The following is a 137,982-nucleotide window of genomic DNA, read 5'->3' on the forward strand; positions in this document are numbered from 1 at the left end:
TAGAAGTGGTGATGTATGCTCACTGAAGACACACTGGGAGGGGCCATGAGTTGGGAGGGGCCATGCCTTGGTGAGCTGGAACAACATTGGGGTAACCTGCCTGCTCCAACTCTTGCCCACTACATGTGTGCTGTGCATTTCAGGATGTGGCCGGTGCCTGGACTTGTGTGTGCTTTCCGGGTTGAGCTCTATGTGTAGGTCAGCTGCTTGACTGAGCATCCTGTGTGCTCGGCCGATTGTGTACACCCGGTCTGCCTGCGTGCGCCCGTTCCGGACAGCCTGTTGCCAGGAGCGGTGCGGAGTGGCGCGTGCTTACCCTGTGCAGGGTGAACCCAGCGCCCCGCGTGTGAGTCTCCGCGCCTGAATCTCCGCGCGGCAGGTGGGTGCCAGGTCCTCCGCCTTCGGCTCCCAGGACAGCCTCCTCGCTGGCGAAAGGCTGGGGGTGGGGGCCCCCTGCCGGCTGCCGCGCGCGCGCGCACGCCGGGCTGGTACGCGCCGTGTACGCGCCCGTGCGCGCCCCGAGGCTCGAGCCCAGCGCTCGCAGCCGCCTTCGCTGCCACAGTCAGCTACCCGGGGCCGCCGTCGCCGCCTCCCCCAGGCCGGGGGCTCTGTCCGCGGGGCCGGCACCACTCGCCCCGAGCCAGGAGGACGAGCTCGAGGAGGATGTCTGGGCCCGTGAGTACCGCGGCGGCGGCGGCGGGCCGGGCGGGCCCGGAGCGCGGGCAGAAGATGGTCCCGGGCTGAGCCCCTCCCCGCGGGCAGCTCCGAGCTTTGGCCCCGGGTCGCGGCCTCGGACCCCCGCCCCGGCCAGCCCCTCCCCCAGCCTACTCCGGAGGGAGGAAGGGAGGGAGGGAGAGGGAGGGCGCCAGTGAGCGAGGGAGCCAAAGCCGGGCGCGAGCCGCCACCGGTTCGCTTGGAAACGGTTGCCACAGCAACGGGGTTGCGCTCCCAGGCAACGCGGCTGCGGGGCGGCGACGCCCCCTCCCGCCCCTCCCCCACCCCACGCGGGGCCGCAGCCCAGGGGCGCAGGGGGAGTGGGGGTGCAGGGACTCGCCCTCGAGCGGTGGGGGTAATAACTTCACCCGTCTGGGTGTGCCTGCCTCCACAGCTCCTCGAAGATGGGGGGGGGGGGTGAGCGGCCCCGTGGGCACGAGCTAGCTCCCACGTGGCTGCAGTCGTCGCAGCAGGGCTCTTGGGGTGGCTGCAAATGTGGGGGCGGCCCAGCCCCTGGGCCTGCTGCGGGAGGAGGAGGCTTGATGGCTGCGTCCGTCCGGCGTCTGTGTTCCGACACCCCCACCACCACTACCACCACTCGCCAGCAAAATGGTCTGACCCGAGTTGGGTGCCACAGAGGCGATGTTCCTTACCAGGGGAGAAGAAAGAAGCTTACGTCCCTCCTCCTCATGGCCAGGGCATATGCCAAACCGCGGCTAGGGCCGGTGATGGGTTTCTGCTCCACGTTCCAAGCCACCATTCTCCAGGGAGTGGTGGGAGCAGAGTGGGTAGAAGCAGAGGAAAAGGACATTGCTGACCCAGGGAAGCTGAAGCTCAGGCCAAATGGGAGCGCCCCAGCCCATTGTCTGGATCACAAGTGTCCCTTTCTTGTCTGAGCACAAAGCCCAGACTGTGCTGGGTGGCATGCAGGTTGGCCAGCAGGCAGGCCAGCGCCACATGGAGATGCGCTGTCCTCCAGGGGAGCTCCTCTGGGAGGAGAATGGCCTCTGAGTCAGAGGAAATGACCTCTGGCTCCTCTCCCAACCTCCCCCAGCCGACAGCGGCAGGGTGCTGGGGAGAGAAATGGTCCTCCTGCCAGCTCTCCCAGACCTGACTCAGCAGATGCCAGCCTCCAATCACAGACCTTGGACTCAACAGCCCAGTGACCACAACCACCATTGGGTTTCCTTTCCCATCCAGGGAAGTGTCCTGGGGCACCAGAGGTGACCGTTACCCCAGGCATTTGAGGCCTTGGCATAAGATGTCCTTAGACGGGTGGTGCCCGAACTCAGTCCTGAGTCTTGATGCTGCAGGCAAGAGTGCCCTTGGAATTATTCACAGGCTCCTTTCATTCTGTTCCTGCTGTGTGTTGAGTGTTCTGCATTCATTATCTCCTAATCTTTACAATTGTGCAGGTAAGTTTATGATCCCCATTTTAAAGATGAAGACTCCAAGGTTCAGGGAGGTAATGTGATCTCCCCAAGGTCACACAACCAGTAAGTGGTGGAACTCAGTCTTCAGTGAAGGTTTCTCTCCTGGCACAGCAGCTCTCTGCCTGCCACACACCATCTATTGCGGAAAAGAACTGTAGGGCCTTCTAGAGGAGCATTCTTAACTTCCTTTCATATTCTTCCAGTGAGGAAATTCCCTACGTCTTTCAAGCCTTAGTACACTTTTCCTTCTTCCACCAAAATCAGCCAGATTCTTGCTCACCCAGATGTTCTATAGGACTGTGCTGCTGCTGGGCTGGCTCCCTTCCTCCATTTTCTCTCTCTGGGCGAAACTAAGGAGTGAGGGCTACCTCAGTTACCTGAGAACCCCCCAATGCCCAAATTCTTGGTTTTTGGGCTCTGTGGCCTGATCAGCTTGCAGCCCTAGCTGTGGTAGAATTCAGCAGAGATGGGCCCATCCATGTACTGCTGGCTACTGTGGGTGCTCATTTATAGTTCAGCTGGTGGAAACCCTTGGGCCTCTAGGGCCCAAGGAGCAATGGAATGAGTGAGTGAGGTGGGCCAGGGAGCTGCCCAGCTACAGTTTATGTCACCATGTGAGAATGTGGACTTGGAATGACCAGATAATTTTCAAGATGAACCAAGAATCCAGACTTTTATGTAAAATCTCCTGGGTTTTAAATTTGGCAACTAATCAGGATATTTTTAAGAATTGATTGTGGGCCAACAAAACATGCCCATGAACTGTGTCCAGCCTGAGAGTCACGAGGCCATGACTTCTGGTCCATGGTAAAGCGATGGTAGTTTCTGCTGGACCACTTCCAGGTTTGTGTAGATATAGTGCCATGGGCTGGTTTCCATATTTGAGCCTCTTGAAGCTGCGAAGTATTGGCTTTTGGTTTGTCACATGCAGCTGTGTACACCAGTCTTGAAGTGTTTTCACTTCCCTCATCAGTTTTGCTCCACCGTTGGCAATCCTAGGCAGGTCTCATCATCCCTGTCTTACAGGCAAAGAAACTCCAGCTCAGACATGAGAATAGCTGGGATGGAGCCACACAGCCTAATTTGAACCCTAGCTCTCTCTTTAGTGCTCTGTGTGTTATGCCAGGCTGACTCTCTGAAGAGGGCATCTTCGTCTCCCCCCTCCCCCCCACCCCAGCCCCTGAGGTGTGGCCAACTCCCTTGGAGGGAGAAATGGGAGTACAGTAGACACTGAGCCACGCAGGGCCCCTCTGCCCACAGCTCTCTGTGACCCCGGTCTGTTGTCTTGTTCACAGTTTCCAAGCCCTGGGTTCCTGGCCCAGTGCCAGGGTTGGGTCACAGAGGTGCTACCTGTAGCACCTCTAGTACCTGTAGTACCTTGGCTTAACTGGAAATGAGGCTCGGGTAAGCTCTACGCCTGGCTGACTATGGCGGCAATCCTCTCTCTGGCCTCAGTTCGTCTGTCTTGGTGTGGGAGGAGTGTAAAATTGTTACCAGTGCCTGCCTTCCTGCCAGGACAGTGGGCCTTGCAGTCACTTGGACTTCACAACCCCCTGGCTATGTGGGCCTGAGCTGGCCCAACTCCTTGTCTGTAGAATGGGGATGGCAGCAGCCACCTCCTGGGTGTGAGATAATGAATGTGAAGAGGCCAGCAATGGGACTGGCATGTGCTGGATATGCAGGACAGGTTAGCCATCCTCACTCTACACACCACATTCTCCCACTGCTGTCCTCTGGTCTGAGTCTTTGTCCCTTCGCTTGACTGGTGGCTCTGAGTACCTTATGACCCAAAAACCCTGCCATCTGGGATTCCCTCTGTCCATTCCAGAGCCCCTCGCATATGCCTCCATTTTCTTTTATTCACATGGATGATGGGTCCTCATCTCACTTGTAAACCACCCTGCGAAGGTCGAGAGCTGGGTGATGGCTTCTCTCTCACTGACTTTTTGGTGAATGGCTGACATTTCCCAGGAGTGAATTGGATGCAGACCCAGCTCTTTTTTTTTTTTAAGATTTTATTTATTTATTTATTTGGTGGGGGGTGGGAACAGAGGGAAAGGGAGAGGGAGGAGCTGGAGCAGGCTCCATGCCCAGTGTAGAGCCTGACATGGGGCTTGATCTCATGATGGTGAGGTCATGACCTCAACCAAAATCGGGGGTCAGACACTCAACCGACTGAGTCATCCAGGTGCCCCCAGATCCATTCTTGAAGTGTTTCCTGTCCTGTGGCTATAAGACCAAACAGGGAACTAGGCATCTCCAGTCACTCCTACCAAGTGGTTTTGGAGCTGCCATCTGTGTGCCAGATGACAAGACAGATGCAACCTCTGGAGTCGCACACAGGCAACCGCAGCACACTTTGACATCCCTGGATTTCTCCAACCCTGGGGAGTAAGGCCACCTGGAGCTGACTTGTCCAGCAAAGTGACAGTGAGGCCATGAAGCTGAGTAGTAAGTGTGGGGGCAAGAACTTCAGGGAAAGAAAGCACAACTTAGCAGTGCAGGATGGAAACACAGGCTGGTTGCAGAGGGAAGGGCACTGAGAGGTGAGGCTGAAGATGCCTTGGCAGGAGTTCATCCCAGAGGCCATGATCTAGGTCAGTTCTCCAAGTGTGCTCTCTGGACCACATCATCAGCATCTGCTGGGAATTTGTTAGAAATGCAAACTCTCGGGTCCAACCCCAGACCTACTGAAGCAAACACTGGGAGCAGAGCCCAGCACTCTGTTTTAACAAGCCCTCCCCATAGCTCTGACGCTGATTCAAGTTTAAGAGGCACGCATCTACACTGTCTTAAAGAGCTAGGCTGCTTCCTGAAGGGGTGGGAGTTGCCAGAGGATTCAGGCAGGAAAGGGCCTGGGGGAAACGACAATGTGGCAAGTGGGTAGGCTGAACAGGAGCATAGCATGGAAGTACAGAGGGCGGTGGCAAGCATGGTGACAGGGGCCCAGGTGAGAGATGATGGGGGCCTGGCGAAGTAGTGGCAGGGGGACCAAAGGAAGTAGACAGATGAAGGCACAGTGCACTGAGGGTAAAAACAGAATTTAGTGGCTGGAGCAAATGGTGGGCCCTTTACTGAGATAAAAGATCTAGTAGATTTTAAGGGTCTAAGATTACTGGGGTTCTTCATGCAGAGGAGCAATGTGGTAGATGCCCACAGCAGTGCACCAGGCACCAGAATAAGAAATCTGTGTGACCTTGGGTATCATTTGATTTCTTTGAGCCAAGTGCTCTCATCTGTCAAATGGGAGGAATGCTAACCTAGTTTGTAGGATGACTGAGAATGATTTGTGACATCCAGTCCTCAGGCAGGGAGCACCTAAAGGACATGCACATCTCTGCATCCCCAGCTCCGAAGCTGCCATCATCAGCACTAATGTGTGTTGGGCATCTCCAAACCCTTTGCATGGACTAGCTCAGTTTTCACCATGGTCACTGATGGGGAAACTGGCATTACAGAGGTTAAGAAATTCACCCCCTGGGGTCTTGTTTGTGTCCCCCTGCTGTACCCCAGTGAGTGTGTGGCCTAAGAAAACATACAAAACAATACACTCACAAACACTGTAAATAAATCAAGATGGAATCCTAAAAAAAAAGTTCAAATAACCTGCAAGAAGGTAAGAAAGGAGAAAGAAGAAACAAATCATAAAATGGCAGACTTAAGGGGGTAGGCACAACCCCTAGCACACAGCTGGAGTTGGACAAATGCGGTATTTGCTCTGGAGAGTCTGGAGGGGATGGAGAGGGTGCGTGACTGTGAGTAAGAGGTGGCAGGCAGGATCTGCACTGAAGGGCTCCCCAGACACAGACAGGAGCCTGCACAGAAGTACGAAGGGGTAAAGGGACAGCTCTTTGAGGAAGATTGGAGAAACCTGGTCTGTCAGGAAGAGCATCTGGAAAGGTCTCTTGACATTTATGTGTTGAGCACCTACTGTGGATTAGATGAAATGTACTAAGCAACTCCCTGTGGGCCAGACACAGGCCGGAGGGAGGCCTCTGGCAGGACCCATGCCCTCTGGGCCTGCCAGAGTACCACTGAGTGAAGTAGTAGCCTAAGAGGGAGTGTTTAGCATCAAACCCATGCCCACTCAAACTGGGCACTGGCGCCAGCATGACAGAGAGCGGCCTAATCCATAAAATATGGCAGTGATTCCTGCCTCCTTGCTGAGGGGCCACATTGGCACCCAGAGAGTCTTGGTTGTGGCCTGCCTCTGTCCACCTTAATGCCCAGTCAGCTGAGCTGGGCCCCTCAGGGCAGAGTCTCTGTTATTTGTTCCTTGTTAACCTTGGAGCTGCCATCCCATTTCTCCACTCTATAGCGTTTTCCTACTCTTGAGCTGAGGCATGGTGGCCAGAAGCCCCAGGGCTTTGGTGCGAAGGAACAGAAAGGTATGTTTTGGCTACAAGCTGGCCAGTCAGCTCAGTATCCCCATGGCTGCCAAGTCTTCATGTGCCAAGTGCTCACATGCACTGGGCTCTTCATTTATGTCTCAGTGGTCTTGTAATGGAAAGTATTTTGACTGACTCTCGATTCAGACTCAGCTAAATCCTTACTCCTCCCCTTATCAGCTGTGTGACCTGGGGCAAATCATTTCTCTGGCCCTGTTTCCTCATCTATCAAATGGGCCCCCACTGAGAAGGAGGTATTACATATCATGTGAGGTTCCAAATGGAAAGGGCCTAGAACAAGGCTTGACATGCAGTAGACAGTCCTTGGCAGATATTTCTATTTCTAATTCAGCTAAACTCCTTCACCTCCAGTCCCAGAAGTACCTTTTCTGATCTGGAGCTATTCCTGCTCTGCAGGCCAAGGGGCCCCCTAGTTAGTGCCAGCTTCCTCAGAGCATTCCTGAAAATTCCTGTGGGCTCAGGAAAAGGAGAACAACAGATTTAATTAACTCCCAGTGACTGGCAGCATCGTGTTTTTATCTGGGCTGCGTCGCCATGGCAGCCTCATGGCAGGGTTGTGGAGGGGGCGGGTGGAGCTATTGTTCTTGCCATTGTCTGTTCTGGAACACAGGCCCAGGAGAAAGGGACTGGCACGGGGACCAAGTGGCACATGGCATAAGGCAGCCAGAGAATCAGACAGGATCCATCTGGGAGAAGTGTGGGGTGGCCCGTGGCCTGGCTTCCCCCCAGCGTGCTGCCAGAACAGTCTGAGACAGCTTGATGTGGACCTCCTGCTTGGAGCTCAGGCCCACCACGGCCCCCAGAGCTAAATGTGTGTGTGTGCCTTGGATATGTTGAGGATGGGGGGCTGTCCATGGGGCTCCTGGAAGAGGGGCCCACAAAGTAGCTCAAGCAGCAGCACTCTCCCACCCCTGGCTAGGGTTTTGTGGCCAGGCTTGGGTTCAAATTAAGGCACTGCCATCTGCCCTCTACACAGCTAATTGCCACCTCCCCATCCCCTCCGTCTGCAAAATAGGAATAACTGCAGTTACCCTAAAGGGTTATATGTGAAAACCCTGGGTATAAGGCATTCAAGAAGGGCACCCTTCTGTTCTGCGGGGGTGGTGAACAATCGCCTGCTACCCGTCACTCCACAGTCAGGGTTTCATCCTACATACCTCAAGATGCAAGGTTCCTCTCTAAACCCTGGCTGTAGAGAGGAAGAAGGAGGCAGAACTAGAGGTGCCCATGGGCCAGGTGATACACGTGCAAACGAGCTACTTTTCCTACCCTCTGCAGAAACGTAAAGGAATTGATAAGGCCTACTGGTGCTAGGAGGGTAGGGCCAATGAGGCTGCGAATTGGTAGGAGGCTGGGGAAACAGAGCTGGGATCTGACAGGCGGAGGCGCCTAGAGGAAAGGAAAAAAGGGAACAGCCCACGCCCGGACGTGCAGACAAAAGCAGGCCAGTGGCACGCAGTAACAGCCGGAACGACCCCTCCTGAGCCTCTTCTACAAGAGCGGCGACGACCAGGAGGCCCGCAGTGCGGACCTAGATGTTCCATGCTTTGCGCGGCCATGGGTAGGAGCGGGTACAAGGCCTAGAGCGGCGGATGCCTAGGGCTAAAGCTGGGCGTCGGTGGGCTGCTTGTGGGGCTATAGGAGGTGGGCCACCCTTTTCCCGCCGCAAAGCAACCGCGCAGAAACTCCTCTTCAGCGCCCTGAGGGTCTGTCCACGGGCCTCTGAAACCCTTTCCGAGCTGGGGTACCCCGTGGGGTAGCGAACCTCCCTTGAGTACAGAGGCCGAGACTGGCCTTCGCGCGCCCTCTGCTGGCCTGCCTGGAGTCCCCTCGGCTCAGCTGCGGCGGCGGCCGGGTCTCAGATCCGGGAAAGCCCTACCGGGGAAACCTCGAGGTATGACGTCATCCCCATGGTGACGTCACCGCCCCGGGGGGAGTGCGGGGGTTCCCGCAGAGGAGGCTTCCCCAGAACTGCGCAGGGCACGGGCGCAGGCAGGGAAGTCGTCGGGGCTGCAACGCGCCTTCACCGCGCCCTGTGTCTGTTCTACAGGTCCCGCGCGGCCCCGGGTGAGGCCCACCCGCGCTCCCACCGGCGCCATGGGAAGGAGCGGGCGCCGCTGCTCTTGCCCCCCGCCGGCGCGCGCACGACTTGAGCCCCGCCGCGAGCAGCCCCCGGCCGCAGGTCCCCGAGTGACGCTGGCGGCGCCTGGGAGCGTGGCGCGGGCCCGGGGCCACGTAGAGGAACCCAGTGTCCAGTGAAGCAGCCGAGGACCCGCCGCCCCGCCGCCGCCATGGTTATGTCCCAGGGCACCTACACGTTCCTCACGTGCTTCGCCGGTTTCTGGCTCATCTGGGGTCTCATCGTCCTACTCTGCTGCTTCTGCAGCTTCCTGCGCCGCCGCCTCAAACGGCGCCAGGAGGAACGACTACGTGAGCAGAACCTCCGCGCCCTCGAGCTGGAGCCCCTCGAGCTCGAGGGCAGCCTGGCCGGAAGCCCCCCAGGCCTAGCGCCGCCACCACCACCGCAGCGCGGCCGCCTCGAGGCGCCGGCGCACGCGCATCAGCACGTGCACGTCCACCCGCTGCTGCACCACGGGCCGGCGCAGCCACACGCACACGCGCACACACACCACCACGCGCTTCCTCATCCGCCGCCCCCGCACCTCTCAGTGCCGCCGCGGCCTTGGAGTTATCCGCGTCAAGGTAAGCCCAGACCTCTGCCGTGGGCAACGAGGGCCACTGAGAGGTGGGCGGGATCACTACTAACAGGCGAGCCTTCCATGGGACAGCCTCCCAGAGAACCTAGGAGGTAGCGGGCTGGGCTTGGGGTTGGCAGCTGGCCGGAGGCCAGGGACGGGTGGCCTCACCCTCGGAACATTTCCCACTCCGCAGCGGAATCGGACATGTCCAAGCCACCGTGCTATGAAGAGGCGGTGCTGATGGCCGAGCCGCCGCCGCCCTACAGTGAGGTGCTCACGGACACGCGCGGCCTCTACCGCAAGATCGTCACACCCTTTCTGAGCCGCCGCGACAGCTCGGAGAAACAGGAGCAGCCGCCGCCCAGCTACAAGCCGCTCTTCCTGGACCGGGGCTACACGTCAGCGCTGCACCTGCCCAGCGCTCCGCGGCCAGCGGCCCCCTGCCCTGCGCTCTGTCTGCAGGCGGACCGTGGCCGCCGGGTCTTCCCCAGCTGGACCGACTCGGAACTCAGCAGCCGCGAGCCGCTGGAGCACGGAGCTTGGCGCCTGCCGGTCTCCATCCCCTTGTTCGGGAGGACTACAGCCGTATAGAGGGGCGTCCGGCGTTCCGGGCCTCACCCGCGAACTCGTGGCCTGACTGCGGGGCTTTTTAAACGCTTCCCTTGGACTGCGGGGAGGGGTGGGGAGGGAGGGATTTCTTACCCCGTTTGTTACATTTTGAGGATAATAAAGGTGTGTGATCTGGTTTGGTACAAGCGGAGGGGGCACCCACTGCTTGCGCCCAAGGTTTTGGTAGCCAGGCGTGCCTGGGCCTTGGCGACCCAGAACCTGAACGCGTCTTCTGGCTAAAAACTGACCTGAGGTTGAGGAACTAAACTTCACAGGCTGATTCCCCTGGGAGCTCCAGACCCTACCTTCCCTGCCCGTGAGATCACGGTGAGGGTGCTCCCTGTGGCCTTGGAGGTGGGAAGAGTTGGGAATGGGGGTCAGGGGAGGCGGCACACCACAGATCCGCCCCTGGAGGCCCGGAGCAGCAGGCCTGAAGGGATCTGGATTTCTTTATTAACAGACATGAGCACGACCCGTTACAGAAGTTTGTGCTTTCCAAAAACAGTTACTGAACGTGAAAAAGGAACCCAAGCAAAGAGGGAGGAGTTAGGGAGGGGCCATTTAAGCCCCGGGCCCCACCGATAGCCCTAACCTGATCCGCGCCTAGGGCCTCCAGCTTGGGACCTGCCCAGCAGGAGGGGGGCAGGAAAGGGCCTGGAAGCCGAGGGGCCCCAGCTGGGCCTACTTCCTTTGGGCCAGGCGGGGAGGGGTCAAGAGAAGGGCGGGGAGGGGGTCCCAGGGAGCCAGAGCCCACGAGCCATTTATTGCCATGTTTTAAAATTCGTGCAAAATATCTGAAGCCCTGGACAGAGAATACAAAGTGATATTTTTCCAAGAAACATAAAACTAGGAAAAGAGGTGGGGCATTTTCCCACCAGAGCTCCCCCGACGCCAGGCTCCCACGAAGGGCGAGGCCTCCACCCCGTCCAGCTGAGTGAGCAGGGAGGACTAAGAGCTACAATCTGGTCCGGGCGGGGAGGGGGTAGAATTTGCAACAGCGTCTCAACTACCAACGGGAGGAAAACCAGTCAACTGTACAAGTCTCCTATCAACTTTAAAAAAAAGAGAAAAGCTGTAAAAGTCAGGCCCTGTGGGTGGGGAAGCGGCCAAGTCCCGGGCCAGGGCCGGAATCCGGAGTGGGTGCCAGGCGGAGCTGCTGCGAGTGCAGGCACGGCGGGCCGTCTGGCCAGAGGCCGGCACAGGTGGGCGGCCTTGGCGAGGGCAGCCTGAGGGCGGGCGCCACCGCTAATCACCGCCCTCGAAGCCCTCCTCCTCTTCTGGTACTGGGTCTGCATCCCAGCAGGTGATGTCGATTTCTATGGTGTTGGGAAAGGAGGGAAGATGAGATGGCTCAGCACATCCATGGCTGTTTCCCCAAACCCCTGGGAGCTGTGGCTGTATCCACACTTGAACGCAACACCCCCAAGTGATCGTGTGTGTGCATGTGTGTGCGCGCGCATCTTCACACTTGAACCCAGCACCCCTACCGGAACTCCTCCCTATCACCCACCCCAGCACTACCTGGAGGTTTGTTGTAGAACACAGGAGGCGGGGCCTTTGCGCACAGCTCTTCGGATTGGGCGAACTCCTCCTCCTGTGATTGGCTGAAGTACCCCTCACTGGCCTGCAGGAGGAAAGCTCCAGGTCACTGGGCCCCACCCAGGAGGGCTAGGGCTGACCTACCAGGCCTGAGCGTTTCCCCAGCAACCAGTGATTCTATCAGTGGTTTCCAGGGAAACATATGCCTGCCTTGGGCACAAAAGCAGAGATGGCCCAAGGAGGGAGAATGAAATGGAGCCTCCCTCCAATAATATGGGTCTCAGAGAATAGAGGTACTGCCTGCTAGAACCCTGACCACCACCCCTACCACCAGGCTGTCCCTGCCCCACCTGGGTCCCCTCCTTCTGGGTGGTCTCGCCATTGGTCAGCAGGTGGGGCTCTGGCTCTGGCTCCAGCTCTGGCTCCTGATCCAGCTCCTCTAGAGCAGAGGGCAGAGTTGGGACCTGGGAGGTGGCCAGAGGCTCCCCTTCTATTTCCTCTTCTGGGTCACAGAAGGTAGCTGGCGGCTCAGGCAGCTCATCAAAATTGAGAAGGTTGGCACAGCCTTTGCCTGCCAGTGGCAGTGGTTCCTCAACCACCTCATCTAGCAGGGGTACCTCTGCCAGAGTGACCTCGGCACCTGAAGGTGGTGTAGGGACCCTAGGCTCAGCCTGGGATATGGAGGCCTCTTCCCCGTTGCCAGGCCATAGGTCAATGAGGCTGGCAGCGGCAGGGGAAATGGTGTTGGCAACAGCGGTATCGGCAGTGGCAGTGTCGGTTTCAATGGCATCAGCTACCGGGATGTCAGCTATGGTGGTGTTGGCCATGGCAGGCTCCAGAGGGGCAGCCAGGACAGCCTGCTCTGGAGATGCCATGAACATCAAGTCCTCCGTGGGGCTGCCTTGCCCCTGGGGAGGCTCTGGTGCCTGTGGGGGCTCCTCCATGGGGCCTGCCCAGGCCTGAGGGGCTGTTGCTCTGGCCTCTTTGCTGGTCTCTTCACTATCCAGGCCAGGCTCGGGCTCCTGGGTCTCTGCAATAGCACAAATGCAGGAGAGAGATGTGGTCAGCTCCCTCAGGGAAAGAAGCAGGCCTGGGACAGCCACCCTACTGTACTCTGCCTACCCCCTGACTTCCAGGACAGAAGGCTTCCACTAAGAGCTCCATACAGAGCACCTTCCAGAACACCCACTGGGCCCTGCTGCCCCTTTATCTCCTAGTGTCTTTAAACTGCTCGGCAGCCCTGGGAGGAAGGCCCCATCCGCATTCCAGTGAGAGATACTGAGATTCAGAGATAGCAGGTCTGACTGCAACACCAAGCTTCCTCCCTGCCATAGCTACTGGGAGGCCCAGTGATGGGTGGCCCAGATCCCTAAGGAGTTGTTACTATGGCCACGTGGGGTTCCCAGCCTGGGGACTGGGGAGAGGCCTGGTGCAGCTAGGGTGCAGCCCCTCATTCACCTTGAGGGGGTGGCGGAGGCAGTGGTGGAGGCTGCGAGGACGTGACCTCATCCAGAGCCCGCTCAATCTGTTCAGCGACAGGGGTAGAAGCCGTGCTGGAATCAGATGGGCTCCGGGTGGGGATGGGGGTGGGTGCCATCCTCCGGTGGCTGTCCAGGTGGCTGCCTATGGAACAAACCCCCAGGCTGGTCAGTAAGGGCCAAGGGAGCCAGGTGGGACCAGGATTGTCCACCTTGGGGGCCTGGCCATCACCTCCTGTCTGGAGTCTGGGTAGGGGCTAGGAGCCCCCCAGCCCTTCAGGGGCCAGACCACAGCTCCAGACCCTAGAAGCCAGGTCCCTTGGGACAAGAGCCCCTTCAGGGCCAGGGGAAAGAGGCAGGTAATACCTGCTCTGGGGACAAACACCAGAGATCAGCGGTCAGGATGGGGGAGGGCAGGGGCACTGCTGGGAAGCGGGGCCCTCCTTACCCCACCCCACTGAGGCCTGGGGCTGCTACCTACATGGGAGGGAGGAAGAGAGGTTTGGGGTGCGGTGACAGGTGATATAGGGAAAGGGAGTCCGTGGAGGGGAGGAGGAGGAAGAGGAGGAGGAGGAAGGCCCACTGTCCGATGCCTTTATGAAAGGGCAGTACGGACGACCTGCCGAGAGAGACAGACAGAGAGAGACAGAGGACAAGAGAGGGTCAGTCTCCCCCCCACCCCCATGAGGCCTCACCCGCCCCCAGGGCTGGCCCTAGAAGTCCAAACTGCCTTCCGCTAGGGCACACAATCAGCCATACTAGGCCACAGCCTCAAACCATCAGATGATTCCCACCAGCACCAGACAAGCAGAGCAATGAGCTTGCCACACAAAGCCAGACTCAAAGCAGTACAGGGACAGCCTGCCCCACCCCTGGAACCCCAGCACAAGGCCAAGCACACAGCAGGGGCAAACACTCAGATCAGCAGACAGAGCAGGAGGGTGCTTTGTGGAGGGAGGTGGAAGTTGCACAGGGAGAATCCCAACGGTGAGCACTGGGTACAGGCTCCAGGCTGCTCAAACTCAGGGCCAGAGTAAGAGTCCACTGCACATGCACCCACAGCCCTTCAGGCAAGACCTAGTTCAACCCCAGGAGGGCCACTCCCCACACTCAAGGGCGGGGGGGAGGGGGCGGGAGGGGTGGTTTCAGCCCATGCCAGAGCTGCCCAGATGACCTCTAGCACTACCTGTTGCTCAGCCAAGGCCAACACCAACCCCCCCCCCCACCTGAGCCCCTCTCAGTCCTGCCACCTGGGAGCCAGTGGGTGAAAGCACACTTGATGAATGGATGGCCTTGCCTTCTCCAAAGGGGTCCTTGGGCAAGGAAGGCTTCCCTTCCAAGAAAGAGTCGCAGAGAGGCTCAGGCCCAAAACCTGAGGAGAGGGGGTCAGGTGGGGGGCGGGGTTAGACCTGGGACTACCTGGTCGGTGGTTGAAGGGTGAGGGTGCATCGCAGCTGCCCGCAGAGGCCGATGCAACTCGTTCCTGCTGCTTGAAGAACTCCCGTGGGTTGTCAGGCCGCTGGGCAATAATGGCTGCTGCCTCCTAGGGGCACAAAGAAAGGGTGAGAGCCAGGCCCAGCTAAGGCAAGCCCTGCCCACCTCACTTTGTCCTGCTCCCCGAACTCTCACCTCTACCTCCGATTCTGACTTCTTCATCTGGGTCTCTTCTTCTTCATCCCGCTGGTCACCCTGAAACCAAAAAGACAGTGTCCTGGTCATCCCACTCTCCCAGGAGCTCTTGGCCTTCTTACAGGCCTCATGTTTTCTCCACAACCTGGCAGGAAGCAGCTTGGGGGCGGCACCCCTGCTCCCTTCACTACCCAGTCACATAGTCCCTTTATCTACAAGGCCCTCAGCCACCTCATCTCCAGCTCAGACAGGCCCTGGGTACCCAGCTCAGGGACTCCTGCACCATCACCCCGAGATCCAACAGGCATCCAGGGTCATTCAGGAGTGCTCCCTGCTTTGTAGCTAACTTTTCCTGGACCTCCTACCTCAGTACCTAGCCAACCACACCCCCATCACTGATGCCTGGATCTTGGCATTATGACAGGAGGCTTCTCATTAGTCCCATATCCTTGCTCTCTTCCCATAAAAAGACTTTTTCCAAAATCCAAATCAGACCATGATTTCTCCTAGCTTAACATCCCTTGGGGAGCTTCTCATGAGCCGGAGTGAGTACTAGCTGAGTATGGCCCACAGACGGCTTTTGTTTTGCCAGTATGATGTTTTTATTATTTTTTTTTAATGTTTATTCATTTATTTTGAGAGAGAGAAAGTGCATGTATACACACGGGGTAGAGGCAGAGAGGGAGGGAGAGAGAGAATCCCAAGGAGGCTCCACTCTCGGTGTAGAGCCCAATATGGGGCTCCATCCACGACCTGAGCTAAAGTTAGAGGAGTCGGACACTTAACCGAGTCACCCAGGCACCCCCAGTATGATGTTTTTAAAACATTAGTTGCTACCACTTAAAAATCAGGAGTATCAGACCGAAATCAGGATCTCTAGTTTCTCCTGAAATGCCAGAAGCCCTGGCAACAATGGCCCGTGTGCTCTTGGCCAGAGCTGTACTGCTGGAACCCTCACCCCAGCTTGCTGCAGACCATCCCCTACTGCACTTCACTAGCTACCTGCACTGGACAGTTTTGAGGCCGCAACCCCAGGAGTAAAGGCAGATGGGGCTCCTTGTTTATCCTACATTCCCTTTCGCTTGCCTGATCTAGTCCGTCACCTCTCTCACACCCTCCTCCCGCCGTGACTCACCCACACTACCTGTAAGATGAAACACAAAGTCCTCAGCACAATGTAGTCACAGTTCCTGGAACACACACACCATTTCCCACCTCCATGCCTTCACACGGGAGATCAATCCCTCTTGCCCCAAATGCCCAACTCCCACCCCAGGTTCAACTCTTCCTGCTTTCAGCCTCAGCTTGGCACTGCCTCCTGAACAAAAGGACCCTCGCCCATTCAGGTCATTTTTGGGTCTCCATGAGGTGTTCCAGGCATACACCACAGATGACACTATATCATAATTTCCTTTTTCTGGGATCATCACCCCTGCCCCCTGTGGGTGACACAGGCTGAGAAGTCAGATCTGTGTGTGAGCGGCCAGCACATGGTTCAGTTGGCACACATTTGCACAACTGAACTCACTACATCAAAGATTTTTAATCAATGCTGCTCCTGCTACTATTGTGGCAAATGGGGTAGGTTGGGGGAGGGGACTGATGCAGAGAGAATAAGCTGCAGGTAAGGTGGTGAAGTTACAGAGCTTCTTTGTTTTGAGCACATAATCTAAAACTTAAATTTTCCCCTCAGGATACATTAAGAAAATGGCCCTCCAAAGTACCCCTCAAGATGGATGTCACTCCAACCACAGCTTTGTGTCTTCCAGAATGAAATCTAAAGTCCTCCTCTGACCTACCTCTCTCTATTTCCATTCATATTTCCCTTGCTCCTCAGCTCACTCGGCTCCAGGCAGGGTCCTTGCCTTCCTATAAATTACATGCCACCAGCCTTTGATGATGTTCCAGCACTGGCTAGTGTAACCTCACTAGAGTCCTTTGCCAGATTCAAAAAAAGGACTAGAGGCAAGCTCATCACAAAAGCCTTAACTACCAACAACGTGCAAAACACTGAAACAAATTAGGGCTCTGGGTAGGAAAGTGAGACCAATACACTAATCATAGGGTCAAAAGCACTGCTGTGGCTGAGCAGCTTCAGATACATGGGGAGCTCCCTGGCAGCCCAGGCAAAAACGGAACTCAGTATAAGGAATGCAATTCTTAACAGAGGACAGAAAGCAGAACAGCTTAAGCAAGGAGAAAGCATTTTATGGTCCTAAATTCCAAAATTCACACACGGGACTGTCTTTAAAGTCCTGCAGTTGTAGGGTCACCACACTGACCTGCTAGAGCATCCACTGTCACTGTCACATGAGCCACATTTGAAGGGCCAGACGAGACTCTAATGTAATGGTAATGGTAATGGTGTTAAGACTTCTAAGACTTTGACTAAAATGCTGACAACTGGTGAAGATGAGTGATCAGGGGATTCACTCTACTACTGTTTCTACTTCTGAGTGCGTGTGTGTGAAATTTTCTGTCAAAATCAACTTTTTCAAAATGACCTTGCTCTGAATGGGTAAACAAAATGTGGTGTATACATACAATGGAGTATTATCAGCCTTAAAGAGGAAGACATTCTGACACATGGATGAACCTTGAAAACACTGCGAAGTGAAATAACCTAGTCACAAAAGGAAAAAATATTACATGATTCCATTCAAATGAGGTACTTCAGAGGCGTCAAATTCATACAAAGTAGAAAGGCAGTTGCCTGAGGTCTGGGGAAACAGAGAATGGGGAGTTTAATGTTTAATGCAGACAGAGTTTCAGTACGGGAAGATGAAATTTTTGAGGATAAATAGTGATGACAGTTGTACAATACGAACATACTGGCAATCTTAATACCACTAAGCTGTACGCTTAAAAAATGGTTAAGGTGGCACATTTTATGTTACATACGTTTCGGCACAATTCAAAATAAGCGGATTCACTGATTAATTTTGAAAAAAATCTTGCCCACCTTGTTCTCCACTGTTTCGAACACCTGGCACATGGCAGGTGACAAATGTTTGCTGAATGAACGATTGCAGGTGGAGCTTACTAACCACACATCATCTCCGCCCCGAGGGGCTACTGTGATTAGAGTGAACTATGACAGCCACTTCATGCCAGGGCCTCTGCAGGGCTGACCGGTCTCCTCCTTCCCAGCCTCCTGTGAGTATGACCCTGTGTCCCCGCAGCACAAATGGCCATCATAGTCCCAATCCAGATGAGTAGTACCCACCTCCCATCCTGAACTATACCATGTTCAGCCCTGAACGACTTTAGCTATTGCTGAAATACAAAATTCAATTCAAAGCATGAAGACTCAACTCCACTATGATTTTCAAAGGGTCAGGTCCCACAGCCCATCCCAATGTTTGGATGTCAGACGGCACCCTCGGAACAGGGGCTACTCTAAAGGAGATACTACAGATGCTCAGAGCACTGGCCCGGGCTCATTCATGTGGCTCTGCAGCACAACTGTGGTGGGGACCATGCCGCCAGACCCCAAAGTGCAGGAAGTGTGCCCAATCCACCCCAAGCCTTTTAGGCTCCACTGGGAGGGGTAGAGGGAGGCTGGTCAGTGAAGGTCATGGTAGATTTTCTCTTCTATTCTATAAAAGAAGCTTCTTCCAAGGAGGTTTCTTTCCACAGCCAAGGAACAGAGGCCCACATGATCAGGTGGCAGGCCTGACACACTGTGATACTCCATGTCCATGCAAAGGTACCCTGAACACCTGGAACTGTCCCCAAGCCACGGATATCCCCCCACCCCTCCCGCGAAGCCCAGGAACACAAGGATCATTCTCACTTCCCCTCACTAGGAGACTGGGAGCCCTGGCTAAAAACTTACAAAGATAGACTGCTCTTTCAACCGCCGCTTGGCCTCCTCAGCTTCTAACGTCTGCTGTTTCCTCCTGGAACGATAAGCCAGCATGCACACCTGAGGGTGGGTCCACCGAAGGCCTGGAGCATGTGGCCTGGGGTGGGGCAGGGCCGACCTGTGCTCCTCTATCTGCTGTTCCCGCTCTCGGTAGCGCCGTTCCCGCTCCTCCTGCTCCTGCCGCTCCTGCTCCATCCGCTCTTGCTCAAACCGGAGTCTCTCATCCAGAGCTTTCTTCCGCTCTTCCTCCTTCCTCAGCTCTTCCTCCTTCTGCAACCCCCCACGCCAAGGCAGTGCAGGCCCTGAGCTGGGGCCCGCCTCTGCCCCTCCAACCCATCCCCAACCCAGGATTGGGGAGGTACCAGTTCTGGGATTTATGCCCTATAGGCATAAAGCCAAAAGGGCTCCCTCTTTCAGCTGGGGTAGCAAACAAGATGGAACACATTGTTTAAGGGAGGGACCTGGGGATAGAAGCCAGAGCTATGCCTTGGGGTAGGGTCAGGGAGGGGCAGCTCAGCCTGAAAGCTGGCGCCAAGGTCCACACCTTGGCTTGCTCCCAGAACTGCTCGCGGTTAATCCGCTTCATTTCCACAGCTGCATCAGTTTTCTGATAGGTGGTGCCCTGCAAAGTCAAATGGCTTGGCATGAGTGGGGAGAATGGGCTGAGTGCTCCGGGAGCTGCCATACACAAAGGGTGAGGACCGAGAGAGGTGGGGCAGGTGCAGCCCTGGCAGGGCCAGCCTGCCCCAGGCACACTGACCACCGGCTCGGCGTTCTCATCCTCACGTAGCCGCAGTCGGTGCAGCACGGGGCTGGAGAGCCGTGCTAGCCCATTGGAGAGTCGCTGCCCGATGGCACCCGCATCTATGTCTTCCACGCTGCTGGCGTTCACAATCACGTCGACACCCTGCAGCAAGAAGTCGTGTTCAGGCAGCATGGCTCTGTCCCATCACTACCACCAGCCAGTGCAGAGACCCTGCTCCCACAAGCCCCAACCCCACTCGCACCTGGAAGAATTCAGCCACCTTAGCCACGTGGCTGGCACAAGCGCATTTGCGGGCATCAGGCACATCTTCACCAACCTGCAAAGTACCCAGGGAAGAGGAGGTCGGGAAAGGACAAGAGGGGTCAGCAGCCTGAGGCCCCGGGCTCTCTTTCCAGGGGGCTAGTGGGGCGCTCTCTGGTGGTGTCAGTGGGTGAAGTGGGGACTTTACTCCCTTCCCAGCCCATAGCTGCATACCCAGTTGATGAGCACATATTTTGGCAGAGCAGCCTGGGAGTCCTTGACGCTGCAGAAGCCGTACATCACCTTCTGGTTCTCAAAGTGGCCGGAGAGCTCCTGCAAACCCCCATCTGGGGGAATCAGGAGGGTATCAGGACTCTCCATCTCCTGAACCCTTACCCTGCAAAGGGCCTGGAGCCCGAAGGAAAGACTCCTCTCGTGGGCTCTGCAGGCACACCCAGAGATCTGGAGGCCCCGCAGTTCTGTGCTGGTGTGAGACAGGGCCAGCAGGCAGGAGCGAGTTTTGTCTCTGAAACCCCTGGGGCCTGACTTAGGGTAGGACTGAGGAAGTGTTTGTTCTTCACACATCCCTTGTCTCACTGTTCGCACACCATCTCTTACACCGTGCTAGTGCCCGCTGAGGTAAAATTTAAAACCCCTGGGTTCCCAAGAAAGTGGAAGTGATCCGGGCCATACCTGCCAGGCCCCTTCTCTCCTAGCTGAGTGACTTTGGGCAGTCACTCTCCCTTTCTGAGGCTCACTCTTCTTATAATCAAATAGCAAGCAAGGCTCCCTCCCTCCCCACCCTGGGGATCTTAGGGATGGCTGGAGGAAGGACACAGGCAGACAAGTGTGGGTCGACTGGCTGCAAGCAAGGAGATGGCATGCAGCCAGGCGGGTGGGGAAGAAAACAACCAGAGGAGGGGGCGGAGAGGAAGGCAAAGGAATGGATGGAATTCTTACCTCCTGATGCTGCAAGCTTGAGGTCATCTGAGCCATCCTCATATGTGTACAGAGCCCTGGGGAAAGGGAGGGGTGGCTCAGAGTACTGTCAGGGCCCAGGCTGCCAATTTTGGGTGGGGATGGCTCTGGGGAGGAGGAGGAACACAGAGGGGGCAGGCCAAGAGTAGGGATTCTGGCCCAGCACTGCCATGTCATCACGACAGCAGGGCTAGGCACCAATTCTGGCTGAAGCCCAGTGGGAGGCAGCCTGGGACCTGGGACAGGGAGGCCTGGGTCAGCCGGGGAGTAGGCAATGGGGCAGAAATCGCTGCCTAGTCGCTGGCTTTGAGGGAGCCTATGTGTCCCATGCTCAGAGCCTGGGCCCTGGCAGCCTACAACCCAGTGAGCGGGTGTGAGATGGGAGATTCCAAGGCGACGGTTCCTTGGTTACCGTTCCCTGGCTACCATGATCCTCATCCTCCATTGGCTGTCGCCAGGAACCTACCTGGCGTGTTCTTCAGTACCCACGGCCCCTCCTCCCATGGCAAGGGAGGGGGAGGAGAGAGAACCTGGTGCTCTCTTCGATGGGCATCCCTGGGTAACCATGGCAACCTGGCAATTGGCACATGACTGGCCCACCCTACCCACATTCTCCTGAACACAAAGGACCCTGGGGACATGGCTTTGGCCTCAATCTTGGCCTCTCAGAAATGGGGATGAGGTCAACGTGGCCACTCTTGTCACTCTTGCCCAGACTCAGACCCCTGGCATGTTCTCCTGGCCTTCCAGGCCCTAGGCCTCTACCAGAGCTGAGGCCCTGGCCTCCCGGGAATGCTGGCCTTTCCTTCTGCCTTAGCTTCACCAGAAAGCTGACTGTAGCAGCCTTCTTCCTTCCCCCTCCTTAGCTTTTTCTGCCCTGGCTTTTTCTCCCCATGCAGCAGTGGCACAGCATCCATTTCGCGCAAGGGAAGGCAGAGACGTTTCCTGAGAACCCACTGGAGCGAGGAAGAAGAGCCTTGTCCCGGAGGCTCAAGAGGTCTCAAGCTCCTTCTCCACGCTTTCCTTTCTCTACTCCCAGAACAAGTGGAGGAGGCTAGGAGCTAGAAGAAGGGGAGGCAAGGTGATGGAGAAGAGAAAGGGAGGGGGAAACAGAAAGAAAGGAGGAAGAAAGAGAAAAGAAAGGAAGTGAAGGGATGAAGAGAAAACGAAAGACAGAGGGAGCGAGGGAAGAAAGGGGGAGGGAGAGCGGGAAGAGGAAGGAGGGGGAGAGAAGGAGGGGGAGAGAAGAAGGGGGAGGGAGGGAGGAAGGAAGCAGGAGGGCCCAGGGAAGGAAGGAGGGCCTGGCCCAGTCTCAAGGGGTCAGCACAAGTCAGGATCCCTAGCCCCCTGCTTCTTGGGATTCCCCCCCTCCAGAAAGGGACACAGGTGGGCTGTGGAGCTGGGAGCTCCTGGTCCAACTGTTGCCTGGGCCCCAACCCTGGCAGCTGCTTCCCAGCACAGCTGTCCCACCACCTGTCTGGCTACCCTAACCCACCACTGGGAACAAAGGGCCCTCAGAGAAGCAGGGAGAGTCTGTCTGTCTCCATTCTGCAGACCAGAAATGGAGGCAGAACTCAAAGACCCTGGCTGCCAGACACTGCTCTAGATATCACATCTCGCTGGAACAACTTGTCAGCCTCTCTGGGGGCCCTTGCTCCCCACAAGAACACCTGCCTGCCAAGGACCCCTTCTGCCCCAACCCTTGCCTACCCACCTCTGGCCATCTTTTCCTGCTATGGCCACAGCCCTTGCCTGGCAGAAACCATGCCTAAGTTTCAGGCCTTCAACCCTGAGCTCCGCCCCACCTGTCTTTCCAGCCAGACATCCATATCCACACCAAACACTTGGGGTGTGCTGGATGGCTCCCTTATCCCAAACACAATTCTGGATATTTCCCACCCTGGAGCCTCTGCATATGTGGTTCCCTCCACAGGAAGGCCAGACTTAGTTCTCTACCCCACTGCCCACCCTTGGCTGAAATCCTTCAGGGCCCCCAGTGCCAGCTCCCAAGAAAGCCCTGCCCTAAGCTGCACCTTCCCAGAGCACTTACCACACCCCAGCAGGCACAGCAAGAGGCATCTGAACCCATCCTAGCTTTCACTAGACCTGAGCTCCTCCAACACATCAGAGGCAGCCTGGGCCTGCATGGGTGGGAGCTGGTGACACCACAAGGTATCAGGAAGGGAGGCCCAGGAATCTACCTGTCTTACCAGCTCCAACCCCTGAAGACAGACAATACCCTAGCTGTAAGCTTTGTGAAGCTGAGCATTTGATTTGGTCAATCCACACTTATCACTCCCTGGGTTCCAAGACCAGCATAGGGCAGTAACAGTAGGTACCTGTGATACTGACACAAACTCTGAGAAACCACCTAGGCCAGAGACACTGGACTAGGGTGGGGTGGGGACTGGAGTGTAGCCACTCCAGGGAGATCCTGAGTTCAGCTGAGGTGGGGGACCAAAGGCAGGTGGACTCTTCAGGACAATCCCACTCTCAGGATGTTGCAGCTGGAAGGGCCTTGGGGGTCCCAGATATGGTGGAGTCCTGTCGCCTCTTCATCTTTTCAAAAAGACCAGAGGGCAGCAGACACTTTGTGTGTGGTCACACAGTGAGTAGTGTCACACCCAGGACAACACTTGCTCTTCCCACTACATAACCTGACTTCCTGGGCCCAGTGCCAGGGCAGTGGTCCATTTCAGAGGCTCTGCCACCTAGGAGTGAGCTCCCCCATCCCCTTCCCTCCCACTCAGAGGCAAGGTAAGTGAAGGCAGTGCCAAGCCCCTTGACCAAGACAGCAACTGTACCCAAGATGCCCTCCTCTGGCCTCCTAGTGCAGGGTCTGCCCATGAGTCTTGAGACCCCACTGTACCCCTGGCTCAGTACTGGGCTTTGGGGGAATTCATGGCCCACTCTGTAGGATATGATTCTCACACTCTTTTTACAAAATGCTATCTGGGCCCTTGGGAATGAGCAAATGTGTGCATGTGCGAGGGTGCGTGTCTGTGTGTGTGTGTGTGTGTGTGTGTGTGTGTGTGTGTGTCCCACACACAACCCAGATGGGGGGGGTGACGCATGCCAGTGATGAATAACTTGCTTTGGCCACATGGATGCTGCTGGGCTTTGGGAGCCCAGGCCTCGGCTAAGCAGGATGTGAGCCAGCAGTGATTGTGTGGCCCTGTACTAGGCCGCCAGAGCCCAATTTCTGGGAGGTTAGGGGGGAAATGGGGTGATGGCAGACACTAACCACCAGACCGGAGGGTGAGGGGGACGTCTTAGGGTGGGCTGTGCCTCTCTGCAGACAGGGCCCATATCCCAAGGCTAACTCCTCCACCAGGCCAAGCCGGCCACTTGCCCTGAACTCCTCCCATGATCTCAGCCCCCTTGGGGCAGGGCTGGGACAATAGGTGGGCCGCCTGCCCACTTAGCCTGTGCTGGCCTCTCCTGTGACTGACCTGCAGGACATGAGAGCTTGTCTCCCGCGTCCATCCCTCCAGGCCTGGCTGCCAGCCAGTGCTGCAGTACCATGGCATGGGCGCCTGGCCATCTTGCCCCTCCTCCAGCCCCCAGGTCAGTGTCCCTACCCAACTGCCCTCCTAAGGTGAGGGTGAAGCCAGCCCAGGTGAGGTCCCTCACGCCTATCCTCTCTCTGTGCCTCAGTTTCCTGCCTGTCAGGAGAAGAACAGGCCTAGAGAACAGAATGGGTACCTGTCCCAGGAGAGAGTATTTTGGGGCAAGATGATTCCTGAATGGGGCAGTTTGCTTTCCTGCCACCCAAGGGACTCCAGAGGGAGAGCAGGTGGCCCATCCCCTCATACAGCTCAGGGGAAGACAACAGCTGGGGAAGCAGGAGAGGGTAGTTCAGCTTTCCCCCACCAGGGAGCTGAGAGTCCCTGGCCACTGGGCCATGAGGCTTAGGGGCTCAGTGGATCTACTCACCCTCTCATCCCTCTTTGGGGGTTCCCTCCACACTTGTGCGCCTGAGGGCTTCCTCCCAGGAACCCCAGATGGCCACCTAGCCAGGCAGTTCAGTCCCCGTTGCATCTCCCAGCCCTGATGCCTAGTCCCCACAATCCCCTCCGAGTCGGGTCGGAGAGAAGAGGACTCATCTCTGCCTCCTCCACGACCCCTGAGGGGAACAGGAGTCACTGGGTGATTGCTATGTGGCAAAGAACGTCTTTCCATCATACCCCAACTCCGAGAGGCCCCCCGGTGGGCGGGGCGCTCCGGCCCCCAGCCCGCCCTGCTCCTCCCCCGCCCTAGCTTTCCTTTGTGCTGTGGCCGGGCCGGGCTGGGCAAGGCAGGCTGCGCTGGCTCCGCTAGCTCGGTCCCCGCCTCGTCCCCGCCCGGTCTTCGCCCGCTCGAAGGTGGCGAAGGTGCCCTTGGCCGCCCCGTGCACACCTGTCCCCCGGGCCCGGGGCGGAAGGGCAGAGGGCGGGGGATGGGCTACCGCAGGGCCATGCGGCCCCGGACCACACATCTGGGACCCTGCCTCTCCCTGACCTGCGTCGGGCCACCGCTCCCACCGCGAGACTGGGGCCGCCTGTGGGAGCTCGGGCCCGGCAGTGCCCCGCCTGGCCCGGCCCGGCCCCTCCCCCGGCACGCACAAAGGCAGCCCCTCCCTGGCCCTCCCGGGCCGCTGCACCATTTCGGGGTCTCCCCCTCCCTTCCCGGCTGCAGGGCGGCGGAGCCGGGTGGAAACAAAGGCGCGGCGGCGGCGGCGCGGGGACAAAGGGGCCGGGGGGGCGGGGGCGGGGGGCTCACCAGTCGGCCGCGCTCTCCTCCCGAATCACCTCCTCGTACGCCGCCAGCAGCTCCAGGCGGTGGCCGCTGAAGCTGACGCCAGCCATGCTGCTGGCCGGACCGAGACCGAACGGACAGACGCACAGACGGACGGACGGCCAGAGGAGCAGGGAAGGAAAGAAGGAGTCGCCGCCGCTGCCGCCTCGGAGCCTCTGCAGCGTTGCGAGCCGAGCGAGCCAGCGGCCGGGGGGAGGGGAGCCGGCCGGCGGGGGGCGGGGGGCGCAGGCTCCGCCCGGCTCGCTCCCTCCGCGCGCTCGGTCCTAGTGCCGCCCTGGCCCGGCGCAGGGGGAGGCCCGCCCCCCCTTCCCGGCCTGCCCCGGGGCGCCCCCACGCCCCTCACCCACAGCCCCTGCACTCTTCGCCCGGGAGCGGGTCTGCCCTTCAGCTCTCAAGGCGCGTCCCACCCACGTCCTAAAACCTCGCCTACAGTGTTCCCAACGTAGGCGCTCACCCACTTCTCCAGCCCTTTACCCAGCCGAGACCCTACCTCACCACACTTACCGTATGCAACCACTACCCAGGCCCAGCTTCACCCCTCTTCTTTCCAGCTCCTTGTCCCAGTTCCAAACCCACTTCATTCCATTCGGGCCCAGCCCCACTCAGCCCCACTCCGTGCTTCATTTCTCTTCGTCCCAGCCTCACCGTCATCCCAAACCAGTTTAAACCCATTTCTGTCCCAACCCCCTAACCCAACCCAATTGGACCAGCCACCCTGGCCCATCTGCAGCTCATCCCCACCTCCGAAGGGCCCATTCCTAGTCCATCCCCATCACTATCCACTGTCACTTGTGTCTCCACCCCAAATCCAATTTCTTTCCCTGCCTACTCCCACCCCATACTCAGTCCACACCTCCAAACATTCACAGTCAGCCATCGCTAGCAGCACCTTACTCAGTCCAGCCTACCCTATTCCCATTGGGATCTCAGTTCCTAACCACACCCCTCCATCCCTGCTTCCTTGACCATGCCCAGCCCCAACCCAGCTCATTACCCCAGCATTCTGATCTTCTTCCCAATCCCTGCTCCACCTCTATTCTGAGCACCCCTCCCTTACTTGCTGCCTCCAAATAGGGCCAGCCTAGGAATTCCTTTGCCTTCTCTCCCAAGCCTCAGGCCTCTCAGAGGAATCCCAAATAGAGTTCCGGAAGCAGGGAGGCAGCGTCTAACCCCAGACTCCCAGGGCAGGGCTCCTCCAAGGACACTCCAGGGCCAGTCCCCCTGGCACCTTTGTTTCCCAGAGCTCTGAGCACAGAAGTCCCCTGTGTGGGGGTGAGCACCATTGCCAGGGCCTCCTGGAACATCTCCACTCCTTGCTGAGGTGAGACCCTGAAACCCTCCTCGGCTCTAAGAAGCCTTTTCCATCTCCTACAAAGCCTCCCACCCCCATCTTCTGTGGGAAGGTGACAGAAACAAGCCAACTTTACTTGGTCCAGTCCAGGAAGTAGAGAGGTGGTCCCCAGCTGGGCCTCTGAGTTCTGAGTTGGGCAATCAATTATTCTGAGGAGAACAGTTTGAGTGGATCAGCAGTGAATCCTGGTACTTTGGAGTAGGAATAAAACCCCAAACATTTCACAGACACCTGCCTGGGGAACTCTGCACCTACTATGCCCATGGACCCCTGGTCCCGGCAGTTTCTCCATAGCCCCCACTTGGAACAAGGCCCAGGCAGGGTCCCTGGGATTCCTCTAGGGAGGAGACCACAGCAGGGCTGAAGGATGCCTGGGAAGGGTAGGTAGAGGGATCTCAGGCCTCATGCCCCTCCTGCTTCCTTTGACATGTCCTAGCCCAGGACTCCCCACCACTTCCTCATCACCAGCCTCCTGCTCAGTCAGTTTCACATGCAAAAAACAGAAGTCCAATGAGCATGCTCTCCCTTCCTCAAATTCCTGCCTCCCCCCAGCCACCTACAACTCTCTCCAGCCACCCCATTCTCACCTCTTTGCCATCCTTATTTTTAAATAAACTTTTAATTTTAGAACAGTTTTAAATTTACAGAGAAATTACAAAGATAGTACAGAGTCCTCACATGTCCCATGCCCCGTTTTCTCTATTTTCAGGAGAGAAAGAGGGTTCCCGGCTTACATGCCCTGGAGCCCACTCTTTCTGATCTTCTCACCCTTCATCCCTCTGCATCATCATCATCATCATCATATAATTTGTATATCAGCAATCTGTCTCCTCCTGCTCCTGTTGTCCCTGGTATCATTCCAGCCAAGGTCACTAGTGACCCTTAAGTTGCCCAAATTCAGTGGCACCATTGTCATCTTCAGTTTTCTTGACCAGTGAGAGGAAGGTCACACTGATCACTCTCTCCTCTGTGCATCCGCCTTCCTTCAGCCACCTGCTGTCCCTGAAATGAACCCAGAAGCCCACCTGGTGGCTGGGTGGGTGCTGAGTGCCTCCTTGGAGGTCCTGCCACCAGGCTTTCCTGTCTACCACTCCCAGCACTGATCACCCTTCAGGTCACTAACATATCAGGTCTCTCCCATCCTCAAAGCACAAGCTCCCCTCCACACTGGTAGGCTGGTCCAGTGGCTTCTGGGTCCCCAGAGTAGAAAAAACAAAAAAGAGGGAGGATTCAGATCCAGAAGCTGGCCGCTTGCTGTGTGACCTTGGCTAAAAGGCTTTCCCTCTCTGAGTTTCCTCTTTGATGAGGTGTAAGGATAAAATATGACTAGATGGAGACTTGAAGGTGAGAAACCCCTTCCTTTCTCCTTGAAGCTTGGCTGTTCCCCATGCCCATCTTTCTGTTCTGTGCTTCTTTCTCTCTCTCTCTCCCTCTCTTTTTTTTTTTTTTTTAATTTTTTGCATGTTTATTTATTATTGAGAGACAGAGACAGAGCATGAGTGGGGGAGGGGCAGAGAGAGATGGAGACAATCTGGAGCAGGCTCCAGGCTGTCAGCACGGAGCCAGATGCGGGGCTTGAACCCACAAACTGTGAGATCATGACCTGAGCCAAAGTCGGACACTTAACTGCCTGAGCCACCCAGGCGCCCCAGGGTTCTGTGCTTCTCAGCATCTCTTAGGGAAGGTTTTAAGGCTGATATGTTGGCCTCAGGACTTTTTCAGCATCAGCTGGTAGAGCCTTCTCTGTCCTTATCCTGCCTCTGCCAGGTTCCAACCAAGCAAAACTTCAAGAGTGCCTGTCATCGTTACAGTGCTTACAGCATTTCCCAGGCATCTGCCCCTAGGGGGTGGGAGTGCTCAGCCACTTCACCACATTAGCTCTGCTCCTGATAAGTCCATTGCTGTCACCGCACAGACTTTGCTAACCATGTGTCCTTAGACTCATTGCCGGACATTTCTTGTCTCATTCATCTTCACCTATAAAATGGGGATGATCATGATGGTACCTACTCACAGGGTCTGTTTGAAGATTTTTAAAACATTTCTAGAGGGTTGCCTGGGTGGCTCAGTTGATTGAGCATCCAACTCTTGATTTCAGCTCAGGTCATGATCCCAGGATCATGGGATTGAGCCCTGCATCAGACTCCAAGTTGAGTGCTGAGCGTGGAGCCTGCTCAAGATTCTCTCTCTCTCCCTCTCTCTCTGCCCCTCCCCCCTGCTTGTGTGCACTCTGTCTCTCAAATAAAAAAAGTAATAAAGTTCTTTAAAAAAAATAAAGAGGGGCGCCTGGGTGGCGCAGTCGGTTAAGCGTCCGACTTCAGCCAGGTCACGATCTCGCGGTCCGTGAGTTCGAGCCCCGCGTCGGGCTCTGGGCTGATGGCTCAGAGCCTGGAGCCTGTTTCCGATTCTGTGTCTCCCTCTCTCTCTGCCCCTCCCCCATTCATGCTCTGTCTCTCTCTGTCCCAAAAATAAATAAACGTTGAAAAAAAAATTAAAAAAAAATAAAGATAAAAAAGTATCTAGAAAGTGCTTAAAATGACAACTGCATACAGTAGGTGCTATTGATGTGTCAGCTGTTATTACTGTTTTACAGATGGGAAAACTGAGGCTCAGTGAGGGGCAGTGACTTGCCCAGAGGCATGCAGCTAGTGAGGAACAAAGCCTGGATGGGAACCCAGGTCTATCCCATGTCACTTCACAACCATATGCTCTCCCTGCTTCCCCTCCTGTCACCCCCATTTCCAGGGGTGTGGCCTGGCTAGAATTCGGTCAGAAGTAGTTCTTGAGGCTATAGCTGTGGAGACTAGGGTGAGAGTCAGGGGGCCGGGGTCCTGGGTGTGGAGGGGAGGAAGTGTGCCCAGTGCCATCCCTATCCCTGTTTTCTGGCTGCTTTTCCACTACAGGCTCCAGAGGGGAGCATGGAGTCCACGCTGGTGGTCAGCTGCAGGGACTGCTTCAGGGATGGACATGTTTCCCAAGTCAGTCCAATGGGTGTTAGCTCTGAGCCTATTGCTGGAACCGTTAAGAAAGCTTCCACCTGGGCTACTGAGCTGGCAGGATGTGGGCCTGGGGCTGGTTGAGGGGCATCTTTGCCAATAATGGGGAGAGCCACCTGACAATACAGCCAGCATGAGGAAAACAGAGCTGAGACATGGAGAGTAAGCAAGAAAGCAAGCTCAGAGAGACTCCCACTGCCATTAACTTTTCTAGTTAAATGAGCCAAATTATTCCTGTTTTAGCTTAAACTCGTTTGAATGGCAGGAGTCCCTCCTAATCTACCCAAGTAGTAGTCACTTTTGTCAGTGACAGGGAAATGGGTGAAAGCTGAGTTGGCCTTTTAGTGCCCCACCCCGCCCCAGCCCTGAGTGGAAGGACCCAGTCCTGTCCTGGGGCCTTCCCTGGCCATTCGCAGTGACCTCACCACACAATCTCCCAGGGCTGGCCTGGCCCCGTGAGTTCTTCCCAGACTCCCAGCAAGCTTCTTGCTCCACTACGGCCCCTGGAGCCCTAGTCCTCCTCCCCCCTTTAGGCTCCATTGAGGAGGGGCCCTTCCTCCACTCACAGGGTTGTTGGAATCCGTGCACCGAGGGGCCCTGCCCTTTCCCCCATGGTCTCAGCTGCCTTCCCCTAGTAGGACTGCTTGGAGGGGTCCACGGGACTGTGCATGTTCCAAGACTACATCGGAGCCGGCACTGAGGAGGCAGGACCAGAATCATCAGTTCTCTGTCCTCTGTACTCCAGTCCCTCACCCTGCACTGCCTCTCTTCCTGCTGACTTCAAATGAGCTCAAACTGCTCAGAGCAGACAAAAGCCCCTCCTCTGCCTGTTGCCTCTCTGGTTGCCCACTCATGCCCCCGCTGTGGGCTCTGCCCCCTCGGTTGGAGATTGCACTCTCCAAGGGCGCTAATGGCCTCCCCTGCCTGGCACAAGGACATTTCCCAGTTCCCATGGCCTCCACCCGCACAGCCTCACACCCCAGCTTTGGAACACTGTGATCCTTGCAGCTCTAAGGTTTGGAGGGGACAGTTGGGAGGTGCAGTGGGGAGCACCTCAGCTTTTGATCTTTGGAGGAACATACCCAGGATGTTCTGGCTGAGTGGCTTTGGACAGGTCATTTTCACTCTCTGAGCCTCAGTTCCCTCATATGAAACATGCCTTTAGTGACATCTCTCTTAAGTGATTTTCTAGGATTAAATTATATATAAGCTATTGCCCTGTGGTTCCAGGTAGAGAGAGGCAATGTTCAGAGCAGGTGCTCCATGCTTGTGTTTATTTCCATCTAGGCTAGCTCCTCTTTCCTGAGATTCAGTCTCCAACTCTCTGTTCTTCACCCTTCTGTCCCCACTGTTCCCCCCCCCCACTCCCCCCCCCACAACCCTTTCTTCTACCACCTTCCCTGGGCAGATACTGCCGATATTCCTCCCTCCACCCATCTTGGCTGCCCAGCTGACTGTAGCTGCTAGTGGTCAGACTTCCTCCTGGCCCACCACAGCCAAGCCTCTTAAGAGAGTTGTCTACACTCTCTCATCTACTCTCGTTCTACATCTCACCGGCCCTCCCCCGCCTAGTTCCTCTAACCCTGGCTGCTGCCCCAGCTCTCTGCTAAACTGATCTGGCAAACATCGTCACTTTGTTGCGAAATGCGATGGGGACTCCTTGGCCTTATCTGCCTGGATGACACTGTTGGCAACTTCTGGAAACACTCCTGCCCCGCCCTCGCCTCCCTGCCCTTAGCTCTCCAGAGGCTGTCATCTGTCCTCTGCCCCTGGAGGCTCCTTCTGCTTTCTCTGCCCAGTGCTGTGATGTTGCCGCTTCCTGCCCTCTCATTTCTTCCGTGGCTGTCCTCATGCTGGATTTGTTCCATGTTTATTATTTTTTTAAACAGGTTAAAAAAGAATCTAACTTAGTTGCCAACATCCAAAAACCAGATTTCATATTAAAGTCTGAATCTCTGGGTGCCCTTGGTAAACTGTCAGATGTGGCCACAGCTCAGCGTTCACACATGGCGGCCCTTGCTTCAGGTCGAGAGTGGCTGCCCCCAGAAGCTCCCCCCAGACTGCTCCCAGCAGCACTCAGCATCCTTCCCTGTGTTCTTGCTCGCTTGTATCCATGGAAACCAAGGATGGACTGAGAGGGCTTCATGGTTCAAGAGAAGTGGGAGAGAGTGCATTTCTTTGTGGAAGTGAAAGATACTGTGTTTAATATGCTAGGGATGTCTTAGTTCCAAAGGAAACCGCATCTCACCTGCTCTACTCCTGCTGTGGCCTACCTGGGTCCTGCTCCTCAGCCCTCTCTCCGGCCATCAATTACAAGCATCTGTGACCTCCCCATCCCTGTCCCAAACTCATTCCTGAATTGAATCTGAGGTGAATACGGACTTGACTCTTCATCCGCTTTCTGAATTTGTCACCTAAATGTCCCACAGGCATGTCATCCAGTCATTTAACATTCATTGGCCATCCACTATGTGCCAGGCACTGTTCTAGGCTCTGAAAATAACACAGGAAGCGCTGCACTTATGCTCCAGGGGTCCTCAAGAGAACACAACAGAGTGGCCGTTTCTTCTCTTAAAAAGGATGGGCCCAAGGACCTGTTGAGAATGTCAGCAACTTCAGATGTGCTAAGGGTCCTCATGCCAGGGAGCCCTGAAGGACAGGTGGCCATGGGCAGGCTGAGTTATCCTAGCCCTAGTTTGGGCTCCTCTCCTCGGTCCCTCTCTAGTGCAGGTGAGATGGGAGAGAGGACAGTCCTCCCAGGGCGGTGGAGGGTATCAGTGGTAAGCAAGGGGCCGCAGAGAAACATGGGGCCACCATCAGAGCCTCCAGGTTTTGAAATAGCAGGCAGAAGGGAGCTTTTAAGGGACACTCGCTGGTGAAGGTGCTTAGTGCCAGCCCATCCCGGGACTGTGTGCCCAGCTTCAGGCCTGGTGTCTAGTGTGGCTCAGGGCTCAGGACCTATGAAACCTTGGTCAGGTCTCCTAACCTCTCATGTCTACAATGAGAGTAAATACCTCACAGGGTGGCTGGGAGGATGGCACGGGACAGCGTAAGCAGTGGCTGGTATATTCCAGATGCGTATCAGAATTGCCTTCTTGCCTCTCCTGACTTCTCATCCTTCAGGCCCCCACTCTAGGCTCCATGGGATCTGTCATCGGGTCCCATCTCTGCCAAATCACTCTCTGCTCCTCCCTTCCTGTGGCTCCTGCCCCTCCTCCTCGTCCCTCTCCTTCTGTCCACCTTGCTCACAGTTCTCGGAGCTCTTTTACAATACAAATCTGAACTGGTTGCTTCCTATTTCACACTCTTCTGTGCCCTGACACCCCTACCCCACCCTCAAGATGAAGTCCCAGCTCCTTGGCCTGGCACTTGTGGCTTCCCAGGACCTGAGGGCTGCACTCTCCAGCCTTACCCTCTGTTGCAGCACAGGGCTGACACCTCTGGGCCTTCACTCTGGCTGTCACTGTTTTCCATACCCCATCTCTGCAGATGTACCTCCAACTCCTCCTTTCTGACCTCCAAGCCAGTCCAGATTAGGCACCCCCCACTTCTGTAGGTGCCCACACATGCGATCCCCATTTACCTCCTCCTGCAGACCATGAGCTGTCCAAGTCCCCATCACAAGGATAACCAGGATGGCTAGCCCTGGGAAAACCATCTTAATCTCCACCCTGCTGTGCCTCAAACCACACCTTTCCTAATGCATAGGCAGTACACATGGGGCATAGCTGGATATAGGTTTATTGTGGCACTGAATGTGAACAGGGACTGGTGTGGCCAGCACCGATGTGTGGTGGTGGTGGAGGGAGTGGGGGGAAATGGAGGGGGTAGGGCAGGGCCCAGGGAACCCCAGGCTCAGGCCAGGAATTGGGGTTGGGGTGACCTTTGCCAACTCTATCCAGAAATCTGGGGTGATGACTCAAGAACTGGCAATCCCTCTGGCTGGGCTGGATGAGGCAGCAGTGGATGGAAGGGGCTCACACATGGGAAAAGGCGTGGCTCTTGCAGAGGGGCTTGTCCTTCTTGGAGTAGAAAGTCTTTCCTTCCAGGTTGATCTGGCATATCTGAGGACAGCCAAGGTCAAGTCACATGCGGTTGGGGGTGGCAGGAGAGTCCCCGTCCCAACCTCTCAGGAATTCCAGAGGCAGGGGGTGGGAGGGAGGCTGGTAAAGAACATGGCACAGGGGTGAGACCCAAGTCCAGGGAGGGGGCACTCACTGCACACACGAAGCAAGTGTCATGCCAGCTGAAGCCCAGTGCCTCCAGGAAGCGGTCCCCTGCATCGATCTTGAAGTCACAGCCCCGGCATTTCGTGCCAAACATCTTCTCATAGTCTGAGGATGGAGGCAGAGAGGAAGGGGGCACTGGGTTCTGGCCTGACCCACCCCCATCCCTTACCCGTGCCCCCCCTTCGCCACCCCCCTACCTCGCTCGCAGTAGGGTGCACCTTCCTCCATGTAAAAGGCCCTGTTCCGAATGGGCGTCTTGCAGGCCGCGCAGGTAAAGCAGTGCACATGCCAGGTCATCTTTAGGGCATGCATGATCTCCTAGGAGGATGCTACAGTCACCAGGCAGCTCGGCCCCTCCTCTCCAGAGCTGGGGACACAGGAAGGCTGGCCTTGGGCCCTCTTCCTTCCTGTGGTAAATGTTACATCTGCACATACACCATTCTCACTCTGCCTCCGGCCCTGAGGTCTCCCCGCGGATGTCCACTATGTTTCTGAGATTTGCCGTGTCCAAATCTCAGCTCCTAACCTCTGTACCCCAAACCTGCCTCCCCGACAGCTGTCCCTATCTCAGTTGACAGCAACTCCATCCTTCCATCTGCTCAGGCCATATGCCCTGCTTTCTCTCATGCACCACATCGGATCTTCCAGGAACTCCTGCTGGGTCCGCCTTCAAGGTGAATCCAGATCTTGCCCACTTCTTACTTCCTATCTGACGTGGGATGTGAACCTCAGGCACCCCTGGCCTTGGTGATGCACAGTCACACTGACTTCTGAGCTCCTCCTTTTGCCCCTACAGACTGATACCAACCTGAGTGAGACCACATTCCCCTCTGCTCGAATGCCTCCCTGCCTTTCCCTCTGGCCTCTGTATCCTCTGAGCTCCCCACATGGCCTCTTGCCTATGGTTGATGCACCGGGCCCGCCAGTCTTGGGGCTTCACGCTGGCTGTCCCCTCTGCCTGGACTGCTCTACCCCAGGTATCTCCACGTCTCACCCCTCACTGCCTTCAAGTTTCTGCTTCAATATCCCTTTCTCCATGAGGCCCGTTCTGACAACACCAGTTAATACTTCCTAATCTGCCTTTCCTTTTTTTTTTTAATTAAAAAAATTTTTTTAAATGTTTATTTACTTTTGAAAAAGAGAGAGACCGAGCACAAGCAAGAGAGGGGCAGAGAGAGAGGGGGACACAGAATCCGAAGCAGACTCCAGGCTTCAAGCTGTCAGCACAGAGCCTGATGCTGGGCTTGAACTCACGAACTATGAAATCATGACCTGAGCTGAAGTTGGATGCTTAACCGACTTAAGCCACCCATGTGCCCCCAATCTGCCTTTCCAATGCCATGTTCCCAATACTTTTAACTCTGTTCTCTTTATCCCTGAACACTTTTACTAACACACCACCAAGTAATTTACTTATTGTGTCTACGGCTTATCATCTGCCTTTCCTCCCTTCTTCCTGCTCAGATGTAAAGTCCAGGAGGGAGGGAGTTGTGACTGTTCTATTAGTGGATATACTGTAACAGTGCCTGTCTCTGTGGGTGCTCATCAGCAAATATTTGTGAGTTAACCTGCACTACTGGAGTGGGAGGAAGCAGAGGCTCAGGGAGAGTCTGTGCTCTCACTGGCCTCGGCTGTCAATCCTGAGGACCCTTGGGCCAACCAGGGTCAGCAGTATTCAGATCTAGAGCAGGCAGAGGGCAGTGTGGGGCTTTGAGGGGGTCGGATCTGTGGCTCCAACCAGACCTTGCTTCTTAGCTGGGTAACTTGGCCAAGTTACCTCCTCTTGACAGTTGGTTCCTTCCCTTGTGATCTGGGAACCTAATCCCAGCCTTGCAGGTTGTTTTAAGAATGCTCCTACAGGGGCGCCTGGGTGGCTCAGTCAGTTAAGTGTCTGACTTCGGCTCAGGTCGTGATCTCACGGTTCGTGAGTTCAAGCCCCGCGTCGGGCTCTGTGCTGACAGCTCAGAACCTGGAGCCTGTTTCCGATTCTGTGTCTCCCTCTCTCTCTCTGACCCTCCCCCGTTCGTGCTCTGTCTATGTCTCAAAAACAAATAAACGTTAAAAAAAAAAAAAAAGAAGAATGCTCCTACATTTATGTTGGGGGTCCCAGACCCTGTGCCTGCCAAGGTGTCATTGGGGGAGCACCTATTTCTGCCTGTAGGGATGGTGAAGACCAGTTTGTGCAGAAATGCCTGGAAGGGTCAGGTTGAAATCTAGGTGTTAAAGTGAAATCTGATTTTCAAATGGTGCCCACTAATTTATTATTATTTTTGTTGTTGTTTATTTATTTTTGAGAGAGTGTGTGTGAGAGTGTGAGCAGGGGAGGAGCAGGGGGAGGGGGTGGACAGAGGATTCGAAACAGGCTCTGTGCTGACAGCAGCGAGCCCAATGGAGGGCTTGAACTCACAAACTGCAAGATCATGACCTGAGCCAAAATTGGACACTCAACCAATTAAGCTACCCAGGAGCCCCTATTGCCCATTAATTTAAAAGGACAATGTAGACCAAGCAAGACATGTGGGCGGCACCTAGCTCTCAGACGGCCTATCTGTGCCCTCTGCATCTATGTCACATTTCACATATACCTCACAACCATCCTGGCCAGGAAGTTACTGCCACCATTTTAGTGAGGCCCAGAGACAGTGACTTGCACCAGGTCACATAGTCAAGAGAAGGTAGAAATGGGTTTTGTGCCCAAGTCTGGCTAGCTTCAAAGCTGGCTCTTCCCACTGTCTGGTGTTGCCTCTTTTCAAGGAGCGGACCAAGGGTCCACGGGAAGGAACTTGGCTGCAAGCTGGCAGGACAGGGGGCTCGGGCAAGAGCATGGGCAGCCCAGAGCTGGGTCCAGTGGATGTGTGAGCAGGGAGGCAGATTTCTGCTGGTATTCAGAAGAACCTGTAAGTCAGTTACCAGTGTTTATTTTACGCCCTAGTTCCTAAATCTGTCTGCCTCTCCCATCCCCACTGCCCTGACCCAGGCCCCAGCAGCCTGTTCCCTTCCCTAGCTCTGTTTCCCCCTTCCCAGAGGAAGCTTGCTGCAGCACAGCTGACCTCATCAGCCCCAGCTCCAATCTCCTAACACAGCCCCCGCTCACCTCTTCTGCCTCATCTCACACCCTTCCCAGGTGTTACCTTGTGATACAAGCTATTCCTTCTGCTTGGAGTGCTCTTTCCTGACCCTTCTTCAAGCTAATTCCTACTCATTTTTAAAGTTCAGCTTCGAGGCCACTTCCATCCATTCCTTCAACCATTTACTGACCACCTCCTGTACACAGAGCCCAATCTAAAGCAAGAGCAAAACAGCCCTGGTCCCAGCCCATGGAGTTCACACCTGGGGAAAAGATGGGGCAAAAGGACTGGGAAGTAATGAGCAAACTGTGGGAGCCCTAGCCTGGTAGAAGGATTATGTCTCACGGGAGGTGTTCCTAAGGAAATGATATGAGTCCAAGATGAGAAGGAACAAGATAAAAAGGGTGCTAAACTAGTATTCCTGGTGGAGAGGACAGAATGTGCAAAGGCCCTGTGGTAAGGGAAACAGCATACTGGCAAAATGAAAGGGCCCACATGACTGGAGCACTGGAGAGGGGCTAGTGATGAGAGGTGAGCCTAAAGAGTATAGGTTTCCAAGGGCACCTATGTGACTCAGTTGGTTGAGCGTCTGACTCCTGGTTTTGGCTCAGGTCATGATCCCAGGGTCATGGGATCAAGCCCTGCATCAGGCTCCGTGCTGAGTGTGGAGTCTGTTTAAGATTCTCTCTCTCCTTCTCTCTGCCTTTTCTCTGGTTCGTGCTCTTTCTCTCTCAAGAAAGAAAGAGAAAGAACGAAAGAACGAAAGAAAAGAGTATAGGATTCCAGATGCGGTCCCCAAACCAGGGTAGGCCCCATCTAATGTGTCACTCATGCTGTGCTGCTTCCCTCCACCTCCACTGAGACAATTTGTCCTGTATTTCTCTCCTTGTGCTCCACGCTGATCTCCCAGGGCAGGCACAGTTCTGAGCTCTGGGTGCAGACAGGGCATGGAGCACCCAGCAGGTTGTGGAGGTAAGCTTCCTTCACCTTCCCCCCAGGGTGAGGTGGGGGCTTCCTAGAGTTTGTCAGGCCCTGAGTCCTTGTAAGAGGGGAAGCTAAGGGCCCCTGAGTTTCTGTGGAACATTAGCCTGAGTTGGGGCACGAGAGGGTTTGCCACCCAAGGCTTACTCCAGAACCTGGGAGCCAGCCAGGCCCTATTAGCCTTGGCTTCCCATCTGTGGCCTGGGTGATAACCCTGCCCACCCGGGAAGGGGGAGTGAGGTAGGACAAGAGTGCAGTGTAACACAGACAGAGCAGTCATTGAACAGGAGGGCCTTGATTTGTAGATGCCCAGCTCAGGAAATGTTCTGGGATCCAGCCCATTCTGTTAAAACAGTCTAATGGGGTGTGGCCTAGGCTGGCTGGGAAATGACTATGATCTTGGGCAAAATTCCCTCATCTAAAAGACGGGAATACCAAACTGACTTCCTATAGTACAATTGTGTAGCCGGATGCCTACACACTTTAAGTGTACCACAACACAAATTGGCATTACAGTGACAAAGACTGTGATCATATCCAATTCCCCCTTCCTGTCTACTGATGGACCCTCCATTTTTTGCTGGGCACATGACTGCCCCAAAGATACTATATTTCCCAGCCTCTCTTACAGCTCAGCAGGGTCAAGTGACTGGGATTTGGCCAATGGGATGGAAGCACAAGGGTTGGGTGGCAGCATCTTCTAAAGATGGCTGCCACAAGACTTCAATTCCTACTTCCCTTCCCAGCTTCCTGCTGGCTGAAACGTGGAGATTTTAGCTGAGGCTCAAGGGTCTTCTTGGACTGTTTAGTAAGCCTGTGCTGAGAATGGCCAAGGATCAAGATACAGAAGCCTAGATCTGTCTACTAGTCATGGACTGCCCACCTCTGGACTTTCTTAAGTGGGAAATAAGCTGCCACTATTTTGAGTTTTCTACTGCTTATGCTCAAAGTAATCTTTACTAATATGAACATCACCACAGAGCTCTCTGGCCACATCTGGTACCTCCGCCTCTGTATCCAGAAATAAGGAGAGGCATGAATGTCAGGAAGAGCCCAAGCGGGGAGTCAACAGTGTCTGGGGCCACTCCAGCATAGCTCTCATGCTCTGTAACCTTGGGCAGTTTCTCCTCCTCTCTGGGTGTCAATTTCCATACATATGCAACAGGAACCCCTTTAGCTTTCACCCTGCCTGTTCTGCCCCCTTTGCCTCTGACTGTACCCTTGGCTCCTGACATCCTCTGAGTCTTCCCATCCTAGTGTGAGCTCCTGCATGCAGGACCTGTTACTTCACAACGTGTCCTCAAGCATGGGTCACACTATCTGGCACACTGCCCACACTTAAGAGAATGAATGGGGGAAGGCAGATGGCCCATCACTCTTTGCTCATGACACACACTGACCAAAGTCCCAAGCCTGGCTCCTGTTGGCAGCTAGGTTGCCCTGCAGAAAATATGGCCAGGCTCTACTGTGTGCTTAGTTTCAGTGGGAAGAACAGGATTTTTTTAGTGTTTATTAACTTTGAAAGAGAGAGAGACAGAGAGAATCCCAAGCAGTCCCTACACTGTCAGTGCAGAGCCCGACGCAGGGCTCAAACCCATGAATCGTGAGATCATGCCTGAGCCAAAACCAAGAGTTGGACACTTAACTCACTGAGCCACCCAGGCACCCCAGGATTTTTTAAATCAAGATTATTATTATTTTTTAAAATGTTTTTATTTATTCTTGAGAGAGAGACAGCATGAGCAAGGGAAGGGCAGAGAGAGAGGGAGACAGAGGATCTGAGGCGGGGCTCTGTGCTGACAGCAGTGAGTCCAATGTGGGGCTGGAACTCACGAACTGTAATATCACGACCTGAGCTGAAGTTGGATGCTCAACCGATTGAGCCACCCCAGAGCCCTGGAAAGAACAGGATTTTGAATCACAAATTTGTGTGTCTGCATTTCTGGCTTTGTCACTCCATAGTTCTATGCCCTTCAGACACATTGAGTTACCTGTCAGTTTCTGTCCTCTCATGCACTGACATGGCAGACACTATGGATTGGCCTCCCCAAAGCCTGTCATGACCCTCTTCCTTTTCCCCTTCCTTTCTTATGGGAGACAAAGGCTAAAATACTGAGTTTGCCAAAATCCCCCACAGCCCAGGTGCTCATAGGATAACAATTCCAAATACAGAGATGAAGATGCAAGTTTCTGGTTTTTCTTCCAGAGTCAAAAAGCAAAACCTTGTTAAAATAATGCCATTTGGCCCTTCCCTCTCCTTCCTGCCTGAATATACAAGAATATCAGGCCTGGGGCTTGAGTAGTCATCTGGTAACCATGATATGATAGGCTTGGGGACAAGGGTCCACATGCTAAGGATTTCCGAGCCAAAGGCAGGAAAAGACTAATAGGCATCCTTAAGCTGCTGTTTCAGCTCTGGAATTCTTTTTATTTATTTTTATTTTTTTACTTTTAAAATTCTTTCATCTTTATTCACTTTTGAGAGACAGAGCATGAGTGGGGGAGGGGCAGAGAGAGAGGGGGGACACAGAATCCAAAGCAGGCTCCAGGCTCTGAGCTGTCAGCATGGAGCCTGATACAGGGCTCTAACCCACGACCCATAAGATCATGACCTGAGCCAGAGTCAGATGCTCAACTGACCGAGCTACCCAGGTGCCCCTCTGGAATTCTTTTTAAATGTTTATTTTTTTTATTTTTGAGAGACAGACTGAAAGCAGAGGAGAGACAGAGAGAGGGAAAGAGCGAGAATCCCAAGCAGGCTCCACGCTGATGGCAGAGTCTGATATGGGGCTTGAACTCACGAACCGTGAGATCATGACCTGAGACGAAGTCGGACGCTTAACCAACTGAGCCACTGAGCCACCCAGCCGCCCCAACTCTGGAATTCTCATGGCTGAAGTAAATAACCGCTTCTGTTTAAATCTCTGCAGTAGGGTTTAGTTATTGCAGCTGAATGCAATCCCACGGACACAGCCAGCATCTCTTATTTTGGCCTCATCAGCACCTACCTTCTTTCTTTGGGTAATGTCATCTTGTTTTATTTCAGGGAACCAATCCTCCCTCACTCAGTCTATGGTTCAGGTAGGGCTGCCTGACCCCTGCTTCAGTGGGTGTCACCTGGGCTTGGCTAATCCGAGTCCTAGGGATTGGTCGAGAGATGGGCATGTGACACAAGCTATTCCAGTGAGCATCAGCACCAGGCCCCTTGACGCATCAGCTTGCACGGAGGTGCAAGCTTCTCTTTGCAGTGCTAAGTTGGGGAGATGTAACCCTGGCACCACTGTGGCACCATCTTTGCCACCTTCTTGGGAAAAGTATGCGGGCAGCAAGGCCAACGCAGACAAAAACAGACGCAAGTAGTGGAAAAAGTCCTGATGACCCCAAGACCTGCAGTCAGCAGGGCCTGAAGTTGGTGCCCCTTGGGCGTTCTGATTATTTGAGCTGATACACATATCCCTCGCTTTTCGAATGTCAATGTTACACCACCTCACTTTTATGAGAGACCTGCCAACTGAAAGGAATCCGATAAGGAATTTTGCTTTTAGGAAGAAAGGCGAAAAGTGAAAATAGCGTTCAGCGTTTTGTTTTGTAGTGAGCCATTACTGAGGCAGCACACACCCTGTACCCTGAGCAGCAAGCGGCCCCACCCAGCTCCTTCCCTGGAAACCACACTCAGCATCTCAGCATCAAGCAGCCACAGTTCTGAACTGTGTCTATGAGCATCTGTGCTTTATCTCAATTTACTTCGTGCATCTGTTAGCAAGATGTGTCCTAAGGTACCAGAAAAGCCTACAAGAGGTTATTTTCTGGGTCTGGGAATGCTCAAGTTTTTTTTCCATATAAATGAACAGTACTTGCTTCTTCACTTTATGCCATTTTGGCTTGGGAAAGTTTTCATAGGAACACTCTACTTTCAGAGAACCGGGGAAACCTGTACACTCTTTCTTGCTTGAGCCCCTCTGAGCAGGATTTTGGTCATTTGTTAAGAGGATCCTGGTTAACACAAAATGAGGCCAATGTAGCAGCCTATTTATGAAGCTGCTAAGGATCCAAAGGGCTCATGACAGGAGAGCCTCTAGGCCTAAGAGTTGCTCAATAGTATTCCTCAATGCTGACAGGGTCAGATTCACCCTCCCACCCACCTGCCAGCCCTACTCACGCCTGTGATCTTCTTCTTGCACTTGGCACAGCTGGGTGCATAGCGCACATCATAGCAGGGGGGGCAGAAGATGGCACCCTTCTCCTCAAAGAAGCCGCCCTCTTCCAGGACCTTCCCACACTGGCTGCACACAAATTCCTCAGGGTGGTATGCATGGCCCAGTGCCACCAGGTAGCGGCCCCTAAGAGGGAGGCGAGGGCAGTAAGTGGGAGTGTATGCAGAAGAGGTGGGAGGTCCTGGCCAGAGCCCAAGTGGGTTTAGTGAACACCTGTTCTGAAGCCTGGAAGGGAAACCCTTTCTCCCAATTTTCCAAATAAAGGAGAAACAGGCTTGGGTGGTGACCCAAGTGATGACACAGTGATGAAACTGTGCTGCTTTGATGACAAGAGATGGGGACAGAGGCAGCATTGGAATAAGGAGGATTACGTTGGGTGGGGGCAGCTGACTTGGGCCTAGTGAGACAAACCAGAGGAGTTGGTGCCCTGGGGACGGGAGGCCCAGAGTGCCCATCAGCTCCGAAAACCAGTAGGTACCTGAGCCGACCCTGGTGCCCACCCTGTCCCACTTGCCTAGTCCATCTGGCCTGGAGAAGGGCCTGCAGGTCCCAAATAAATGAGGGTGTCTGAAGAAGGGGATTCTCTGCAGAGCCTGAGAGCTGACAGGAGTCGAGAGCAGTGCAAGACCAGGGCTGAGAACTACCAAGATTCTAGAAGCCAGCATACTGACTCTGGGGGGCTGTGTGACCTTGCTGGGCCCCAGAGAACAGTGCAAGGAGAGAGAGGCCTCAGGCCTGTCTACTCTGAGAGCAGAGATTTGGCAGAGACCAAGTGAGCAGGAAGGAGAAGCAGAGGAGCTGGGAGGGGCAGGCCCTTCCCTGCCCAGACAGCAGCCTTTCTAGGGGTGCTGCTTGAATGTATTGTTGGTACTTCCTTCATTTCAGCAGGGCAAACACTGATAGAGGCTGATGCAGGGTGGGGTGGGGGAAGTAATGCAGGATGCAGAATCTGAGGACCTAGGCCAGGTCCCTGCCCCCACTGCAACGGGGAACTGAATCCTTATCCTCCCACAGTGACAGCTGAGATGAGTGGGGAGGCAGACGGGGGAGCAGAGGTCGGAAAGATGCCAGGGCCAGGCTTTAGGACAGGAAAGGCCAGGATAGGAAAGGAACCGGGCCACCCACCGGATGACCTTGTGGCACTGGTGGCACACGGGAGTCTTGCCATTGCTGCCACCACCTGCTCCTGTGCCTCCTCCAGTGGCTGCCTGCACGATGGAGGTGCGGTTCTGCAGAGGTGTGGGTGTGGCTGGCTGGCTGTGCCGGGTCAACACCGTGCTGGTCTTGTCCGGGGCGTAGCGCTCAGCAAATGCAGGGTCCACAGCCCAGGGTGGGCGGCTAGTGGGGCTGGGGGTGGTAGGGCCTGCCAGGGCCAAGGAAAGTGGCTCCAGGGGGTTGCCCAGGGACCCCAAGTGTCAGAGGGTCGAGCCAGGGGCAACTTGGAGCCCCCCCCCCCCCTCACCCTGCATGCCCCTGGAGGCTACCCACCCTTCCCAAGGCCCAAGCCCACTCTCTCTCACCAGGCCAGGGTTCCTGGGGTGTAGCTGAGGCTGGGGCTGGGGCTTCTGTCCTGGGCACCTGGCTGCAAGATCTGCCATTCAAGGCCCTGTATGGCTGGAGCTCCTGGCATGGCCCCACCCCCCAACCTTGGTCTTCCTGGCCCCATGGGAGATGACTGGGTACATGAGAGTTGCTGGGCTGGACTCCAGGTCCCACTGGGAGAGGTATGTGTAGGGCAGCTTCTCCTAGTCAGGTTCTAGCCATCAGGTCTGTTGTGTGGGACTGGGAGGTGGAGAAGGGCTCTCCCTTCTGAGGCAGCTCTTGGGGCTTCCTCATTCCAGAGATCTAGCTCTGATGGCAGGTACTACCCCTCACTGAGACCCAGACTGGCATGGCCCACACTGGATTTGAACACCTAACACCCCCACACCCAAAACAAGCCCACAAAGATAGAAGACAAAGGCGGAGAAAGCAGGGCTGAGAATGTTTATTTCCATGCCTAAGCCAGCACAGACCTGGCAGATAGCAGTACCATAGGGCAAAGAGGGAAGGCAGTGTCAGACAGAGCCAGGCTCTCTGCCAGGCCAGCAGGAGGCTCAGTCCAGGGGCAGGAAAGGAGTGGGTAGGCAGAAGCTGCAGCAACCAAGGGGGGTGCCCTCGGTGGGAGGAACAGAAGAGAGAGGCAGAGAGGGCAGCCGGCCGGTGAGGGCCAAGCTACGACTGCACGTTGAGCACGTGGGCAGAGCGCTGGTGGTGCCAGTCCCGGAGGCGGGTGTAGCGTGGGCTCTGCAGCTCCAGGACATACTTTTCCCTGGGGGGGGGGCAGAGAGAGAAGAAGGAGGAAGTAGAAGGAAGGAGGTGAAAGGGAGGAAGGGAGGGAGGATGGAAAGGAGGAAGGAAGGAGGGAGGGAGGGAGGCAGGGAGGCAGGAAGGCAGGAAGGCAGGAAGGCAGGAAGGAAGGAAGGAAGGAAAGAAGGAAGGAAAATGGAGAGCCGTGGTTGTGGACCCTCAGAAGCAGACATAGGGCAGTGGCTGGAATGGAAGAGACAAGAGGTAAGAAAGAGGGGCTACTGCCCATCCTTTTACCTTGATTTCTTCAGGTGTTCCTCATCCGGGTCTTGCACTGAGAGGGCAGAGGCAGGCATTGACCAAGGGAAGACAGAAGGCCACCCCAGCCCTGAGCCCTGGCAGAAGGTCACAGGGCGCCGGAGCAGGCTCCATTTGAGCCCAGGCCCAGGCCCAGGCTAGGGGCCAGCAGGAGAGTCCGCCCTGCCCTGGGCTGGCACTTACTGAACTCGGTGCCCGTGAGGTGGGCAAGGATGCGGAAGGAACGGGACTGGCCTGTCCCGGGCCGAGGCCGCCAGTCCTCTGTGTCCTCCATCAGCCGCTGCTTGCTGGCATCTGGAACCAGCGGCCGGAGCGGCTGTCTGTGGGGAGGGCGTGGCTCAGAACTTCATGCTGGGGGTGGGTAGTGGGGGCAGCCCCTCCCAGCATTGGTGCATGTGGGCTATGGTGCTTAGGAGAGTGGAGGAGGGCAAGGCCAGGGCCCTGCTAGGTGAGGGGTGGGGAGGGTAGCTATGTGAGAGGGAAGGAGGGCAGCTAGGGTAGGGAGGGGCCACCGCCCAGAATGCCAAAAGGAAGGAAGAAAGGAACAGGCAGAGGGGGCTCACTGACTTGTCAGGGGTCTGCACCTGTGAAGGAAATAGACAGATGGACAGATAAAGGGACAAAGGGACAGACACAAGGAAGAAGAAAAATGGCAAGGGGTCAGAGTAGCCAGGGGCAAGGCTGTACTTAGTGTCTGGGGCTCAGTTGGCCCGACACGACACCCCAATCCCAGGCCACCAGTGGGGGGGGGGGCCCTGCTTAGTTCAGAGCCTCCAGGAGGGCAGACCCTGGGCAGGAGCCACACCCTCAGAGGGGCCCTGTATCTACAGCCCCCGCCCCGGCCGCCAGGGGTCACTGCCGCACGGATCTGCCTCATGGTTCCAGCCGGGCTGAGGCGCAACGCAGACTGAGCAGCAGCGCGGGCAGCGGGCTTGGGGCCTTGGACAGATGGCGTGGGCGTGAGAGGTTGGTGGGCAGGACCGACGTACCCATTCTGCTGCAGGGCGCTGTCAGCGGGCGGGGGCGCCCCAAAGGGCCGGGCCGTCTTGTTGAGGGAGGCGCTGGGTGCAAAGGTGTACCGCGGGGGTTCCGCGGCAGGGGCCAGGGCCTGGGCGGAGACAGAGCCGGGCAGGGCGGGCAGGGAGGGCGCTGGGCAGGGGGAACGCTCAGCCAGAGGTGAATGCCCCCCTGGCGTGTCGTGGAGAGGACAGCGGTGCTCCAGCCCCACCCCCACACATCTGGACAGAGGCCTAGGGGAGGTGGGGGGGGGTGCTCAGGTTTCAAGGGGCCCATTTGGGAGGAATGATCTCAGCCCACGCGGGCCAAAGGGCAGACGAGTACGGCTTGTAGCACAGGCCAGCGGAAGGCAGCGGACAGATAGGCAGTCATGCATGGTGCCCAGACCGTGCGGCAGCCCCCGGACCAACTCCCAGTCTCCCAGAGTCTCCCAGCTCTGGCCCCATCCTCTACTCCAGGCCAGGGATGGAAGTATCAAGGCTCCTAGTTGCCGGGGAGGGCAGGTCAGCCCAATAGTCCAATCCTACCCCTCCAACCACCCAGATGTCTCGCTCACATGTCCCACGTCCGTTGCCTACCTTCTGCGGTTTGCTCTGAGCCGGCTGGGCCCTGGAGGAGAAGGGGAAGGGGTGATAGGAGGCCAGGCCTGAGGGTGCCCCCATCCACCAGACAGGCCAGGGCCCTTGTACCTGCTGAGACCCAGGCTGAGGCGCTCCCCACAGGCACGAATCTTGTTCTGGGCTTCAATGTGTGTGAGGCCCCCCGCATTCTCACCATCAATGCTCAGCACCCAGTCACCCACAGCCACGCCTGCCTGTGAAGCTTTGCCTCCAGGAGTCAGCTGCAGACAGATGGAAGGTCATGGAGGCCCAAGCCTCTGCAGACCAAACTGAAGCCAACATTAGTCAACTCTGCTTAAGCTGCCCCACTTCTAGAACCTGGAGGCCTTTTCATTCAACATATTTCTGGGCAGCTGCTGAATACTAAAACAATCTGGGAGGGGTGGAGTTCACCTGAACCTCACAATCACCCCAATCACTATTTAGTTGTTTGTTCACCTCCATGACCCTCCTCCCCGCAGCCCAGAAACTGCTATGATGTCAACAAGCAGCCACCTTCAGGTTAAACCCCAAGCTTCTCAACTTCAACCACAGCCCTTGAACCCCCTGCTGGCCTCCTGCCTGGGCTATTTCGCCCACCCTCTGGCTTGTGCATATGGTGAGCTCCTCTGTGACACTGAGAGGTGCTCTCACTGACCTCTTACAATCCCAGCACCCTGTCCTGCAGCCTTCTGCAGGGATCTGCCAGGACCCTTTGAGAGCCAGGAACAGGCCCCCATCATCTCCAGGTACCCCGTGAAGTGCTTGAAAGGGGCCCAAGGTGTCAGCTAGGGCTGTAAAAGAGTGTCACCCCCAAGCCTTCAATTGCCACATCACCCTCTTCCCTAATCCTTTGGGCTCTGCCTTGGGAATCTCTGGTTTCTGTGGCAAATAAGGTAATAGTGGCTGGCAGTAATGGTCACCACTAGCATGAACTGAGCCTGCCAGGAAGGACTTCTGGGAAGTGGTGGGCCTTGATGAAAGGACAACGGGATGTGTTGCCCAGGGGGTGAGAGAGTCTACTTAATGATGGCCTTGAGTGCTGGGGCGGGGAAGGAACCAGAATTTGGCCTTGAGGTTAGGAGGGGCCATCAGCAGTTTGAAAGCTCCAGTGGGGTATTTCCCAGACCCCTGATAGAGGTAACCCTGACAAATCCCACTGGACCCTACTGGCCCTCTAGCCCGGAGGCAGCAACCCAGAAAGGGGTGGGACAGCTGTTCATGGGTTTAAGCCCACAGGGCTGCCCAGGTTTCTGGCAAGAAGCCTGGCATTAAGTAGACTTTTATGGGGGAAGTGCTGGAAGGCAAATTCACACTTCATAGGTCGGGGCAGGGGGTGGGGTGGGGGTGGGGTGGGGTGGGGTAGAACTGCGAGGTACTGGCCCCAGGAGGCTCCCTAGTGGGCTGAAGCACAGACTGAGTTGAGGCAGGGAGAGGGGAGGTAGGAGGTTCCAGAGAGATCTCCAGAAGGCAGAGAGACCAGATGCAGAGACTGACAGCAAGACTGACTAGGGCAAGAAGAGAGAGCTGGCTCTATTGCATGCTTGGGAGGTTACAAGGGTGCCTCCTTCTTCATCTGCTACATGGTAACAAAAGCAGCTTACATTTATTGAGCACCTAGTACTGTCACATACTAACAGTGAATCTTCCAACAACCTGTGGAGTGGAGTCTCAGATTATATGCATTTTACACATGAGAAAAAAGACAGGTTATGTAACTTGCCTCAAGCTGCTCAGTTAGTCAAGAGGCAGGGCCAGGTCTGACGCTGACCTTAAGGCTCCACTAGTAGGCTACCTCTGCTGGGTGTTGGGACCCAACTCAGAGGTCAGCCCACCTAGAACAACTTGCTACTCTCTGGCTGGGTCTGGGGCCTAGATCTCTCTTGCTTTCAGTTCAATCCAACAACCCCTTATAATGAGCATAGAAAAGGGACACCCTTGAAAGGAAGTGACTTACTCAAGGTCATGGTGAGTCAATAGAAGGGAAACCTGGTCCAGCCACTCCCTACCCACACATGCTGACTCCTGGGAGGTGTGGGCTGAGCCTGAGGTAGATAGAGGTCTTGGGGGTGGGCAGGAGCAGCTGGCGCTCAGGGAGGGGTGGGGAATTGAGGGGTGGGAATTTCCTTTCCTGATTGAGGAGGATAGGAAGCACAAGAGGGATAGAGCAGTGATCAGAGAGGTGGAGAGAGAAGCAGGAGAAAACCCTGGGAGTGGGGTGGGGTGGGGTGGCTAGAGAAGCAGGGAGGCCAGAGGATTCAAGGAGGGGAAAAGCCAGAGGGCTGGACACTGCAAGGGGTGGGGGTGAGTCAGCCTGAGGGCTCCAATGAGCGGCCCAACCCCCAAGTCTCAGACATTACCTCATCTCCCAGGCCTGGGCCCACAGCCAGCCCTAGCCCCTCCCTCCTCCCTGGGGTCAGGGGGGAGGGAGGGGCTGGCCTACCTCAGAAAAGACCACCCTACCCCACCACCCATCAGGGCCCAGGTCCAACTCCAGGGCTGGGCTCAGCTTGTGGCCCCACCCACAGCTGGGGCTGGTGACAAGGAACCTCAGGCCCAGAGTGCCCCCAACAGGCCACATCTTAAAGTCCATCCCTCAGGCTACTATGTTTCCCATCTCCACCAATGAAGAAACTGAGTCTCAGAATCCAGCCTATGGCTCCCCAGCCACAGTGGTCAGCACTTTCCCGGAAAGGGAGATGTCGAATACGTTCTCAGGGCTGGCAAGAGTTGAAGATTGCATAGAGGTGGGTTTGTGTAGTTGGGGGGACCACTGCCGTAAGCTACCCAGGGGCAGGGCAGTTTCCAGGGGAACCCCATGGAAAGGTCCCTGGAAAGAACAGTGACCGCCTGCCTGCCCTGGCCACCAAGCCAACTCCCATAGACAAACTTGATCTTGGGGCCCTTCTCAGGCTGTGCAGTGCCTAGACAACCTTCTGGCCCCCACCAGGCTATGCTTGCCTTGGGCTTCCTGCCAACAGTTGCCTGCCCACTGGGCTCATGGGTGGGCCTCTCTGGACAGGCGATGTGGGGGCAGGAAGTCCCTACCCCCTCCTGACCCTCAGGCCACAGACACCAGCCCAAAGGCTGGCCTCATTCTCTCTGGGCACCCTCTTTGTGTCCCACAACTGACCCTACAGTTGGAGCCATGGCCTCATGGTCACCCACTGAGGGGTCCACCGATGGCATTTAGGGGTTCAGGCCTCAGCCAGCCTTTTTCACCTCTGCAGACTCCAGCCACCGGCTGGCCATCCCAGCGTGGGGCTGCATTCTTGGGCTTATAAGGCAATACCCCTGCCACAGGGAGGAGTCAGCCCCTCAGCTCCGCCCCTCACAGGGAAGGCCCTCAGGAGCTGAAGTTAGAACCCTAGAGCCCCATTCCACACCCTTGCTTCGGGTCAGAGGCCACTGCATCCTAAATAGCACCAGGGGATGAAGATAGAGAACCTCACAGAGGCTGGAGAGTGTCCTCCTCCCCACCAAACTGCAGACCATCCCAGTGCCTGAATTCAAATCCTTGCTTGCCAAGGAATCACTGAAAGGGCCCCTCCACCTCTCTGAGCCCTGAGTTCCATCATTTGGAAAAACAGGGTGACAATTGCTATTTCCCAGGTGGCAATGAGGTTGAAGTGAGATCCTGCAGTCAAGAGTGCTCTTCCTGAAGCCTGGCTCCAAGCACTGCTCCCTCAAGCAGGTTAGATACTTCCTGGAGACCTCAGGCTCCCCTGCTGCAGAATGGGCATCCCCCAGGGGCCTCAGATTTGGCCCCAGTAGCTTTGTGGAATGGCATCAAGTACAAGACAGTGCTGGGGAACTGTGGGTGCTCCTCTCCCAGTACCCACCTGGTTGAGAGCCTTTGTGGTGGGTGCCCACCACATCTCTGAACCTAGATACCTCCTGCCCTACTGGACCTGGCTCACTCCTGCTCAGATTCTTCCCATCACCCACCACAGACTTGACACCCAAAGACCCCTGGGAATAGCACCTCCCACAACCTTGGCTCACCCGGGAGATGGAGAGGGGCACATTGAAGTCCTTGCCCCCCTGCAGCCGAAAGCCCCAAGGTGCAGGCCCCTCCAGCACCACCTTGAAGGAATCCATGGTGCCTGCTCCTGGGAGGAAAGAAAAGGTGAGTGGACAGCATGGTGGGTGTACAGGCAGGCCCAGCTCTGGATACCAACCTTGGACTGGTGCCAGGAAGGCACGAGCAGCCTCTGAACACACCCAGGGCACCAGCAGGCATACATCTTGTCAGGTGTGGCTGGCAGACCTCACTTTGCAGAGGCAGGGGCAATCCCCGGCCCCCCCCCCCCCAGGGACTGGATGATGAGGGGGTCCCTTCACTCAGTCTTGAGGTTCTTTTCATTCAGGAGTGGGCCGCAGAGCTAATTTGACATGGACTTCCCCCCAAGCCAGCCTTAACCCTCGGACCGACGGGTGAGTCAGGGGCCGGCGCTCCTCTCCCCCGCCCCCAGGTCCCGACAGGCAGGCCTCGCAGAAGCCTGCTCGGACTATATAAGGCGTGTAAGCTGACACTGTGCGGAGCCAGCGGAGGGAGCACACGGGGGCTCGGGACGCGAGGGGGAGGGGTGGGGAAGGAGGCTGCTGGAGCGGGTCCTGGCCATTCCCAGACGGGTCGAGGCTGATGAGGACTCCCAGGCGCTGGGGGCGGCACAGAGGGGCCGTGGCCCCTATGGAAATCAGAGAAGGCTAGGACCCCAAAGCGTGGCCAGGTAGGGGGCTCATCCTGGAGTCCAATGGGCGTGGTGCCTCCCGCACAGGCCTACTACCATCCCGACATGACTCAGTTTCCCCTGTCCCCCACCCGGGCCCAAAGCATTGGCAGAGTCTCGGGCGCAGGAAGCAGCGCAGGCGCCAATCCGCCCTGCCGCAGCCGGCTTCGCCGCAGGAAGGCGGGGGCGGGGGCGGAGGCAGGGGCTCAGGCCCGCAAGAGGAAGCGCAACACTGGCCCCGACCCCAGCGCCCTCCGTGGTCCCCAGCAGGCTCCTGCCCTCAGCTTGGCCCAGCCCGAGACGCCCGCGCGGTCGCCAGTACCTGCTCGGCCCCGCCGAGGCGCTGCTCGGTGGCTGGCCCCACAGAACCGCGTTGGGATCGGCCACCCGTGTTCTGACCCCGCCCCCACGGCCGCAGTCCGCTTTGAGCTCGCGGAAGGGGGCGGAGCCACAGGTCACGCCCCGTCAAAGCCACGCCTGCGAGCGGCCTCTCTACAACTGGGAAGCCCCACCCAATCCTTCCGCCCCGCCCAATCGCGAAGTCCCGTTTTACTTTGAGCTGGAAGGCCTGTGGCTGCCCGCGATCCCTTGATGGGGCGGAGTCTGGGCAGAGCCTGGGCGGGGCCTGGGCGGGGTCTGGTCTGCAGGTCGCCTAGTCCAGGGACCAGCTGGCAGCTCGAGCAGCCCCATGCGCCTCCCTCTGGCCGAGCCGAAAGAAAGCGGCCTTCGGTACCAAACAGACCTAGACATCCTGAATCTCAGTTTCCTACTCGGAAAAATGGGACAATAATACTCGCCTTGCAGGCCCATCGTGAGGATAGGCGTTGTTCCGCGGAAGGTGCAAGCCATCAGCGGCTCCAGAATTTCTAAAACGGAAGGACTTGCGGGTGTGGAGCACATGGAGGTGGGTTCAGATGATATGGGGACAGGGGATCTTGAAGCTAGGTTTGTAGAACCCTCTACAGAAGGCTGAAGATAATGGCAGGAGCGGACAGAGTTGAAGGGAACCCCTGGCTTGGCTCTCAGCCTGACCTGTGGGCCTTTCCATTCCCTGACCCCAGGCAGTCAACAGCCCTCTGCCCTGGGACAACCCCACACTGATGAAATGGGCTGTTGCCTGGTACCCCACTCCAGAGCGGTCAGAGCCTGTGGTGGGGGTGTAACAGGGTGACTCTAGCGGGGGTGGCAGAGTCCCCACTTTGTCCCCATGGGTCATCCCAGGCAGCCAGCGCAGGTGGCAGGGGAAATTGAGAGCCAGAGTGTGTGGGTAAGTGAATAGGTGTCCACCCCTTAGCTCATTCTAGGGCATGGCTGCTGCTGTTCTCCCCCTCTGCCATCATCACATTTCCCTCTTCTGCATCATTCCCGTCACTGAACAAACTACTGTAAGAGTTATCTTTAAAGAAATCCTCTTTTGACCCCATCTCCCCTCCAACTATTGCTCTTTTGTTCTATTCCCCTTGGGAATAGAATTTCTCACAGGAGTTATCTATAGCCTTGTCTGTACTTGCTTTCCTCCTGTTCTTGCTTTCCTTCTGCTCTTTTTTAAATGTTTATTTATTTACTTTGAGAAAGAGAGAGATAGAGAGCAAGTGGGGGAGGGGCAGATAGAGGGAAACAGAGAATCCTAAGCTGACTCCAATCTGTCAGCGCAGAACCTGATGTGGGGCTCAAACTTACAAATTGCAAGACCGTGACCTGAGCTGAAGCCAAGAGTCAGACGCTTAACTGGCTGAGCCACCTCCTGCTCTTTCTTGAACTCACTTCAGTCAGGCCATTGTTTCCGCCAGTCCTCTAAACTGATTCCTCTTCTCAGGGTCTCCAGTGACCTCCACGTCATCATGTCAATGGTGATTTCTCAGCCTTCCTCTTATCCTGCCAGGGAGCAGCACTGGTCCAGGTGCCTTCCCTCTTTCCCCTGGCTTTGTGCCTCCTCCTGCCCCACTGGCTGTTCCTTCTCCACTTCCTTTGGTGGCTTCTTATCTGCCTCCCAACATGGCCATAATATGTTTTCTGGCTACATTCATTCTCTGGGACCCCATCTTGTCCTGTGACTATCAATAACACCTATATGCCAAGGACTCCCAAGTTATATGTCCAGCCCTGACATCACCCCAAGAACTCCAGGCTCTAATATCCAACATCATGCTCAATCTCTGTTTGGAGGTTTACTAGATATCTCAACTCATCATATCCCAATTTGAACTTGTGATTTTCTGCCTTTTTCCTCACCTTAGTAAATGGCATCACAGTTCATCCACCTGATCCAGTAAAAATATGGCATTATCCTTCCTTTCTGTTATACCACAGACTCTGCAAATTCCACCTTCAGAATATGTTCCATATCTGGTCACTGCTGCTAGTGTTGTCCTAGCCACTCATCTTGTGCCTGGACATCTTAACAGTCTAACAGATCTTCCCGCTTCCATCCTTACCTACTCCAGAGTCTCCGTGCAGCAGCCAAGGTGATATTTTAAGCAGAAATCACATCACATCATCCTCAGCTTTTAGCATTCCATTAGGTTCTTGTTGCACTTGAAATAACACTAAGGCCCTTAATATGTACATCGCATTAATAAGCTCAATCTACCTCTCACCACTCTCCTCCTTGCTCACTCTGCTCCAAGCATGCTGGCCTCCTTACTGTTCCTCCAACACATCAAGCATATTCCTGCCTCAGGGATTTTGCACTTGTAGCTCCTTCTGCTTGGAACAGTTTCCCCTGATATCTAAACGACCAGCTCTCTCACTTTGTTCAGGTCTCTGCTCAGCTGCTGCCACCTCCAAAGGGCCTTCCCTGATCACCCTATCTAAAACAATAGCCTCCTAATGCCTCACTCGCATCAGGCACTTAGTCCCTTACCCTGCTTTATTTTTCCCCATAGTACTTACCACCATCTCACATTATATTAGGTGCTTGTTTCTTCATTGCCCTTTGTCCCCATTAGAATGTCAGTCCCATTAGAGCAGGGACTTGTCTATCCTGTCCACCATTGCCCCAGTGTCTGTACACAGTAGATGTGAATGAACAGATGAAAGAAGGATTGAGAAAGTGAAACAGCAAATGAGTAAAGGAACAAGTGGCAGCCTGGGGGTCCTGGCAGCCCTCTAGCAGAGGACTCCAGGGTCCTATTCCTTAGATTGTGCAAGGCTCAGACCTGGATGATGCCACCAGTGTTCCCTGCATAGGCAGCCCAAGGGAAGGAACAGGCCTCAGGCTAGGACACAGTGCCCCCTAGTGTCTGGGACACCTGCAGTTCCGGGGTGAGGCCCTAGAATCCTGGAGATCTGCAAAGACATTCTCTTTCATAGACCATTTGGGACCTCACAAAAACTTTTTTGCCATAAAGCAAAGAGGCTTGGATTTGTAATGAAAAGCATGCCAGAACAGAGATCCAGAGTTCTGGGTTCCAGTTCTGGCCATCACCCTAATACTTTGAGTAACCTCCAGTGTGTCCTGGGATTTGCTGAGCTGCCAAGGGCTGGCTTGTCACCATGGGGTGAAGGGGTCTCTGCTGTAGCCAGAGTGACTGGGGATCCCCCTGGCCTTAGCTTGCCCTATGGCCGGCAACCTGAGCGATCATGGGAAGACTTTCCCTGTCAAGGGTAAAGTCTTAGGAGGAGCTTCCATAAGTGGGAAGGAAATCTATCTCCCCATGATTTCAACATCCTTCCAGACTTTTCTGTCTGTGGCCAGCACTGCAAACAACCCCTCCTGCCCACAACCTCTTTTCACACATTGCGTTTGGAGATACTTTTCAGACATCCAGAAGTCTAGCGTGCAATTGGATTCTTAAATCTGTTGCTCAGGGGGACTGGTCTGTGCTGAAGATATATCTTTTGGAGTCATGAGCATTTAGATGGTCTTTGAAACTGGGAGACGGGTTTGGCTCACTTAGGGCAGTGGTTTTCCACCTTGGACTCACACTGAAATCACGCGGGAAATTGAAAAAGCACACTGGTGCCCAGGCCCCACCCAGACTGATGGAATCTCAGGCCCTGGGTGCAGACCCAGGCATGGGCACTTTTAAAAAGGCTCCAGGTGGGCGCTTGTGTGGCTCAGTCGGTTAAGCATCTGACCCTTGATTTCAGCTCAGGTCATGATCTCATGGTTCATGATTTCATGAGCCCTGCATCAGGCTCTGTGCTGACAATGTGGAGCCTACTTGGGATTCTCTCTTTCCCTCTCACTCTGACCCTCCTCTGCTCATGCACGCTCGCTCCTACCACTCTTTCTCAAAAATAAGTAATTAAATATTTAAAAAAATAAAAAATAAAAAGGCTCCAGGTTATTCTGTGTGCAGCCAGAGTTGAGCTACACCATGTCTGAGGCCAGAGCCCCAGGCAGAAGTCTGGCAGAGGAGGAGCCAGAAGAGGCTGGGAAGGAGAGATTTGTGAGGATGGAAGAAAACCAAGTGGAGTGTCAAATGCTGCTGAGGAGCCAGGGAGGCCAGGTTGCTTTTGTTTTGGGGAGCAAGGAAGTTGGTGACCCTGATAAGAGCGATGTAATGGAGCAGGGGGGACCACGGGGAGACTTGAATTGGCAAAAGGGAGAATCGGAGAAAGTGGAAATGAAAGTAATCAACAACTCTTTTGAGGAGTTTCGCTGTGAAGAGGAAAAGGGAATGGGGAAGGGTCTGAAGCAGAATGCAAGGTCAAGGGGTGCCTGGCTGGCTCAGTCTGTTGAGCACATGATTTTGGCTGAAGTCATAATCTCACAGTTTTTGGGTTCGCGCCTGTGTCAGGCTCTGTGCTGACAGCTCAGAGCCTGGAGCCTACTTCAGATTCTGTCTCCCTCTGTCTCTGCCCCTCCCCTGCTTGTGCATGCGCTCTCTCAAAGATAAGTAAATGCAAACATTAAAAAAAAAAAAAGAATGTGAGGTCAAAGGTTTTCTTTATTTTTATTTATTTTTTAAAGTTTATTTATTTTGAGAGAGAAAGAGAGAGAGCAAGCGTGCACAAGCAGGGGAGGAACACACACACACACAGAGAGAGAGAGAGAGAGAGAGAGAGAGAGAGAATCCCAAGCAGGCTCTGTCAGCACAGACCCTCACGAACCGTGAGATCATGACCTGAGCTGAAATCAAGAATCAATTGCTCAAACGCCTGAGCCCCCTAGGTGCCCCCAAGGGTTTCCTTCAAAGATGTTAAATTATGGAGCATGTTTACATGGTAGAATGGTAGAATTCTACATGAATGGTAGAATTCATTGGGCTGAGGAGAGGGGACAGCTCAGTGTGCTGAGCTGTGCAGTAAGGAGCTGGGGTTGGAGTGCGGGCTGGGGAACAGACATTTCTTCCATTGCAGGGGTGGAGGGACATGGTGCAGCTGCTGGGACCCTTGTTGATGAAGCGGTGGAAGGACAATGGCGTTCACTTCTGTCAGCTGCTATTTCTCCAGGGTATCTTTGAGATGAGAATGGGTAGGGATGGAGAGGAGAAGGTAGGAAGGTCTTGGGAGGAGGAAAGCATCTCTCCTGAGAGTCTGTTTATCTGAGCTTCGAGATCACAACATGAGAGAATGTGGTCAGCCTGGTTATGTAATTTCCGTGGCCATGGGCAGCTGCCAGGGTGCAGGCACAGAGGGGAATTGGGTTCATCTGAAGCTGGGTGCTTTGCCAGACAAATAAGATGGAAGGAGAGAGGAGCACAAGGGGGTCACTCCACTGGTGGAGCACAGAATCTAAGTTGGACAAGGATGCGGACAGTGACTGCACAGATGGTGAGGAAAGGGTCATGTGAGTCAATGAGGCTGAAGAGGAGCTTTATGGGCCATGCTTGAGGAAGAGGGCTGGAAGGAGAAAAGGATGTGGCCAGAGGTGGATGCTTGGAAACAAGACTGTGCCGAGGGAGCATCAATGTCATGAAGAAGAGGTTCAGGATGTGCCAAGGGCATGGGCAGTTGAGGCGCAGTTGAGGTCAAGGGGCTGGGGGGGGCCGGTTCCTGGGGGGCCTGATGCTTTTGGACATGGAAGCCCCAGGGTTAGAGACCAGAGTAGCATGAGGGCACTACAGTCTTCAAGAGGTTTGCTTATCTCCTTCTGGAATGTGGGCTTCTTGAGAACAGGACCTCACTGTCTTGAACATGGCTGTGTCCCCAGTGCCTGGCATAGAACAGGCACGTAAGTAAAACTCTAAGGAATGAATGCATGCCCTGTAGGTAATTTGAATTTTGTCCTTGATAGTTGAGGAGACTGGGGCCCAAGTTTCCCTAGAAGTGTCTGCACATTTTTAAGTCTCAGTGGAGCAGGCATTTTGGTTGTGCAGATCTTTGAAGTCCCTTTGACCCCCCCCGGGCGCCCGGGCGGCGGGGGGGCGCGCATTATTTCCTCCCCAGCTCAGGCTTCCTGGCCTCCAGTTGGACTCCCTCAAATTTGTTTTCCATGCTGCTCCTTTCTTTATCTGGCTGTGTCTCTCTGCTGAAGATGAGACCAAGCTCATTGCAGGATGGTCAGGCCTCTCATGCTCGGCCACCAACTCCCTATCAGCCTCTTGGAGCCCTCTGTGACCATGCTTTTCCCTTCATCTCAGGGCCAGTGCATACCTACACTCAGCCTGGAAAGCCCTGGGGCTAGCTGCCCATCTGGTAATGCCCTGCCTACCCTTCACACTTAATTCAGAGGGCACCTCACTCATCAGCAAGCCCAATTTCTCCTCCTGTCCTACTGTCCCAGCCATTTTTACTGCCCAGGACTATACGGGCCATAATTATCTGCACCCCATACATCTGCTCTAGTAGACTTGAGCCCACGGGTCGCAAAGTTTAAGTCTGGCTTATGTGTGTCCCCCAGAACCTAGTATAGGGCACTGGTGTTAGGTGCAGTACACGTGAGTGAGGGGCTGTGTGTCCATGTGGATCAGTGAGTGCCATTGCCAGGAGCTGAAGATTGGAGGTGCACAGTGTGGGCTATAAGGTGGGACCAAGAGCAGAGCTGGGAGGTTTTATTACCAGCAAATCTGTACACTATACATTGGGGGGCCCACAGGGCACATGAGGGGTCCTCCCCAAGCTGCCTGCCTTATATCCGCAGGCTAGAGTGGATGCAGGTGTGTGTCCCAGATGCCCATTGTTTGCCCGCCTTCCCGGCCCAGGGAGAGCAGAGCGCCTTTCTCTCCTGTCGCAGAGATCCATACAAGGCTTTCAGGGCCGGTCGCAGGGGGCTGGGCCCTTCCTCCGCTCACGGCTCAGCAGCGTCACTAGCTTGGCCTTGAAGCCTGAGTGAGCACTGGGGCGGCCAGAGCCCCCCACCTCATCACTGTCATCCAGCTCCAGTTCCAGCAGCCTCCGGTACTGGGCCTCCAGGCTGCTGTCGTGGGCAGGGCTAGGCCAACCCAAGTCCTCACTGTTATGGTAGATGGGGCTGGCCAGGGGGCTGCAGCGGCTGGGACCCTCCTGCTCCGAGTCCCTATCCCTGGGCAGCACGGGACCTGCCTCCAGCATGCACAGGTTCTCATAGAGGTGCTCGGCCTTGCCTGGGGGCACGCTGGCTCGCTTGCACACTGAGGCATAGAGCCCAGGTGCCGACTCATCATGGGGTGCCGGGCTCAGCAGTAGGGGTAGGCTCTGGGGCCCAGGCTCAACCAGGCATGCCCTCCGGGCGCTGGGTGGCTCGGGCCCCGGGGGCACCTCCCGTAGCTCTCCTGGTGGGTCCAGTGAAGGCAGGGAGGTGGCCCGAGGCAGGGGACAGGGCCGGGGCCCAGCCAGCTCTGGCAGCCGCTGCCGCTGGCGGCCAATGGCAGCAGCCACAGCCCTGCACAGGTCGAGGGCTTGAGGGCTGCTGAAGGCGAAGAGGCCCTCGCCAGAGTCACAGCGGCGGCCGGCTTCAAAGGAGAACACGCCCTGGACATGGGGGTGGGGGGTGGTTTGGGCGGATTAGAGGTGGAGGGACCCGGGGCACCCCTCCACTTGCCACCCTTCCCAGCAGGGCCAGTGGGGTGGGGTAGCTGCCCAGCACCTCACCTTGTCAGAGCCGAACTTGCGCAGGAAGCGATAGGGCCAGGTGTAGAGGGCCTGGGGGCTGGAGGGCTCCCTTAGCTGGATGGTGTCTTGGCCTAGCACCAGGAGGTAGGGCCCCTTCAGCTGGCAGCGGGTGGCAGCCTCCGTCCTCTGTACCACTACTGGAAACTCGCCCTCTGCAGGCAGGATGGTGGTGAGGCATCAGGTACAGCCCATATGGGTCCTCCAAAGGCCCCAGCCCCAAGTATAGGATGGCTGAGTCTGCACCTGCACCTCCCTGACTCACCTTCCTGCCAGGAGGAATAGATGGAATTCTCCTCCATGGGGACCAGGCCCCTCTTGGGAGCCTCCACCTCCCCTGATCCTGAGGGATACTCTCCTGTGCCCTAAGGAATGAAAAAAGGCCAGAAGTTAGAGCCCTCACCCCCACTCCTCTTCACACATCCTTTCCCTGGGCCAGTAAACCAGGACTCCAGGACAAGCAGGAGCACCTAGGGACTTGAGTGCCACTTCCAGCTTTGCCCCTGACCCACTGCATGACCTTGGGCACCCCTCTATTTTCCCACCTGCAACCCCCAGCTTCCCCCTTGAGGGTGCCGAGAGCTGTAAAGTAGTGACACACAGAGGATGTCCCCATTGCACCTGCACTTGGCCAGGGACTGGGCCTGCCTGTATGTGTCCCTAGCAGCTTGGAGTGACAAAGGGGCAGGAGCTTCAGGGATGGGACACATGAGTGAACTGGCTACTAGATCCTCCCCAAGCCCTCTTTCGTCAACTCCCCCTTCCAACTCCTCATCCCCTCAATTCCTCGGAGCTCTATCAGCCCCTCCTCCACAACCACCTTGGCCCATAGTAGTATGGCCAGGGTCACATGCAACAGCTTCCTCACTGGTTTTCTTGCTCCTGTTCATTTTCTTCATTTGTTTGTTTTTAATTTAAAATATTGTGTTGAAATACACAACATAAAAGTTACCATTTCACCATTTTAAAGTGTATAATTCAGTGGTTTTGGTATAGTCACAAGATTGTGCAACGATCACCTTTATCTAATTCCAGAATTTGTTCATTGTTCCGAATGGAAACCCTGTACCCATAAGCAGTCACTCCCCGGTCCCCCTTCCCCCAGCCTCTGGCAACAACAAATATGCTGTCTGTCCCTATGGATTTGCCTATTCTTGGTGTTTCACATGAATAGAATCATACTAATAAGTGGTCTTTTGTGTCTGGCTCCTTTTACTTAGCATGATGGTCTCCAGGTTCATTTATGGTATTAGCATATATCAGTACCTCATTCTTTTTTATATGGCCATGTAACATTCTGTTGTATGGATGGACTACATTTGGTTTATCCATTCATTGGTAATGGACATTGGGGTTGTCTGCACCTTTGAGCTATTGTGAATAACGCTGCTCTGAGTGTTCTCATACAAGTGCTATTTGAACACCTGTTTCAATTCTCTTGGGTATACACCTACTAGTGGAATTGCTGGGTCATATGGCAACTCTATGTTTAACTTTTTGAGGAACCTCCAGCCTCATTTCCTTTTGGTCTATCACAGACCCTGTGAAGCTTTAAAGCTCTCAGTCCCTGGCTCCCCAAAGACTCCCCACCCCCGCCAAAGGCTTCTCTCACTCAGAATAAAATTCCAAACTCTGCATGTGTCCTAAAGTAGTTTCAGCTGGTCCCACCATATTCTCCAGTTTTGCTCCCTCCTAGGTTCCTACCCATTCCTTACCCTCCAGCCACACTGGCCTTTCTGCCCTTTTATTTTTTTTATTTTTTTATTATTATTATTATTTTTACATGGTCCATATTTAATCAGTGACCACCTAATAACTTCTTACACATCTGTCGCGTTCACAATGCTTGCATGCAGTCGCCATCAATGAGAAACAAGAACAGAAAGGTCTCGCGCTACACTATTTCTTTTTTCACGGTTGCCTTAAAAGAGCTAACAATTCCATTCACTTCTGGCTAACCAAGAGCAGAAACACTGGTTTTAAAAAGAATGAATACATCTAGAGGGTGCCTGTCTGTGCATTCCAAAAACACGACAATAGAGCTCCCTACGGTTTGATCACCGCCTCAGCCCGAAGGCACTTCCCTCCACACCTTCAAATACCAACACTTCTGGAATATTCTGAGGAACCCCCTCCTGCCAGCAGTTTCTTCAAGCCTTCGCACATAGAGCAGCTTCGCATTCCCGAACCTGGAGCCACGGGCCCATCAAGCAACTAGAATATAGCTTTTCTTCACCGTGCGGGGCAAACGAGCTCCTCGAGCTCAAACCCAAAAGGAGCTCTGCCCTTTTAACATACCAAACTTTTCCCTGCCTCAGGGCCTTTGCCCACTCTGCTCCCTCTGTTCAGGACGCTTCTCAGACCTTAGTGTCTGCATCACTCTTCCCTCAGATCTTTGCCTGGTGGGTCCTTATTTGTCTTTGAGGACTCAGTCTCACTGTCCCTTCCTGAGAGGCCTTCCCATCTAATGTCCTGCCATTCACCCCTGGTCCTACTCGGGCTTTCATGTTCTCCATAGCATGTATGGCCACTGGAGATTCATTCTGTGGGTTTCTGGGCTATTTCCCTAGGCTTATGGGTACTTGGCAGGTACTTGCTGAGTGATAGGATGTGAATGAGCATGGAGATGAACAAGGTGGGGGAGTCAGGTGGTCCACCTCTGGCCCCTGGCTGCTCTGCCCACCAGCCTTATGCTCACCTGGAAGGCCAGCTGACAGATGGGGCCCATCCACTCCTGGCGATGCTGTGCGGCCAGTAGATGACTGCGCTCTGTGGTGGTGAGCAGGAAGGCACCAGTGTCTCTGGGGCAGTTCTCACCATCAGCAGGCAGCACAGACACGCAGTCAGCCAGGCGGATGACCCGCCGTTCCCCACGCCGGCCAGGTCCCGCAGACCTGTCACCTGCTGGCCCCAGGCCACCATCCCGGACCTCCCAGCTTTCCAGCCGTGCCACACCTGATGGGCCTCCTGCATACAGCAGACCCCATACTTTTCGCCAGGACTTCTGTGGGAGATGAGGATGAGGGATAAGACCCTTGGGTAGCAGTTCTCCCCATAGCTCAGCTCTGCACAAGCTGCTTGGCAAATGCTCCTGACCACCCAGGCTGGCCTCTGCTTGCCCCAGAGGAGGAGGCCTTGCCAGGGCCAGCCCAGCAGGGGGAAGTCTGTGCTTGGGGCCAGTCATTTGTGGGTTCAAATCCACTCCACAAATTGCCTGTGACCCCCCCCCCCCCCCGGGCACTAGTGCCCTCATATCTCAAAAAGTTATGAGAACACAAGGTTGAGGCTTCTACTGGATCATGTCTCCGAAGTATCTAGCAGCTAAGCAGGTCACCTGACACTACCATTATGTTGGTACCCCCTAACACCCAAAGAAAAGATCACTTGGGCCAGAGGGACAAGGCCTGGGGCAGGAGGAAGGCCTCAGTCTCATGATGGCAAGGAAGGAAACATGCAAATAGCGTAAAGCAAAGGAAACAGACTGTTTATCTGACCAGGCAGCAGCTGCAGCAGAGCTGTGAGGGTGTAGGGCCTACCGCCTGGTGAGAAAGGTAAACTCCCCTATGTCCCTTAACAGAGCTGGGAGGAGCTGAGCCCTCTTCTGCAGGGTGGGGCTCCTCCAGCTCAGCCCCCGGCCTTCTCTCAAGGGGCCTAGGTGCCTCTACTACACAGGGCGGAAGGCTGTTGGGTTAGCTACCCTTGCAGCTCTGCTCTGCCCCAAGGTTTGGAGTCTTAGATCCTCCCCACACTTGGCTTCCCCATCTGTAAGCAAGGCAGAGTCTCAAAAAGGCCCACTCAGCCCAACCCACTCAAGCTGAGAATGGGGTTCTGTTCTACTCCCCAACACCTTGCTTGGGTCCCCCACCCTGACTCCCTTCCCCATTCTCCTAGGTCCTGGTAGGCTGAGGCTGGGGCAGAAGCCTACTGTCCTGGGCAGCTGCCTGCCAGCCAGGGTCCTCACCTTTCCAAACTTGACGTGCTGCTGGTAGAGGATGCCGTCCTTGATGGGAGTCTCCAGAGGCTCCATGGCCGCAGCCAGGCCCCAGGGCTGCCACTCCGACGGCCCGAGGAGACTGGTGACAGGCCAGAGGGGAACTCCTCACACTTCCCCTTCTGGCCACTTCCCCCTCCCTCTGTCCAGAGAGGCAGCTGCAGGGCTGGGGAGGGGGAGGGGAGCCTGTCTTCAGTAAAGGAGCTAGGAATGGGTAGGGGCATCACATATTTCTCCCTTGGGGTTCAGCTGGCCCAAGGTGCCCACATGTGCCTGGCCCTGGCAGGGGCCTCAGACCGCTGGATGGCAAATGACCTATGTCTGCACCTGGGTCAGCTGGCTGTGAGTCATAAGCTCCAACCTCTCCTCTGTGCAGGGTGGTTGTACACCCCAGCACCTGACATTCCCACAGCCCTGCCCCAGGACCCCCTCTCTAGCCAGACTGGCCAGTTCCCTGCTTTCCCACTCTTGAGCCCTGATTGGTACCCTCTCAGTCCTACTCTGCTTGTCTTTATCTTGGAAATATTTCTAATATTCATTTGCTCCTGTCTTCACAGCCCCTGTCCATTGCCAGCCTCACATCTCCCTTTGAACCACTGTCCCACAGGGCCCACCATGGTCCTTTCTATCAGCCCCAAACCAACCGGTCTCTCCCCTTCCCAAGCCTTTCCTGGTTTCCCACTGCCCTTGGGTCTAGCCTGGGCTCCTCAGTGCATCACTCAAGATGCTGTGTTCCGGCCTCTACCTCCCTTCAGCCCAATGCCTCCAGGGAACCCCCTATCACTGTGCCACTCCAGCGCCAGGCTGCCTCTTCCCCTGGGAGGTCCCCTTGACCACCCCACGCTGTCTGAGCACCAGGGCCCCACCAGTGAAGCTCAGTCCTCGTGGCAAGGCCTGGTCTTGTGAGTGTGGGTGGTGTGCCCCCAGTAGGCCCCTAGAGAGTTCACATGTTCTTTTTTAAACTTTGCTTCTTGCTGGGCACTTTTTTTTTTTTTTTTTTGCCTCACCTTGCCAGAGGCTAATATCGGGGCTCTGAGTGTGTGTCTGAATTCTGGGGACAGACTCATGTCACTCATTCAATGCCACGTTTAGAAAGGAATGTGTAACCAGGCTAAGCAATACCGTTTGGGGTCACATATGGGGTGCGGGCAGGAAATCCTTCCAAGGGTCTTTCCACCTGGCTTTGTATCCAGTGCAGTCCGGGCAGCCCCGAGCTCCAGTAGCTTGACACCATGTCCTTTGCATGCTCATTGCCATTTCAATGATGAGGAAATTGAGGCTCAGAAACATTAGGTAACTTGCCCCAAACCAAACACCAAGTGACAAACATGGCTTGAGCAACTGCTGTCCTGCTGGGATAAGCATGTGGTCTTGCACATGAAGTGCCGGGCACAGAGAAATCGTTGCCAGTGCTCTTCCTCTGCCTACCCCTTGCCAGATGCTGAAATCCTGTTCCATTTGCCCGCGGTCTCCTGACCGCCACCCCGTTATTCATTTCTCATCTGCCTCTGCCACTTACCTAGGAGCTTCCCAGCAGACGTCTATCTGGATTGCCTGGATCCTGAACCCAACAGAGAGCTGGGCACGGAGTGAGGTAAGTGAGCACTAGTGGCTTGAGCAGCAGTCCTGTGGCATCTGCTTACCCCCTTGGTGAGGGGAACAGAGGGTTCCTACTGGGAGCCTGTGTGGGCCGGCAAGTGGGCAGGGGGCCTGAGGCAGGAAGTCGCCTCCCAAGGGGCCCCAAGAGCTTCATTCAGCTGACAGGAAGAGGGAGGCTGGGGCAAGGCTGGAGATTATAAAGAGCCAACCAGAGACCAGAAAACCCAACCATTTCCCCTTGGCCCACCAATGCGGTCTCTCGAGTCAGCAATCCAGCTAGCCCAGAGATAGCCAGAGCCCCCAGAAGGGGACCCCAGCTACATGGCTGCTTCCACAACTAAGACCCAGCAGGCTGAGTGTTGGCGGTAGCAGTAGGAGATGCCAGTTCCCTGCCTCAGAGGGGCTATGGAAGTCAGAGGGTGAGGCCTACCCAGGAAGCAGGGGTCAGGTAAGACGAAACACAGAGGCGGGGCTGGGCTGAGACCAGAGAGGCTTGTGCTTTAATGACAACTGGGGTAAAGGGGAACAAAAATAGAATCCTGGGGGACACAGGGAGCAGGCAGCCAGGCCCAGCCTGGCCCAGCCCAGGCCAGCTGGGCCGAGGATGCTGGCTTTTTGTCCAAGGGGCTGGTGTGTATGTGGGAGGTGGCTAGAGACTGAGGCCTCTTGGAGACAAGGTATGATAGATGGCTTAGAAGTCCATGGAGCTGTGAGCCAGGTAATCCTTGCGGCCAATGTTGCTGACCTGCTTGGTCTGCATAGCCTCCAGTTTGGGGCAGTCCGTGATTCGATGGCCCAGGCCACCACAGAAGGCACAGCCACGCTCTCCTGGGGGCACAGGGGTGAGAGTCAGAATGATTGCAAGGCCAGGCTCCATATCCCAGACCTTGGCTCCCCCAGGACCTCCTGCCCCTGCCCTCTGATGTGCAGCACAAACTTGTTTTCTGGTGTTCCTGTCATGTCCCCCCCCCCCCCCCCCCACTGGACCCCCACTCCTGCTCCACAGTCACCTCCAATGTCCAGCATGGACTCATCTCCACAGTGTAGCACTTGCAGCACGGGTGGTACCTTCTGCTTAGCCTCTAGCAGCAGGGCTTTGAGGTCCATCAGCACCGACTCATCTGTGGAGGTAAGGATGGAACCATCAGGACCAACCCTGGGCCCTGTAGCCGAGACCCATGTAGCCACAGGCAGATGACCCAGGGGACAGCTGAGGTGGCCCTGGTGGCAGACTTACCACAGGCCTTGTTGATGAAGGTCGTGGCAATACCTGTGTTTCCTGAGCGCCCGGTACGGCCGATACGGTGCACTGCAGAGAGAGGGAAAAGATCCTCTGGCCCACTGCCCATGGGTTGGGGTCTAGCCCGCACCGCTGACCCCCAAGCTCCCCACCGTAGTTCTCGATCTCCTCAGGCATGTCATAATTTATGACATGCTGGATGGCAGGGAAATCCAAGCCCTTGGAGGCTACGTCTGTGGCCACCAGGACATCCTTCTTGCCTTCCCGGAATGCCTCGATGGCCTTGGTCCGTTCCTCCTGGTCTGGGGAAGGTTAGGCAGGAGCCATCAGAGTGACAGCAGGAGTCTGGGAAGTAGTGCTAGGCTCACCAGGCAGGGAAAGGGTTTAGGTGAGGGGCTACAATGGCAGCAGAATCCATGCCTATGCATGCACTACTCTGACCTTTGCCCCCATGGATGGCCACCGCTTCAACCCCCTTGAGCAGCAAGTACTCGTGGATGGCATCCACATCTGCCTTCTTCTCCGCAAAGATGAGCACCTGTCCAGAGGACCAACTCCAGTCATGAGGGTTGACTCCAACTGGGCATGCCCAACCTTCTCCAGCATACTACCCCTCACTGCCCTCTCCCCTTCATCCCAGAGGTCCAGGGTCAGCCTGGCTGGCTGCACTCACGGGTGGGGGTGTTTTCTGTAGGCACTCGAGCAGGTATACCATCTTGGCCTCTTCCTTCACATATTCGACCTCCTGCCACCACAGGGGCCAGGTCAGGTGGGCCTGCAAATGGGCTCACCAGCCATGACCCTGCCACAGAGCCTGGGCCCCCAATCCTGGCTGGGAGGGGACCAGAAGCCTATTGTCATCAAGGACTGGTCACCCTAAGAATGTCTGCTGCTAAGGGCTGAGGCTTAGATGAAACCCCCAGTGACCACAAGGTGGTCCCTCAACCCTACTCCAACAGCTTTGATGGAGCCTAGCCAGATCCAACCCTCACAAAAGAGACCCTAGAAGGTGTCCTCATCAGGAGCGCCTGCCTACCTGGATGACATCCAGGCTGGCGGCTCCGGCACGTCCCACGTTGATCGTGACAGGCTTTACCAGGGCACTCTTGGCAAAGTTCTGAATCTTCTTAGGCATGGTGGCACTGAAAAGTAGGGTCTGCCGCTGGCCCTGAAAAAGAGTAGGGTGGGAATGAGGGAATGGGAGGCCTGGGAAGACCAAGGAGCTGGGATGTAGCCCCCTGAATCAGGGCCAGTGGGTATGCAGTGCAGGGCCTCAGGGCCTGCCACAGTTGAATGTGGCGTCCTGGGGAGGGTGGCCAGAAGCCCTGGCCAGGCAGGCATGGGCACCTTGAAGTAGGAGAAGATGGTGCGGATGTCGCCCTCGAAACCCATGTCAATCATGCGGTCAGCCTCGTCCAGAGCCAGGTAGCGACAGATGTCTAGGCTGACCATCTTCTTCTGCAGCAGATCCATGAGGCGCCCAGGGGTGGCCACCATCATATGCACACCACTGGAGATCAAGAAGAGACCCTGAGGTCAGGGCTACCTGCCCATCCCTGCACCTAAGGGCTGCCACTCTGCTCATTCTGCCCTCTGGCCTCTTTCCTGTCTCTCCTCATCTGTCCCCTCATCACTTCCGCCACCCTGCCCTACTTGCAAAACACATCTCTCCTGGAAGGGGCTACAGCTTTCTTGACCACTGCTCTGCTCCAGAGCTCCTACCCAGCCATGAGTCACCTCTGCTTGCATATCCTTCCCCCTTCTAGATCACTCACTCCCCTTGCCCCCAGGAGGGTTTATCTGAATCTCCAAATAGGCCTTAGTCTGTGCTCCTGTAACTCCCTTTGTAGGTGTTGACGGGCTCACTTTCCTGGTATGCGGAATTAATCTTTTCTGTATCTGAATCTTCCTTGAGACTGGGAATGCCTTGGAAAGAAGGGTCTAGGTCTGGCCGGTCTGTGACCCCAGAGCCTGGTCCAGGGCATCTGGCATTGTCTCCTAGGGACTGCGCTGTGTGGAAAGGCCATGGATCCAGCCCTGCCCTAGTGCCTCAGCTTCCATGATGGACCACACTGGATGGCTCTGACCTTCCTGGAAACCCTGGGTCCTCCACCTCTGTGCCTTCTGCCCAGAATGCCCTGACCCCCTGACCTCCCAAATGTCCCCATTCCATCTGTTGTCCTTCCATAGTACCTTACCACATCCCTCTGTCCCAACCCAACTGATCTCACCATCAGACAAAAAGCTTCTTGAGGACTAGGTCCACAGAAGGTTTCTGTAAGGGTATGTGGGGGTAGTTAAAGCAAAGGGCCCTTTGGCTTATCTAGGGGCTCTGGGGAGGCCCAGGGGGTGCTTATGCTCACTGTCGGATGGTTTCCATCTGCTCTTTGACAGACATGCCCCCAATGCAGAGAGCGCAGCGCAGGAGTGGGGAGCTATCCTCCTGTAGCAGGCGGCAATAATACTCCAGGATGCCGTGGGTCTGCCGGGCCAGCTCCCGCTGCAGGCACAGGGGCAGAGGTTAGCACCAGAAGGCAGGCCTGTCTCTGCCCTGCCCTCCAGCCTGGCTTACTTACTGAGGGACAGATGATGAGTCCATAGGGCCCTTCACGCTTGGAGAAAGGTAACCTCTTTTCTTGTTCCAGGCAGAACATGATGACAGGCAATGTGAACACCAATGTCTTGCCTGAACCCGTGAAGGCAATACCTATCATGTCACGGCCAGACAGGCTATTGGGAGAGAACAGGCCCGATGATCAGGTTCAGTAGAATGCAGGGAATGGGTCTCCAGATGGATACCTAGTGACTACTCCTTCCCATCACCACCCTCTTCAGGGCCCCCCATACTCACATGGTGGGGATGCCCTGGATCTGAATGGGTGTTGGGTGGTGGATGCCTTTCTTCTTCAGGCCTCTCAGGATGGCTATGGAAAACAACTTTAGCATCATCCTTGTGTCTCATGGATACTTTATCAGGCCCCCAAAGCTGTAAAATTAGCACTACCCTCTTTGAGTTACAAATGAGGCCCAGAGAAAGAGAGAGAGAAAAATAGACTTGTCCAAGACTTCTAGGCTGAGTGGAGGCAGGATTTGTACCCAGGTCCATTTAAGGCTAATGTCACTTGCCCACTGAAGCTCCCTAATGGCAGAGGACAGTAAATAGGGACAACTGGGGCAAATGTAATTCAAACCTAAAGAAACCCCTCCTCAAATCCCTCCATTCTCACTACCTGACTCATCGCTGAGATGCTAAGCTCAGGGGAGGCTGGGACACAGGCTCACAGTTGTTTGACCATCAAATTCCCAGTACCTGCAGGAAATTTCATTTCCTTGAAGCTCTTTATGGGTGGTGGGATACCATCTCCTTCCACCAGGATGTGATACTTCTTCCTCACGCGCTCATGCCGCTCTTCAGACATGCTCAGGACATAACGGGGAGGTGTCCAACTGTGAGTGGGTGGTGGGGGTCAAGAGAGGTCCCAGGCACAGCTGGCTCTGGGGTGTCCCTGCCAGGCTCAGCTACATACCATTCCAAGTAAAGATGACTGCTTTTCCACAGACTAGAAAGACATACCTGGTTTTGATTGGATCGTCATATGTGATTCCCTTGGCCATTTCCTTCACTGACATCAAAGCTGAGGAGACAGATCTGGCTCAGGGATGGCTCTTGCTTCCCAGAGGCCAGGACCTTCAGATATAACATGCCTGGGGCTAGGGAGGAGGCTTAGTCCACCTCTCCCCTTGCCTGACTACAACCATACCTCGGCCCTCTGCCACACTCTCCAGGATCTTTTCCTCTTCTTTCAGCTGCTTCTCCTTGGCAGACTCCTTGCGAGCTGAAAAAAGCAGCAGATGTCAGAGACATGCCAAAGCAGTGCACCAAATTGAGCCTCCCCGCTGCTTCCCAGCACACCTTCAGCCTTCTCTTTAAGGTGCTGGTGCTGATCCAGGAGGCTGACGTTGGACTGTGGGCCCAGAGGGATGTCGTCCTCATCTCCCCGGGGCTCGCTGCCGCTGTCCTGCAGCTCCTCCTCCGCAGCTCCTTTGCGCCTTCGTTGCAATAGCTTCTGGAGCTGAGGTTCCACCAGCGCCCCTCAGAGCCAAGCCCAAGACAAAGCGGAGTATCGGGCCCAGGGGGCTTGCGTCAGAATCTTGGCTTTTGGGAGAGGGTCCTGTGCCACGCGACATGGAGGTGCCCTACCCCTCAGATCAGACTGGCAGTCCCTGGTTTGCCTAGGGGCCACGGTCCCAACTACTGACAGCTCACTCCACTGGATGCCACCCTCCCTCCCACACCCTCATTTCTCTTCTGACCCGAGGCCCTCACCAACAGTTGCCGCCGCTGTCGCAAAGGCACGTAAGGCACGTAGTCTTCGTCGTCCTCATCCTCCGCCTCGGAGCGGCTTCCTGTGGCAGTCGCTTCATCTGTGCGAACACGCTACAGATACAGATGAATCAGGCCCAGGCCCCCGCTTTCACAGCTGCTCGCCACCCGCACCGACCCCTACCTCGCTCCCACCTTCCGTTCAGGTTCCGAGTCCTCCATCCTTTGCTGTACGCAGGCGCGCTACGGTAAAACCCCGCCTCAATTTTTGCGTGAGATCCAATCAGATGTGAAGAAGCGGAAGGTCGGCACCTAGCAACGACCTCTGAGTGCCGGATCGCGCAGAGGGACAAACTTTCCCGAAACCCTGTCAGGCAGTGCAGCGTCAAAGTACCCTTGGGCGGCTGCGCATTTGTTGCCAGGGGCGAGGGCGAAGCGTCATACAATGCATTATGGGACGCTGGAGGACTTGGAGCATGCGCTAAAAGCTCAAACGAAGCCTGGTGGAAGGTCCCACGAGTGGAGATACAGAAGAGACCCGCCTACCGGAGGCCTAGCTTCGCCCATAGCCTGACGTCATCTGGCACGTTCCGGGACTGGGCCAACTGGGACCCCACCGGGGACTCCATCCCGGGCACGGGGCGCGGGTAACGAATCAACTTGCACTGCAGCTCTGACTGGCGTCCTTATCTATGTGACAACACGTATGTTCAGAGTGGTGAGGGATAAATAAAATACTGAGGACAGTGTTTTCGCTGAGGGTCTGTACATATGTACGAAGTTATTATTATTGCAAATGCTGTGATAGAGCTTAGAGTAACTCACTGCCTGGGGAACTAGAGGCTTCGAGGAGTCCTAGATCTGAGCTTCCAGAGAAGTGTAGAATCTCAGAACAGGGAGGGGAGGAAAGGGAGAGAAGCCTTCTGAGGGAGGGCCCTGCAGGAGTGAAGGTCTGGCCTTGTGCAAGCACACAGATTCCTCAAGGAACAGACGGGTCACGTGGCCGGCTGCTGTAGGGATAGGAGTGGTCAGAGCTAAAGCTGGATAGGTAGACAGGGACCAGGGCATGCAGGGCCCTGTCAAAAGTAACTTCAGCTTCACTGGGGACTTTTATTTGAGAAAGAATGAGCGTGAGGGCAGGAAAGGTGCAGAGAGAGGGAGAGAAAATTCCAAGCAGGCTCTGCGGTGTCATTGCCAAGCCTGAGCTCCGGGCTCCATCCCACCCACTGGGAGAACATCGCCTGAGCCAAAATCAAGAGTCAAGGCTCAACCAACTGAGCCACCCAGGCAAGCCCACTGGTGACTTTTGAAGAGGAGTGATGGGTCAGTACTATTCTTTCCTCCATTCATGTATTTAACATGAGCACGTGCTGGGTATTGTGCACAGTGCTGAAGCAAATGAAAGATGAAGACACAAACCTGACTTGTGAGTTTATGGATTAGTTGAGACAGAAATATAATGGATCTTGATATTCAGGAGAAATATTTTAAGACAGATAAGGTAGTACTTTCTGGAAGCATCACAAGGCAGGGCAAATTGATTCTCATTGTAAAATGGCCTTTCAGCTGGACTGTGAAGGATAAGCAGGAAATGATAAAGGAAAGGTAATCTAGGAAAAAGGAAATGTGTGAGCGAAAGTTGGGAGACCTGAGAGTGCCAGGCCTAGATGAAGACTGAGGTCATCTGGTATTGCTGAAGTGCTGGGAGGTGGGGGCTGGTTGTGGAAGCCTCTGACTGCCACCCACAGGTTTTTCTCTGTAGGTAAAGCAGCTCCTTGATCAGACCTGCAATTTTTGAATGATGAAGCAGAATTTTAGATAATTATGCCAGTTCAGTTGCAGCATGGGAGCCTGGTGCAAGAGTTGAAAGGAAAGAACAAAGGTAATACATATACAGACAGGTTTCACAGGGGAGTTTGCATACTTTCTTGGAGATTAGGAAAGTCCAGGGACCAGGAATTGTAAGCCTGTGAGTGATGGTTTTTAACATCTTTAGAAGAGGAAGCTGGCACTGACAGCCCGTGGTGGGATTCAACCTGGGAGGAATAGAAGGGGGAGGGAACAGTTTCTGATCCTGCTCCCACCTCTCCATAAAGGGCTCTTAGTGACTGAGTGGCCACAGCCTCCACTGCTTCCCACACAAGCTCAAGTTAAGTGTCAGTTTTAGAGAGAAAATGACATTGGGGACAAGGAGTTGGAAACACAAGTGTGTACGAGAAAGCATTGTTTAACAAACCTATTATATTAAAATCTGAATTTAAGAACCAGATTTACTGTGGGGGGTGGTGGGGTAGGAATGAGGTAGTTTGCTTTACTTTACAGAAGGGTTCATTATCCTCAACAATCCAGTACTTAGGTTATAGGTCTCATTCCCATTGGAAAGTCAGATCCAATTTATAGGAACTTCATTTACTCCACTTCTCCTGACAATGTGAATCACCCAGGTTACAGGTGTACAGTCCATAAAGGCCGTAAGCCTTTCCCAGACTCCATCTCACATCAGTTGCAAAGAGATTGAGTCTCACTCCTCCAACTCACTGGTTTTGCAGAGGGGGAAACAAACACAGTATGGGGAAACAGCTGCTCAAGTTTACATACCAGAGTCCTCCCAACAGGAGGAAAGAGCACAGATGCTGCTGTTATACAGGCCTATGCTCTAATCCTAGTCAGCCAGACTGAGTGCACTGAAGTCACTTGCCCGTCTTAGCTTTAGTTTCCTCATCTATAAATTGGGATAACAGTCCCATTTAGAACTGCTGTAAGAATTAAGAGGAAATTACTGAACTGCTGACACATAGTATGTGCTCAATGAGGTTAATGACTAAGGCAGAGCCCATGCTTCTGAGTACATTCCTCACCTCACCCCCATCCCAGACCAGCAAACCACCAACACACCGACTCTGTGTCCAAATGTTGCTTTATCTTTCGGCAGGAAAGATCTTCACAGTATCAAAAGTAAAGAATTGAAAAACAAGAACAAAAACAAAACCAAACACAAAGAGAGCAGTGTTGGGCCAGCAGTACCATCAGCCCCCAGCCCACAAGCCAGTCCAGCCCCCGGGCTCTGAGTGAGGAGGCTGCGTAGCACCAGGAAGCGGCTCTGCGGAGGTCCTGAGGGGCCCCAGCACGGCACAGCGTCCATTCAACTTTTGGTTGGTCCAGGATGGCGAGGAGCAGGGAGGATCTTGGGCAGGTGGATAGGGATTTGGAGGAAGAAACTGTAGACCTTCAGCTGGCAGTTGGGGTCTCAGGACACCCTGAAGAAGCTTGACCCGGCAGGGGCTGAGAAAACAGGAGAGCATGGCTGCACCGTGAGTGAGACCTTTGACTTAGCCTCCCCATGTTGGCTCTGGGTTTCCATGGGTCCCCATGGGTAGGAACAACTGCCTGCTATTTTTACTCCCTGGGCTGAAAATATTGAATAGACTTCCTTGATTACCTCCAGCAGAGGATGAAAGTTAAGACCCTGCCAGGGGACAGCTCCCCTGTCACACCTCTTTCCAAGTCAGGGTAGGGTAAGAGCCCAGCCTCTGGTCTTTGCTCTCCTACTGACAGGAAGGGGAGAGGCAGCATATGCATCCTGACTCCTGCCTCAGGCTCTGGGTACACAGCCCAGGCTAGGTCCCGAATCTGTGCCAGCACTGCTTTCTCATGCACTCTCAGGGCTCCCACCCTGAGGAGGGTGGAAAAAGCAGTGGAGAGCCCTTATGGTGGGAGTGGGACAGGAAGGGAACATCTCCAGTCTTGGGAAAGAAATCAACCAAAGAGGGAGTCCTTGAGAGAAGATGGCTGGATGAGGTTTTCTGGCTGACAAGGGCACTGGGCTGTGGGAGAAGATGTGCCCCTTTTACTCTCAGAAGAGGCAAAAGATGAAAGTGCCTGGGGTCCCCGTCACTCCTGGATCCTGTGGAGGTAGAAAAAAGAGGCAGGAGGGCACCCTGGTCCTGGCAGAAGCTCCTGAGGGTGTGGACATTTCAGTTTGGCCAAAGACCAGGGAACTAGCCCTTTCAGAGAGAGGGGCTAAGGTGAGTCTAAAGACAGTCCTGACTCTGGGCAGCCTGAGGTGCCATAGGGAGCTGAGCCCCAAAGACTGCCCTAGCTTCAGGCTCTCTGGGCTGTTCCTGGGGAGCTGAGGCCAGCATCAAGGGTGGGGAATCCTGACCCCAAAAATGACAAAGGGACTCGGCTGAGGGTCCAGGAAGTCTGCTGCCCTGGCCCAGAGAGGCGTGTTCCTGGCACTGAAAAGAGAAGTACAGGTGAGGACACCCTCCCAGGGGTCCCTGAGTTCAGCCTACCTGCCTCAGTTTCCTGTTGCCTTAAGGGCAAGTTGTGTGATTGCCAGCCAGAAAAGGCCCGATCCCAGGGACAGAGCATGGAGTTAAGACAGGGCACTGCATAGCCATTAGGCTGCAAACCCAGCACCAAGGCCTGTCTGCTAGCCAGCCTTCTCTCCTACACTATGGTTCTCAGCCCTTCTTGGTCTTCTGTTTGCAGTCCAGAACATCATCTGATATGTTAGTATTGCAGGGGCACCTGGGTGGCTTAGTCGGTTGAGCATTCGACTTCAGCTCAGGTCATTATCTTGTAGTTCGTGAGTTCAAGCCCCTATCAGGCTTGCTGCTGTCAGTGCAGAGCCTGTTTCAGATCCTCTATCTTCCTCCCTCTGCCCTTCCTCACTCTCGTTCTCTCAAAAATAAATAAAACATTAAAAAAATATATATGTCAGTATTTCAGACAAAGGACCAGTGTAGGTGGCTCGGAGAGGAGGCCAGAGCCCAGCTCAGGGCCAGATCTCTTCTTCAGGAGGCAGCCCAGCTATCATTTCTTCATGGAGCTTGTCATATTTGTGGAGAGTGCTCACCAACTCCTCCATGCCTAAATGACCTCTCCAAGGTCTTGGTCTACCTCATCTGCCTTCTCACTGGTTCTTTGGGGCTGGCCCCTTCTTGTATGGTGTTAGCTGGGAAGCATCCTGGTAGCCTACCAGGCCAGGCAAATGAGATTCAACCCTGAGGCTAATAATGTCAGCGGTGGGGGCAGTCCTCTGGGGACTAAGGCTGCTTGAGAGGCAGATGGTAAGGGAAGCAGGGGCCTGGCAGAGATAGTCCAAGGATGGCAGTGCAGGAAGGACCCTTCAGGAGCACAGGCAAGAGGGAACACAGGAGGGTCTGGCCCAGGATATCTTCAGAGAGTGTAACTTGTGGTGCTGTTGCCGTGGAGGTACAGGGGCCAGGGCTGGTAAGCTGCTAGGCTAACTCCATGTGCCCCAGAGCATGAAATGGTCTGGCGGGGGCACAGAAGTGACAGAACTTGGGGAGAGGGAGTACGTGCAACACTTAGGGGTCTCCATACCTCACTGAACTGTGCTGGGAGTGGTTTTCTTGAGGCTGAAGTTGGTCCAGTTCACAGCAACTTTCTGACGAGTTTGCTTTGCAGAATCCAAACAGAACCTATTGGTTTTGAGAGACACCAAAAAAGCACAATTAGAGGTTCTCACTGCTAGACCCCCTTTCTAGACCTGTGTGTCCTGGTCAATAAAGGAACCAAGTCAGCTCTATACAAGTCCTTTGGTTCCAGGGTATTGGGATCTAGCAGCTTATGTGAGCTCTGCTGGCTTTCTGGACAGAGTGCCCACAAGCCAAGGGAACAATGTGTTAAGAGACCAACACTGCCTCAGGATACAGGGTTGCTCCTCACACTGTATTTTTACTGCAGCTACACTGGGTTGCCTTCTGTTCCCCTAGGTACTGCATGTTGCTTTCAGCTTCAAACGTCTATACCTACTAGCTCCACTGTCACGAAGGCCCTGTTTTACCTTGCCCACTTATTCTTATTTCTCAGGTCTCAGCTTGGTTGCCACTTCTACTAGGAAGGCTGCCCTGGCCTCGCCTACGTTTCAGCTTCGCCTGTCGCCCCACTTCTAGCTGCCTCCCCCACGGCCCCATACCCTTACTCTTCCAACAGCACTCAACATTGTTTATGGCTCTCTCTCCCCACCTAAGCTGTGTTTGATTTGCCTCTACCCTAGAGCTCAGCCCAGGCAGAGCAGAGAAAGTGCAAATGAATAAACAAAGTGAATAAAGCTGGAGAAAGCCCTGGTTCTTGGGGCCTGACATGCCTCCTTCTCCCTGTCCCTTATACTTTTCCAGATGCCCTGTCCTGCCATGTGGCTACCTGGGTTCCAGGAAATATACTGGTGGGAGAGAGCTTGGAGAGGCTCTTCCTCTGAGGGAGTCGGGCTGAGGGAGAGCCTGAGTGTGGGTGGGCGAGAAGGCATCCCCACACCTACCTCTTGAAGTACTCCACCTCCCGGTCAGTCTCATCCATCTCCACCCCATCCATGTCCTTGGGCAGGAACACATCGTCTAGGAAGACACAGCCAGGAGGGCTTAGTGTCCACGGCCAGGCCTCTGGGGTCATGCTCTTAGGGCAGCACTGCCCACACGCAAGGATTACCCTCCACCCTCTGGCCTGGCTGGGGTGGGGGTGGGGGGTCAGCCACTCAATTCCTGGTGCACTCACCCAAGGAGGCGGCTGTCTTCTCCTGCTTGTTGCGGCTCCGGCGGCTGCGACCCTTGCCCTGTGGCAAGCTCTGTGGCCTTGCTGGGCCTGGGGGCTGCACAGACTCCTGCTCCAGAGGCCGTGCTTTGGCCTCACCTGGCCAGTTTCGCCAGGAGCTGCCCTTCTCGTCAGCTTTGGGGCCGGCAGCCCAGCCTGGTCCTGGCTGACTCCCCCGGCTCCCTTCTCCAGCCTCAGCACAGCTGCCCACTTTGGGAGGCTCTGTGGCCTTGCCTGGCTGCTTGGTGCTGGGGATCTGGCCCTTGGCATTGGGAACCTCGAGGCTGGCAGGGGACCGTGGGGCTGGGCTTGCCTCGATCTTCTTGGCCTGACTGCCCTGTCTCTTGCCCTTCCGCGGCTTCCCAGCTGAGACCACAGGCTCGGGCAGCTCCTGCTTGCAACTGGGAACCTCCTTTGGGCCTGGCTCCTCAGGGCTAGGGTTGCCTGGCTTGGGTGTCTTGACCCAGATCACCCGGGACAAGTTGGGCACGGCGTTGAGTCTCCTCACTAGCCCATTCTCAGGGATGATACCAGGAGGGGGCCCCCTCACCTCCGTCCATGGTGGGTGGGAGCCTCTCATTTCTGTCCATGGTGGGGCTGGCTCACCTGGAACTCGTAACGTGTGGTTCTGAGAGGAGCCCAAAGTCAAAGGGGACAGGTCAAGATTAATGTCAGGCCGTTGCTCTGAGGAACCATTGAGGTTTGAGGGGGATAGGCTCTGGGGCTCTGGCTCAGCAGCACCCTCCTTAGAGAATCCATTGCTGTCCATGTTGAGCTCACATACACTGAAGCTGGCACGGATAGAGTCCTTGACAGTGTTCTTGATCTCTTGCAGACGGCTGCTCAGGAAGCTATTTACTCGATCCAGCTCCTGGTCAGGCCACTCCAAGAGCCTCTCCCTGGCAGGCCTTGGCTCCCGGCTTCCAGAAACACTACGATTCACCTGCTTTAGAGCTTCTGCTGCCAAGTGGGCCTTCTCCTTTTCCTGCCAACATAAGACGCAATTTCAGCGGAGGCCAGGCAGCTACCAGGCACAGTGTGACACCTGACACATCAGCCTGGGGCCCGCCTTTGCGGCTAACTGGCTAGAGGCAGGGTGTTGCCATCCTGGCCTGCTCACCCACCCTATGGGAGTGAGGATGAAATGCAATCAGACAGGTGCATGTCCTGGGGATGGAGACAGACCCACAAAGGATAGGGTTTTTATAGCTTGTTCATCCAGAGCCCTGGTGTCGTAGGGCCTATGGACACTAGGACTCAAAGGGATAGGAATGCAGCTAATTGTACCTTGCCTTCCAGGCTTGAGCTTAAGCAGTTCAATCACTTGCTGAGTCTCCGTGGACTCATCTGCAAAAGGGGGGAACAATAATTCTGGAGTGAAGACAAAACTGGGGATGCATGTGAGGCAGATGGCTGCTACAGAAGCATTCTCTCCAATTCTGCTGGTGGTAGGGAAAAAAAGCTGTGGTATCATGGGGGGTATCATTAAGAAGATGGGCTGTGAGACCACCATGGCCACCATGGTAGGTCAGACTGCTATGGATGGCAGGAATGTGTGTATGGGCACTATGGAAGAGGGCGAAGTTCCCATACGAAGGCCACTCACCACTCAGCTGCCTCCAGTAATCAAGGCCATGCCTGAAATGTGCCTAATGGCATACAGTGGCAGCCACATGGGGCCCCACAACAAGATGTAAAAGCAGCCCCTCTACCTATGTGAGAACTTGGGGGCTGGACTGTTAGTCAGTGTCAACAGATCTCGTTCTGGAGAGTAAAAATGAGAGTCTTTGGGCTCTGAGTCACCCCATTCCTTTGCTCAACCTCAAGTGACCAGCAGGCCAACAGGCCTTTAGAGGGAGATGGGAGACAGATGTCAAAAGCCCACGGGAAGGAGGTGATGGTGGTGCTGGGCCAGGGGCTAGATGACTTCCACATTTCACGTATTTCTAGCTGATGTGGGAATGGAGGGGAGAAACAGGAAAACGAAACTGGGGAGAGAAAAGAGGGCTTGCGACCACTTCAGAGTCAACTTAAAGAGCGTGACTCTGTGCCCCAGCAAGCATCCATCTGTTTTAAATATGGCTCTGCAACTGACTAGCGCCACAACTGTGGGACCTTGGACAAATCACTTACTCTCTCTGAATCTTATTGTCCCCCTTTGTAAATTCGGTAGAAAAACTACCTACTTATTCCTCATGGTGTTGCTAGGAGGACATCTGAGGGGGCATGTGTCCCTTTCCCTGGGTGCTGCCAAGGCTGTGCCTTGGCACCATGGTGCTCATGTGAGGAAGCAGCTCAGTCTGGAGCAGTGTTTCCAGCCATGTGCCCTGAAGTTTAAGGCCATGAGGATGGACAAAGGAATGGAAGGCCTTTCAAATCACTCCTCCCCTGCACCAGCCAACTTTTTCTGTTAGGAATGGAAGTTCTATGGAGGATTTCAAATCTGAAAACGAGTTAGAGGGAGCGATGTGGGACCACGTATGGCTTGGTAGTGAGAGGAGGACAGAGCACAGAACACTAACTTTCTGTTACATGCCATGAGCCTGACCCTTCCCGCATGTCACCTCGTTTCACCCTCACAATGGCCCCTGGCAAACATTATCCTCAATTTGCAGATGAGGACATGTGACTTTGGAACGAATAAGGAACTGGCCCAAGGTTACATAGCTAGAAAGTGGCAGAGTTGGGACAGCACATCCAGGTGTGATCTGCAGTTCCTATGGCTTTCAATCCTGTTTGACAATCACTTCTTGACCATCAACTAGGAGGCACTGGGCTGGGCTCTGGGCAATTTAACTATGCATGAGAACTCTGCTGAGGGAGGCAGACATGCAAACAGGCTGTTTAATGCTGAGTAACAGGGAAGAAAGTACTATCGATACTCTGGGAACCCAGACCAGGCCATCAGAGGTGCTTTCCACAGAGGAGGCAGTATCTCCCTGGGCACTGGAGGGTGACTGGGATCGTCCTGGACAGAGACTAGCACTTTCTAGGCAGGAGGAGGAGCAAGTGCAAAGACTGAGAAATGGGCACACACAATCTTTAGGGAATGCAAACATTCATAGGGAGAGCTGAAGCCCCAATTTCTTTTAGGAGAGTGGTAGGGAGTGGTGGGCAGGAAGGCCAGAGGGGAGAGACTGAGAAAGAAAGCTGGCAAGCTAAGCAAGGACTGGATCCTTAAGAGCCCTGCAGGCCATGCTCAAGTCTGGGTTTGATCCCAAGGGCAATGTTCGGCCACTGAAGGCTTTTTAAGTAGTAGTAGTAGTACAGTGGAGAGAAGTGGATGGTCTGAGCTATTTGGGAGGTAGTGTGGCTGGGATTTGGTGGCAGGTGGGGAGAGAATGAGAGGAGTTACAAGAACAACACTGACAACCACTGGTGCTGCTGCAGCAGCTTCCCTGACCACACGTTTTGTCGAACCTTTCTGTGCATCACTCCATTTCATTCTCGCAACCATCTGAGTTAGGTTCTACTGTTATTCTCATTTTGTGGATGAAGAAACTGAGGCTTAGAGATGAAGTGATTTGCCCAAGGTCATCCAGCAAGTGTGGCAGAGCCAGGTTCCAAACTGAGGTCCGATTCCAAGGCCCGCTGCTCTCAATCACCATGATGCGTTCCTCCCAGAATGGCATCCTGGGTTCTGGTTCAGGCAACTGGGTAGATGGTGGTGGTGCCATTAACTAGACAGACAACGAAGAAGTAAAAGCAGGCCTCTTTGGAGAAAGATAACAAGCTCAGTTTTGGATGTGCTCAGTTTGAGTACTGGTATGACATTTGTGAGGAGGTGCCCAGTAGCAGCAGATATCAGTGTGAAGGGCAGGGAGGAAACAGGTGGACATAACGAACCCGGAACAACACTATCTGGATGGCTTCTCTTTCTCAGAAAGATATCCTTTAGGGGGAGGGTCAGAGAGAGGAAGAGGAGTCCACAAAGGAGACAGAAGAGAGATCAGAGAAGGTGAGAAATCTGGAGAACACGGCATTCCCATTGTCCTTTCCCTGTTCCCGCCTGGCTGAAGACAGGGCCGAAGAAAGCAATATTTGAAAAGGACAACCAATACAAAATGTGAGATGCTGCCTAGCTGACAAAGAAGGTGGGCCAGGAGAGTGTGATTTGGCAACAAAGTTGTCACTGGTGGCTTGGGGGGGGGGGGGCCCGGGGGATAGTTTGTGAAGACAGTGCAAAGACAGTGAATGCAGATAACATTTTTCAAGAAATTTGCCAGGGAAGAGAAAGAGGTGAGGTGGGGGGGGGGGGAGGGAGAGGGAGGGAGGGAGGCTGTACCCTCAAGGCACAATTTGCTTTCAAAAGAGAGAATACTGGGCATAGTGAAACACTGGGAGACAGCCCAGAGGAGAGACCAAAGCCAGAGCAGGAAGCTGAGGTTAGACTGAGGAGGCAGGAAAGGACTGTAAGGCCTTAGGCAGGAGAAGGGGTAAACTCTTCCCTCATGACAACAAGTCTGCAGGTGGAGTGGTAAGATGCTGAGAGAGTGCCTGTCTGCTGGCTTTTTTCCCTTGCTGAAACAGGAAGTGAGGTCATCTAACAAAAAAGAAAGGCTGGGTGGGGAAAGCCTGGAGGTTTGAGAAGAATCTGGAGGTCTGACAAAGAAGCTGTGGTAGACAGAAATGATGAAGAGCGTAGATCAGGGAGCTATGCCTGTTGGGCAATGTGAGGGCTCAAGCAAGCAGGAGACCAAGGGGCTTTGGTGCCACAGACAGATCTGATCTAGAGATTTCCTTGAATTACAAAAGGGGAGAGGCAGGTAGGGGTCAAACCCAGGGCTGCGATTTTTCTGAGTGGGTGTAATGTAAGGGCAACAGGGCAAGGAATTGAGAGTATTGGTAAGACAGTGAGTCAATGATGGTCAGGGGATCTCTATGGCCTGGGTAGTGGAGGAAGGGGCAGGTGACAGCCTTTAATGGATGAATAGGAGTGGCTGAAAGGTTGCAGATGACACAGCCAGGGTCAGTTTCAAAGGAGTAGGGGTTAGTACATGAGGGACAGACAGTCATGGGTCTGCAAATGATATAAGGGAGCAGAAAGACACTTAGCTTTATTGGTCTCCTGAGGTGGGAGAGAATGAGCAGTCTCCACTGGACGGCTCCCAGGGGAGCTTGTGATGGACAGCCAGACTGTGGTTAAGTCTGAGGGAGAGGAAGGACACTGGAGAGGAGGCTGATGTATAAACAGATAATGACCATGACTCCCTATCATATGACCTTGCAACTGCCTGGTGCTATGTTGTATTCTGGCCTCTAGACTGGGCTGGGCAGACAGTAGCTGTGCAGCAAGTTTCTGAATGAGTGAATAGAGGGTGATAAATGGCAGCCAAGGGAGACATGCAAGGTAGAGTGGCAGTACAGTAGCAGGAGTTACCTGAAGTCTGAGCTTGGAAGGAAGTTGTTGGAAGGAAAAGGAGGGGAGAAAAGAGACTGTTACTGGCGTTACCAGCAAAGGGGTAGGGATGTATGAGCACAGATTTACGGAAAGCACGCAGGCCTACGAACTTCAAGGTGTGTTCGCTGGGACCTAACTGGAAACCACTGCCTTAAGCGGCTAGGGAAGGCTAAAGAGACTGCTGTTGCCCACTAGACACTTCTGGCCAGGCAGCACTGGATGGGAGAAAGAAAGTGCTGACCATTTTCTGAAGGCAGCGGTGGAACCTCTTGGCTCACTACTTCAGGCTGCAGGGAAAGGGTCCTGGTTTGTCCTTTGAGCTGGAAAAAGATGTAGAACTGCTGCTTTCCAGAGCACCAGGGCCGTTTGACCACCCAGGACCTGGAGCAAGCTGGTTGTCAAACCCAACTCTTCGGCTGCTGGGCTCCCGAGCGTGGCACTGTGCAGACACAGCTGGGGGTGGGCAGGTGAAGAGGTAATGAGGCAGCAGGGGACGGGCCGTCAAGCCCTGGGGCTCGCCTGGGAGCAGGGCTGTCCAGAAATAGCTCACTGGGTTCTCTCCTCAGCCCTCTGAGGAGCTCACCCAGCCCATGGCTGGGTCCTTCCCATGGCTTCAATTACACCTCCAAGCTGGAAACTCCCAGTCCCACACCTCCATCTCCACTTGGAGGTGGCAATTCTCCTGAGAATCTCCAAGTCAACGTGCCCCAACTGAATTTCCTGTCTTCTGCCAATCTCATCCTCGTTCAGTGAATGGAGGGCACACCATCCTGTCAGTCATCCAAGCAAACACCCGGGAGAAATCCTGACTCCTTCATCTCTGTTCTACAATCAGATTACCAAAGCTGGTCATGTCTGCTTCCCTTGCTCTAGCCCCAGCATCATTCAGCTCTCCCCTGGCCCTCGATATTCCTTCCTGGAGTGTCAACCCTCCAGGCTACCTTCCATATTGCCACACAGTCACAGTGGAATAAAGATCTGACCTAGTGCATCCTTTGATAAAAGTCCTGCAGGAACTCCCCTCAGCTACAGGATCAAGTCAAAGCTCTTTAGCAGGGCCTATGAGGCCCTTTCTCCCTCTACTAGTTGTCCTGCCTCTGCTCTATTTGAGCTCTGGTTACACCAAACTGCTGTGGATGTGCTATGCCTGCTGCCAGAACTCTCCTAAGGAATCTGAACTCACTCCCTACAACTCAGCTTTCAAGTCAGCCTCTTGGTAAGCCATTTCCAGCGTGCCCAGGCAAGATGGGGGGAGGGGGTTCCCTTATCCCAGTGCTTGACACATGCTAATGTGCTCGTCCAGTTTTGTGTCAGTCTCTCCACTGGACCGAGCTTCTCCAGGGAGACAACTTAACTGCGTCATGCTTTGGCTCCCAGTATTTGTAGAAGTGTTTGCTGAATGAATACATGACTGACTGACTGAAGCAATTCTTGTGCTTTGAGGAATCCAGCAGTTTCTGAGGCCAGGACTCGTCTTTTCTCCAATCATTGGCCCCAGGCTCCCTGACCCTTATGCCTCCCAAACTCATACAGACCTTCCCATAGCAGTGAGCTGTGCTAAGGCTTCTGGCAGCCAGCACTGTTTGTGCCCCTGAAGTCTTGGGGGATTGGGGCAAGGGATTCCTTAGGGAGGAGAGGTGGTACAGCTAGGCTCCCCCCCACACCCACCTTCTTTTTCAGCTTGTGCCGGGCCCGCTTGGCGGCCCTGGCGCTGTTGGGGACTTTGGGCTCCGTGCTGTTGATGAATTCCAGCAGCTCATCCACATCTCGGTGGTCCACGGCGGGCTCCCCAGGGATCCCGCCCAGGGTGCCCCCCTTCACGGGCAGCTCCTCTTTCCGCCTGGTCAGCCTCGAGCGGAGCTTCTCTCGGATCTCTGTATAATTCCGACTCGTCGGGGCAGCGGGTGGCTGGGGGAGGGGGAGGTGCTGACGTTACACACCCTGGGCCGGGGAAGCCCGGAGCACTCCCACCCGCTGGCACTGAACATGTGGTGAGAAGCGAGACAACTGTTCTTTCTACCACAGCCACAAAGGCCAAGTGGCTTCAGCCTCGGCCAGGCCCAGAGCTAAGGCAGCGGTGGGCGGAGGGAGTGGGAGGTATGCAACAGCATTGTGAGCCCACTGACTTGGGAGCCAGGAAAGCAGGTTTGAGCCCGGGCTTTGTCACTCGGAAGCTGTATGACCTTGGGCAGGTCACTAAGTCTTTGTGTGCCTCGATTTTGTCATCTTTGAAATGAGAATAATAACCCCTAGCTCAAAAGTGACTAACAATGTGATTACTTTCATTTCTTCTGTCCTCAACTGCTCTCCCCTAGCCGGCGGCCCTTTGCTCTGCACTTTCAGACTTCTGAACTGTTTTCGCTCTCTGTACAGACAGCACATACTCTGCCCTGAACCTTCTTCCTGGTGCCGCCTGTGCTTACGGCCTATCCCTCGCAGTCTCTCACACTTGGAGGACTGAGAGCCTTTGCTTCCACTCTGCCTTCATCACGCACAAGTGTTGTTCACTTCTCTGTGATTACACACATACACATACTCATCAGAAACATAGCTTTCTCTCTACCATTTCCTTTCCTTTTGCCTACGGAAAAAAAGTCAATCTTAAAGAGAAACCAGGAAAAGAGCAAAGGGAGCAAAGTGTTGAAAAATCCCTACCTCACAAATGTGCTGTAAGGGTTAAATGAGTGGACACAGGCTGCGAGAACTCAGAAGGTTCCAGTGTGGTTATAATCCCCCTGAGCAAGGGGAACTCTGGGGAGAGTAGGGTGCTCCTTTGGCTCACCTTAACTGGCCCTCAGCCCTCTCTGGCCTGGGCAGGCTCACTCACCGCATTGTGGCCGAAGAACTCACAGTAGCAGCAGTCACAGAACTTTCCATCTCTCTGGTGAGTGGAGGATGAGGTGCAGGAGCTGCGCTCTGAGCTGCTGTCCTCTTCCTCACCCAGGCCCTCATCTGCCTCGCAGGGCTGGGGAAGCTGGCAGGCCAGGCCACTGTGTGTAAACTTGTGCCCTTTACACCCAGGGTCTCTGCTGATGGGGGAGAAAGATAAGCCCACAGATGAGGGAGGGCATGGAAGGAGCAGGCTGCAGCAGGAGCCTGGGGAAGCATTCTCACCATTGCCATCCCAACTACCCTTCATGTGCCTCATCCCACAAAGGCCGAAGCAGTCAGATTGTTATCAGTGCCTCTCACAAAAACAGGGCCATCACCCTGTGGGCTGTGAGCTGATGGCTCTCCTGAAGCATCCAAAGGAGGTCAACAGGGTCAATTTCCTTTTACCCTTTAGGTCCTTAGACCAAATCTGCACCAGTGAGTGGAGCTGTCTTAGCTGTGGGGTCTTAAATCTGGGAAAGTCAATGTGCCTTGTGGGCCAGACTCTAAGAGCTACTGTACTGTTTGGGACAGGTACTATATTTAGCATATTCTAAGCATCTCCCAGGTCCTGCAAAATAGATGTTGCAGTGGAGGTAACTTGCAGTGGAGGTAACTAAGGGAGGTAACTAAGGGTCAGAGTGCTTAACTGCTTTGCCCAAGGAGAGGCTAGGGCTCAGCCTGTGCCTGCCTGTGTGCAAAGCTCATGCTCTCCCACTGTACTGCTCTGTCTCTGGACTTCAGGAAGCACTGGGGGCATCACGTAACATAGACTATTTTTCCAGGATAAGAAAAAGACACTGGCCCACAAAGTCCCCAAACTGGAGCCAGAAGAACAAGAGCCCTGGCCTGGCCATCAGAAGCTGGAATGCCCTAGGGCTGGGGACATGGGGTGAGGCTGGGATGGTGGGAGCCAGGAGAAAGGGCAGGGCAAGGAGCAGTGAGAAGGCTTGGCTCCCAGGGCAGTCTGTTGTGCAAGGGGTAGAAAAGGAGGGGCAGGAACCATTATCAGTGGTGCTCAGAGAAGCTTAATCCAAAATGACCATTCTTCACCTACATTAGCAAAATTAAAATAACCCATGCTCTTGAGAATATGAAGAAGCTAGCACCCTAATATTGGTGGTTACATAAATTTGGAGAGACTTTTGGAAAGCAACTTTTCAATATGTATTAGGAACCCTTCTCAAAAAAGACCTTCTGACATCTTTTAAACGGAGAACTTTTTTCATTCTGAGGGACCTTTTCCAAGGAGAAAACCCCAAAAGAGGGAAACAGCTTTAGGTAAAGACATCTTTAGAGACATTATTTACAATGTTAAAATACTGGAATGATTTAAATCATTAGCAACTAGAGAACAGGGAAGTGCACTATGGAGAATATTCTCCACCCTTCAGCTGAGACCCAGAAGACCACATAGGAACCACACAATGAATGCTATGTGAAAGAGGACAACAAAAAACTGTGAACTGTATAGACACCACCACCACCACTGTGTGGGTAAGACCCGTAGGGAAAACTGCTAAAAGTGGTGGCATTGGGGTGGTGGGATTTTAGAATGAGAAAATTCAAATGCATAATAAACACAGCTCTGATTTCTAATACAAAAATATGTACCTTTCTCCTCCACAAAGAATTTTATCTTTCACATACATGTTAATATAAACTTCTTCAGTACTTAGAATTACTTTAGGGAATCCTTAAGGCCATAATTCCTGACTCAAACACAGATTTGGGTACAAGAATGTTTATTACAGCCTTGTTTTTAATGGTTAAAAACTAGAAATGCCCAAATGTCCAGGAATAGGGGAATGATAAAATAATTTATGAATTATGCTACTGCTATGCAAGAAGACATTTTGAGACCACTGGAAACTTTTCTGAAGAATTTTAACTGGGGAAATGATCTATAATGTTAAAAAAAATAACTACACAAAAATATATAAACAGAGACCTAATTTATATACAGAGACATCGGGAAGAAAATATACCAGTGTTAAAGGTTTATCTTTAGGTTTTGAGGAAATTTTTTCTTCGTTAGACACCCTGAACTTTTCCAAGTTTTTAAAAGACAACAGTTACTTCTTTTAGGATTGTAAAAATGATACAAGAGACATAGAATCTATCATTCAATTTCTACCCCAAAGGTATGCTCTGTAAAGTCTCTCAGAACTCAAAGTCGAAGTTAGCAGGGAGTATACCCTTTGTGCCACTCACTTACCTGTGAGTGCTAGGGAGCTGCTGAGAGCTGGGAGGTGGGAGGAGAGGCCCGCTGCAGTGCCCGCCGCAGTGCCCACTACAGGGGTGGCTGCACCCTGAGAATGGTGGAGGCATCTTCAGGAGCGGCATGCTGGTGGAGGGCAGGTGGGGAGTCTGACATGCCCCTGGGGTGTGTGGGGCGGCAGCAGCGGCAACAGGGCATTCTGAAGCTTGGGCAGGGAAAGGCGCTGCCGGGGTAGCAGGTGGCAGGTGTGGATGGGGTGGTGAGCCAAAGGACCCGGGGTGAGATGGGATCGGCGACGCGGGCTGGGGGTGGTGGCCAGTGGGGCTGTTAGGTGGAGCAGTGAGGTCTGAGTGCCGGTGGTGCTCCGAGAGAGAGAAAACCTCACCTGTGGACGGATGGGGAAGAAAGGGGTCAGAGTGAGAGCCAAGACCCTGGGAAGGAAAGCCCAAGGGCTCACTGCTACAACATCCTGCTTACTATGACCAGAGGGAACCTGTCTGGGGATAGCCTCTCAGCATAGCGGACCCTGTGAGCTTTTGGGAAAGTCTAACAGTGCTTCGGACTGGAGAGTTTTTCCTTGCAGGCAGCAACTTGGGTAGACAGGCTCAAGGAGCCCAGACCTGAGAAAGAAGGCACCAGGAATGCCCGCCCCACAGAAGGTCCTAGCACCTCTGCTGTGGCACAAACAGGGGATATGTGTTCTGTCTCTCGGGGCCTCTCTAGGATTGCTTGTTCATAGGTATTCCTCAGGCCCAGGGAAGGGTCTACAGAAGCCAGTGGAGCAGCAGGCCAAAGCTCTGCCTCTGGGCCATGAGGACTGAGGCAGCCAGGGTGTAACAGACTCTCAGGTGGCTCTCGATTTCAGAGAAGTGGGAAAAGGCTTTGAGGATTCACTTTCACTTACGCATTAAAATAAGTGGAATTCTACTCATCTCTCACAATTCTGGGAGCAGCACCCCTCTAGAGAACTCAGGCCCTTAATTTAGTTATTATTATCTTTTATGTTAATTCCAGTATAATTAACATATGGTGTTACACCAGTTTCAGGCCCTCAATTTAGTAGCAGACAATAATTAGTATTTATATCATACCTCAATAACCCAAGACCTTTTCTTTGGGTCTCTAAGGGTTATCTCAGGATCTAAAGAAGGCTTATATATCTGTGAAGCTGGCTAATAATCCTGGCAGCTTGCACCAACTTCTTGTTGATAGAAGTGCAGTGCTTTTATATCTGTTCTTTAGGTGGAGAAAAAGAGGTCTGGGAAGACAAAAGCACTCAGGACCTCTGTGCTGCTGCAGGGGTCAGGTATTAGGTGACTGTAGTCCTAATTCCCTAAGGATACTCCCATACTCCACTTTCAGTTCAGCCAGTGTTCACCATGCCCCCTCCTGAATCTGATGGGAAAGCTATCGCAGCCAATGACAGTTATTTTTCAACTTCAGGGTTGTGGGGAAAGGGGTGCCACGGAGACAGTCAAGGGCTAGGTACCCCCTGCTTCCATTAGAACAGCTCCTTTTACTTCTTTTAATAACTGGCCTCCTGATTTGTTTAATAAAGTGGACAGGAAAATAGCTCTCTACATTTATGTGGCCTGGCTCTCTCCCAAGCTTGGAGACTCACCAGGGATGGTAGGAGGACTCCCGAGTGAGCTACCCGGCACGGCCCCACTGGAGTGCGGAGAGTTCCAGAGGCCCGAGAGCTTATGTGCTGACAGGAAGGAGCTGGGATCCCAGTCCCCTGAGTTCCCATGGCAGGAGGAGGAGGACGAGGACGATGAAGAGGAGGACGAAGAGGAATGAGAGTCACCCCCACAAGACTGTGATTTGCAGGATGTGTGTGACAAGGAGATCTGGAGAAGGGGGAAGAAAAAAGCTCATGGTAAAACAGCAAACATCAGAGCTGACCCTCTGTGGCCTTAGCTTACCCAGGAGCACCTCCTCCTCCAGGTCCTGTGCCATGGTCAAAGCCCAAGTCCCACAACCCCAGGTGAAAGGGCCAACGTGGATCAGGCCTTTGTTGGGAGAGACCGAGGTGCTCCCGATAAAGTGAAGTGTGTGGATACTGGTGACAGAGACTCTGGTAGGGATACAGACTGCCTGTCAACTGTGGGCCTTTGGGGAGTCCTGATAGCTGCCAAGGAAAGGAAGGGACTTTAAGTCAAAAGTCCTGAAACGGACATAACCCTGGGGAAAAGAAAGGGGCTGGAGGGGAATGAATGAGAAATGAGGCAAGTCTGACTGCTGTGATTCAGGAGATGCCAGTTAGATGGCTCTTGGCATCTTGGAGGCCTTCTAACTGAGGCACATGGTAGATCCTCAAACCAGCCTTTGCTCTCTGTATCATACTGGTTGGCTTTCAAGCTGCCACAGAGCTGAAGGCAGCACGGTGACATGGAAGGGGCAGGATCTCCATCGACCAGTACCTACACGCTGGCCCTCACACTGCAGAGACCCTCCTCAGGGGCAAGGGGGCTCCCTGAAGCCTCTCTGTTCTTGCCCCAATTGTGAACCCAACCCGCAGCCCCTAAGTGCTCGGGCGCAGGGTCTGCTGGAGAGCACCTGAGAGAACAGGGAAGGAACAGCTCAACAGCCTGATCTCTCTGGGCAGGCAGCCCTCCTGCATTCAGGGACCCCTCCTCAGCTGTTACCTACCGCCACTGCATGTTCTCGACCTGTCTGCCTTTCATCTTCCTCCATGCTCTTTCGGCAACTCTGGCAGACCCATAGAGGCATCTCGCCTAGGAGATTCTTGACGAGCTTTGGCATGAAGTCAGGGGGCAGCTTCTCACCCTGCAACACCAGTCCATTTTGGGAAGGGCCTTCTTCCCAGCCTTTGCGTTCCCGATGACATAGTAGGCAGCAAGTCTGCACAGACTGGGTGGATGTGGGGGGAACCTGTCCAATAGACAGAAACAGGGTTTCCCAGGAGGGGAAAGGTTTTGCTTAGAAATAATATCAACAAAACTAATACCTTCACTTATTATGTGCCAGGCACTGGGTTAGGCACTTTATTAGGCACTACATAATTTTAGTACTAGTGATAGCTCTGCAGACTAGGTGTTATTTCCATTTTTTTTTTTTTTTTAAAGATGAAGAAACAATTTCAAGAAGTTAAGTAAGTTGCTCAAGGTCTTAGAGCCAGTGAATGGCTGAATTAGGAGTTGAGTCCCAGTGAGGTTGACTTCAAAGCTCATGCTCCAATGCCCTGATGTCTCCAAATCTTGAAGATTAAAGGAAGGTCCTCTTCCTTCTCTGGTATGTCTGGGAGAGCCCTCCATTCTTAGGCTGTCTGTGTAGTCCATAGACCAATTCCCATCTGGGGGTGGGGGATGCTCTCAGTTAATGCTGAGTTTGGGAGAATGTCAGGGTTTCCTGAAAGCTGCACAATTCCATTAGGATCACAGCAGAATTTTGGAGGCGGGGTTTTGCACAGCTAGTCAGAAAGCATTAATTCAATAAAAAACTGAGTTGGAGAAAAGGTAAGGCAGACCCTGGCGTTCTGAGAGGTAGTGAGGTATGGTGAAAAGAATCTGGGCTTTGTGGGTCAGACTGACACACATTCTAATGCCTCCCCGCTGAGCACACATTAGCTGGGTGACCTTGAGCAAGTTATTCAACTTCCCGAGCTCTGATTTCCTACCTACCTTGCACAGTTGTTGTGAGACTCAGTGTATAAACAGGGAAAGTGCCTAGCCCTGTGCATGCTCAAAGCATAGACCCAATATACAGTAATTATTATTTGGACTTTCTTTTTTCCTTCTAGGACAAATGACATAGAAATATAAGTCTATAGGTTTTATGTCACATTGAGGGGTATGATTGGGAACCCGATTGCATTTAATGACCCCAATTAATGGCTTTCCTATATCCTGCAACTTTGGAAGGCAGCTTTGCTCACCACTATACCAATGCCACTGCTTCCAGGGCTATTCTGCAACTTTGTAGAACCCTCTCTCTCTGACACTTCGTCATGTCACTTTCTTTGGCCAATGGGATGTTAGCAAATTTGCTGTCAGCATAAGCTTAAAAGTATGTATGCATTTCTACTTGCTTCTTTGCATGGCTGGGCTTGCTCGCTCTTGCACCTCTGCCTCCCACGAGAGCATGACTGGGCTAGCTGCTGGAGGGATGTTGAGAGACACATGGAGAAATCTGAGTCTTCCTCGCTGACTGGCCAGTGGATCTGATAACATGAGTGAGCCCAGCTGAGATCAGTCAAGCCAACCCAATTGGCAGAAATACCCAGTCAACCCAGAGACTCATGAGAAATAATAAATGGTGTTGTTTTAAGCCACTAAGTTTTGGGGTGGTTTATTACATGCAATAGTTATATTAACTGATATACCTTCCAAACTTACCCACCACTAGGTAACAGGTGTTTGCAGAGGCCTAAGCAAAGGAATAAGGGTATCATCCTCATCCTACCAAGAAAATAAATGCCATCATCTTTCTCGAATAAAATCACTTTCTCACAATAAATTGGCATCAGGGTATCCTTAAACCTGTAATGTTACAATTACACTGACCTGGGTCTCTGGTTTCTAGGAGAAAAAAAAAAAAAAAAAAAAAAAAGAACCAAATAGTAGTACCAGAAGCATAATGAAACATTTGGGGCAGTACAAAGACCTTCGAAAAGAGTACCAGAGAAAGAGAAATCTTATATGTGGAACTCATGTGAGATACTACCTAAAAGGTTTCTGTCAAAGGCACATTTCAGTGGACAAGGCAACTGCTTAACTGTACCTGCATAAGGATATAGCTTCTAACCCACTGGTGGTGAGCATCTTATGGAAAGGGTGGGAGTCTGATGGAGGAGGATGGTATTCTGAGAAGTTAAGGCAAAGGAGGCCTTTCTGAGAAGTATCCCCAGGAAAATTTTCTTAGCTATCTATAAGGTGCCATAGTAACTCCAGAGGGAGCAGGTGAGGTCAACACCCAAGTCCCTTTTCCTGTACTGATGGTGACCATCCATATTCTTATGGAAAACACCAGGACATGTCATTTTACTACAACAGAGTTTCATTTCATTTGGGTATTAGGTTCTAAAGTTACTACATAAGAGGAAAATCTATGAGTAAAATTATTCTGAAATTCTTTGTATGCATTGTGAAGTATAGTATATATAGTTCCGGCACAACCAAGAATTCAAATGTATAACATATATGCGCAATGTTCAATAAGCAGTTTTTTTCCTTTTAAAAGCAAATACAGAATTTTTGTAAGTTAAACACGTGATCAGTGTGACTATACTTAGTGCCAAAGTACTTGTGGGAGGCACTGGGTGTAGTGGAAATAACACTGGTTTTTGGCACTAATCTTGGGCCTCGAGCACTTACCAGCTGTATGATGTTGGGCAAGTCCTACTCTCTGTTTCTTCATCTGTAAAACGGGATTAAGTCCTAACTTGTAGGGTTGGCTGTGAATATTAAATGGACAAAGCACCATGCTCACTTTGGCAGCACATATACTAAAATGGACAAAGCACCTACTCCAGTGCCAGGCCCATAATACGTTGCTCAACATATGGTACTAATTATGAACATGATGGGAGTGATGGGAAACATTTAAAATCAGGCCTAAGCTTGAAAAATACAGAAAATATGTCACTCTCCTTTTTAATACAAGCATCTCTAATGTGCAGTGAATTTAAGGTGACTTTTAGACATCTTAATCTCTGCCCTCTACCCCATGAAGTCATTCTTTAAGTTCCCCAAATACTTTCTATACTCTCCTACCTCTACCTTGTGTCTTTGCTAAAGGGGATCTTCTGTTTTAAATCCCCTTCCTTCCCAAGTTTATCAATAAGTAGTTGGGCAGGGCTTAAATCCAACTTCATCCAGTCTTTCCCAGAGGGTTCCTGTCATAATTTACCTCTCCTCTCCATATCTCCATAGCACATTATGCCTTGGTTACAGCATCTGTGCCTTCCACTTAATTTATTTACCTGCATTTTTTTGTCCCTTCTACTAGAATGTGCTCCTAGAAGGCAAGCATCAGGTATAATTCTTGTCTGGATCTCTTACAATGTACCAAAGGGCATAGGATCAGCTGGGCACATAGTGGCTAACTCAAATTTATTAGATGTCACTATGGCAATACAGCTTAGTGAGACATTGCTTGAAATTCTGAAATTATTGCTTCTCACAGAGAAAGGCCATCCCCCTACCCTGGGCTTCATCTGAATGGTTCCAATCTCAAGCATGCAAGAGTGAAAGATCACAGTCCTTGGGGATTACAATCAGATGGCCTCATTTATGGAATAATGTGGCTCTCCCTAGAGCCAAACTGGTCCACATTATAAATGAGATTAGCCATCAATGGAAGTGAACTTACAGGACAGGCTGTCTTTCCAGTTAAAGAAAAGAAAACACAGGGCATAGAAAGTTAATTAGGTCCTAACTGAAGCAGGAATGATACCACCTACATTGCATAAGGTTGTCTAGACTAAGTGACATTAGAGATGTAAAGCTTATTAGCTCAAAGGAGCCATACAGTAGACACTCAATCTATCATCACCTAGGCCCTCTGGCTGTTCTGTTCTTAATAAATCTACATTGGAAACCAGTTATCCACTGTCATGAGCTTGGTATACTTTTCTTCTTTCTGGCCTGGCAATTCTTGGGGCTATCTCCAAAGCTGTCTTAATCCTAAATCTTAGTGCCTGCCCCTGAATACGATGCATGGTGGAACCTGGGGACTTTTTTCTCTGACATTTTCATCTCTACTGCCAGAGGGTGGTGAGAATCCCAAGTCCTAGAGATGTTATTATATTCAGTCAGTACTACCACTGTTCCTGCAAATTTTTGCTTTGCTATAGAAAAGCTCTTGGTTCAGAATTCTCTTTGACTGCAATGTCCTGCCATTTTTCAAATTCCCGTCAATCATTACCCCTTATGTCCTGAAGTCAACTCAGGCTTTTAAAGTAGCTGTTCTCAAGCTGCATTTTTTACACCAGGCACAGTATCCCCACACAAGAACACGAACAATAAATGTTTATAGAATGAATGAAACACCCAACCATTCTTCTTCATCATAATGGGTAGGGAACTGATCCTTAAACTCAGGAGCCCTGGACAATAATTATTCCTTCTTACTTCAGTTTAAATGTCAGAGCCTCTCCAGCTAAAGATCTGGAACTAGGAAAAAGATAGGGGAAGAGCTAGGAAAGGTTCTAGACTTGGGATCTGCTCAAAAAAGACTCCAAGATTAAATTCTGCTTCACTATAGACAAAACCAGAATCTCTGGAGAGTGGGGTTACTCACACAAGGGTCCTGTTTTAGCATGCAAATTCCCAGAGCAGTCAAGGAGCCAGGTGAACCCTAGACTGTAGCCACTCCTTGCCCAGGGGGCAGGCATATGCAACTATATCTCTGCTCTCTCACCTGACCAGGTCCAAGACTTTTCTGTCTTGGCCTGAGAAACATTATGCTAGGGTATTCTAGATATCTCTGGATAAGAATAGTTAAAAATCAAAGGAAAAGGAAGCCAATTTTTCTCATGGAACACCATTTTTACTTGAAGAATGACTGACAAACTCTGGTTATTCAGACTTGAAAAATGCCAGACATTTTCTCAAAAAATGAACAAAATGAACCCATCACTTCCAGGAAAACAACTTTTTACTTGTGGCCAATGACAAAATTCAAGCTTTCAGGCAAAATTCAGAATTTTGGAAATTTGGAAATTAGAATTTTGTATCCACCATCATGAAATCAAAAGCTTCCCAATCCTTAGACTTTTCTGGTGTAAATGGTGGTTATAGTGACAAATGTTATTTTTTGATATTGTAAAATGAAATGGGAAAACATTTGGAAGAGCTGCATAACTCAGTGAACCTATTTTCCAAATGAGCAAAGCATGATGTTTCAGGATCATGCATTGTTAAAAAAAATCCATTCAAAGTGCTAGATAAACCAACAGATTTTAATGTAATGAGTGCAAAGACTTCATTAAAATGGTCTCAGATTCCACACTGCAAAGAATTATCAGCAATCACCTGGAAAGGCTTTTAAAATACTCCTTCCTAGAGGCGCCTGGGTGGCTCAGTTGGCTGGGTATCTGACTTCAGCTCAGGTCATGATCTCCCAGTTGATAAGTTCGAGCCCCGCGTCAGGCTCTGTGCTGACAGCTCAGAGCCTGCAACCTGCTTCGGATTCTGTGTCTCCCTCTCTCTCTGCCCCTCCCCTGCTCATGCTCTGTCTCTCTTTCTCTCTCTCAGAAATAAATAAAGATTAAAAAAATTTTTTTAAATACTCCTTCCTTTTCCAACAACATCTGTTTGAGGCTGGATTTTTAAAATATACTTCACAACAATGTACTGCAGCAGACGGAATACAGAAACACATATGAGCATCCAGCTTCTTTCTATTAAGCCAGACAAACAAATTTGTGAAAATGAAAATGAGACCAGTCTTCTATTATTTTTTTGGAAAATGTATTTTCCATTAAAAAATTATGTATGTTAACATGACAGGTTTAATATTGTTATTCTTAAATGATTTAGTAACTAAATATTTTTAAACTTTCTCAGCTTTAATACTTATTTTGGTAAATATGAACAGATAAAACCAACAAAAGAAAGCTCTTTTGGGTCCTCAATAATTTTTAGGAGTATAAAAGGTCCCTAAGACCAAATACTTTGAAAACTGCTAATGTAAAGTCTCTAATGGTATGGTGCCTGTAACCCAGTGGGTGCACAGTAAGCAATAGCGATTATTAACAATGATACAGTTCATGGCATATCTGGATAGCTCTTTGGGGCATAAATTTCCCACCTCATCTTTCTGTCCACAATTTGGGAATTGCTGGAGAATAACCCAGGTCACCAGGCGAGGCAGCTATCAAGGTCTGCTCTGAGGCTGGATCTAACAGCCAGCACTAAACCTGTTCTCATTTCTCTCATGGATTCCTTTTAATCCCAAGAGTTTGTGTATGTTTGTAGAGGATTCCCCCAAGACATATGCTGTATTTAACCAGTGGTCCTGCAATAGCTTCCAAATTCTATTCTGAAATGGCCCGTTAGAGCATTCAACTCTCAAGGCACCCAACTCCAAGAGCCTCCCTGTCACCAAGGCAGAAGACAGCAGTAGCAGCTAAAATTCCCTTCCAGAAGCAGAGAAAATTATTAATACCCAGCCTACCAAAAGTCACCAGCTCAGTCACTGCCACTTACTCTTCCATTCACCCACTCATTTCCTCCTTCAGTGAACATGCTCAGAGCCCATTCTCATTGTGCTAGGTAGTGCGAAACATCGAATAACATAGAATTTCTGCCTTAAGAACACATGCTTAAACCAGGCAGGTTCATGCATGGGGACATCAATACTCCCAAACTCCCAGATGCCTCATATTCATTTTGGAGAATCAGTCAGGGACACAAATTAAAATAACACACAATTAAAATTAATGTAACAAAATAATATACAAATTAAAACAACCAACCAACCAACCTGGGTACTGGGCTTCTCTGCTTCATGTAAGCTTATTATGTGCCTTCTCATGTACCTATCCAATTTGAGTATCTCCTTCTTTTAGCTCCTTTTCCCACCTTGGTCTCTCTTTAATCTCCTGGCATTCTGGTTGAGTTCACTACTGCAGCACTTTCTGGACCCCGTGTTTCATGACTTGGCCCCAGCTGACCTCTCCATGCTTCATTTCCAAGCTTAACATCTGAGAATCTTAGGTTCTATTCGTACTGCTCCTCCAGCAAATACACTGTGCCCTGGAAACCTCAGCATCTCAGTTCCACTCCCCAGCAAATTTGTACTCATGCCCTAAGATCTTGGTCAAAGGTCAAGCTTTTGCTGGACCAGGCTGAGTAGAACTAATTCTTTTACTATAGTACCTATCATACTGTGCCATAGACATATTCTGTCTGTCTCAAACCCCTGGTGGAATGAGGACTCTTTGGGGGCAGGGAGTGCATCTTGGTCATTTAAGTGTGCCTGGGAACCCAGGCTTGGCTTGGACCTGACACATAGCAGGTATTCACTGAATAAATGAATAAATGCTTAAAAGCCCACCTGGCTCACATTTTAGTTTCTCTATACAAAGGACAGAGTCTAAAGACAAGCTGAACTAGCCACTTCCTGGATATGCTATGCTAAAAGGCCTATCTTTGTGACTCTGGGCTACTGATGAGAGGGCATCAGTGTGAAGAATCTCAGACCATTCTGAGGCTGGCAATCAGAGCTACATTTAATTCTTAACGAGGTGATAATAAGTGCACCTCAGTGCCCTAGAGCTTTCACCCAAACTCCCACTCAGTCTGTTGTCTCAGTTCCTTCCTGGATGAACAGCTATTTCATATCAGCCAGTTTGTGGAGAATCTTCTCTGGTTGTACAAGCTCAGCCAAGGATAGGGTAACGAGTCTCTCTGACCCCAGTGGCCTTCCACCTGCCCAAGGCTAGCTCATCTGTTGAACCTGCTTTCTGGGTGCAGTCAGCCACAAGAAGGCCTAAACTGTTGCTTAATAACTTAGAACTTCAGGCAAATCATATAACCTACTCTGTCACCCGAGCATGGATTTCTCATGGGTGGAAGAGTATGAACTTTGGAGATAGACTGTTGTGAGTTCAAAACCCAGTTCTGCCATTTCAGTATTATCTTAATTACTCAATTTCTTTGAGCCTCAATTTCCTCATTTATGAAATGAGAATAAAACCATACTTCACAGAGTTGTGAGGACAGAAGGAAATAAATTATGTAAAGTACCTGGCCTGGGCCTGGCACACAGTAGGTGCTCAATACCCGTTAGTTTCTTTCCTCTTCTGTCCTGGAAGAAATGACAGGGAAACTTACTAAGTGAGACTTGCCCAATCCAAAGTTATTACTTGAAGCACAGGACAGAGGACTAGACAGGTGACCTTCAAGGCCCCTTTGAACCCCCCCATCCACGATCTCTGGCTACAACTTCCTAATAAGGCCCTTCCATGTTTCAGGGTCCTTCTTACTATCTAGTTTCCCTATATCACTTTTCAGAGTAGATGAAGAACCTATTCATTTCAGAATGGAGAGAGAACCACAAAAGTTGCTGGAGAGCTGAGAGCCTTGAGGAGGGACTAAAAGGAGATGGCCTAGGACTGCAGCATGTTCATCCACCTACAGGTTGAAGGATGAGTGTGGGAGCAAGGGCACAGAACCAAAGGGTGTAAACAAAGGGCCCTTCCTGGGACACAAGACCTTCTCTCCTTAGTCCTTTTCTGTTCTGCACATCCTGCCAGGAAAAACCATTAACCACTTCTTTCCCCAATATCCATTCTTTCCCCAAATATATAAAGCACCACACCCTCACTGATGTTGTTCCCCTCTGCCTCTTCTTTTTTAGGCACAGTTAGGGTGTTACTTCCTTCTAAGTCCACAGGCAGAATTAACTGCTTTGCTCTGGGATGCCCTAATGCTTTGTTACATACCTCTTGAATAGAGCTTATCGTACGTGTCCCAGTTTTTGAGATCTGTCTTCTCCACAACACTGAGAACACTGAGGGCAGGACCTGTGTCCCATGACTCACTGCATCCTGATCATTCAGCAGAGATGACAGCATGTAATGGGCATGGTAAGAGTTTGGATACACAAGGGAAGATCAGCAGTTGGAGAATAACATTAATGGGGCAACAACTGGAAAACTGGGGAAAGCCTGTTTTTTTGTTTTTAAAACTAAGGCTGTTTCTATTCCTGCTTATGGAAAAGCTCCCCTCTCCGGAAGCCCTATTCTTTGAAGAATATCCTAGGCTTCCACAAAGCTCCTCATACCACCCTCAACTGAGCAGTTAGCAGACCCAGCCACATACCAGAATCACCTGGGGCAGTTTAGCAACAAGATTCCTGGGCTCTGGATCTAGAGACTCTAATTCTGTAGGTCTGGGACAGAATCCAGCAAAACACGGAGGATCTGATGATTAGTTAGGCTAGGATGAGGAAGAGGTGGAATCAAGCAATCACAGCTACCTCTTCCACTGAGAATTACGTCCTCTCATGCTATCAGAGAACTTACCCAAGAACATGTTTATTTTCCTATTTAAAAGCTTTCATTGATTCCTCACTGCCTGCAGGATAAAGCCCAAACTTCTTGCTGTGGTTTTCTAGAACCCTGCTAACTTCTCCAGCCTGACCTCATGCTACTCTGCCTGAATTGGGCAATTCTCGCCTCTGGGTCTCTACATTGCTTTCTTTGTTTAGACACTTTCTCTCACCTTCTCTAAAGGAACTTCTACTCAACCTTGAAGCATCAGCTCTGAGAAATCTTCTATTGGTTATCATATTTGTGCATCTTCAGCACCAAATATCTATAATAATCATAGCTACCACTTGTGCTAAGTGCTTGACATGCAGCACTTGCTGCCCTAATGTGACTCTGGCATCACTGTCATACATGTGAGAAAACATGCTAACAGGGCTAAAACTCTTTGAAAGGCTGCATACTAGGATCTAGGATTTGAACCGTAACTCAGAGGAAGTGATGCTCTTCTAGCCTAACTACAATTAATACACACATGTGGGCAGGGACTGATTCACTTCTGTATCCTCAGCTAGCCTAGGGTCTGATACAGATCAGGTGTCCATTAGTATTTGCAGAATAAATGAACACCAGATCAGGTGAGAGGGAGACTGCGTGTGATGCGTGTATCACGGGCCTAAATGAATGAATGACTGCCAGCCTGGCCCAGCAGTAGACGCTGGTAAGCACAAAGTGGAAGAAACCTAACTTTTACTTCTTTTATTTTCATTTGGTTTAACAGCCACTTATTGGGCACATGAGGACCGTACACACTAAATACCCCACAAATGAGTTAAATATAGCCCCTGCTCTTAAAACTTCTAGGTTCAGTATATAAAGTCGTTAGGATCTTAATAGTTTATCTGATATTAGATATTAAGATAATAGCTCTGGGGATATTTTAAGTAAATTAAAAATTAAAAAAATCTCAGCAGCTAAGTCTTCATCTTCAAAGGCCCTTTAACATTTCTACATAGTGAATCTCTACTGGCTTACAAAGAACCAGAGGTGGTAGGGATCCACCCCTTCTTGTATCGTTTCCTACTACTTGCAGTGAAAGTGGCCAGGCTGGGTGGGCAATGATTTTAAGGGGGAAGATTCCTGGGTATAGGGACTATCTTATTTATCTTTGTGCCCAAAATAAAAGCCCTAGCACAGAGGTCATAATGCTTGCTCAGTGGATCAAACATAATGAGATGGTTTCAATAAAGATACTGACTAATCCTGTGCTCCAGTCTCTTGAGGGAGCAGGTTTAACTCTGAGCAGTGGGGAACCAGGTCTCTAGAGTCTCTTTAAACTGGGCCAGGCAGGTCTCAGCAGGTGCCGTAGAGATGAGATGGGAAACACCAGATGAGCTCAACCAGCACCAACTGCTGGTTTACAGTCTGGCAAGTCTCCTGAGGGTTTACTGAGTGTGCCCCTGGACTGCAGGCTGAGTGGTCCAAGAGAGATGGAAAGACAGAAGCAGAGCTGGCAGGCTTTGGATGGCCATCTGGCACAGTTCCCACTATCTCCAACTCCTGCTCTAGCCTTGATGTACTAGGTGCTAGGTGGGTTACTCCATTTTCTTGTGATGTTGCTGATGAGGCTTAGGGAGGGGAAAAAAACATGCCCAGGAACACAAAGCTAGAAAGAGACTGAGCTTGGAGTTCACCCCAAGTCTGGAACATTAAACACTTTCTCACTATTGCCTTATTCAGCTGCTTTGTAAGGTTTTTTGTTCTTTGCTAATAAGGTAGTAACAGTTTTAGTTTAGTGAATGAGGATTTCGATTGTTAGTGAACAGATCAATAAAGTTTAGTGACCTGAAACAATTCTAAATAAGGACTTTTGGGATCCCCAATAAGCTAGCTCAAGGTCCCACATTTAAATGTGCACAAGTAATGCAGGGTGCCTGGATGGCTCAGTCGGTTGAACATCGAACTTAGACTCAGGTCATGATCTCACCATTCGTGGGTTCGAGCCCTGTGTTAGGCTCTGTGCTGACACTCAGAGCCTGGAGGCTGTTTCAGATTCTGTCTCCCTCTCTCTCTCTGCCCTTCCCTAGCTTGTGCATGCGCATGCTCTCCCTCTCTTTCTCTCTCAAAAATAAGTAGATAAACTTAAAAAAAAAAAAAAAATTAAATGTGTACAAGTAACCAAAGTGAGCGAAAGGGTCTGGATGGAACCAGAGTGGCCTTTGAACTCGAATTCAGAGTAATCATGGCTCTTCCAGCCTACCTGTGATTACTATATACATGTTCTCTGAACCATGAGCCCTTTGTGGGCAGGGACCATGTCTGATTCACTTCTGCATTCCCAGCTAGCCCAGGGCCTGGCACAGATCAGGGTGTCCTTCATATCAGGGGCAGACACTACTCAAAACTTCGTATTACTGCCTTGCAGAAATTGGGCTCAGTGGCACCAGATTTTTAGAGTTTTAAGACATGGCACAAATCCAGTTTGTAGGAATCTTTTGGCTTTTAAGAAATTGGCTTAAAACAAAACCAAAGCAATATGTGACCTGGGACATTAGAACCTATCTGTGGATTGGAAGTGGTCCTATTCGCTGTCTTTGGCATGCGACAGTGAGTTTCACCTTGCTGACCCACTCTGTGTACACAGAGTTTTAAGTGGCAGTGGGAGACAGAGATCCTCACCACAGGCACGCTAGGGGGCAGAACAATGACTCCAACCCTTTCAGCAGGTGCTTCTCACCAGGGCACAAAAGTCTGCTTCTGGCATTCAGAAACCCCCTCCCCAGCAAAAAAGTGGGGTACAATCAGAAAAGAGTTTGTCAGTTTGTTTTACCTCTTTGTGGCTATAATAAAAAAAAATGCCTTGTAAATCCCACACAGTACACAAGAGTGTCCTTTTTGGGGGGCCAGGAGGCACCTGTGACCTATAGTGGGAGTTATTTGGGCATATGTCATATGAGCATTTGTTTCTTCATCTGAAAAACAGTGTAATCGTATTTATATCCTTCAGTTCATTAATATTTGTTAATCACCAGGCATAGGGGTACAATGGTAACTGACGTGGTTCCTGCACTCTCAGAGTTTATGTAGCAAAAGTAGACTAATAATTAACCAATAGTTAACTCATCACATTTGTACTAAATGCTGAGGAAAGAACAGGAGTGGTGGGAAGATTATTAGTATGGTATGTAAAGTGTCTGGCATGAATAAATTAATGAATTTGCAGGTCAGGCAGTGGAGTAGATAATGATGATTATAGCTCTTAGGAAAGCTGCGTCCTAAATAAAAATTAAATGATTAAGCCATTATCCAAAATTTTGGCCATGAATATTATAACCTAAGTGGCAGGGGACCCTAAAATATTGCTGGTCTGAATGGGAAGGAGAGAAAACAACAGCTCCCCTGGCTCTCCCTATCCCAACTCTCTCCTTTTGTTGGACTCCCAGGGTGGCCCAGAGAAGCAAAAGAGGAAAGCTAGAGGGGGGAAGCAGGTTCAGGGTCTAAAGTCAGACCAGGCAAGGGTGGGGTCCAACCTGGGGAGTTGCATCCTTTGGAACCAGTCTCAGCCCAGGGGAGGGGGTGGGGGTGAAGGTGGGGCTTCTGACACTCAATAAGTGGTGACATTTTCATTAATTAAAAATCTTACTGTGATCTGAAACACAAAGGAGACCAGCATCAAAACTAGGTTACAATAAGCACAGGTTCTCAACGGATTCATTCTCTCTCCCATTCACCTAGTTATTTCTACTCAGTGTCAGCAAGGCCCAGGGCTAGGCATGGAGAATCAGAGATAGATGACATAGTCTGTGCCCCTGCGGAGTTCACAGTGCAGTGCAGGGAACAGATACATCAACAGAATGTCTCACTGAAGAATGGGGAGTGCTACCAAAGGGAAGCACAGGGGGCTGTGGGCACAAAGGGGGCACCTCACGCAACTGGGAAAGTTAGGGAAGGCTTTCTGGCAATGGTACCCCAAATGACATCCCCACTCACATGCACAATTCCAGAGATTCTACTAGAAGGCTGTCAAGAGCCATGCCTTCTGGCTGCACCAGCCTCCCAGAGTCCCCTGCTGCCCGATGCAGTGTCTGCAGAGCCAAACGCATCTTCCGCCACGCCTCATCCTCATCCGGCGCTGCATCCGACCCTCCAAGACTCCTGCAGGAGCCTGCCTTCCTTGGCAGGCTCAGCCAAAAGACCAACTCAAAACTCTTTTGTCAGAGCAAGCTTAGGGCGAGCCACCCAGCCCCATGTGCCACAACCCTCCCGGAGCAACTGAGGCTCATGTCACCCCGGGCTCTCAGTGAACACTGGCAGGGTACCTCCCATTATCTCCTTTGCTCAAAAGAAAATGACCTTCTTCCAGGTGGCAAGCTGGAGTCTTTGCGGAATCCTGCTACTACTGCTCACTCTCAGCAGGATTCACCAAACCCAGGGATCTGAGGGTTGAGATGGGCCACCTTGTGGGTCAGGGGTATAGAGGGAAGAAAGGGAAGGCTTTGCTAGGTTTTCACTTCAGTGCAGGAGCCCCACTAAATAGTCTTCGGGGCTGCCTGACAGTCTGCTCCAACTGCTATGTTGGGCAGGGAGAGGAGGGAGGCCACAGGAGACATACGCTGGGGGCACACAGCTGCTGAGGGGGCAGTGGCTGCAGGCAGTGAAGGGAAAGGGTGGGGCCGTTCCCAGGGTGGGGGGAGAGGGAAGAGGCTGTAGCCTTCCAGGCCACAGCGCCCCAGGCTGCTCTGTGGGTAGGTGGTGGAGCAGGTGGGCCCAGGGGGAGAAGGGCAGAGAGCTGGGCTGTGGCCTCAGGATCAGAGCCCAGTCCCAGTGTGGGTGGGTATAGGACCACAAAGTCTAGCCCCTGCTCCAGCCCGGAGGCGGCGGGAGAGGGCAGGCAGCCTGGTCACAGGACAGGACGGGCCATGCTCCGGCTTGGAGAGAAGGGTCCAGCCTCCACTCCCGCCTCGGGGGAGAAAGCCTCAGCCCCAGCCGGTGGAAGATGGTTCATCCCCAAGCTCACCCCGGCCCCGCTCCCGGGAGGTGAAAGTGCCGGAGCGGCCGGACTCGCCTCGCTCGCTCCTACCTGTGGTCCGGGAGCCAACTTGGGCTCGTCCTCCTCCCTGGGGCCGTGGCGGTCCGGCTCCGCGGGCGCCTCCGGGGGCCCTGCACCCGCTCCAGCTTCCAGGCTCGGCGGCGGCGGGGGTTCGGGAGCCTGGGGCTTCTGTTGCCCCGCGGCTCGCACCCGCTCGCGCCGACCCGCGCCGCCGCTCGGCCTGCTCCGCCTCCGAGTCATGCCGCTGCTCGCGCCGATCCCTCGCTCCACACGCGTCGTCGCCGCCGCCGCCGCCGCTCCCCTCGCAGGACAACAGCCAATATGGCGGCGCCCGGCTCCCCCCTCTGCTGCTGCCAGCAGGTCATAGGGCGCGGCGGCCGCGCCGCCGCACTAGCCCCCGAGGCTGCCTGCGCCATTTTGAATAAGGTCACCACCTGAAGTTCTGTAAGAGTGAGAAACTGGTGGACTCCCGGGATGCGACCTGTGCCAGGGAACGGTGGTTGCTGTGGTAACCGTGCTGTACCGCCCCGGGCCTGTAATAACTGCCTGCTAAATGGATGAGTGAATTAATTATTTTCTAGAGTACTTTCACACCCACCATCTGACTCCTTGCAGAGTCGCTCCTCACACGAGGAGGCAGGTATGGTCGTTCCCATTTTGCAGCGGAGAAAAATCGAGGCCAAAAAAGGCGAAGTGGCTGCTCAACATCAGCCAGCCGGAACTCATGGGCCCGTGGATAGTTTGAGGTGAAAGGGACGAGGGAATGGTCTGGGTCTTTTGTTTGCAACGTATGGTCAACTAGGAGTCCAGCGTTCGTTGCTTGGGATAGCAGAGTTCAGACCCCACTCCTGTCCCCAGTCTGGTGGGGAAAGTGGATAGTTAAATACACAGTTACAACCAGTGTGATGAGATGAAAATGACTGGGGCACATACTAGGTCAGTGTTTTCCCAAAAGTTGTGTGCAGGAGAGGATTTTGAGTGGTACACAAAGGAGCATTTAAAAATGTAATAATTATGTATTTAATTGTTAAAATGAGTTTTCCCTACTTTTTTGAATATATGAGATATGCACATGGTGCACATTTTTAGAAAAAGTTTTGAGTGCAATCTTTCTCATGCCAGGACCAGTGGTACCCTGCAACTATGTAGTGGTTATATGTAGAGTTGCTCTTGGTATCACTAAGAAGACGGAATAATGACATTAGCCTAATTAATGGGAGCAAGGGCTATTTTGAGAAGCAGTGCTACATGGCCTTGGAGCTTTCCTTAAGTGCCAGGAACCTAAACGAAAAATACTTCATCTTAGGTGGCCAGGTGGCTCAGTCATTTGAGCGTCTGACTCTTGATTTCTGCTCAGGTCACAGTCCCAGGGTCTGGATCAAGCCCCTGCCTCATGCTCTGCGCTGAACGTGGAGCCTGCTTGGGATTCTCTTTTTCTCTCCTTCTGCCCTTCTCCCTCACTCTCTGCCCCAAAAAAATGAAAAAGAAAAAAGAAAAATACTTCATCTCATTATGGGGATTAGTGCCATCATCAAAGATTTGAAGGATTTCAGGGTGATTCCCACTACATCAACATGACCTCTTAGTTTGGACAGAATAGAAGCTAGATACTCTTTTTCCCCCCCATTTATTTATTTTTATTGTGGCAAAATATGCCCAACATAAAACTTAACGATCTTAGCCATTAAAAAATTTTTTAAAGTGTTTTATTTTATTTTTGAGAGAGAGAGAGAGTGAGCAGGGGAGGGGCAGAGAGAGGGAGACATAGAATCTGAGGCATGCCGCAGGCTCTGAGCTGTCAGCACAGTGCCAGACACAGGGCTTGAACTCACTGATGGTGAGATCATGACCTGAACTGAAGTTGGACACTTAACCAACTGAGCCACCCAGACACCCCCTAATCTTAGCCATTTTAAAGCATATAGTTCAGTGGTATTAAGTACATTCATATTGTATGCAACCATTACCACCATCCATCTCCAGAACTCTTTTCATCTTGCAAAACTGAAACTCCATACTTGTTAAATAATTACTCCTTATTCTCCCCTCCCACAGCAGCCCCTGGAAACCACCATTCCACCTTAAAAAAAAAAAAAATCCCTTTTTCTCCACACCCCAGCCTCTGGTAACCACTATCCTACTTTCTGTTATGAGTTCAGCTTTTTTTTTTTTTTTTTTAATACTCCACATATAAGTGAGATCATGCAATATTTGTCTTTTTGTGACTGGCTTATTTCACTTTGCAAAACGTCCTTCAGGTTCATCCATGTTGTTGCAAATGGTAGGATTTTCTCCTCTTCATCCTCCTCCTTCTTCTTTTTAAAGTTTATTTATTGACAGAGAGAGAGAGAGAGAGAGCGAGCACAGAGCCCGCTCTGGGGCTGGGCTGGAACTCAGGAACCATGAGATCATGACCTGAGCCAAAATCAAGAGTTGGGTGCTTAATTGACTCAGACACCCCAGGATGTTTTTCTTTTTTAAGGTTGAATAATATTCTTTTATATATATATATATACACACACATATATATATATGTATGTATGTCTTTTTATACTTTTTTACATGTATTTTTCATGTGCCACATTTTCCTTATTGATGGAGAAGATAGATTGTCTTGAAGAATTACAGAGCATTATGGCAAACTTATTCTGGTAAGGACTCCAGTTGCAGGCACTTTTTCAGAGTGGTCATTCTTGGATCATGTGGGTGCAGTTGTTGGCCTATAATAGACAACTGTAGGTCTAGTAAGTGCTTTTTCTTCTATACCAAACCTCAGGAATAGTTTGTGTTCCTCTGGCAGGGGCAGCAGTAAACCTTTACTGTTTTGCTTCAGGAATATGTCACTTTCTGAACACACTTACTTTACAGGAATTTTTGACCAAATCACCATTCCACTGGCTATCAGGGTAATCTACTGTGACACTGATGACATCATTCTGATGGGCCTTGAGAACAGGAGGTAGGAGATACCCTAGATGACTTGGTAAGCATGATGTGTGTGCTAGAAGGCAGATAATAAATCTCACAAATATACAGTGGTCTGTCCACTCAGTGCACTATCCAGGGGTCTGGGGTGTGTTGAGATATTCCCTATAAAATTAAGGACAAATTGCTGTACATCACACTCCCTATCACTAATAAAAGAGGTACTATACTTGGTGGGCTTCTTTAGACTTGTGTGGCAAAATATACTGTATTTAGGTATATTACTTTTACTTATTACTGGGTCACTTGAAAGCTGTCAACTTTAGGGGGGACCATACAAAGAGAGAAGGTTTTACTGGATCAGGTTGCAGAGTAAGTAGTTCTGCCTTTGGTTTTTATATTCAGGCATTGAATTTTGGAACAAAGTTATGCCCTCCTTTGGCAAGTAGCATCTCCTTTTGAGATGCTCCTGACTTGCTCCAGGAGTCTGGTGAAACTGGTTGTCTGACCGTGGCATACCAGGTTACCAGGTGACCTAAGGTACCATGTTATCTGATCTACCCAGGCATAAAGTCAGGGGTGGCCAGCAGTACTCTATTACCAAGAGGAGTGGCATATATGGCCTGGGTCCAAGCAAGCCCTAAAGGCACAAGTGCAGTAGGTTGTCTGAGCAAATTGTTTACATTCCTCTCCTGTTACTGATATTCATGTCTCATGGGGAATTGTTTACGATATAAGTTGACTGAGGAAGAAAAATCTAAAGCCCATTTTATAGATGGCTCTGCACAGTGTGCTGGCTTCACCCAGACTTCCTCCAAGAGAGCCTAAGGGACCTAGGAAAGGGAAATGTGCCTGGAAGCCCTGAAGTACAGACACACTGATTCCTGGGCATTGGATAATGGTTTAGTCTATTGGTCAGAAACTTGAATGGAAACAGACTGAAGGTTAGTGATAGTAAGTTTTGAGCAAGACAAATGTGCATAAACTACCCAGAGTGGCTTCAGAGCATTAAATGATTTGTGTCTCAGGTGGACATTCACCAAAAGGGCCTCACTATGGAAGAACCTCTTTTACCTGGTGGGCAGTATGACACCTTCTGTGACTATCAGGCAGTCCCCCTTCCTAGCCATTTTGGGATTTTCTCAGTGGGTTTATGACAAAATTGGCCCAGCAACATGGACTGCTCCCTCCCACAGCTAGCCTCGCCACTATCAGTGCTGAGTCTGCCAGTCAAGAAACCAGCCTAAGCCCCTGGGGTGGAACCTTACTTTGAGAAGACTGGCTAGCTATCTTCTGGTAGAGATTGCGTTGGATTGTGAGTTAGGGTTGGCCTCTGGCTGTGACCAACAATCCCAACGTGTTAGGGGTTTAACACCATAATAGTTTAGTTATTTTTCATGTTATAGTCCAATGCCAGTCAAAGGCGATTTGCTTCATGCACTTATTCAGGAATCCAGTCTCCTCCTATCTTGTGGCTGTCCCTTCATCTAGGTTCTCTCCATTCAACTAGAGGATGGGGAAGAAGACAGAGTGAGGGTTGCATGGGATGTTTTTATGAGCAATACCCAGAAATGACTATACATCATTTTCACTTCACGTTCCCTTGGTGAGATGTTAGCCATATGGCTCCACCTGATTCTAATCCATCCCCTCTTCCCAGGCAACCGCTGATCTGCTTTCTGTTTCTATGGATATTTTACATTTCATATAGTATGAATTGTTTTGCCTGAGTTCTCTTCCTCAGCATAATTACTTTGTGACTCATCTATGTTGTGGTGTGTAACCATAGCCCATCCATTCTTACTGCTGAGTGGTAGTCCACTGAGTGGAAGTACCATAGTTTGTTTATCCATTCAACAGAGATGAGCTGTCAGGACAAACATTTCTCATACATTAAATTAACTTTTTTGCCGGGCGCCTGGGTGGCTCAGTCAGTTAAGCATCCGACTTCGGCTCAGGTCATGATCTCGCAGTCCGTGAGTTCGAGCCCCGCATCAGGCTCTGTGCTGACAGCTCAGAGCCTGGAGCCTGTTTCAGATTCTGTGTCTCCCTCTCTCTCTGACCTTCCCCCGTTCTTGCTGTCTCTCCCTGTCTCAAAATTAAATAAACGTTAAAAAAAATTTAAATTAACTTTTTTGCTCCTCTGAGAACTGGAAGAAAATATTTTTTTATGTCATATTATATTATGTTATGTTATTTATTTATTTTTAATATAATTTATTGTCAAATTGGTTTCCATACAACACCCAGTGCTCATCCCAACAAGTGCCCTCCTCAATGCCCATCACGCACTTTCCCCTCTCCCCCAACCCCCATCAACCCTCAGTTTGTTCTCTGTATTTAAGAGTCTCATGGTTTGTCTCCCTCCCTCTCTGTAACTTTTTTTCCCCCTTCCCCTTCCCCATGGTCTTCTGTTAAGTTTCTCAAGATCCACATGAGTGAAAACATATGGTATCTGTCTTTCTCTGACTGACTTATTTCACTTAGCATAATACCCTCCAGTTCCATCCATGTTGCTGCAAATGGCCAGATTTCATTCTTTCTCATTGCCAGGTAGCATTCTATTGTATATATAAACCACATCTTCTTTATCCATTCATCAGTTGATGGACATTTAGGCTCTTTCCATAATTTGGCTATTGTTGAGAGTGCTGCTATAAACATTGGGGTACAAGTGCCCCTATGCATCAGCACTCTTGTATCCCTTGGGTAAATTCCTAGCAGTGCTATTGCTGGGTCATAGAGTAGGTCTATTTTTAATTTGTTGAGGAACATCTACTCTGTCTTCCACATCGGCTGCACCAGTTTGCATTCCCCCATCAGTGTAAGAGGGTTCCCGTTTCCTCACATCCTCGCCAGCATCTATAGTCCTGATTTGTTCATTTTAGCCACTCTGACTGGCATGAGGTGGTGTCTCAGTGTGGCTTTGATTTGTGTTTGCTTGATGATGAGTGACGTTGAGCATCATTTCATGTGTCTGTTGGCCACCTGGATGTCTTCTTTGGAGAAGTATCTATTCATGTCTTTTGCCCATTTTGGAAGAAAATATTTTTAAATCAAGTATACAGTATACTGGAGCTACATCTTCTGCAACTGTGTATTTATATGTATATTTTTACATGCTAACTCAAAAGTGTATGAAAGCAGGACTAGCTTCCTAGATGCACAGCCTGTGTAGCCACTCAGGGCACCACCTTGAGAAGGGCTGTGAGCTTGGCTTAATGTCTTGCCTTTGTCTTCTTAAAATTTTTTAAAAATTAAGATTTTTAATTCCAGTATAGTTAACATACAGTGTTATATTAGTTTCAGTGTACAATATAGTGACTCAACAATTCTGTACATTACTCAGTGCTCATCATGATAAGTATACTCTTTAATTCCCTTGAACATCTTTTTTTCTTTTTAATGATTATTCATTTTTGAGAGACAGACAGAGCCATGAATGGGGGAGGGGTAGAGAGAGGGGGAGACACAGAATCCGAAGCAGGCTCCAGGCTCTGAGCTGTCAGCACAAGAGCCTGATGCAGGGCTCAAACCCATGAACCATGAGATCATGACCTGGGCTGAAGTCAGACACTTAACCAACTGAACCACCCAGACACCCCAATCCTCTTGAAATTCTTAATAAGGTTTGAGTAAGGGACCTATGTTTTCAATTTGTGCTGGGTGTTACAATTTATTTTGCAGGTCCCATGCAAGAGAGTGTGTAATTTTTCAAACTGCTTTCAAACAGTCAAAAGTTTGAAGACCACTGGCTTCATCACTTAGGTCTGTAAGGGCTTGGGCATGGAATACAAAATCCAGGATAGTTTGCCAGTTTTACCTTGACTTACTTTCCTTCCCACCCAATGTGGTGGGTACAGAACTAATTGCTTGACTGGAGAGGGGGACAGGGGAAATTCTAAGGGCAGTGCAAAGTGGATTACCACCTTGGCATTGTTTCCATATGCACAGGTGATGTTGGGCATCAGTGGGCCTTCCACAGATGGGAAGCCAGCTTCAGCTTCATCCAGCCCCAATGCAGTTACTGAGCCTCACCCAGCACACCACCCTCATCCTGGCCAGCTTCTGGGAAGAATGATTCTACCAGAGGAAAGCGGATCAGGGCCCCTTCCTCCCCTTGAGTCCTGTAGTTGTACCTCAGGCTAACTAAGGACTTTCTTAGCACTTTTTGATGGAGGTAGCCAATTTTCCTTCCCTCTCCTTCAATCCAACTCCCTCTAAACTTGAGAATGGGCTTGTACCTTTGGGCAGGAGGGCCTGAGGCTGACTCTCCCCACTTCCCCCAAGAGGGAGAGGGGGTTAGAGGAGAAGAAATAAGGTTGGAGAGGATGAGAGCTAGGGTCCAGTGTGAAAGGTCTTGAAACCCAGGGTGATATTTGGACCTTCTATGAGGGTGGTGGGGTCTAGGCACAAGGGAAGAATGAAAAAGGGCATCTAGATGAAGTGCTCTGGAAGGGGAAGTGTGTTGCTCTAACCTTTCTCAAGGCCTACAAGCCCCACTGGTTTTTTTTTTTTTTTTAACGTTTCATTTATTTTTGAGACAGGGAGAGACAGAGCATGAACAGGGGAGGGTCAGAGAGAGGGAGACACAGAATCTGAAACAAGCTCCAGGCTCTGAGCTGTCAGCACAGAGCCCAACAAGGGGCTTGAACTCACGGACTGCGAGATCATGACCTGAGCTGAAGTCGGCTGCTTAACCGACTGAGCCACCCAGGCACCCCTACAAGCCCCACTGTTACAGTTACTCTAGTACAGACTGAATGGTACAATTCTAATATGTTTTTTTCTAGGTAGTAAATAGAAAAAGTCTTTAAGTAGGTTGCTTTATTAGAGCAATTGGTTATTGTTCCTAATCATTAATTGAGTGGGTAAGAACAGTTGAACCTATGTTACAGGGCCATGAGAGGAGACCATTGGGGGGAGGCAGGAGAACTTTACAGACAGTATTGAAGAACCTGAACTAGCCTGGGGTGTTCAGGAAATAAATCTCTTAAATGGAGGAGAGACTTTCTCCTCCTCACCACCCCATCATCCATCTGACTTCCAAGTCTTGTTGATTCTGCTTTCAAAACATCTACTCCAGCAAGGAGGAATCTGTCCATAAATTCACCTGTGCAAGAAATATAATTAAAGTTTTCTTTTAACTCAACTTAATTTCTGTTTTGAACTCCCATTCTGTTGGAGTGGCAGAAACTTAATCTCAGCTAATTGAGGGTTTTACCCCTTCCCTGGAGGTTGTTTTGGGGCCCTGGAGCCTTATCTAATGTGTGTGTGTGTGTGTGTGTGTGTGTGTGTGTGTGTGTGTGTGTGTGTTGGGGATCTAGTTCTCAATGTCATCTGTCTGCATAGACATTCATGGAGATGTCATTGGTGCTGCTGGTTGCTGCTGAGACCTGCCTGTTCTCACTCACTCATCTGCTAGAGACCCCAGCTGTCTTCCAGCTGCAGGCCACTCTTGCCTGTGGGATTAGCTAGGTACTTTTTTGCCTAGATGTGCCTCGGAGCCATCTCTATGACAGGTGTTGCTGCTTCCCAGGGCAATGTTCCTCTCTGCCCCTGGGTTTTCTGCCCTGTACTCCAGCCCCTGTGTACTCTCATCACTTCCCTCCATCCTCCTCTTTTGCACTCCCTTTTCTCCAGACCTCAGAAGCCCTCGTTTTGGGGTCTCTGGAGATGGCACTGTCTTCCTGACTAGGGTTCTACACATACTACAAAATGAAGCAAAGGAGAGGCGGGTGAAGGCCAGGACATTGCCTAATTGCTGACAAAGACCAAGGTGGAGCATTTGCTCGGTGTGGGCAACTGAACCCCTGAGCTAGGCAGACACCTTCCTGTCCTCCAGTCATGGCAGTGCTTGACTGGGTGGGCCTCCCTCCCAGAGTCCCTGAAGGGGCAGTGGATGTGGCAGATCCTAAGAGGAAGAAAAGCAGAGCTGAGCAGAGCATGCACTGTATTCTTCCCAAATACATAAATCAGATGAGTTCTTCTCTCCCTCAGGCACAGAAGTATCCTATAGGCAGAGCCTCTTCTCCTGGGCCAATTCTCCCCACCTCCTCTTACTCATGAATTTCGCAGAACTTTTCAGCTAGGTCTGAGATTTCTCTCCTTGTCCCTAAGTCCTTTTTGAAACCAAATCCAGTAATACTTGAAAATTTTCAAATAAAACTAAAAAAAATGTAGACATATTTCTATAATGAATCCCTTGCAGCCATCATTCAGCTTCCACAGTTATTAACTCATGGCCAGTCTTGGTTCATCTAAAACTGTCACCCCCACCCTCAACTCCTGTATTATTTGGAACATGTCCAATACATCATACCAGAAAGATATGTTTCTGTCCTATCACATCCCACTCCCGAGGGGCAATGATCACATCATGGACTAGCTATTTGAAAGGAGCTGGGGGATGAATTACCAGAAAAAAGAAAAACAAAGGGTCACATTATAAAAACATTATCCTGCCATAGCAGTAAGGCTGTTTTGATTTTTCTTACCACTGTTGGAGTCCAGGACTCATCATTTGTCTCTGGCAACAACCTCATAATTAGCCTCCTTGTTGCTTCTCTCCCTCTGGATTACTGGTGTTTCTTCAAGTGATGATTCACATCAGAATCACTTGGAAAATGTTAAAATGCAGATCCCTGGGCCTCTTTCCAGCCCTGTTGAATCACACTTTTTGAGTGTGGGTTCCAGGTGTGTTTTACAAGCAGCCTGGATGATTCTGATCCACACCCATGCTGAGAACTGCTATTCCAATTCAGCCTCCATGCTGTCCCCAGATTGTCTTGAAATACCAAGTCTGACTATGTCTCCCCAGCTTAGGACCACCCAGGAGGCCCCGCCCCCCCTGCCACCCAGGGTAAGTTTCAAGTCCCCAAGCCTGGTATTTAAGGGCCCTCATGAGCTGGCCTTTGCTTGTAGCAGCCTCTATCCTCAGCACTGTTTTCCTTGAACCCTGGGTTTCAACCTTTCAACCCCATCTTACAACCTTGTTGTGCTCAAACACTATATTCTCTCCTTTACTCCTCCTGGGTCTGATAAACTTATACTGACCATTCAATGGCCAGTCCAAGGGTGTCTTTTTCTTTGAAGCCATCTGTGACTCACTCCTCTGTACATTGTAGGCTTGGGACTCAAACATTTAGATTTCAGTCCAAGCTCGACCACTTAATGGCTATGTGACCTCAGGAAAGGCCTTGATTTCTCTGGGACTCAGTCTTATCATATAGAGAATGGGGATAAAAGTAGTGTCCCATGGGATTGTGACATATAAACCAAGAACTTAGTACTCTAGGGAGGCAAAACTTTACCTCCATCCTCTTAGGGTCTCCAGCTGAGCCAGAGAACTAGATTGACATGGGACAGATTAATAGGAGAAAGTATATAGATTTTCACATGTGCATGGGAACCACCACAGGAAATTGAAGACCCACAGAGATGGCCAGGCCTAAGTGTTTATATAGTAGGTTGAACAAAGAGAGGCAATTGTGGAAAAGTAACTAAAATGGCAAGACTAAAGATAAGAATTATTTTAACAAAATCTATTTGTACAGATTTCTCTTGGCCTCAGTTCCCTGTTTCTGGTGATAATAACATTTCTCTACTCCTGGTATAGGCAGACCATCTTTCACGTGGGAGTTTTATCTCCTGCTTTCAGGAAGTAAAAGGGAGGTCAGAGTTCCTTTCTTGTACCTACTGTTTTTCAAGGGACTATAGCTCAATAATCCTTATGCCAAAGAGGCACATTTTTGGGGTGGCATATTCTGCTCCCTTCAGCACAGAGCCTGGCACATATAGTAAGATATTTGTAAACAAAAGTGTCCTAACAAGATCTTGGCCAAGAGAGAGTTAAAGGCCAGAGCATTCTGAAATACTGTGATAACTAATATAGCCTGCCCTGTCAGAAGTCAGCTAATACAGTGATTTATCATGGAAACAACAATGAAGTCATCACCATTATGTTGGCCAAAAATAGCTCCACTGCAGTGCATTCTGACTCTTAAGTTTGTCCCTCCAGCCCCCTGCCACCCACTGCTCTAGAGAGAATTTTCTAATAGTATGATAATGTTGTAACTCCAGGTTTTAGTAATTTTTCCTAAGTGGCATTCCATGTCTGCACTTTTGACCAGTGTCACGGTTTTTAAATTCTCTGCAGACAGAAATAGTCAAACTGAAGTAATAAGAAGAATTCTTCTACCTCACCGGAAATGAGGAAGAGTCTCATCTGCACTCCTGAGAATACATAGTTGTGGTAGGAAATCATTCAGATTAGGGCAGAGTATGGATGGGGAGTCTTCAGGGGGCAGCCCACTCTCACACTCCCCAGTCCCACTATTATTTCTTGGCTTCAAGTGGGGCCAGTAGATGAGAGGACTAATAGTCTGCAAGAGATGTGAGCTCCAATGGGCTTGGAGCCCACACCCAGGGACCTGAGTCTGTGGGGAGTAGGGATCCTACATTGCTCATATCCACAATGCCCATTACATTGGCTTCTTGACAAGTAGTTAATTCAGGGTGGCTTCCGTGTAGCCACACATTGGGTATGTGATGAAAGCTTCTATTCAGGATGCAGGCAATAAGGGGTGTGTCTGCAGAGAATTTAAAAATAATAACACCAGTTAAAAGTTGGCCTGTAAGAAGGTGGCTTCTTCAGAGTAGTTAATTGGCAAGAGGAACTGTTTTAGTAACAAATTACACTAAAACTTAGTGGCTTAAAACAAAAATAGACATTATCTCACATCATTTCTCTGTGGGTCAGGAATTTGGAGCAGCTTATCTGGGTGTTCTGGCCCAGGGTCTATCATGAGGTGTAGTCAAGATGTCACTCAGGGCCACATCATATGAAGGCTTTGATGGGACTGGAGGATCTTCTCCCAGGATGGAGCCAAGATAGCTCATCACATGGCTATTGGAAGGAGCTTTGGTTCCTCACCACGTGGGCCTCTCCACAAGGCTAGTGGAATGTCCTCCTGAGTTGGTGGCTGGTTTCCCTCAAGTAAGTGATCCAAGTGATAGCAAGGCAGAAATGCAATGCCTTTCTGACCCAGCCTTGGAAGTCACATGTTCTCATTTCTGCAGCATCCTATTGGTTGCACAGATCAATACTGTTCAGTGTGAGAAGGGACTACACAGGACCATGGATACCAGTAAGGAAGAACCATTAGGGGTCATCTTGGAAGCTGGCTGCCACAGGGCTGCTGTTTCATGCATCCTTGGATTACCAAGATGGAGGAGAAAAGAAGAGGTCCCCCCACTCCAAACACAAAGTATTATATGAAATGTAGATACATTGTTCAGCTTGAGAAAAAGGAAAGTGCATCTTCAGGGTCAGGAGAAAGAGGCACATCATTGTAGCAAGTGAGCCTTGAAAGCCTGTGAGCAACAATGAGTGAATGAACTTTAGGAGATGGAGTGCACACATAACCTCATGATGCCATAAGATATATCCAGTCTCTGGGCAACAACTTAGTGCACAGCAACCTTCACCCACATGGTGTCATGCTGATCTATTAAATGGATGACATCATGGTGATAGGAATAGCTTAGATTCCTCCCCATTCAAAAAAAACCCCAACACATTGCATGCCTTTAATGTTCCTGTTAACTGGGTTGGGGCCCTACTTACCATTCCAAGAATGTCTTCCTTCCCATGGTGGGTCCACAACTTTGTTGCCCTGGTCAGTCCTGGGTGAAGGTGTTTACAGGATAGGACCCTGGAAAGCTTGAAGAATCTCCAGAAGCACGTTGATTTCTCTGGATGTTGCTGCTTCCAGAACCCCACTGTATGGTGTGGGGAAGTCTGTTCTGGTGTAGCTGGAATGCCCTTAGGCCCTTAGGAAGCTGGGTCTCTGCCACCATCGCTCAGACTGTTATCGCTTCTGTATATCAGCGGCTCTGGGAGGAAGGGAGCAGTGGGTCCAGGAATCTGGCTCACCCTGGCCATCTCCTTGAAGAAGGAAGCAGTTCTCTGTTAGAGCCTCCAGAGACTATGATTTGGGCTGAACCACACTGGTGGCCTTGAATTTGAGGCACTTCTTTCCCTCTGTTCCAAAGCCCACTCTCATTTTCTATCCAAGAGGTGGTACATCCCCTGGGGAGATGAGAGGAAGCTAATGTGGCTACATTCTTTTCTGTAGATAAGTCTTTGCAGTTAGTTACAAGGATGACACCCTCCCTTCAGAAATCTTCTTGGAGAGCACCTTGTGTTAGAAATGTCCTATGCTTCTAGCCTGGTCCTCCAGGGCTGAGGATTTCCACATCCAAGGTAGCTTTTCACAGAGCTTGGGTTATGGAGGGGGCATTTTCTTTCTTCTTCTTCTTCTTCTTCTTCTTCTTCTTCTTCTTCTTCTTCTTCTTCTTCTTCTTTTTAAAATGTTTATTTATTTTTAGAGAGGGAGGGAGGGGGAGGGAGAGAGAGAGAGAGAGAGAGCGAGAGAGCAGGTCAGAGAGAGAGGGAGGGAGAGAATCCCAAGTAGGCTCTGCACTGACAGCACAGGGCTTAAACCCATGAACTGTGAGATCATGACCTGAGCCAAAATCAAGAGTTGGATGCTCAACCAATTGAGCCATGCAGGCACCCCAATAGATAATTTTTTAAATTTATTTTTTAATTTACATCCAAGCTAGTTAGCATATAGTGCAACAATGATTTCAGGAGTAGATTCCTTAATGCCCCTTACCCATTTAGTCCATCCCCCCTCCCACAACCTCTCCAGTAACCCTCTGTTTGTTCTCCATATTTAAGAGTCTCTTATGCTTTGTCCCCCTCCCTGTTTGTATTTTTGTTTCCCTTATGTTCATCTGTTTTGTCTCTTAAAGTCCTCATATGAGTAAAGTTATATGATTTTTGTCTTTCTCTGACTAATTTCACTTAGCATAATACCTTCCAGTTCCATCCACATAGTTGCAAATGGCAAGATTTCATTCTTTTTGATTGCCGAGTAATACTCCATTGTATATATATATCACATCTTCTTTATCCATTCATCCATCGATGGACATTGGGCTCTTTCCATACTTTGGCTGTTGTTGATAGTGCTGCTATAAACATTGGGGTGCGTATGTCCCTTCAAAACAGCATACCTGTATCCCGTGGATAAATACCTAGTAGTGCAATTGGTGGGTCATAAGGTAGTTCTATTCTTAGTTTTTTTGAGGAACCTCCATACTGTTTTCCAGAGTGGCTGCACCAGCTTGCATTCCCACCAACAATGCAAAAGAGATCCTCTCTCTCCGCAGCCTCACCTACATCTGTTGTTGCCTGAGTTGTTAATGTTAGCCATTCTTACTGGTGTGAGGTGGTATCTCATTTGTGGTTTTGATTTGTATTTCTCTGATGTCGAGTGATGTTGAGCATTTTTCCATGTGTCACTTGGCCATCTGGATGTCTTCTTTGGAGAAGTGTCTATTCATGTCTTTTGCCCATTTCTTCACTGGATTATTTGTTATTTGGGTGTTGAGTTTGATAAGTTCTTTATAGATTTTGGATACCAACCCTTTATCTGGTATGTCGTTTGCAATATATTCTCCCATTCTGTCAGTTGCATTTTAGTTTTGCTGATTGTTTCCTTCACTGTGCAGAAGCTTTTTATTTTGATGAGGTCCCAGTAGTTCATTTTTGCTTTTGTTTCCCTTGCCTCTGGAGACATGTTGAGTAAGAATTTGCTCTGTCCAGGATCAGAGAGGTTTTTGCCTGCTTTCTCCTCGAGGATTTGGATGGCTTCCTGTCTTACGTTGAGGTCTTTCATCCATTTTGAGTTTATTTCTGTTTATGGTGTAAGAAGGTTGTCCAGGTTCATTCTTCTGCATGTTGCTGTCCAGTTTTCCCAGCACCACTTGCTGAAGAGACTGTCTTTATTCCATTGGATATTCTTTCCTGCTTTGTCAAAGATTAGTTGGCCATATGTTTGTGGATCCATTTCTGCGTTCTCTATTCTGTTCCATTGATCTGAATGTCTGTTCTTGTGCCAGTACCATACTGTCTTGATGATTACAGCTTTGTAGTATAGCTTGAAGTCCAGGATTGTGATGCCTCCTGTTTTGGTTTTCTTTTTCAAGATCGCTTTGGCTATTCAGGGTCTTTTCTGGTTCCATACAAATCTTAGGATTCTTTGTTCTAGCTCTGTGAAGAATGATGGTGTTATTTTGATAGGGATTGCATTGAATATGTAGATTGCTTTGGGTAGTATGGGCATTGTAACAATATTTGTTCTTCCCATCCAGGAGCATGGAATATTTTTCCATTTTTTTGTGTCTTCTTTAATTTCTTTCATAAGCTTTCTATAATTTTCAGTGTATAGATTTTTCACCTCTTTGGTTAGATTTATTCCTAGGTATTTTATGTTTTTTGGTGCAATTGTAAATGGGATCGATTCCTTGATTTCTCTTTCTGTTGCTTTATTGTTGGTGAGTAGGAATGCAACTGATTTCTGTGCATGGATTTTATATCCTGCCACTTTGCTGAATTCATGAATCAGTTCTAGAAGTTTTTTGGTGGAATCTTTAGGGCTTTCCATATAGAGTATCATGTCATCTGCGAAGAGTGAAAGTTTGACCTCCTCCTGGCCAATTTGGATGTCTTTTATTTCTTTGTGTTGTCTGATTGATTGCAGAGGCTAAGACTTCCAATACTATGTTGAATAACAGTGGCGAGACTGGACATCCCTGTCTTGTTCCTGATCTTAGGGGGAAAGTTTTCAGTTTTTCCCCATTGAGGATAATATTAGCATTGGGTCTTTCATATATGGCTTTTATGATCTCGAGGTATGCTCCTCCTATCCCTACTTTCTTGAGGGTTTTTATCAATAAAGAATGCTGTATTTTGTCAAATGCCTTCTCTGCATCTACTGAGAGGATCATATGGTTCTTGTCCTTTCTTTTATTGATGTGATGAATCACATTAATTGTTTTGTGGATATTGAACCAGTCCTGCATCCCAGGTATAAATCCCACTTGGTCGTGGTGAATAATTTTTTCAATGTATTGTTGGATTCAGTTGGCTAATATCTTGTTGAGGATTTTTGCATCCATGTTCATCAGGGAAATTGGTCTATAGTTCACCTTTGTAGTGGGGTCTCTGTTGGTTTTGGAATCAAGGTAATTCTGGCCTCATAGAAATAGTTTGGAACTTTTCCTCCATTTCTGTTTTTTGGAACACCTTTAAGAGAATAGGTGTTAACTCTTCCTTAAATGTTTGGTAGAATTCCCCTGGAAAGCCATCTGGCCCTGGACTCTTGTTTTTTGGGAGATTTATGATTACTAATTTGATTTCTTTACTGGTTATAGGTCTGTTCAAATTTTCTATTTCTTCCTGTTTCAGTTTTGGTAATGTATATGTTTCTAGGAATTTGTCCATTTCTTCCAGATTGCCCATTTTATTGGCATATAATTGCTCATAATATTCTCTTATTATTGTTTTTATTTCTGCTATGTTGGTTGTGATCTCTCCTCTTTCATTCTTGATTTTATTTATTTGGGTCCTTTCCTTTTTCTTTTTGATCAAACTGGGTAGTGGTTTATCAATTTTGTTAATTCTTTCAAAGAATCAGCTTCTGGTTTCATTGATCTGTTCTACTGTTTTTTGTTTGTTTGTTTCAATAGCATTAATTTCTGCTCTAATCTTTATTATTTCCTGTCTTCTGCTCGTTTTGGGTTTTATTTGCTTTTCTTTTTCCAGCTCTTTAAGGCATAAGGTTAGGTTGTGTATCTGAGATCCTTCTTCCTTCTTTAGGAAGGCCTGGATTGCTATATACTTTCCCCTTATGACTGCCTTTGCTGTGTCCCAGAGGTTTTGGGTTGTGGTGTTATCATTTTCATTAGCTTCCATATACTTTTTAATTTTCTCTTTAACTTCTTTGTTGGCCCATTCATTCTTTAGTAGGATGCTCTTTAGTCTCCAAGTATTTGTTACCTTTCCAATTTTTTTCTTGTTGATTTCTAGTTTCATAGAGTTGTGGTCTGAAAATATGCATGATGATCTCTATCTTTTTGTACTTGTTGAGGGCTTATTTGTGTCCCAGTATGTGGTATATTCTGGAGAATGTTCCATGTGCACTGGAGAAGAATGTATATTCTGCTGCTTTAGGATGAAATGTTCTGAGTATATTTGTTAAGACCATCTGGCCTAGTGTGTCATTCAAAGCCATTTTTCCTGTTGATTTTTTGATCAGATAATCTGTCCATTGCTGTGAGTGGGATGTTGAAATCTCCTACTATTATGGTATTACTATCAATGAGCTTCTTTATGTTTGTGATTAGTTGACTTATATATTTGGGTTCTTCCACATTTGGTGCATAAATGTTTACAATTGTTAGGTCTTCTTGGTGGATAGACCCCTTCTTCATCTCTTGATACAGGCTTTATTTTAAAGTCTAGAAAGTTTGATATAAATATGGCTACTCTGGCTTTCTTTTGTTGACCATTAGCGTGATAGATGGTTCTCCATCCCCTTACTTTCAATCTGAAGGTGTCTTTAGGTCTACAGTGGGTCTCTTATAAACAGCATATAGATGGATCTTGTTTTCTTATCCATTCTGTTACCCTATGTCTTTTTATTGGAGTACTGAGTCCATTGACGTTTAGAGTGAGTACTGAAAGATATGAATTTATTGCCATTATGTTGATTGTAGAGTTGGAGTTTCTGGTGGTATTCTCTGGTCTTTCTAATCTTTGTTGCTTTGGTATCTATCTATCTATCTATCTATCTATCTATCTATCTATCTATCTCTTCTCCCCTCGGAGAGTCCCCCTTAAAATTTCTTGCAGGGCTGGTTTAGTGGTCACAAACTCCTTTAATTTTTGTTTGCTGGGAAAACTTTTTATCTTTCCTTCTATTTTGAATGACAGCCTTGCTGGATAAAGAATTCTTGGCTGCATATTTTTCTGATTCAGCACATTGAATATATCCTGCCACTCCTTTCTGGCCTGCCAAGTTTCTGTGGATAGGTCTGCTGCAAACTTGATCTGTCTTCCCTTGTAGGTTAAGAACTTTTTTTCCCTTGCTGCTTTCATGATTCTCTCCTTGCCTGAGTATTTTGTGAATTTGACTATGATATGCCTGTTGATGGTTGGTTTTTGTTGAATCTAATGGGAGTCCTCTGTGCTTCCTGGATTTTGATGTCTGTGTCTTTCCCCAGGTTAGGAAAGTTTTCCACTATGATTTGCTCACATAACCCTTCTACCCCTATTTCTCTCTCTTCCTCTCTCTTCTGGGACCCCTATGGTTCTGATGTTGTTCCTTTTTAATGAGTCACTGGTTTCTCTAATTCTTAAATCATGCTCTCTTGCCTTAATCTCCCTCTTTTTTTCTGCTTCATTATTCTCCATAAGTTTGTCCTCTATATCACTGATTCTCTGTTCTGCCTCATCCATCCTTGCCACCACGGCATCCATTCAAGATTGCAGCTCAGTTATAGCATTTTTTATTTAATTCTGACTAGTTTTTACTTCTTTCATCTCTGCAGAAAGGAATTCTAATCTATTTTCAACTCCAGCTAGTATTCTTATTATCATGATTCTAAATTCTTGTTCAGACATCTTGCTTGTATCTGTGTTGGTTAAGTCCCTGGCTGTTATTTCTTCCTGCTCTTTCTTTTGGGGTGAATTCCTTTGTTTTGTCATTTTGAATGGAGAAAAGGAATAAATGAGCTATAAAAAATTAAAAAATTTTTTAAAAATATTAAAGTTAAAAAATTAAAAACAAACACACAAAATAAAATAAATGATGCTAGATCCTAGGTGTGTTTTGGTCTGGGTGTTGAAAGTGGCTTGATAGATTAGAGAAAAAAGGGGGAAAAAAAGAAAAAAAAGGAAATCGTTTGAAAATTTGAAAAAATGAATACACTGAAGTAGACTAAAATGAAATGATGGAAGCAAAATAGAATTTTAAAAAATTTATACAAAAGTAAAACATATGGTAAAAAAACAAAGAAAAATATTTTTAATAAAAATTGAAAATAAATTGAATTTTTTCTCTTTCTGTATTCAAGAAAAAGAAACGAAAAAGAGAAAAAGAAGAAAGAAAGAAAGAAAATTGAATAGTTGGACCAGCTAACAGACTGAAATACAACTGAAATTACTTTGTTTCCCCTAGAAGTCAAACAGTAAAGTGCTTTATAGTCCATAAACTAAGCAGGCGGTGAGACTTGTGTTCTTGAAGAGTGAGGTTGGCCCAGTTGGGCGGGGCTTAGTGTAATGGCTCCATTCTCCACTAGATGGCACTGCTAGCCTACTGGGGTGAATTGTTGTGGCGCTTGTAGGTGCATATGCACATGTGTGGCAGTGGTGAAATGGTGTCACCCAGCTACCCAGTCTCTAGTTTCAGAACTCTGTTCTCCCTGATCGGCAATCACGCACCCGTCCATCTTCGGCTTCTGTCCACTCCCCGCTTCCACACTGTCTATGACCATGCCCCAGGCAGCACCTCCCTCCTGAGTTTTGTCTATGTGGCTGACTTCCCCGGCCTCCCATTTCTGAGGCACTGCGGCTTTGACCTGCTCTGCCCCCTGCGGAGGATCTCACCAAGCAATGGCCCGGTGCCTGCCGCACTCAGGAACACTTGTGGGACCATGATGCTGCTGATGCCCAGAGACTGCAGCCAGGTGCCAGCCCACCACAGAAAAAGTTCGCGAGATAGTGTAGCAGCAGCACCTCAGGGATTATGGAAAATCACAACACACATCTGGCACCAGGCTTAACCCCCAACAATCTTGTTCCAGCACCAGCGAATGTGGCCATTCTCTGGGGTCTGCTGGGCCCAGGTGGCCTCACAGCCTCTACCAAATGTCCTTCCAGCAGTGGAACCGCTTCTCCCCGTGTGGCCCAAGAACCTCCCGGACCCCACTGTGCTCCTGGGGATTCGCCCTTTCCACCAGAGCACCGCCAGGTATCGAGCTGCAAAGTTTCAGACTCTGCGTTCCCCCTGATTACAGTCTTAATGGAATTTAAACCCTCTCCTTTCTCCTTTGTCCTTTTTGCCTTTTTAGTTCAGTCCCTGTGGCTGTTTCCAATTTTCCACTTTCTCTCCAGCTGCTTTTGGGGATGGGTGCTTTTCCCGTATTCTCCCCCAGTCTCCATCCTCTCTCTGCATGCAAAAGTGGCTCCCCACCCTCTGTGCCTTCTCTCTCCCCAAGTTCACCTCTCCATGCCACATACCTGCTGAATTCTGTGGTTCAGGTTGTGCAGATTGTTATTAATTCTCAGATCAGTTTTCTAGGTGTACAGGATGGTTTAGTGTATGGTATGGCTGTATTTCATTGACGGGAGACACACAAAAAACTTCTGTACTGTTCCACCATCTTGGCTCCTCCCCTCTACACTAAAATATTTTGGAGAGATGTTCTTCACTTGCTCCTTTATTTATCCTCTGTCTACGTCCCTGCCACCATGTTCTCCCCCCCCCCCCCCCGTAGATTCTTTGCCTATTCATTTTGTGGTCAAATTCTTCTTGGATTAGCTGTTTTCACAAGGATGGGGTTGGAGAGAAGCCAAGGTATTTGTACTGTCTCATGGGGAAGACAGGTACTTGTGCCTAAGGCTGCCAACCTCTTTTTTGCTGAGCTGATCAAGAGCTGCAGCTTTGGGGCTGTTACCTCCCCCAGACCCCTTTTCTGTTCCCCATGTTAGCCAATGTAGTGGTTTGCTGCTGTATGCAGTCTCTTATCTCTCTGAGCACCGTGTCTCCTTCCACTCTACTGTATCAAATGTGATTGTTTTGTTGTCCCCCCACCCCTGCCCCTGCTCCTAGGTGGGCCATCGACCTGTATGGGTTTGTCCTGTTCTGCCCCTGCCTTGAAGGTCTCCCTGGATGGCCTGGTGTTCTCTGCCCTTATCAGTCTTTCTAATTTATTTTAGAGTTTGGAGTTACAGGTTTTCCCTCTAACTCCACTTAATCAAAGATAGGGAGTTGCTGTTTCTTATTTGCTTTGCTGCTTTTGGTGGGTTTGGGGACAAGGCAGAAAGGAAATTATGAGGAGTCTTTTCTCATATGTTCTTCTGATGCGAGAACTCCCAAGAGCAAACACTTAAGAAGAAGTAATGAAAATTTGGACCTTCCAATCCGTCCCTGATTATAAAATGAAGGCAAAATTAAATACATGTAAATTTCTTGGATGCCTGGCTGACTTGGTTGAATGTCCGACTTTTGATTGCAGCTCAGGTCATAACTCATGGTTGTGAGATTGAGCCCCATGTTGTGCTCAGCACAGCACAAAGCCTGCTTGGGACTCTCTCTCTCCCTTGCTCTCTGCCCTTCCCCAGCTTGTGTGCATGCTTTCTCTCAAAATAAATAAATAAACTTAAAAAAATAAATACACGTAAATTTCTGAATTTAGCTCAAAATCTGTACAGGAGTACATACCTCTCCCATACATACTTCAGTTTATTATAGTAAAAATATATGAAATGCTCCAATGCCTTTAAAACTAAATTTCAAGTGTATTATATAGTTCATATTTTAAGTCAAACTATGCCAAACATTGCTTCTGAATGTGGAGAAAATCCAGCCATCTCCATAATGTGGTAACAAATAGTTGCCTTATAGGAAGGCAGAAAAACCACTTTATATAAAGGAACAATCGGTGTAAAATACTTGGCTAACTGTTGCTCCCATTTGAAATCAACATTGGGGTTTTCTCTCTGCCTCATCTTCTCAAATCATATCACAAACCTGTCCAGGTTGGATCTCTCTGGGGAAATGGAGATCTTCAACAGGACTGGGTCCTTAGAGGGTAACTGGGCCTCTTTCACCTGGTATTGTGTTGGGCCCTTGCAGGGTCTGTGTCCACTTGCCTGTGATTTGGGCCTCTCTGGAGCATTATGACCTGGAAGGGTCCAGACTTCTTTATGAGGATACTGGAGGCTCATAATCCTTGAAGTCATGATCACCCAGGGCTCTCAGCCTTGGTGTTTTCCAACTGATCCTCTAAAGCCAGTTCACCAGGTCATCTGGCCTGTCTCCACTGTGCTTGGTGTTCTCCACCTCTCCCTACAGGCTACTGCTATCCTAAGGGCAGTCTTCACAGTCTTCCCTGGCCTAACTAAAACCTGGCTCCCTCCCTTGTTGACCCCCCAGTGTCCCTTGCCTAAGCCTGTAAAAGCCTGTAAAAGCTTCTGCCTGTAAAAGCCTTCCTTCCATTTTTGTGTAGCTCCCTAGAATTCCTTTCTGACTGCTACATGGGATGCTGTCCTATTCATGAATTGTTGAATAAAGCCAATTAGATTTTCAAATTTACTCAGGTGTTTAAAACAGCCTAAGCTGAGATTGGAGTGTCTCGATGTTGTAGCCTCCTCCCTGCAATTTTGCCCTGATGTCCCTTTGAAATTCTCACTGTTTGGGCTCAGTACCCTCCCATGAGTGTATATCATGAGGATATTTCTCATCACTACCCTGGAAGCTCTGGATCTATGGCTCTTGGCTTCTGCTGTAGGTACAGGAGATTTCCAGAGCCTACTCTACTGTGAAGGGTTATCCCTGCACTTCCCCTGGATGCCCACAGCACATCATTTGCCCCCAGGCCCATATGGCCCTGATCTCTGGGCATAGTTCTGTTTATGCAAGTGTCTTTCCCACCCACTGGAAGCTCCTCTCCTAAAAGAGGGTCTTACTCATCTGTGTCCCATTGTCAAAGTTAGAGTCATGCCCTTGATCAGCTCTAGGTCTGTTTTAAGAATAAACATAAGACTGGAAGGCAGGCAGGCAGAGAAACAATCTCTGCTTTCCTCTCCTGTGCATCATGTCCCTGCCCCCACCTGGAAGTTTTTCTCCATCTGCCAGTTCCACAGGGCACTTCCTTCCTCCTCCTTCCTTTCTCTGTAGCCCTCAACCACCAGGCCAAGTCTTCCTGGGCCTGCTTCCTGTTCTTTTTTCTGCTTAGATTAGGGGAGGTAGCTGGAGGCCTGAGCGACTGGTGCCCAGTAGAGGCACCAGTGCCTGGCAAGCCAGGGAGGCACAGGTGAGATTAAGTAAGTGTGTGCTGGTGCTGAGCCCTTAGCCCTCTTGCTGTCTGTAGCCGGTGCCCTACTCAACAGCCTCCGCAGGGAAGGGTTTGACTACTGACATCCTGAGGAAGCCTCAGGTAGGACAGGGAAGGGATGAGGCTCCAGAGAAGGTGGGGTGACTTGACTATCCATTGATGAAAGGCTTTGGGGGCTGATGGAGGCCAAGCAGGAGCATGGGAAGAGCTACAGACAGAGAGGTGGGAGGCCCAGGTTGGTAGTTCCCTCTGTGCGGGTGCTTGTTGCTGCCTGCTGTCCACTTTTCTGTTCCCAAGTATCACAGATGGAAAAAGCTGTCTAGGAACTTCCCTGGAACTGGAAGAGAGTGGGTAGGTGGTGGGTCAAAGAGTTGTGTTTGACCAGGTCTAATTTTTCCACCCATTTATTCCTTTTAAATTATTATGAAAATCTACAAACATAAGCAAGTACAGAAATTCAACAGTGGACTTGCATATCCCCATTCTTTAGACTGAATAATTACCAAAATTGTATTTGCTTTGTCACTTTTTCTTTGTGTTTTAAGGCAATCTCAGATATTTTTGCCATTTCACCTTTAAATACTTTGATATATATACATCTTTTAAAAATATCTTTTAAAAAAATAACTGTAATGCCATTGTTATATTTAACAAAGTTAACAGTGTTTCCTTGGTGTCAACTGATATCAATTCATAGATGAATTTTTTAGTGTATTTTTACTATTGTTTTGCATGTAAGCTTCAACATTTGGATGTGATCTCTTTGAGTTTGTTTCAATGCATCCCATACATTTTGGTTATTTTGTTTCCATTTTCATTTGTTTCAAGTTATTTTTTATTTACTTTTGATTTCTTCTTAATCCATTGGTTGTTCAGGAGTGTTGTTTCCTTTCCACATATTTGTGAATTTTCTCATTTTCCTCCTGTTACTGATTCCTAGCTTCATGCCATTGTAGTTGGAAAAGATACTTGGTACAATTCAGTATTCTTAAATTTGCTAAGACTTGTTTGTGACTTACCATGCTCTATCATGAAGAATGTTCCTTATGTGCTTGAGAAGAATGTGCATCTGCTGCTGTTGGATGGTATGTTCTATATGTATTTGTTAGGTACATTTGTACTAAAGTATAGTTCAAATCCAGTGTTTCCTTCTTGATTTTCTGTCTGAATAAGCTACCTTTTGTTGAAAGTGGGGTAGTGTCTATTTCTCCTTTCAGATCAGTTGGCATTTGCCTGATATATTTAAGTGCCCTGATGTTGAGTACATGTATATTTGCAACTGTTATATGTTCCTGAGGAATCGATCTTTTTATCATTATATAATGACCTTCTTTGTCTCTTGTTACAGTTTTTGGCTTAAGTCTATTTTGTTTGCTATAAACATAGTTAATCTTGTTCTCTTTGGTTTCCACTTACATGGAATATCTTTTTCTATTCCTTCACCTTGAGCCTATGTGTGTCCTTAAAGCTGAGGTGAATCTCTTGTAGGCAGGATATAGTCAGATCTTGTTTTTTTTTTTTTTTTTAAATCCATCCAGCCATTCTATGCCTTTTTAAGAATACACTCCTATGCTTACTGCACCATTCATAATAGCCAAGACATGGGAACAACCCAAGTGTCCATCAACAGATAAATGGACAAAGAAGTTGTGGTATATAGATACAATGGAATATTTTAAATTTTTATTTATTTATTTTATTGCAGAGAGAGAGAGGTAGAGAGAAAGAGGAAGAGAATGTGAGTGGGGGTAGAGGGCAGAGGGAAAAAAAGAGAGAGAGAGAGATCTTAAGCAGACTCCACGCTCAGCACAGAGACCCATGTGGGGCTTAATCCCATGACTTTGAGATCATGACCTGAGCCAAAACTAAGGGTCGGATGCTCAGCTGACTGAGTCACCCAGGTGCCATGATACAATGGAATATTAATCAGCCATGAGACAGAAGGAAATCCTGCATTCTGTGATAACATGGATGGAACTTGAAGGCATTATACTAAGTGAGATAAGTCAGACCATGAAAGACAAATACTGTATAATATCACCTACGTGTGGAATCAGAAAGAGCCAAACTTATAAAAACCAAGAATAAAATAGTGGTTACCATGGGCTGGGGTATGGGGAAGCAGGAGAGATTTTGTTTAAGGGTCCAAATCTTCAACCAGTAGTCAGATAAATCCTGGAAATCCAACGCATAGCATATAGCATATAGACAATAAAATTGCATTATATTCACCCAAAATGATAAGAGATTAGACTTTGGTTGTTCCCACCACAAAAACAAAATAACAATTATGTGACATGATAGAGGTGCCAACTATCACCACAATGATAATCATATTACAATACATATATGCATCAAATCAACATGTTTTGTACTTCAAACACATAATGTTTTATGTGAAACATAATTCAATAAAAAAAGAAAGCTGATTTCCATCCTTCTCAAGTTTCAGAAGTGTCTTTGTCCCAGAATCACCAGAACTAGGCAAGTGGTATATCCCAAACCTCAATCAACCCAAAGGATGTGGGTAAACTGCCATAAATCTCACCCCAGGGGATGCAGGAGAAGACATCTTTGGAATGGAAGGATGGGAGGAGTCTGGCCACAAGAAGAATAAGTGCAGTCTTGCTCCTGCTAATAGCATGACAGTAATTTAATGCCTTTATCTTCCCAGACAAAGGTGCAATATGTTCAACTTGAAGAGTCTTCTGGGAAGGAGGTAGCTGTAAAATGTACAGGCTCACCCATGCTGTCCTACGACTGATCCAGAGTGCCCCTCTGGCACTGCCATGAGGCTCATCTTATTGCCTCCAGTCCTGCTGGTGGTTCTGTCAATGGTTTTGGAAGGCCCAGCCCTAGCCTGGGCAGCCCCAGATCTCTCCAACACCTTGGGGACACATCCTGGATAAGCTGAAGGAATTTGGAAACACCTTGGAGGAGAAGGGCCTGGAAGCCACTGAAAGCATCAAACAGAGTGACATTGGTAATGTTGATCAGCTCTTTCATCTGCAGGATGACTGGGGTCAGGGTCCCGTCTCTTTCATGAGGGTGAATTAGCTCTCCAGCCAACCTCAAACACACCAGCTCTCAGATATACAAACATGCAGAGCTCATTGTTAATGAACTGGGGTAGGCAACATCTCAAGTTCCATGGCTTCCCAGTAGATCAGGGTCATTTTAGTAGTGGCTATTGATGATGTTTTCTGAAGGAAAATCTTTGTTTTGGATTATAACTCTGGTACATTGATTCCCAGCCACTTCCTTCTCTTCCCACAGAGGGTCCTGAGGAAACCCAGCTGCTGTCAGTGTGGACATGTTTCCAAGTTGTACCACAGCCAGGGTGATGCCTCCCTGATGGGATTTCCTGAGGAAATTGAGCTCCTGTCAGTGTAAATGTGGTGGTAAGTCCACTCTATGCCCTTTGATTAGAATTTATGATATAGTTAATAGAATCCATGTTCCTTTAATGCCCTCCAAGAGTCCTACTTGCTCCTCCCAGCCCCAGTCATGCAGCACACAACTCAGTACCCTGAATGGGGCAACAGAGAAATAAGTCTGTTTTCCAGATTTCTGCATAGCCTGGGAAGCCAGGTGCTCACTTGCATGCCCTCACTTTCCCCCTGCTAGAGAAGTCATGGGCTGAGAAAGTGATTTCTTGGCCCTGAGCCATGCTGCTTGGGGGACAGGTGATGTGGGCAAAGTCAAATTTTACCTCTTACCTTCTTTGATGTGCACACACACACACACACTTTTTGCTGCAACTATGTGCTGGAAGTTCTCTGGAAACCTGGACTTCTATAAAGGCTCTCTTCTCTAAGAGTGATTGTCTAAGACAGTGCTCTCCAAGGTCTCTTGAACCATGGCTGACTGGGGCTAGAGCTGATTCATGGGCCATTTCAGGGTTACAGGCGGGACTGAGGTCTGTTACTTGACACATGGGTGTTTGAGACTCCTCTTGGGTCTCCTGGCATGTGGTGCTGGACCCCACAGCTCCCATAAAGGCATTTTCATCTGTGGATGGATGTCAAGTTGTTGGTTAGTCATAGATATCAGTGAGGGATATTGTACTGGACTATGTTGGACTATGTTGCTGATGTCACTGTAAGCCCTCTTCTGTGCCCCATGTTGCTTCCCAGGGATTCAGGTGAGGGCAGAATTGTACATCAACCTCAGAAGAGGGGGGGAAATAATCTGCTTTTTCCTATTAAACTTTAGAGGCCACCTTAGCACCAAGTACCTTGTCCTTTCCCCAGGATTTCCTGCAGGCACAAGGGATGGGGCAAGGAGGAATGCCTAGTTCAAGGCTGGCCCTCAGACTGGTAATCACGTACCCAGTTTAGACTGGTGGAGTCATTTCTTCAGAGCAGACTCTGTGGCTGAAACTGGAGTCACTGAGTGTGACAAATCTAGTAATAGGAAAGAAGGAGAATCTCGTCTGCAGGGCAGCTCACCTGTTTGCACTAAAGCCTTCTGTGCCCTATTCTGGGTGGGGCCAAGGCTCCTCAGGGCCTGGCATGGGGATGGGCTGGGGAAGGTTCAGTCTCTAGATAATTCTGCCTTTTACTGCCCTGGGCTGATCATAGCCTCCCATCTCACCCCAGGTCAGAGTGGAATTTGGGAGTTCCTGCTGGATGGGTAGTGGAAGTTGGTGAGGCTGCCTATGTGGCTGATGACAAGAGAAAGTAGCATAGGCCCTACATTCAGCTAACAGTCCAGCTATGGAAGGGACTCTGACTGGAGCAGCAAGATGGTGGGAGAAACCTGTGTCCATCCCTCTCTGCCTTGCTCCTCCCTGTGGTCATTCATTCATTCATTCATTCATTCATGAAATATAAGAGTGTCTACTGGTGACCTAGGCCTGTGCTGGGATCTGGGAACATGGAAGTGAGTAAGGGCATATGAGTGTGAAATCAGAATTATTTATTTATTTATTTGTTTTTCTAATGAAATGTCACAATTTCATTATTCAGTGCTGCACGTTGTGCTTTGACTCACGTTGTTTCCTCTAAGTTAATCCACAAAGGGTGGCAGTTTGCTGGAGAGCTGCATAAAATTTGGAAGGCTTCATGAATTTACATGTCATTCTTGCACAGGGGCCATGCTAATCTTCTCTGTATTGTTCCAATTTTAGTATACATGCTGCCGAAGTGAGCGCAGAAATCAGAATTTAGATGCATTAAGATAAGTGTAGGATGGGAAGGGGTGATCAGGGAGGGATTTTTTTCATGTTTAATTTTGAGAGAGAGAATGCATGTGCACATGTGTGTGAGTGGGGGAATGGGAAGGGGAGGGGAGATGGGGAGGACAGAGAGAGGGAATCCCAAGCAGGCTTCGTGCTGTCAGTGCAGAGCCCAATGCAGGGCTGAATTTCACTAACTGAACCGTAAGATCATGACCTAAGCCAAGATCAAGAGTCAGACACTTAACTGGCTGAGCCACCTAGATGCCCCTAGGGAAGGATTAATATGAGAGTGAACAGTAGAGTCCTCCAGGATTAAAGCAGAGCCTGATGAGGACAGAAAATCAGAGAACCCAGAGTCCAGGCCCTGTGTATGCCCTTTGTTGGGGAGAAGCAAGAGCCACAGTAGGAGTGTGGGAAGATGGTGGAGCCATGTGCTATGGGTCTTAAAGGGAAGAGGCTTTTACCTCTGGGGATCAGGGAGAATGCACATCCCTCTCTAGGCCTGGGAATCCATGGATGTTGGGGGATGGGAAAGCCTAGCTTGAGAAGACACAGGGAAGAAGGGGCATTAGAGGAGTTCCATGTTGTGGTTCAGGCAGGGGTGGAGGGAAATGCATTGAAGAGGCTGAGAATGCAGAGATTTGTTTCCCATGAACCAGGGAATCCAGAGGCACAGTTGAGAGGTTGATGTGGAGAGCAGCTGAAGGAGATTGGATCAGGGTGGGGAAGGGACAGGTGCTGGATTGTATTGGGGTAGGGAAGAAGGTACCATGGAGATCCTGAGGCTGTGGTGAGGTCATGTAGTCCCAATAGTTTATTTTAGCTTTAATTTTCCTTGCTTTGGAAGACATATCTAGAAGTGTTGCTACGTCCCATGTCAGAGACATTACTGCCTGTGCTCTCTTCTAGGATTTTAATGGTGTCAGGTCTCACGTTTAGGTCTTTAATCCATTTTGAATTTATCTTTGTGTATGGTGTAAGAAAGTGTTCTAGTTTCATTCTTTTGCATGTAGCTGACCAGTTTTCCTAACATCATTTATTGAAGAGACTGTCTTTTTCCCATTGGATATTCTTTCTTGCCTCATCAAAGATTAATTGGCCGTATAATTGTGGATTCATTTCTCGGTTTTCTATTCTGTTCTTTTGTTCTATTGATCTGTATGTCTATTTTTGTGCCAGTACCATACTGTTTTCATTACTACAGCTTTGTAATATAACTTGAAGTCTGGAATTGTGATATCTCCAGCTTTTCTTTTCTTTTCTTTTCTTTTCTTTGTTTCTTTCTTTCTTTCAAAGTTTATTTATTTTTATTTTGAAAGAGAGAGAGAGAGAGAAAACTAGCAAGGGAGGGGCAGAGAGAAGGAGAGACAGAATCCCAAGCAGGTCCTGCACTGTCAGTGCAGAGCCCAATGTGTGGCTTGAACCCGTGAACCACGAGATCATGACCTGAGCCAAGATCAAGAGTTGGACGCCTAGTTGACTGAGCCACCCAGATGCCCCTCCAGCTCTGCTTTTCTTTTTCAAAATTGTTTTGGCTATTTGGAGTCTTTTGTGATTCCATAAAAATTTTAGGATGTTTTGGTTCTAGTTTTGTGAAAAATGCTGCTGGTATTTTGATAGAGATTGCATTAAGTGTGTAGTATAGACATTTTAACAATGTTCTTTCAGTTCATGAACACGCAGTGTCTTTTCATTTCTTTGTGTTGTCTTTAGCTTCTTTCATCAGTGTTTTATAGTTTTTGGAGTAAAGGTCTTTTACCTCTTTAGTTGGATTTATTCTTAGGTATCGTATTTTTGATGCAATTGTAAATGGAATTGTTTTCTTAATCTCTCTCTGCTGCTTCATTATTAGTGTATAGAAATGCAACAGGTTTCTGCACATTGATTTTGTATCCTGTGATTTTACTGATAATTCATTTATCAGTTCTAGTTTTTTGGTGGAGTCCTTGGGTTTTCTATATATAATATCATGTCATCTACAAACAGTGAAAGCTTTATTTCTTCCTTACCAATTTGGATACCTTTTATTTCTTTTTGTTGTCTAATTGCTGACCCTAGAACTTACTGTACTATGTTGAATAATAGTAGTGAGACCTTGTCTTGTTCCTGACCTTAGGAGGAAACCTCTCAGTTTTTTCTCACTGAGTATGATGTTAGCTGTGGGTTTTTCATATATGGCTTTTAAAAAAAAATTTTTTTTAACGTTTATTTATTTTTGAGACAGAGAGAGACAGAGCATGAACGAGGGAGGGACAGAGAGAGAGGGAGACACAGAATCGGAAGCAGGCTCCAGGCTCTGAGCCATCAGCCCAGAGCCCGACGCGGGGCTTGAACTCACAGACTGCAAGATCGTGACCCGAGCTGAAGTCGGATGCTTAACCGACTGAGCCACCCAGGTGCCCCTTTATATGGCTTTTTTTATGTTGAGGCATGTTTCCTCTAAACCTACACTGTGGAGGGTTTTGGGTTTTTTTGTTTTTTTTTTATCATGAATGGTTGTACTTTGTTAAATCCTTTTTCTGCATTTATTGAAATGATCGTATGGTTTTTATCTTTTCTTTTACTGATATGATATGTCATGTTGATTGATTTGCAAATATTGAACCACCCTTGCTTTCTGGGAATAAATCCCACTTGATGTGGTGAATGATTTTTTTTAGAGTATTGTTGGATTCTGTTTGCTAGTATTTTGTTGAGGATTTTTGCATCTATGTTCATCAGAGATATTGGCCTGTAGTTCTCGTTCTCTCTCTCTCTCGTGTGTGTGTGTGTGTGTGTGTGTGTGTGTGTGTGTGTGTGTGGTGTCTTTATCTGGTTTTGGTATCAGGGTGATGCTGGCCTCATAGAGTGAATTTGGAAGTTTTCCTTCTTCTATTTTTGGAATAGTTTGAATAGGGTAGGTATTAATTCTTCTTTAAATGTTTGATAGGGGTGCCTGGGTGGTTCAGTTGGTTAAGCGTCTGACTCTTTGTTTTGGCTCAGGTCATGATCTCATGGTTTGTGAGTTTGAGCCCTCCATAGAGTCTGTGCTGACAGCTCTGGAGCCTGCTTGGGATTCTTTCTCTCTCTTTGTCCCTCCTCTGCTTTCTCCTCTTTCTCTCTCTCCCTCTCTTTCTCAAAATAAATAAATAAAAACTTAAAAAATAAATGTTTGGTAGAATTCACCTGGGAAGCTATCTGGTCCTGGACTGTTGTTTGTGAGTTTTTTGATTACTGATTCAATCTCCTTGCTGATAATCCTTCTGTTCAAATTTTCTATTTCTTCCTGCTTCAGTTTTGGTAGGTTATATGTTTCTAGGAATTTATCCATTTCTTCAAGGTTGTCTAATTTGTTGCCATATAGTTTTTCATAATATTCTCTTACGATCGCTTGTATTTCTGTGGTGTTTGTTGTTATTTTTCCTCTTTCATTTGTGATTTTGTTTATTTGAGTCATTTCTCTCTCTTTCTCTCTCTTTCTCTCTCTCTCTTTAACGAGTCTGGCTATAGGTTTATCAATTTGGTTGATCTTTTCAAAGAAAAAACTCCTGGTTTCATTTATCTATTGTTTTTTAGTTTTTATATCATTTATTTCTGCTCTAATCTTTATTATTTCATTCCTTCTGCTGGTTTGGGGTTTTGTTTGTTATTCTTTTTCTAGATCCTTTAGGTGTAAAGTTAGGTTGTTTATTTGAGATATTTCTTCTTCTTGTGGTAAGCCTGTATTGCTATAAACTTCACTCTTAGAACTGCTTTTGCTGCATCCCAAAGGTTTTGTACCCTTGTGTTTTGTTTTTGTTTGTTTTCATGTACTTTTTGTTCTTTGATTTCTTGGTTGACCCATTCATTGTTTAGAAGCATGTTATTTAACCTCCATGTATTTTTGGTCTTCCCAGATTTTTTTCTTGTGGTTGATTTCTAGTTTCATAGCTTGGTGGATGCATGGTATGACTTCAGTCTTTTTGAATTTGTTGAGGCTTGGTTTGTGGCCTAATATGTGATATATTTTGGAGAATGTTCCGTGTGCACTTGAAAAGAATGTGTATTCTGCTGTTTTAGGATAGAATGTTCTGAATATATCTGTTAAATCCATCTAGTCCAGTGTGTCATTCAAAGCTACTCTTTCCTTGTTGATTTTCTGTTTGGATGGGATGTTAAAGTCCTATACTATTATGGATAAGTTCCTCTATGTTTGTTATTAACTGTTTTATGTATTTGAGTGCTTTCATGTTGGGTGTATATATATTTACAATTGTTATATCTTCTTGTTGGATTATTACCTTTATTATTATACAGTGTCTTTCTTTATCTCTTCTTACAGACTTTGTTTTATTTTTTTTTTCAGACTTTGTTTTAAAGTCTTTCTTGTCTGATAAAAATATTGCTACTCTAGCTTTCTTTTGACATCCATTTGCGTTATAAATGTTTCTCTATCCCCTCACTTTCGATCTGCAAGTGTCTTTAGATCTGAAATGATTCTCTTGTAGTAAGCATAAAGAGGGGTTTTGCTTTTTTATCTACTTTGTCACCCTATGTCTTTTGATTGGAGCATTTAGTCTATTTACATTCAAAGTAATTGTTGATATATATATATATATATATATATATATATATATATATATATTTATTGCCATCTTGTAACTTGTTTTGTGTCTTGTTTTGTGGTTGTTTTGTAGTTTTTCTGTGATCCTTCTCTTTTTCTCTTTTCTGGTTTGCTGGTTTTCTTTGGTGATATACTTGGATATTCCTTACTCCTTATTTTTTTGTGTATCTATTACTGTTTTTTTTTTTAATTTGTGGTTACCATTCAGTTTATATATACAATCTTCTGCATATAGCAGTTTATATTAAGCTGATCACTTACTTTTGAACCCATTCTTTACTTCTCTCCACTCCCTCCATGTTTGAGATATTTGCTATCATTTTTTACATTCTTTTATTCTGTGCTCATCTTGGTGGATTTTTACAGATACACTTACTTCCACTGTTTTTGTGCTTCCTATTTTTCTTACTCTTATGGTTTTTGTTTTCCACTCACAGAGTCCCCCTTAACATTTCTTGTAGGGCTGGTTCAGTATTCATGAATTCTTTTAACTTTCGTTTGTCTGGGAAACTCTTTACCTCTCCTATTCTGAAGATAGCCTTGCTGGATAGAGTATTCTTGGCTACAGACTTTTCCCTTTCAGCACTTTGAATACATCATGCCATTTCCTTCTGGCCTGCAAAGTTTCTGCTGAAAAATCATCTTGCTTTAGGGCTTCTTTATGTGCTCTTTCTTCTGGCCAGAATAGTCTTCCTTCAGCTAACTCCTATTATTAGTCATAGTTCTAAAAAAGCAGCTTTCTCTGACCATCTAGATTAGGCTAGGACTCCTGTCATGTCACCCCTGGCTTCTGCCCTTCTCAGAAATATGATCACCCTTATGTCTTGTTCAACCTCCTGCCTCATTTGGTGTCAGACCTCACGCTCTGTGGGCAAGAATGTGCCTATCTGGGTCACTGTGTTTCCCCAGTAGTGGAGAGTAGAGCACCCCAATTTCAGCTTTAGGTGAAGGAAATGGACCCTAAGGTCACATCCTCTGATCAGAGTTTACTTTCCCATGGTTTCCACCACTCTATTCCACCCAGCTTCAATTAAATCCCATTGATACTTTCAGAGACCAATTGTAGCCAGACCCACAAATAAGCAGCATCCCCGAGGTTTGCAGTCATCCCTCAATAGTATCCCAGGGGAAGGTGAGTCTATTTCATGAGCCAAGAGGTGAGGGATGTCATGGC

The 137,982-nt window shown here is 50.6% G+C and overlaps 6 protein-coding genes, 1 long non-coding RNA gene, 1 other non-coding gene and 1 pseudogene across 32 annotated transcripts; 3 read left to right on the top strand and 6 right to left on the bottom strand.

Annotated features, from left to right (window-relative positions):
* The first annotated feature begins 503 nt into the window (after positions 1–503).
* Positions 504–10,007, top strand: PRR7 (proline rich 7, synaptic). The gene is made up of 3 exons (XM_040446375.1): positions 504–675; positions 8,607–9,259; positions 9,449–10,007. The coding sequence occupies exons 2-3, from the start codon at positions 8,848–8,850 to the stop codon at positions 9,844–9,846; spliced, it is 810 nt and encodes a 269-aa protein (XP_040302309.1). The 5' UTR covers positions 504–675; positions 8,607–8,847; the 3' UTR covers positions 9,847–10,007.
* A 288-nt stretch (positions 10,008–10,295) lies between these two features.
* DBN1 (drebrin 1) lies at positions 10,296–25,414 on the bottom strand. Of its 3 annotated transcripts, XM_040446295.1 has the most exons (15): positions 25,124–25,408; positions 20,345–20,400; positions 19,619–19,731; positions 19,386–19,460; positions 19,139–19,285; positions 18,923–19,000; positions 18,497–18,648; positions 18,349–18,412; positions 14,511–14,570; positions 14,301–14,424; positions 13,363–13,500; positions 12,862–13,026; positions 11,754–12,433; positions 11,386–11,488; positions 10,296–11,180 (listed from the first exon to the last, which is right to left on the bottom strand). In XM_040446295.1, exons 1-15 carry the CDS (start codon positions 25,207–25,209, stop codon positions 11,110–11,112), a joined length of 2,112 nt encoding a protein of 703 aa, XP_040302229.1. In that variant the 5' UTR covers positions 25,210–25,408; the 3' UTR covers positions 10,296–11,109. The 3 variants fall into 3 exon arrangements, with proteins under 3 accessions (XP_040302229.1, XP_040302233.1, XP_040302241.1); XM_040446299.1 differs by lacking the exon at positions 13,363–13,500 and having other exon boundaries at positions 25,124–25,390; XM_040446307.1 differs by lacking the exons at positions 12,862–13,026; positions 13,363–13,500 and having other exon boundaries at positions 25,124–25,414.
* Positions 25,415–33,229: 7,815 nt separating this feature from the next.
* Positions 33,230–51,381, bottom strand: PDLIM7 (PDZ and LIM domain 7). Of its 5 annotated transcripts, none has more exons than XM_040446561.1 (13): positions 51,277–51,381; positions 50,227–50,333; positions 46,312–46,463; positions 46,201–46,231; positions 45,173–45,189; positions 44,789–44,925; positions 44,585–44,621; positions 43,519–43,580; positions 43,124–43,361; positions 41,944–42,124; positions 33,933–34,053; positions 33,725–33,840; positions 33,230–33,570 (listed from the first exon to the last, which is right to left on the bottom strand). In XM_040446561.1, exons 2-13 carry the CDS (start codon positions 50,320–50,322, stop codon positions 33,484–33,486), a joined length of 1,275 nt encoding a protein of 424 aa, XP_040302495.1. In that variant the 5' UTR covers positions 50,323–50,333; positions 51,277–51,381; the 3' UTR covers positions 33,230–33,483. The 5 variants fall into 5 exon arrangements, with proteins under 5 accessions (XP_040302495.1, XP_040302486.1, XP_040302479.1 ...); XM_040446552.1 differs by having other exon boundaries at positions 43,519–43,589; XM_040446545.1 differs by lacking the exon at positions 45,173–45,189 and adding an exon at positions 45,595–45,713.
* Positions 50,788–76,173, top strand: LOC121011846 (uncharacterized). 2 transcript variants are annotated; one of them, XR_005781798.1, is made up of 6 exons: positions 50,788–50,954; positions 51,759–51,858; positions 64,446–64,516; positions 69,569–70,789; positions 71,848–71,967; positions 75,927–76,173. It is a non-coding gene; the product is annotated as an uncharacterized LOC121011846 (long non-coding RNA). The 2 variants fall into 2 exon arrangements; XR_005781805.1 differs by lacking the exon at positions 75,927–76,173 and adding an exon at positions 73,018–73,114 and having other exon boundaries at positions 64,361–64,516.
* On the bottom strand, positions 57,880–63,038 carry DOK3 (docking protein 3). Of its 2 annotated transcripts, none has more exons than XM_040446581.1 (5): positions 62,893–63,038; positions 61,630–61,935; positions 59,197–59,296; positions 58,914–59,086; positions 57,880–58,793 (listed from the first exon to the last, which is right to left on the bottom strand). In XM_040446581.1, the coding sequence occupies exons 1-5, from the start codon at positions 62,956–62,958 to the stop codon at positions 58,095–58,097; spliced, it is 1,344 nt and encodes a 447-aa protein (XP_040302515.1). In that variant the 5' UTR covers positions 62,959–63,038; the 3' UTR covers positions 57,880–58,094. The 2 variants fall into 2 exon arrangements, with proteins under 2 accessions (XP_040302515.1, XP_040302524.1); XM_040446590.1 differs by having other exon boundaries at positions 61,630–61,743; positions 62,893–63,035.
* DDX41 (DEAD-box helicase 41) lies at positions 64,995–70,395 on the bottom strand. Of its 2 annotated transcripts, XM_040446516.1 has the most exons (17): positions 70,281–70,395; positions 70,089–70,199; positions 69,675–69,834; positions 69,523–69,597; positions 69,336–69,396; positions 69,072–69,208; positions 68,613–68,685; positions 68,338–68,491; positions 68,125–68,261; positions 67,109–67,271; positions 66,798–66,929; positions 66,435–66,506; positions 66,203–66,299; positions 65,914–66,063; positions 65,759–65,830; positions 65,532–65,642; positions 64,995–65,349 (listed from the first exon to the last, which is right to left on the bottom strand). In XM_040446516.1, exons 1-17 carry the CDS (start codon positions 70,305–70,307, stop codon positions 65,213–65,215), a joined length of 1,869 nt encoding a protein of 622 aa, XP_040302450.1. In that variant the 5' UTR covers positions 70,308–70,395; the 3' UTR covers positions 64,995–65,212. The 2 variants fall into 2 exon arrangements, with proteins under 2 accessions (XP_040302450.1, XP_040302460.1); XM_040446526.1 differs by lacking the exon at positions 66,435–66,506.
* FAM193B (family with sequence similarity 193 member B) lies at positions 72,985–104,474 on the bottom strand. Of its 16 annotated transcripts, none has more exons than XM_040446431.1 (15): positions 104,176–104,285; positions 103,086–103,531; positions 97,852–97,912; positions 92,473–92,552; positions 91,495–91,557; positions 91,188–91,319; positions 89,789–90,031; positions 88,758–88,986; positions 87,134–87,521; positions 84,872–85,073; positions 83,713–83,952; positions 76,608–77,628; positions 76,375–76,450; positions 75,438–75,535; positions 72,985–73,367 (listed from the first exon to the last, which is right to left on the bottom strand). In XM_040446431.1, exons 6-14 carry the CDS (start codon positions 91,278–91,280, stop codon positions 75,439–75,441), a joined length of 2,589 nt encoding a protein of 862 aa, XP_040302365.1. In that variant the 5' UTR covers positions 91,281–91,319; positions 91,495–91,557; positions 92,473–92,552; positions 97,852–97,912; positions 103,086–103,531; positions 104,176–104,285; the 3' UTR covers positions 72,985–73,367; position 75,438. The 16 variants fall into 16 exon arrangements, with proteins under 16 accessions (XP_040302365.1, XP_040302375.1, XP_040302381.1 ...); XM_040446441.1 differs by having other exon boundaries at positions 103,086–103,552; XM_040446447.1 differs by lacking the exon at positions 104,176–104,285 and adding an exon at positions 102,739–102,744 and having other exon boundaries at positions 103,086–104,135.
* A 25,252-nt stretch (positions 104,475–129,726) lies between these two features.
* LOC121041811 (apolipoprotein C-I-like) lies at positions 129,727–130,437 on the top strand (annotated as a pseudogene).
* Positions 130,438–132,092: 1,655 nt separating this feature from the next.
* LOC121017236 (U6 spliceosomal RNA) lies at positions 132,093–132,199 on the bottom strand. The gene has a single exon (XR_005784680.1). It is a non-coding gene; the product is annotated as a U6 spliceosomal RNA (small nuclear RNA).
* Between the last annotated feature and the right edge of the window lie 5,783 nt (positions 132,200–137,982).

Source organism: Herpailurus yagouaroundi, unplaced genomic scaffold (assembly GCF_014898765.1).
Source record: "Herpailurus yagouaroundi ecotype Mexico unplaced genomic scaffold, PumYag 29, whole genome shotgun sequence".
Taxonomy (NCBI): domain Eukaryota; kingdom Metazoa; phylum Chordata; class Mammalia; order Carnivora; family Felidae; genus Herpailurus; species Herpailurus yagouaroundi.

Bases quoted from the DNA above. Each gene is read 5' to 3' on its own strand.
- FAM193B (XM_040446395.1), bottom strand. From the start codon at position 104,385: ATGACTCGGAGGCGGAGCAGGCCGAGCGGCGGCGCGGGTCGGCGCGAG. The intron at 90,032-104,175 runs GTAGGAGCGAGC...TCTATTGGACAG, and splicing joins AGTTGGCTCCCGGACCACAG to GTTCCCCCCACATCCACCCA. The intron at 83,953-84,871 runs GTGAGTGAGCCT...CCCCTCCCCCAG, and splicing joins AGTTCTTCGGCCACAATGCG to CCACCCGCTGCCCCGACGAG.
- PDLIM7 (XM_040446537.1), bottom strand. From the start codon at position 50,322: ATGGATTCCTTCAAGGTGGTGCTGGAGGGGCCTGCACCTTGGGGCTTT. The intron at 46,464-50,226 runs GTGAGCCAAGGT...ATCTGTCTGCAG, and splicing joins TGCCCCTCTCCATCTCCCGG to CTGACTCCTGGAGGCAAAGC. The intron at 43,362-43,518 runs GTGAGAGAGAGT...TGGCCCTGGCAG, and splicing joins ACCCCAGGAACCCTGGCCTG to GCCCTACCACCCCCAGCCCC.
- DOK3 (XM_040446581.1), bottom strand. From the start codon at position 62,958: ATGGAGCCTCTGGAGACTCCCATCAAGGACGGCATCCTCTACCAGCAG. The intron at 59,297-61,629 runs GTGAGCATAAGG...TTCATTCCTTAG, and splicing joins TCTGTCAGCTGGCCTTCCAG to GGCACAGGAGAGTATCCCTC. The intron at 59,087-59,196 runs GTGAGTCAGGGA...TCCTGCCTGCAG, and splicing joins CTATTCCTCCTGGCAGGAAG to AGGGCGAGTTTCCAGTAGTG.
- DDX41 (XM_040446516.1), bottom strand. From the start codon at position 70,307: ATGGAGGACTCGGAACCTGAACGGAAG. The intron at 68,686-69,071 runs GTACTGGGAATT...TGTTTTCCATAG, and splicing joins GGAAATGAAATTTCCTGCAG to CCATCCTGAGAGGCCTGAAG. The intron at 65,831-65,913 runs GTGGGGAGCTTG...CTCTCTCTGCAG, and splicing joins TGAGGAGATCGAGAACTACG to TGCACCGTATCGGCCGTACC.
- PRR7 (XM_040446375.1), top strand. From the start codon at position 8,848: ATGGTTATGTCCCAGGGCACCTACACGTTCCTCACGTGCTTCGCCGGT. The intron at 9,260-9,448 runs GTAAGCCCAGAC...CCCACTCCGCAG, and splicing joins TTGGAGTTATCCGCGTCAAG to CGGAATCGGACATGTCCAAG.
- DBN1 (XM_040446295.1), bottom strand. From the start codon at position 25,209: ATGGCTGGCGTCAGCTTCAGCGGCCACCGCCTGGAGCTGCTGGCGGCG. The intron at 13,027-13,362 runs GTAGGTAGCAGC...TTTGTTCCATAG, and splicing joins CCTCTCTTCCTCCCTCCCAT to GCAGCCACCTGGACAGCCAC. The intron at 12,434-12,861 runs GTGAATGAGGGG...GTGCTATTGCAG, and splicing joins GCCTCCGCCACCCCCTCAAG to AGACCCAGGAGCCCGAGCCT.